The following is a 138,311-nucleotide window of genomic DNA, read 5'->3' as shown; positions in this document are numbered from 1 at the left end:
TTAGGGGTGACAGGACTGCGCTGCATGATGGGGTGGGTGCAATGCTGGATTCTTGTGCCCCAGTGGGGGCCCCAGGGTCCCTGGGTCTGTGGGGCCTCAGGCAGGGTCCTCTGGGGTGACCCACACAGGAAGATGTGCAGCAGCCTTTCCCCCTCCCTAGGTCTGTAAGGGCTGCACCTGCCCCTCACTCCCCCAGCATCACAGGCCAGAAGTCTGGGCCTGACCTGGACGCTGTTCCAGAGGTGCCCAAAGGAAGCCTTGGACCCTTCCCTCCCCGGCACCCTCAGGGTGTGGCGTAGGTGAGGAGCAGACAGGAGCAGACCACCCTCCATGCGGTGGGCCACAGGGTCCAGAAGGAAGACATGGTAGGTGCTCGCTGCATCGGCTGCGGGCTGGGGGCAGCATCTAAGCAGGATCCACCACATCCAGGTGACACAGGAACGCCTCGTGCCCTCTCAGCCCAATCCCCACACCTTGCTCACCCCTCCGGGTCCTCATGACCACAGCCCACGCAGGGCACGTGGAACCAGGCACCGTGGACCAGGCACCGTGGACCGGCCTTGGCCTCCGGCTCTGCCTCCACCTCACGCCGAGTCCTGCCCAGTCTCCCCACCAACTGCTCTGGCTGTGAAGACTGCTGAGCGTATGGACGCACTGGTCAAATATTTGGAGTCTGTGAGCTGTATTTTGCAATTAATGAGGATTTTAGCTTTCATAGACTTCTGAAATGCAGAAACGTGCCAGCTTACGGGGAGGACGTGATCTGTCCGAAACCAACCCCGTGTCAGCAGGGCTGCCGGGAGGTGCCTTTAGGAGCCGAGGGTGCCCAGGCTCCGTGGCCACCTGTCCTGGTGCCTGCGTCTGGAGCCCTGCAGGTTCCCCTGCCTCCTGGGTGACGATGTGTTTCCCGAAGACACATCCAGGGAGGATGCCTGTGCTGCCCACCCAGCCCAGATGGAGCCTCCATGCTCATCACCAGCCCCCAGGGCCCCGGCCCCGTCTCCCTGTCTCCGTGGCACCAGCCGCTACCCAGAGATGCAGACGGTTCAAGTGCTCAGCGCCCCCCAGAGCGATTCCAGAGGGCAGGGTCCCCCCTACCCAGCCCCGTCCAGGAAGGTTCACTCGCTGCTCCTATGGAAGCCTCATTTGGGGAGAGGGGCTTGTGAGGCTCTGAGGGACTCCCCGGAGACCCTGGGCACGTGGCGTAACCGTCTGTCCATGGCTCTGCAAGCCACCAGTGAAGAGTGGTCCCTGTGGGCAGCGTGAGTCCCTGCAGGTATTTAGCCTGATCTGGGCTTCTGCTATTACCAACAGCTCAAAGCAGGAATTGCTGGCTAAAAGATTATTAGAAATTTTTAAATAAAAAGTATTTTTAGGCTCAAAGATATTTTGAAAGGGGAGAGAGCAGTGTCGGAAGACATGAGGACTGAGAAACTCCCCGGTGTGCCGGCACTGCCCGTCCTGAAAGCCAGCAACTCGGGAATATTAATTTTTAAACAAATAATTATTTTAACAAAATTGCCAGGTGGAGCGACTTGCTTCCGACCACATCTAATTTGGTGAAATTGCTTTGGCCGGGTTGCCAGAAGCCTTGGCAGGAACCAGGCTCGAGGCAGCTGGGCCAGCCGTGGAGGGGAGGCTGCCTGCCAGGCAGGGCCAGGCAGGGCCAGGCAGCAGGTTTGGTCAGACGGGGTGGGTCCCACCGAGGGGCCGGGGCTTGAGCTGGACGAAGGCCGGGCCAGTGGGTAGGCGGGACAGCAGGGACAGCTCCCAAGCCCCGCCAGGCTCTGGCCCCCAGGGAGGGGCTGCCCCATGCCTGCTGGGAGTCCTCCAGACCAGACGCCCCAGGGCCCGCACCTGGCCTGACCCTCAAAGATGCTCCAGGGCTGTGGGTGCAGCGGGGAAGGCTTCACGAATGTCAGGACAGTGGGGCCCCGTGGGTGAGCTGGGGCAGGCGAGGGTGTGGTCAGGGGGGACGCTGCACGACCCCTCCTTGTGATGGGGACACAGGATCCTTGGGCCACCTGCTTCCTCCTCGCTGGACCCGCCCTCTTGCCTAAGTGGGACCCTGAGGGGCGCAGTGGGGGCTGGGGCCCCATCCTTCCTGTGACCGTAGCCCAGGGATGGCTGGCTGGCCGGGTTGACAGAACAAGAACAGGTCGAGAAAGGCCCCAGAGTCACCCCCACTCCTGGGAAGCGCCCAGCCTTGGACTTGGCCTCAGAGGGACCACCAGGCCCCCAGAGGCAGCTCCCAACCCTCAGGCTGGAGGCTTTTGTGAAAACCAGGTCGTGTGGCCGATTATTCAGGTCTGGAAACTGGAATCGTCTCTGCAATGTGAAACCATCTGGACACTCGGCTGTTTCTGTCTCAGCCTTTATCTCACGTGGAGATCAGGGTGGACCATCGGAGCCAGCTGGCCGGAAGTGCCGCTCTGATTCAGGGAAGCCAGAGCGCGGGTCGGGCTGTAAAAGCTCCGTGTTTACAAATGTTCCCAGGACCCGCATTAACTTCCGAGCCCGGAAGGCTCATCTGCGCGACGTCGGAGGGCCTGAGGTTCCCGCTCGTCTTCACGGAGATGGTGTCTGGTGGCCGTGCGCTCTGCCGTCCGACCGAGGGGACGTGACGGGGCAGGAGGTCGTTCGCGTTGCTCGTGAGGTGGGCAGCGCGGCTCTGAGATGAGGCCTCATTAAAATTCCACCGCATGTGACCGTTTCTGCGGCAGCGTTCATAGGAGCATCCTCGCCCCACGTCTGCGGCTGGGTGCCCAGGCCGCATGTCAGCCCTCGGAGGGATGGACGGGGACTCACAGCAAACACTCATGGGCCTGCCTGGAGCGGCCGCAGCACTCGGGGTGCTCCGTGGGGCACGTTCTCTCCTGAGCACCGATGGGGCACCCTCCCTGGCCTGCTGAACCCCAACTCCATGTAGAGGGATCGGGCCTTGCCAGGCCGCCCTCGTGAGTCCAGGGCCGTCGGGTGCCGGAGAGCGCCGGGACAGCAGGCTGCGTGCTTGAGGGCGCCCCAAGGTCGTCCACTCACAGAAGCCGAGTTCTCATCAGCTCGTCCCCCCGGCAGGACGCCGGAGCCAGAGCTTCCTTGGCAGCAGGGGTGCTGCAACCAGAGCTGGGCTCCGGGCAGCCCACAGCAGGGGCCGCACTCCATGCCGCTCCCCACGAGGATTCTGTGCCGGGCACAGCCACTGGCTGCGGGGACACTGTGGGCCCCGGCTATGGCAGCGTGGTCACAGCCGCTCCCCTCCCCCACTGAAGTCTCCAGACAGAGGCCGGCAGAGCGCCTGAGCCGCAGGGGATTTATCCATCAGTGCGCAGCTGAGAATGTCAGAAACTTATGTCTGGGGTGGGGTAGGGCCTGTGGGGCCTGGGAAGAGTGGGTCTGGGTGTGCCCCCCCGAGTGTGAGCAGAGCCGTGGCACAGACATTGCCCACACTGCTCAGTGCACACCTGCCCCTTGCACCCCCCCGACACCCGCCTGCTCCCCCCACCTGCAGAATGAACAGAATTCCACACCCACCCCCCTCCCCGCCTGATCCCAGACTACCCCAGGGGCTCTTGTCTGGTCCTGGGTGGGGTCAGTGGGAAAGGAGGCCATGTGGCTCCTCCGCGGCCACCAGCAGGAGCCAACAGGAGCTGTGGGGGCCCCGGGCCACACCAGGCCCCCAGGACCTTGTAGATCGGGGCTTTGCATACGGCCTCCCTCCCCATGGACACCCACTCAGCGCCCACTGCTCCTTCTTCCTATGCCCTCCACGAGGGTCCCAGCTTGCGGAGGGAGGACTTTTATGCCTTTGCCAAGGAGGAGAAGGTATCTGAGGCCCAGCGGGTAGAGGCCTGCGAGACCCCACAGCCTTGGCCTGGGGTGGGCGTAGGATGGTCACACACAGCATAAGGTCCCTGACCCTCCACACCACGCCTTACGCAGCCGGACCCCTGACCCGCAGAGTCCGCCCCACAGCCCAGTGCAGGACGATGGGGCCCCGTGCACCCCCTGCAACCCCGGATGCGCGTGCCAGGGCCTCTGGCCTGGCCGAGGCACCATGGATGCAGGCCCAGTTCAGCGGAGCCTTCCAGGGTGAAACCCACCTGAGGGCCTCATTCTGCAGGGGGCCCACGAGCTCCAGAGGTGCCTGCTCATCCCACGTGTGGTCAGTGGAAGGCCTGTGAGGTTCCCCCGCGGTCTGCGGCCTTGGAGGGAGGCTGCGCTTGCCCCGAGTCCTCTCAGGGGCTCCGCGGAGCGCTTATTAAAGAGGCGGCGGCAGGAGATTTCGGGTTTGTTAATTTTATTATTTGGTTCTCAAAGGAGGCTTCACCTCAGGGTAAGCACGGATCTGTTGGCTTGAATCTTGCCTAGAAATGGTCTGCACAAATTCAAACCGACGCTGGGGGAGACTGCTGGTTTCCGTGGCAACCGGAGAGCCGGTTTTAATTCCACTCGGCGAGCGAGGGCCGCTGCGCGCTGCCAGGGAGGACGGTGGCTCTGGCTCCCGTGAGCTCCGCGGCCAGGCTGCCCACCCCCCGCGGGCCGCCATTTCCCCTCTCCGTGGGCTTCTGAGTTCAGGCTGTCAGAGTCCCCACCAAATGGCTGAAAACAGACAAACGCAAAGATCTCTGAGGTGTTCCGAAAAGAGGCAGGTCGTGCCCGAGACGCCAGTGGCGAGAGGCCGGCAAGCTCCACCCGCAAGTCCCCGGCAGCCATGGCCCCTCCAAACTCGGGGCTGGGGGTTCACCCCGGCAAGGGAAGATGGGGCTGGGCCTCACCCCCAGCAAGGGAAGACACCCATCACCTTCGCGGGCATCGGCCTGGCCTCCAGTTCTGTTAACCTGCACAAGGCCAGCCCGAGCATCGCCTCTAGGACTGTTTCCTGTCCTCCCACAAAGAGCCTGCAGATCCCAAAGCCACAGGATTCCAAGGAACGTGGTCCCCTGGCTGAGGTCTTGCAGGCAGCAAGGCCCACTGTCTGGGCAGGGGCATGCCCAGCCCCACCGTTCCTTCCCTAAGGAGGTGGCAGGAGCAGGCGGTCACCCACAGGCGCCCCACATCTCATGTCCAGCAGGACGTCTCTTCAGAGGGAAGAAGCTTACATCCAGTACTAAGAAGCCTGAAGGCTCCTGCAGGGAGGCAAGGCTTCGGCCGAGGCCCCAGAGTTTCGGAGGAGGTCAGAGTGCTGACAGCCGGCCCGCTCTTAGAATGGAACCCAAAACTGATCTTTGCAGAAGGAAGGCCGAATCACAGAGCAGTGGGAAGGACCAGGGGTCCCATGCACCCGAGACCCCGTGAGCTGGGGCCTTGGGTGCCGAATTAACAACAAAGCCCCCTCAAGAGTCACGCGTTTCAGAAGTGGGTTCTCTCTGCTGCCGGGTCAGCATCTAGCAGGTGTCCCTCTGGAAGGTCAGTGTCGAAGGTGTTGATTTGCATAAGGAAGAATCTCCCTCACCCCACACCCCAGTGCCAGCTCCACTCCACCGAGGCCAACTGAGCTGCGTTCAGACTGCCTGGCCGTCCGCAAACCCCTCCACAAACCCCCTGCAAACCCCTCCACAAACCCCCTGCAAACCCCCCACAAACCCCCTGCAAACCCCCCACGACCCCCTGCAAACCCCTCCACAAACCCCCTGCACACACCCCCACAAACCCCCTGCAAACCCCCCACATCCCCCTGCAAACCCCTCCACAAACCCCCTGCAAACCCCCCACAAACCCCCTGCAAACCCCCCACGACCCCCTGCAAACCCCTCCACAAACCCCCTGCACACACCCCCACAAACCCCCTGCAAACCCCCCACGACCCCCTGCAAACCCCTCCACAAACCCCCTGCAAACCCCCCACAAACCCCCTGCAAACCCCCCACAAACCCCCTGCAAAGCCCCCCACAAACCCTCTGCAAACCCCCCCACAAACCCCCTGCAAACCCCCCCACGACCCCCTGCAAACCCCTCCACAAACCGCCTGCAAACCCCCCACATCTCCCTGCAAACCCCTCCACAAACCCCCTGCAAACCCCCCACAAACTCCCTGCAAAGCCCCCCACAAACCCAGCCATTTCTTTTGAGAACATCTTTCCTCCCACAGCAAGGCAGGAGACGATGGCCCTGGGGCCACATGCCGGCCCCCGCCTGCTTCCATGTGGACCATGAGCTGCGTGTTCTTACAGTTTTAAACCATCGGAAAAAGTCAAAAGAAGAATAACCCTTCATGACCCATTCACGGATGACACTTCGTGGCATGCAGCCACACCCCTCGCTGCCATGCTGCCCGCAGTGCCGAAGCCAGGAGGAGGCCACCCGCCCCTGGCAGAGAACGTGGCTGGAGGGGCTGTGGCTGGTCGGCCCTGGGCGTCTGCCTGGCAAGACTTCTGTCTGCAATTTTCCGTCAAGCACGTGGAGTTGCTGCTGAGAAAGGGGTGGTGTAGACGCGGTGACCGTGACCAGCATTTAGCCGTCTGCACTGTGGGCCCACCTGGCTGCATGGGGTGCTGAGCCTCCCTGAGGAGGAGAGAACGGTGCCTGGGATCCTGCCCAGCTCCCTCATGGCCAAGCAAGCCCGGAGATTCCTCTCCACGAAGCCCTTAACCTCTGTAACTGTATTATTATTATTATTTTTTTTTTTTTTTTTTGAGACGGAGTTTCGCTCTTGTTACCCAGGCTGCAGTGCAATGGCGCGATCTCGGCTCACCGCAACCTCCGCCTCCTGGGTTCAGGCAATTCTCCTGCCTCAGCCTCCTGAGTAGCTGGGATTACAGGCATGCGCCACCGTGCCCAGCTAATTTTTTTGTATTTTTAGTAGAGACGGGGTTTCACCATGTTGACCAGGATGGTCTCGATCTCCTGACCTCGTGATCCACCCGCCTTGGCCTCCCAAAGTGCTGGGATTACAGGCTTGAGCCACCGCGCCCGGCCTGTAACTGTATTATTATAAACACCAACGTATCCTCTGGCTCTGCCCCTCTGGCAGAATCCACGCCACACCCGGCGAGACACCTCAGCAAACACCGAGCTAGACCCTGCCTTGTACACCGGGGGCGAGCGCAGGGCGTTTCTCTAGCTGGGAATCCGTCTTTTTCACCACGAGACTCTTCATGGCCGTATGTTTTGAAATGGCATCAAGTGGGGTTTATTCAGGTTTTAAAATTTCATTCTTGTGCGTCTTATTTCCATTTCCTGGTCTTTTCTATCATTTTTTTCTTTTGTTTTCCTCTCTTGGGGAGGTAAGAGACAGGGAGGCAGGCGACAGTCTCAGCCGTGTCCCTGCAATGTGGATGAGGCGCTTCCTCCAGTCGGGACTGGAAACGTGGGCCCTGTGGTCAGCCGGTGCCACGGCCGACCCTGCAGTCCAGAAAGTAGAGACTTTGCCAATGAACAGCGAGCAGAGAGAAGGCCAAGGGCAGGGGGCCGGGGGCTCTGAGGGAGGCAGGCACTGACGTCCGCGGGCAGACGGCTGCCGGCTCACCCGCTGAACACCGCCCAGAGGCTGGTGACCCTCCAGGCTGCCGGGCTCCTCATCCCACCCAACGACGCCTGCACGCTTCTGGAATGCACAGCTGCAAGTGGAGTCTGACCCACACCTGGAAGAGCACCGACTGCCTCGGTTTCCCCATCCCACAGCCGTGTGGTGCTATTCAGGAGGCTGCGCCCCGTCCCAGCCCCACTCTGGACATGAGATCTGAAGCAGGTGCCCTCCGAGGGCGGCTCCAGGGAAGGGATGGTGGAGCAGCCAGGAGGGGTCGGGGCGCAGCTGTGAGTGAGCAGGAGACACTCGGTGCCCCCGCCCTTCACAAGACTGAGCCCCACAGACTCTGCCCCAGGCAGCTCTGGAACACGTGGCAGTGCCAGCTCCCCCCGGGATCCCTCTCCTTCACTCAGGTTAGCACCGGGTGTGGCATGGGTGTGCCAGCCCCCTGGTCCAGACCACCACATGCGGGGTCAGGGGGACATTCCCAAGCTAATGGAACTGCCGCCTCCAGTGCTGGACCCCAGGGCCCCCACAGCACCCGGTAAACTTCTGTGTGCCCTACCAGATGCCAGGGACATCCAGGGCTTGACAACCTTTCCCTTTGGAGCCTGTGGGGGCCGAGCCCAGGGCTCACACCGGTTGGGGCTCAGACGGACAGTGGGGGCTTCTCTAGGGCCTCCTGGGGCCCGGCTGTCTCCATCACTCTCCCTCTGCCCCCACAGCATTGAGAAGTTCCCCCAAAAAGCCCCCCAAGAGATTCAGGGCACTGATTGAGTCCATGTCCGGAGAAAGACAAGCCCGGGCCTGCTCGGTGCCCCAATCGTGATGTGTTAGGGCCGCCCCGGGAGAGACAGGTTGACCTGTGCTCACCTCGGCACCGCACACCTGGAGCGTCTCTGTGCTGGGAGCTGCAGGTTGTCAGGGCAGAGCCCGTGGGGACGCCCAGCCTGGGAGCATCAGGGGCAGAACCCTCTCCTTGCTGCCAGCCCCTTCCCAGCCTTCCTGTCCAGGGCCATCACCCGGGGGACACCGGGGGCTCCGAGGCTCCAGGGGGCAATGCTACCGGGGGAGTCAGGGCGGCCGGGGCCTGGGGGGCCGGAGCTTCTGCACCTGGGAACTGGCCATCACCTACCTGGGCCCCGTGTCCCTCAGCTGGAGTTCAGGAGCCATCACAGTGTCCCACAGAGGGGCTCCAGGAGCTCCCACTGGATGGGGCAGTGGGGCCCTGGGAACATCCCACTCAAAGGCGCCATAATGAGAGGCCAGGGAAGCAGAACCCTGGCAGCCCTGCGTCTCATTCTGCCTCTGTGAGTCCCCGCGACAACCCCCCAATAGTGCAGGCTTCAGGCCCCTCAAAATCCAGGGCAGTAGGGTGTGGGGACCCCACTGAACAGGTGCCAGGGTCAGAGAATCTGGGGCAGAAGCAGCCATGTAAAGGCAGAGGCCAAAGAAGACACAGGTGGAGGCCGAGGAGGGGACAGGTGGAGGATGAAGAGGGGACAGGTGGGGGCCGAGGAGGGGACAAGTGGAGGCCGAGGAGGGGACAGGTGGAGGCCGGGGAGGGGACAGGTGGAGGATGAGGAGGGGACAGGTGGAGGCCGGGGAGGGGGCAGGTGGAGGATGAGGAGGGGACAGGTGGAGGCCGGGGAGGGGACAGGTGGAGCCGAGGAGGGGACAGGTGGAGGCCGGGGAGGGGGCAGGTGGAGGATGAGGAGGGGACAGGTGGAGGCCGAGGAGGGGAGGAGGAGCGGGTATGGGGTCGCCCAGGGCAGCTCCTGAGTCGCCTTTGCTGAGGCTGCCCGTGCCCCACAGAACTGAGCTCGTGACAAAAACTAGAGTGACCTGGACCCACCTTGTGGGGTGGGAGGCCCCAGGGGGCAGGATGGGGGCCTGTGGGCTGCGGGTGGGAGGCTGGGCCGTGTGGCTCCTGGCGCTCACCTCGGCTCTGTGGCCCAGGCTGCAGGAGGGTTGGGTGGGCGACGGGGACGCTGTCTGCACCGCCACTACCCCTGCCCGTCTACACCGGCCGGTCCGCCCTGCTGACTCACACTGACACGGTTCACCGCAGGCGCACCTCAGCTTTGGCGTATCCGGACTGGAGAACGTTTAATAAAGGGCGGAAAATTCCTTCCACATCCGTCTCCCTGTTTCTCGCGGCTCCCCCCGGGTCGCGCAGTCCTCGGCCGGGCGAGTTTCCGCGCCAGGGCCGGTGCCTCGGGCGGGCGCGAGCGGGGCCCGGGGTCTCTTTAAACGCGCTCTGCAGTGTGACGGCGGCCGCCCGGCTGGAGGAGCCGTCCCCACCCTGCGGCAGGAGCCCGCCCCGGTCCCCATGGTTACGCGCCTGCCTCCGGCCGCCCGGGTCCCCGCTGTCGCCGCGGGAGGCGCGCGCAGAGGCGGCGGTGCTGCTGGCCTGGCCGGGGCCGCCCGTGCGCGGGGTTGTGACTCACCGGCCGGCGCCGCAGCCCCGCGATCTGTTGATAACTCGCCGCGGCCCTGGCGGATGGAGAGCGGGTCCCCGGCGCGGGGGGCGCGGCGCGTCGGCCTCGGGGAGAGCGGCCCGGCCGCCCCTGCAGCTGCTTCGGCCGAGGCCGGTGAGAAGTTGGGGTGTGGGCGGCGGGAGGGGCGCGCGAGGCCGCCCTGGGGTGACGCCGGCCGCGGGGAAAGCGGCTCCGAGTAACTTTCGGCTTCGCTGGGGCGGGAGGCGCCGCGGAGATCCGGGGTCCCCGCCCGGCGCCGCGACCTGAGCTCGACCCCCTCCAGGCAGAGCGGGCGCCGGGGCCGGGCTGGGGCGGGCGGCGAACGGTGCCGGCTCCCGGTGCGAACGCCCGGCGCGCCTGGCTTTGTCAGCCCGAGATGGCTGAGTTTGGCTCCGGAGCCGGGAGGGGCAGCGCAGACCGATTTTCAAATATGGAGAAGGAGACGCATCAGCCGCGGGCGCGTTCCGTCCGAGAGGCGCGGGGCCCCCGGTCCCCACCGGCACCGCCCCCGTCAGCCGCAGGTGCAGCCCCAGGCGGCCCCGCGGAGGGGAGGGAAGGACCGAGCGGGGCCGCGGCTGCTCCCTGGCAGGGTCGGGGGCTGCGCGCTGCCCACCGCGGGGACCCTCCGCCCGCCCCGCTCACCTCCGCTGTCTCCGCAGATGGGAGCAGCTCCGGGACCGCGCCCGCCCCGCCACGGTCACCCTGAGGCCCCGGCCCGGGAGCGCGACCTCCTGGCCGCTGTCTGGGACTTTGACCTTCCGGAGGCCATGGAGGCCGGAGGGGAGAAGGGCGCGACCTAACGGCCTGGACGCCTCCTCCCGCGGCGCTCGCGCTCCGGTAACTCTGCAGCGCTCATGGTGAGTACCGGGTCCTGGGGGTCCTGCGGCCGGGGCCGGGCCAATGCGGGGGTGGCCACGCGCTTGTGGACTGCCTGGCAGGAAAAGTTGTGGAGTGTTTGGCGGGTGAGCGGGCTTGGGGCGCAGTGCCGGGGCGGGGGCCCGGGGCAGGCCTGGAGGCTCTCCGGGGCCGCCTGTCTGGGCGCCCTGTGCTCCCGCGTGCTGGGTGCTGATCATACTAATTAGTTCCAGGCATACGGCAATGTCGAACCATTTGATCAATGGAGGTGACATCCCTCCTGCAGAGCTGGCATCCGTGCCCTGTGAAAACCTTGTCTGGGCCCAGGCTGGGGTCCCTGCCACCCCAGGCCCCTCCACCCCGGTCACAGGGCCTCCCCCACTGCACCCTGCAGCGCCTTCCCATCAGAAAGTCGATGAAAGCCAGCGGGGGCAGACGTGGGTGGGCTTGGGCAGCGGAGGCTGTGGCAGAGAGAAGGCGGCCGTGCACGGGGCAGGCGCAGGAAGGGTGTTTCTCCGGGAAGGGGCTTCTGGCAGGCGGCTCGCTGGAGCGGCAAGCGGGCCCATCGCACGTCCCTCCCCGGGGCTCCTGCAAGCTTTCGCTGCGGTTGCTGACGGTCTGGGTTCCGGAAGGGCTGACGGCCGGGTGAACAATGCATTGTGTGTGCTGGTAAGGGGCAGCTGACAGGCGGTGAGGACCCAGGGCACGTGCAGAGAATGCCGATGGCCCCCAGAATGTGCAGCCGCCAGAGACGCCAGCACGTGCGCTTCAGAGTGACCTGGTGTCCGCTGCATGAGGAGACATCCGTCTGAGTCACTCGCTCATTTTCTTCTTGTTCCATTCAAAATGTCCAAGCAAGAGATGCCTTTTGCCAAAACTCAGCCTCATCCCCCAGTGTGGCTGCGCCTCTGAGGCTGGCCGAGGTCTCCGCGCTTGCCTTTCAGACACCTGACAGCGCCTCAGGAGACAGCAGGCCGGCCCCAGGGCTCCCGCCAGCCTCAAGAACCGCCGCTGTCACCCGCAGGTGCCACATCCAGCACAGCCCCAGGCCTCCCAGTTGGCAGGATCTGTGGCTTTTCAGCCTCAAATTCAGGTCCTCGTCTGCAAAATGGAAAGCTGTCATTGACAGAGGACAGTGAATGGAATGGAGAAGGGCTTCAGAAGGCGGGGGCGGGGGGCTGCAGCTCAGGGTCCTGCTCATCCCCTTCCCCGCCGCCTCCTCTCCAACCCTCAGCCCCTCTACAAAATCCTGTGCAGGACCCTCCCCAGTCCAAGAAGGGCACCCTCCCCTCGCAGGCTGAACCTGTCCAGTCACTCTCCTCTCGGCTCCTGGCTCCTGGTGGAGCTTTCTGCTGCCACCTGCTCTGCCCAGGGCCACTGGGTCCCAGCCGGCCGGGTGCTGCCCAGCCCGGGGTTCCTGCTCACCCAAGACTGTGAAAGCCTGTTCAGTTCTATCTGTCTGGAGAATGTGGCATTTCAGCAGTTCACTGGGGTTTTTATTCATAACAAGTAACATTTACACCCGAGAGAATCTCTGAAAGGGAAGACGATGTGTGGGGCTCACAGTGCAGATACGTGGCAGGCTCACCCCACGGCTGCGGGGTCTTGGGAGGGAAGCCTGGAGGCCATGGCCAGGGCAGGGTGGCTCCACTCTGCCTGCCCCACTGCTGCGCCCTCAGGCTCCCAACCCCTGCGGGGGGCAAGCTGCCTGCTGAGCTCTGAAGGGTAAAGGCTCTGGACCCTGAGCTGCTGTCCCACAGGCCGGTTTGTCAGCCCTGCTGCCCTACAGGATGGAAACTTTGCTCCCCTCTGGGGGGACCTGCAGGCCACTTGTCCGGTGGTTAAAGCTGGGGCACGTCCTCTGGCGAGCTGCGTCTCCATCACCACTGTTAACAAGCGAAAGCAAACGTGAATTTGCCGGTCTCCGCAAGGGGTGCTGTTAGGACTTATGATCCAGCGGGCTCTGGAATAGGTGGCACTTTGCACCCGGTGACCTGCAGGCCTCACACTGGGCTCGGGGAACAGTTGTTCTCGGGGAACTCCAACTGTCAGTCTTTGGAACGCGATAAAACTGCAGATATTTCTGCTTTCCCTGTGTCGAGTCTCTGAGTCTGGGGGCCTCGCTGAGACACCTTACACTCAGCACAGGCCCAGCTCTCCCAGTAACACTGTTTGTGGTCAGAAACTAAACTGAATAATCAGATTGGCGTGACTGATGTGGTGTGGTGTGCGGTGTGGGCTGCTGTACTGTGACACAATATGGATTGCAGTGGTGTGGTGTGGCTGGTGTACTGTGGTTGCTGTGGGGTGGGGTGGTGTGGATGGTGTAGTGTGGTTGCTGTGGGGTGGGGTGGTGTGGCTGGTGTACTGTGGTTGCTGTGGGGTGGGGTGGTGTGGCTGGTGTACTGTGGTTGCTGTGGGGTGGGGTGGTGTGGATGGTGTAGTGTGGTTACTGTGGGGTGGGGTGGTGTGGATGGTGTACTGTGGTTGCTGTGGGGTGGGGTGGTGTGGATGGTGTAGTATGGTTGCTGTGGGATGGGGTGGTGTGGCTGGTGTAGTGTGGTTGCTGTGGGGTGGGGTGGTGTGGCTGGTGTAATGTGGTTGCTGTGGGATGGGGTGGTGTGGCTGGTGTAATGTGGTTGATGTGGGGTGGGGTGGGGTGGCTGGTGTAATGTGGTTGCTGTGGGGTGGGGTAGTGTGGCTGGTGTAGTGTGGTTGCTGTGGGGTGGAGTGGTGTGACTGGTGTACTGTGGTTGCTGTGGGATGGGGTGGTGTGGATGGTGTAGTGTGGTTGCTGTGGGGTGGGGTGGTGTGGCTGGTGTACTGTGGTTGCTGTGGGGTGGGGTGGTGTGGCTGGTGTAGTGTGGTTACTGTGGGGTGGGGTGGTGTGGCTGGTGTACTGTGGTTGCTGTGGGGTGGGGTGGTGTGGCTGGTGTACTGTGGTTGCTGTGGGGTGGGGTGGTGTGGCTGGTGTACTGTGGTTGCTGTGGGGTGGGGTGGTGTGGATGGTGTAGTGTGGTTGCTGTGGGGTGGGGTGGTGTGGCTGGTGTACTGTGGTTGCTGTGGGGTGGTGTGGTGTGGATGGTGTACTGTGGTTGCTGTGGGGTGGGGTGGTGTGGCTGGTGTAGTGTAGTTGCTGTGGGGTGGGGTGGTGTGGCTGGTGTACTGTGGTTGCTGTGGGATGGGGTGGTGTGGATGGTGTAGTGTGGTTGCTGTGGGGTGGGGTGGTGTGGATGGTGTACTGTGGTTGCTGTGGGGTGGGGTGGTGTGGCTGGTGTACTGTGGTTGCTGTGGGGTGGGGTGGTGTGGATGGTGTAGTGTGGTTGCTGTGGGGTGGGGTGGTGTGGCTGGTGTACTGTGGTTGCTGTGGGGTGGGGTGGTGTGGCTGGTGTAGTGTGGTTGCTGTGGGGTGGGGTGGTGTGGCTGGTGTACTGTGGTTGCTGTGGGGTGGGGTGGTGTGGATGGTGTAGTGTGGTTGCTGTGGGGTGGGGTGGTGTGGCTGGTGTACTGTGGTTGCTGTGGGGTGGTGTGGTGTGGATGGTGTACTGTGGTTGCTGTGGGGTGGGGTGGTGTGGCTGGTGTAGTGTAGTTGCTGTGGGGTGGGGTGGTGTGGCTGGTGTACTGTGGTTGCTGTGGGATGGGGTGGTGTGGATGGTGTAGTGTGGTTGCTGTGGGGTGGGGTGGTGTGGATGGTGTACTGTGGTTGCTGTGGGGTGGGGTGGTGTGGCTGGTGTAGTGTAGTTGCTGTGGGGTGGGGTGGTGTGGCTGGTGTACTGTGGTTGCTGTGGGATGGGGTGGTGTGGATGGTGTAGTGTGGTTGCTGTGGGGTGGGGTGGTGTGGATGGTGTAGTGTGGTTGCTGTGGGGTGGGGTGGTGTGGCTGGTGTACTGTGGTTGCTGTGGGATGGGGTGGTGTGGCTGGTGTACTGTGGTTGCTGTGGGGTGGGGTGGTGTGGCTGGTGTAGTGTGGTTGCTGTGGGGTGGGGTGGTGTGGCTGGTGTAGTGTGGTTGCTGTGGGGTGGGGTGGTGTGGATGGTGTAGTGTAGTTGCTGTGGGGTGGGGTGGTGTGGATGGTGTACTGTGGTCGCTGTGGGATGGGGTGGTGTGGCTGGTGTAATGTGGTTGCTGTGGGGTGGGGTGGTGTGGATGGTGTAGTGTGGTTGCTGTGGGGTGGGGTGGTGTGGCTGGTGTACTGTGGTTGCTGTGGGATGGGGTGGTGTGGATGGTGTACTGTGGTTGCTGTGGGGTGGGGTGGTGTGGCTGGTGTACTGTGGTTGCTGTGGGGTGGGGTGGTGTGGCTGGTGTAGTGTGGTTACTGTGGGGTGGGGTGGTGTGGCTGGTGTACTGTGGTTGCTGTGGGGTGGGGTTGTGTGGCTGGTGTACTGTGGTTGCTGTGGGGTGGGGTGGTGTGGCTGGTGTAGTGTGGTTGCTGTGGGATGGGGTGGTGTGGCTGGTGTACTGTGGTTGCTGTGGGGTGGGGTGGTGTGGATGGTGTAGTGTGGTTGCTGTGGGGTGGGGTGGTGTGGATGGTGTACTGTGGTTGCTGTGGGGTGGGGTGGTGTGGCTGGTGTAGTGTAGTTGCTGTGGGGTGGGGTGGTGTGGCTGGTGTAGTGTAGTTGCTGTGGGGTGGGGTGGTGTGGCTGGTGTACTGTGGTTGCTGTGGGATGGGGTGGTGTGGATGGTGTAGTGTGGTTGCTGTGGGGTGGGGTGGTGTGGATGGTGTACTGTGGTTGCTGTGGGGTGGGGTGGTGTGGCTGGTGTACTGTGGTTGCTGTGGGATGGGGTGGTGTGGATGGTGTACTGTGGTTGCTGTGGGATGGGGTGGTGTGGATGGTGTACTGTGGTTGCTGTGGGGTGGGGTGGTGTGGCTGGTGTAGTGTGGTTGCTGTGGGATGGGGTGGTGTGGATGGTGTACTGTGGTTGCTGTGGGGTGGGGTGGTGTGGATGGTGTACTGTGGTTGCTGTGGGGTGGGGTGGTGTGGATGGTGTAGTGTAGTTGCTGTGGGGTGGGGTGGTGTGGATGGTGTACTGTGGTCGCTGTGGGATGGGGTGGTGTGGCTGGTGTAATGTGGTTGCTGTGGGGTGGGGTGGTGTGGCTGGTGTACTGTGGTTGCTGTGGGGTGGGGTGGATGGTGTAGTGTGGTTGCTGTGGGGTGGGGTGGTGTGGCTGGTGTAGTGTGGTTGCTGTGGGGTGGGGTGATATGGGCTGGTGTGCTGCGGTTGCTGTGGAATGAGACGGTGTGCCTGGTGTGTGGTTGCTGTGTGGTGAGGTGCTGTGGCTGGTGGAGTTCTGTTTTTGTGGGATAGGGTTTGGTATGAAGATGTGGTTTTGCCCCTTGTCTCTACTTTTTTTTGTGGAATGGAGTCTCACCTTGTCGCCAGGCTGGAGTGTAGTTGCGTTACCCCAGCTCACTGCAACCTCCCTCTCCTGGGTCGAAGCGATTCCCCCGCCTCAGCCTCCCAAGTAGCTGGAACTACAAGCGTGCGCCACCATGCCCAGCTAATTTTTGCATTTAGTAGCAGCAGGGTTTCACCATGTTGGCCAGGAGGGTCTCGATCTCCTGACCTCGTTGTCCGTCTGCCTCGGCCTCCCAAAGTGCTGGGATTCCAGGTGTGAGCTTGAGCTCATCCTCCCTACGGCACCCTCACCTGGTTAGTGTCTGTGATTCTGTGTGGTCACCTGTGAGCTGCCAGCTCTCCGTGAGGAGGGTGGGGACCCTCACAGAGAACTGAACACAGCCCTTTCCAGCTCTCAATTCCGGGCTGACTCTTCCTCACTGGAAGTGCCCTCAGCCGGGCACCGTGGCTCACGCCTGTAATCCCAGCACTTTGGGAGGCCGAGGCAGTAGGATCACCTGAGGTCAGGAGTTCAAGACAAGTCTGGCCAACGTGGTAAAACCCGTCTCTACTAAAAATACAAAAAGTAGCCAGGTATGGTGGTGGACGCCGGTAAACCCAGGTACTTGGGAGGCTGAGGCAGGAGAATTGCTTGAACCTGGGAGGTGGAGGTTGTAGTGAACTGAGATCACACCACTGCACTCCAGCCTGGGCAACAAGAGCGAAGCTTCACTTCAAATAAAAAAAAAAAGGGTTTGGAGGCGCCGATTGCTGCGTCCTGCAGTTCCCAAATGGCAGGACTGAGTGAGAGGCCAAGCCTGACCCGCCCCCGCTTGGGGTGGGGGATCCCAGAGACCTGGTGTATGCGGAGAGTTCCTCGGGTCTAACACTTCCTTCCCCACACGTCAGCACCCCGCATCCGGAAAGGACAGAGTGCCTTGGAAGCCTCCACGGAGATGAGGCAGGCGGCTGAAGGGTGAAGCCCTCCAGCGCCCGCGCTGTGACTCTGGGAAGCTCCCAGGCCCAAGGTCAAGGCCAGGCTCCCGGTGGTGCCCCAGGAAGGGGAGCCTCGGAAGCCAAGAGTGAGGAGGAGGCTGAAGGTGCACCCGAGGCCCTGCCGTCCAAAGGCAGCCCTGAACAGAACCAGGGTCAGGTCCGGGGCCAGCGGCGGCTGTGGGAGATTCGGAGCTCTGAGTTGCTGGGAAGAAGTGAGCCCGCGTGTGGGGGTTTATCTGCGGGAGTCTCACACGGTGGCCTCCGCCTGGCCTGGGTGTTCAGGAGGGTCAGGGGCCTGGGACGCGGGGTCTCCTCACAGGCTGGGTTTCTGAACATTTCGGAGCTGTACTGAGTTCTTTTCAATTTGTTGCTTTTTAGTGTAATATCTAAATCACAAAAAATGGCTGCAGTCTACTGCCGTCACCCACGGGGGGAGCCGGTCATCCCCCACCCCACTTCACGTTTTCTGTAAAATGAAGAACTTTAAACAAGTAACTACCAGCCTAGAAAGAAAGTATCTGTGACATTTTAACTTTTTTTTCCAAATCTCTTCAAAACTTTACTAGCCCAGATACCTCTCCAAGAGAAGAATCATAGCACACCTTACAGATGTAATGCAGAACACGGACCATCGTGCTCGGGTGAATGTCGCTTCTCCGCACCTCTGCGTGTCCCCGGAACACACGCATGTAGATGCAGTTACCGTTTAAAAGGCAGACGGGGATACATCAGGCTCTCATGAAACCAGTCTTCGTTGGCACAGAACCAGGAAGTAAAACAGGGAGAACCAGGAAAACCAAGGAGGAAGAAGATGAAGAACCAGGAAGAAGCACCTGGAAGAAGAAGGAGAAAGCGGGGAGGGGAGGAGGGAGGAGGGAGGATGACGGGGAAGGAAGGAAGGGAGGGAAAAGAGGGAGGGAGGAGAGAGAACCTGAACCTGGAAGGAGGAGAAGGAGCAGGAATGGAAGCGCCTGGAGGACACCTGCTCCCTCCTCGCCAGCCGGAGCGGCGGGCCTGGCCCCGGACGCCTCACTGCCAGGGAGCTGGTGTTCCCCCGGTTTGAAGAGGTCCCTTTTCCACCTCTCGCTGTCACAGAAGGGTTAAGTGTTGATCAGAAAACTCACACGTAATTTCTTCCCGTCTTCACTCCTCTCTTCTCGTCTCTTTAACACACTGACGCCCTTGATGGGCAGAACACAACAGAGGCCTCCAATTAAAAAGACAGAAAATGGAGAAGGAAGTTGGCCGAGAAAGAGGAGACACAAGTAAGCCGGAACTGGAGCCCACGTTGGGCCCACACGCTGGCTCCGAGGCAGCCGATGGGAGGTGGAAGCCGCCTTCCCAGGGGAAGCGGAGACGGCTCTGGGCGGCTTCTCCAGCAACCTGGGCCATCCTGCAGGCACAGAACCGAGCTGCCATTCTGGCCATTCCATCTGCGCCAGGAAGGTTGGGGGCCACCTTCATCCACCCCACCCCGCCCCCTTGGGTTTCCTGGGCCGTGTTCTTTAGCCCCCGAGCCCGGCTGCGTTCCATGCCGAGGGTCCCAGAGTTCTGCTGCGTTCCTCGCCGAGGGTCCCGGAGCTCTGAGCGTTCCATGCCGAGGGCCCCGGAGCTCTGAGCGCTCCATGCAGAGGGCCCCGGAGCTCTGCTTCTGTGGCCTTGCAGGGACCTGTCGGCCACCACCTCAGCCAGGCTCCGTTCAGCCACAAACCGGACCATCAGACCTGGGGACACGTGCAAAGAGGAGCCCATGGAGGTGCAAACTTTGAAACGCAGCATCCGTCCCCACTACGCAGCACGTCCTTTGAATTTTAAATATCACCTCTAAAAATGTAAACAGGCACTGCTGGTAACTGTAATTTGGGGAAAAGAAAAAAAATAAACGAAAACAAATCGAATGTCTGTTTTTACCAAATCTGCTGACCCACGGATCACCGCACGGGGGGGCGGTCCCCGGCCCGACCGTCGGTCTCACAGCGGCTCCGGGAGTCCAGCCTGCCCCGCTGCCTCGGTCCCGTGAAGCCTCACCGCTTGGCCTTCAGGCGAGAAGCCCCCACGCACGCCGGCGTGGCCCCCACTGTCACCGGAGCCCGGGAGGCGTCCTCCCCCACAGCACAGCCCACATGTTGGACGCACACTCTGAGATGCTTGCCTCTTGCGTGAAAAGCAGCTCTGACGGGGTTAACATGAAGGAGTTTGTGTTAGTGACTAAAAGCCGCAGACAGGAGCCTTCACGTGTCTCCTTCACGGCCCTGGGGATGGAGGCAGCGGGTCAGGATGCAGCTGGCGGGTGCCGGACACTGGGGCTCACACTGTTGGCCGCCCCTGCCCCCACCCCGGCAGTCGAGCAGGAGTCTGAACCCAGCAGGAAGGCGCTGGGGGAATGCACGAGGGCCGGGGGCCAGACCACCCCGGCTCTTCAACACAACCGATGCGAAGTCCTTGTTCCGGGGTGACCCACCGAGGAAATACTCCTGCTAGAATCGGGAGCTGACTGCACACGGCTTCGCGCACACATCCGGGTTTGCAATAGAGTAAACGGTTTCAGTTCAGGTTTATTTTAGACCCTAGGTCAATGTCATGGAGGAACAGCCATCGATTCTCATGGAAGAATCCTGGGGAAGAGAATCCGTTAAACCCTCAGTTCTTCCACCCACAGGGGGCATCCTCCTCCTCCCAGCAGCAGAGAACTCACGAGATAACGTGAGCCAGGAACACGAGCTTCTCCGTGACTTTGGAGCTGCACGTGGCAGGGAGCGGGCGCCAAAGGAACCAGCAAATGGGGGACAACGGGTCCCACGCCCCCTGAGCCCCTGTGTTTCCCACGGTCTGGAGGCTGGAAGCCTGAGATAGAGCCGAGTGCGGGCTGGTGCCCCCAAGGCCTCCTCCCCGGCCTGCACACGCGTGTTTCTGGACTCTGGTGCCCCGAAGCCTCCTCCCCGGCCTGCACACGCGTGTTTCTGGACTCTGGTGACCCCGAGGCCCCTCCCGGGCCCACGCACCCCTCTGCACTTCCCTGGTGAGCTCATCTCACTCACCTGATGAATGAAAGCTGAAACCCCGTCAGCTCCAAGCCTTTCCAGTGGGGACGTTTTTCCCACAGTCCACCCGGCCACAGACAACGCATGTTCTCCTTTGAACTCTGACCCTGAACCCTCTTGGACGGCGAAGCAGGTGGAGTCGGTGGCGTCCAGACTCGGAGTGGGGCCTCCGTTCCGGGTCTGTGGGTGCCTGAGGGCCTCCACTCTTTCTCCGCCTCTCACAGAGGCTTGTACAGAATCCCATGAGATGTTGACAGGCAGGGTTTCGAGGCTGTGGGGCTCGGGGTGAGGCCGGGGCATCCCGGGGAATTCGCTGCCTCTCTGTAAGGTCCATCCAGACCCCACCCGGCCACCCCCAGGCTGCGGGAAGAGAGGAGGCTGGAGGCAGGCGTCCGCCGGCCAAAACCCCGCCCCGGGCGCTGTCTCAGAGCCGCACAAGGATGCCCTCGGCGAGCAGAGCCGTGGACGGCGAGGACGGATGGCGCTGGGTGGCTGCGCGGGGCCCCTCCCATGCACTCCCTAAGCGACCACAGACGCAGCCTGACCCTCCCGCCCCAGGCAGCCCCCTTTCCCTGAGGCCCCACGTGAAAATGCCTGGAGCGGCTGCCAGGGAGGCTGAGCCCGAAGGGGATTCCCAGGTGACGGTGCCGCCCACACAGAGCCCCCGGGTGGGGTCGGTCACGCGCGTCTCCTCTGCTTCCTCCTCAGGATCTGAAGACCGTGCTGTCCCTGCCCCAGTACCCAGGGGAGTTCCTGCACCCCGTGGTGTACGCCTGCACGGCTGTCATGCTGCTCTGCCTGCTGGCCTCCGTGGTCACCTACATCGTGCACCGGAGGTGAGCCTGGCACGGGCACGGGGGCCCACTTTGCCCCAAGAAACCTGCTCGTACCTTCAAAGGCAAGTCCCTGAAGGGCAATGTCACCCTGCCTGGTGTAGTAAAAAGTCCCTGAAGGTACAACTCAGTCACCGGCCAGCTCAGACCTGCCCAGCACCAGGTGCCCATCACACAGCCAGGGGGGACAGAGCCGGGGAAGACGCCCCGTCGGGGTTCTCAACAGCATCCCCCATGTCCTTAACTGGGCGAAACAAGTTCTCCCAGAAATGGGTGCCATGTGGGTCCAGACGCCCTGAGAAGCTCATGTCCCTGGGTGGTCAGCATGGCCTGCGGACAACGTGAGGGGGTCCAGCCGCCATCAGGGTGGGCGTGGCCTCAGCCAATCACCGGCAGAGGCTCAGGTATGTCTGAGGCTGAGGTGACCTTGGTCACGGACACAGCTTGGATGCGTCCAGGGCTGCAGTCTCGTCAGAGACTCGGACGCACTCGAATGAGGCTGTGATGGCCAGAAGAGGCGTGGGCAGGAGAGGCGTGGCCAGGAGAGGCGTGGCCAGGAGAGGCGTGGCCAGGAGAGGCGTGGGCAGAAGAGGCGTGGGCAGGTCCGAAACGTGGCTCAGTCTGTTGGGGCCGCTGTAGCAGAACACGGGGCCTCGAGGGTTTATCAACCACAGAAACTGGCTTCTCAGTTCTGGAGGCTAAGGTCTCAGACCAAGGCACGCACGACACTGTGTGGAGAGAGCCAGCTCCAGGCGCACAGACCGTGCCCGCTCCCCGTGTCCCTGCCGTGGAGGGAGGGGCCCTCTCGGGGATCTTTCTCAGGGCCCCTGATCCCACCACAACAGCTCTGCACAGAGGCCCCGCGTCCGAAGACCGTCGGCTTGGGGGTTAATGCCGTCCTAAGAACTGGGGGGATAAAATGCGTTCAGACCAGAGTGGCAGCGATTATGGGGAGAGGCTGAGGCCAGGCTGTGGCCGGAGTCTTGGTGGCCACGGTGTAGCCATACCTGTGCTGGCCACAGCCTGGGCAGGCCGGGCCTCAGACGTGGTGGTGGTCACGGAGAGGGTCGCGGCCACAGGCCGGCATGGCTGGCTCGGCCCCAGGCTACGGCCTCTTCCTGGCATGCCAGACCCCTGCTCAGAGGGATGACCCGTGCTGGAACCCTCTGTCTCTGAGACTGTGTGGCCATGTCCTGGAGTCTCAGAGCCTCAGCATCTTCATCCGCCCAGTGATCAGGTTGTCCAAGCTTCTGCAAACCCCTCCCAGCCTCAGGGTGCCAGGGCAACCTAGGACAGGACCGCCAGTGGCCACCACTCAGGGCACACTCGGCACGGCCCGTCTGCTCTCCCCTGACTGGGTCCTCGGACAGCCTGGACTCCCCGGGGACAGAGCCTGCACCCCAGGGTCTCCCCTCCATCCCTGCCCCACAGAGCGCTGCTCACATGCACCGGCTTTCCTTCCCCACAGCGCCATCCGCATCAGCCGTAAGGGCCGGCACACGCTCCTGAACTTCTGCTTCCACGCGGCCCTGACCTTCACAGTGTTCGCCGGTGGCATCAATCGCACCAAGTACCCCATCCTGTGCCAGGCGGTGAGTGTGGGGGCGGCTTCGTCAGCACCTACCAGAGGGGAAGTGTGTGAGCGTCGTCTTGTTTACGAAATAATATTCCAGCATGCGCCCAGATATTTCCTGGGAGGGGAGCCAGGCCCCAGACGGTCGGTGTCTCGGCTTCATGCTACAGGAGTCCACGTGCCTGCCCCACATTTGACCACAGGACTGATTCCGCTGCATGGCCCCCTCCAGGCCTGTGCTAACCTGACATTTACCGTCCCCAAAGGGAGCGCTCGCCGGGAGTAGGGACACAGCTGCCCCTCCCAGAGAAAGAGGTGGGGTCAGCTCAGGGAGGGGCATGTGCTCCGGTTCAGGGAGGAACCGGTGAACTCTGCCCCCGAGTCACCAGGAGGGCAAACTCTTCCCCTGCAGCAGATGCCCCCACCCCCAGGAGCCAAGCAGAGAGGCTACTCGGGGAGCCCTCCTCCCCTCGCAAGGAGAGCTGGAGCTTCAAGGCACTGAGCGTTGAGAAGAACCATGCACAGAAGGGTTCTTCAGGCCCAGGGGCCAGCCCGACCTTGGTTTAAAAGCGGGGTGCATGCATCACACGCAGCTTCCGGCAGAGCTCATGGTAGACACTTACATCCAGTCTAAGCTGAGTCCTCATCCACTGTGCACTTCAGCTCATGGCCAAGGAGAGGACCTGCCCGGAGCCTGTGTAGCCACAGCTCTGGGGCAGTTCCTGCCCTCACCCCCAGCCAGCCCAGCCCCAGTGGCCACCCGCCTCCAGCAGTCACACAGCCCAAGTTCAGCCCTAAGCACAGCCACCTCCACGACCCAGGCACAGCCAGGGGGTTTCCACGGATCGTCAGCCCTGCAGTTTCTGGGACCCTCCCATCGTAACTGGCACTGACGTGTGCCTGCAGACAGCAGTGGCCGAGATTCACGCAGGGGCTGTTCCCACAGGGGCATCGGGGGAGAATCGGGGCTGAGTGCACAGAATCCCCCTCCCCTCCAGGCTCCCACACCTGCCTGCAGCAGCCGTGGGGCTTCCTTCCCAGCACCACACTTCCCTTTCTCAAGGTCGGGGCGGGCCAGGCAGGTGCTCACACACGCAGGGCCCTGGCATCCGGCACGCAGAGGAGACGTCATGTATGTGAGACCACAGGTCGTGGCAAACCACCAGGAGGCCATGCCCCCACCTAGGCCTGGGCCCAGCAGAGGAGTCACCGGCAGGCGCCTGAAGGCAGCTGAGGTCGGACACACCTCCCGCCTCCTTCATTGTTCCTCTGATAAGCCGGAAACAACCATAGCCAGTGCCCGGGAAACGCAATTGACATCCGGCCTGTGAGTGCCTGCAAGGGGCCATTTGGAGCTGGAGCCGGGACCGTTACCGCCAGGTCTGCACTTTGCCACCAAGCACGCCGCACGCCGGGATGAAGCCTGCTGGAACTGCGGGCGGGGATGCCACCCAGGGCCTTCGGCAGATCCTCCCTGTGCCTTCAGGACATCCGTCACTTTCTCACTCTCAGCCTGCCTGGGTGGGGCTCCTGGGGCCTGGACCTTCGGTGACAGCCTGGGGTGGCTGCTGGGGTGTTGGGGCCGCAGTCGGACTGGACTGGAAGGTTCCGGAGGGGTGCGATCTTGGAGGAGATCATGTTAAGGCAACAGCCTTCGGGAGGCAATGAGTGGAAAAGATTGTGGCCTATTTCCAGATGCTGCCCTGATCTCCCACAGAGCACCGTTCACTCACCCACTGAAAGTTACACTGACCGTTAGAGTTGGTCCATTTCACTCACTCACTCACTCACTCACTCACTCATTCACTCAGTCACTCAGTCACTCACTCATTCACTCACTCACTCAGTCACTCATTCACTCACTCATTCACTCATTCACTCACTCAGTCACTCACTTGTTCACTCGCTTGTTCACTCAGTCACTCACTCATTCACTCATTCACTCACTCACTCACTCGTTCACTCAGTTACTCAGTCACTCACTCACTCATTCACTCACTCACTCAGTCACTCAGTCACTCACTCACTCACTCATTCACTCAGTCACTCAGTCACTCACTCATTCACTCACTCACTCAGTCACTCAGTCACTCACTCATTCACTCACTCACTCACTCAGTCACTCACTCGTTCACTCGCTTGTTCACTCACTCACTCACTCATTCACTCATTCACTCACTCACTCACTCGTTCACTCAGTTACTCAGTCACTCACTCACTCATTCACTCATTCACTCACTCAGTCACTCACTCGTTCACTCGCTCATTCACTCAGTCACTCACTCAGTTACTCACTCACTCATTCACTCACTCACTCACTCAGTCACTCACTCGTTCACTCGCTTGTTCACTCACTCACTCATTCACTCATTCACTCACTCACTCACTCGTTCACTCAGTTACTCAGTCACTCACTCACTCATTCACTCACTCAGTCACTCACTCATTCACTCGCTCGTTCACTCAGTCACTCACTCAGTTACTCACTCACTCATTCACTCACTCATTCACTCAGTCACTCATTCACTCACTCACTCACTAAGTCACTCAGTCACTCACTCATTCACTCATTCACTCAGTCACTCACTCACTCACTAAGTCACTCAGTCACTCACTCATTCACTCATTCACTCACTCAGTCACTCACTCGTTCACTCGCTCATTCACTCGCTCATTCACTCAGTCACTCACTCACTCACTCACTCAGTTACTCACTCACTCATTCACTCACTCACTCACTCATTCACTCACTGACTCATTCACTCACTGACTCACTCACTCATTCACTCACTCACTCACTCACTGACTCACTCACTCAGCAAATGTTCCTAGTGCTGAGAGGAGCCAGTCCATGCTTGGGCACTGGGACACTACCAGAGACAAACCCATGTGGTCTCACTGTGGAGCAGCATTGAAGGACAGGAAGCAAGTGTGGAAAATGAACCGTAGGGGCAGCAGGAGGTAGGAGGTGTCCACCAGATGAGGGACGCCGGGCTTGGGAAGCGCAGGCAGCGGCCAAGGTGGCTGCAGCTCCAGTGCCAGTCAGGAAGCCATCAGGCGACGTTCTCGAGCTCCTGCTGACCAACCCCCCTGCTCTCCTGTGCTCTGCGACAGGAAGAAACTCTCTCTCACTAACACTGAGGCCAGGCGGGTTTCACATTCACGGCCTCCGGGTAAGGAGGAGAATTCAGCCACTACCAGCCGGAGGAAGGACACCTGAGGGGTCTAGTAACAACTAGACTTGGAGCCTGACCTGCGTGTGCCATTGGCGCCTGAGCGCAGCACTCCCCCAGCCGCTTCCTCCTGCCCACCAGGGCACAGCACTCCTCCAGCGGCCTTCCCACCTGTCTGCCCGGGCACAGCACTCCTCCAGCGGCCTTCCCACCTGCCCACCCTCCTCCCCGCCCCTGTCCCACCCACCTTCCTGCCTGCCTGCCCCACCAAGGGCCACAGCTCAGCACTGAGTGAATCCTGGTCCCAGGCTATGGATGGCTGGAAAGGACGATGGTAGCTATGGCAACAGAGAGCTGGCCATGAGCCCCATTAGCGTGCTGAGTGACATGGACATCAGAGACAGGCGTTGGCCCTGGGTCCGGCAGGAAGGGGCAGCGTGGAGCACTGTGGGAGGCCAGGGGCTTCCCTGCAGCTTCTCCGCTTGTCCAGCCTGGAGTCGGTGTCTGGGAGCCAGAGCTCTGCCGTTCACACCTCCTTGTGATCCGCAAATGCACACAGCCTGGGTGAGGCTCAGCCCAGACAGACAAGGGGCAGGGCCAGCTCTGTCGTCCTCCCTGCCCTCCTCAGCGCCCAGGGCGGTGACAATTAAAGCCCCACGGCTGCTTCCTGAAAAGAAGAAGCCCGAGGCCAGGCTGTGGAAGTTACCTCTGCCCGGCTCCTCCATGCGGTGGCCCGTGGTTCCCAGGCCTCCCTGTCTCTGCCAGGCTGCGTGAGGCCTGGGCGCTGTGACGGGACACGCCCCCACATTCCACGGCCAGGCCACGCCCCACACCACGGCCAGGCCACGCCTCCACACTCTGCGGCCACGCCCCACACCGCAGCCAGGCCACGCCTCCACACTCTGCGGCCACGCCTCCACACTCCGCGGCCACGCCTCCACACTCCGCGGCCACGCCTCACACTCCGCGGCAAGGCCACGCCTCACACTCCGCGGCAAGGCCACGCCTCACACTCCGCGGCAAGGCCACGCCCGGGGAAAGGGTTGGCTGGGCTTCCCCGGGACCTGCTGCCGGGGCTGCAGGAAGCTTATCTGAAACCCAAACGCAGCCCTCTGATCTTTCCAGCCCACCCCACGATATTCTCATCAGTTATTACAGAGCTTCCACATCAGTAAAAATTGAGCTCTGGATTTGATATTATCATAAATGGTGCGACGTTAGTTTTATGCAGCGAATCTCCGTGTTCCTTAAACATTTATGTCCTTCCCAATTATAGCAGTATTTTACCTGTCATTTCAAAATGTCAGGTTATTACGCCAAAGGTAGCAGCATGGCCCTCGTAATCAGCTAATGCAGAGTTTCCATAGCAATGAGAACCAGCGACCCGCAGGGTCCCACAAACGCCGTCCCCGTGGGGGGGTTCATCCTACTCACAAGGCCACAGTGAGAGCACACGGCGTGACCCCACTGAGGACTCTGCCTCCTCTCCCTCGGGGGACACCGTCCAGGTCTGAGTTCACGGGACGCTGGTCTGGAGCTCATGGGGTCCCACGCCTGGGCCACAGGGACCACGGGGGGCGTGCATGCAGGTCCCCGCTTTGGTGTGAGAGCACAGCCTCATGGGCCTCCACAGACTCCCTGCCCCATCTCCATGCAGAAGGGGAGCAAAGCTGAGCCGTTTGAGGGTCTCTGCAGCCCAGCTTCCCCCTGCGAGTTCCAGGCTGCTGTGGGCGGCCACCGTCTGCCCTGGGACATAGAAGCTCCTGGTGCAGTGTCTCCCTGTGGCCACCTGCTGCTGTCATTCTTGTCACTGAGAGCAGCCTCTGGAAGATGCAACGCTGGGCCGGGGCTGCAGGCTCTGGGGCGGGTGCTGCGAGGGCCTGGCTGCCCAGCTGATCACTGCTTCCCCACAGGTGGGCATCGTGCTGCATTACTCCACACTCTCCACCATGCTGTGGATCGGAGTGACTGCCAGGAACATCTACAAGCAGGTGACCAAGAAGGTCCCTCCGTGCCTGGACGCAGACCAGCCGCCATACCCCAGGCAGCCCCTGCTCAGGTACTGGGCACACGTGGGCACCAGGCCCTGCCACCTGGGCCCTGGACGCCGCAGACACCTTCTGGGTCTTGGCAAGCCTCCTCGTAGGCTACTAGGGGCCTGAGGACGATCCAGTCCCTGGGGGAGGTCTGGGCATGAGTTCATGTTCCCAGGGAGGGTGAAAAGCATGCAAAGGATCTGGGGGTGGGGCTGTGCTGGGGGGAGGGGCACCGATCGCTGGGGGCGAGACAGCGTGGTGAGGGGACGGGCATCTGTTGCTGGGGATGGGCCGGAGGGGCCTAAGAGCGGAGGGTCCCAGTGGGGAGCGGTGTCTGAGGCAGGCGGTGCCCTGCCCTCCACATCTGCGGCTAGGGCCCGGCTGGTCTGGGGCTGGCGTGTGTTGGGGGCTGGATAAGTCTCCCGTGCTGCAGACATGATGGCCCAAGACCCTCTGTGCCCCCCAGGACAGCCACACCGGGAAAACGGGCTCGGGTTGGCTTCGGCTTCAGCTTCGGCCTTGTGGTCTCTGTGACATCAGGCAGCAGACAGTTGGTGGGTGGAAAGCTCACACACTCATGCACGATTTCAAGGTGGCCCTGGCCTGGGCCCTTCAGACCAGGAGGCAGGTGTGGTCCCTGGTTCCCAGCACCTCCCCGTTTCTGCTGTGTGAGGCCCGGGTGCTAGGAAGCTCCCCCCGTCCACCCGAGGCGTGCACCATTCTTCCTCCAGCCAGGAATTCACCTCAGCCTTGGAGGGAACCATGGGCCTGCCGGTGGGGCCTCCCTCCCTCCCTCAGTCCAGAGCCAGGGAAACACGGGCGTCCACGTCTGGGCAGTGGCAGAGACTCCTCTGCGCCAGCAGGAAAAAGCCAGGTCAGGGAGCACCGGCAGCTGCTTTAGACGGGGCCTGCCCACAGCCAAGACCGGGCTGCAGAGCTCGCTGGGCAGTTCCAGCATCTTTGACGTTTCCTTTTCTGAATGGAGACTGAATCCCAAACACGCAGCCGGCAAAAGCCAGGCTCAGAGCGTGGCCTCGAGGACTTGGGTGTCACTGGCCCATCCCCTGGGGTCCCCTGAGGCTCCCTAAATGCCTGCCTTGGGCACTTGTGGTATTCCCAGAGCAGCGCCCCGTGTGAGGCAGCACCCCAGAGGGTGCTCTGCGCCTGGGGGCCCCGGGGGGTCCGGTCGCGCGTGAGTTGTGGCCCGGAGCTGGCACACAGACCGTCCAGCAACGCCGCGTCCACACCCGTCTGAAGAGTTCGCTTCAAGGCAGACAGGGCCACGTCTGTGCCGCTTCCGTAAACAGGGCTCCCTTCCATCTGGAGCGTTTTCCGACACCGAGTTTCAGATCCACGCAGGCGTGTAGCTGCTTAGCAACCAGGCCGGGCGGTGCCTCTGCCGCGTGTAGGGGCTGGAGAGGCGGGTTTCATTATCCTGCCAGGGAGGCCCAGTCCCCTGGGTTTATAAATCACTCTCAAAATGCATTTCCTCATCTGTGATTGACGGAAGCCGCCTGGTTTTGAAGGCCAGGCTGGCAGCCGCGGAACACCCGGCCCTCTTCCGTCTGTGTCTGTTGATGGCGCCACAGAGCCACGCGTCTGTCCAGGAGCCGTGGGGCCACGGGCCTGGGGCTCAGCGATGAATGGCGGACCCAGCCACAGCAAGGCCCTGCTTATGGCCACGGCACCGAGGCGACTGCTGTTCCTCCTGGGGCTGCCTGGGGACAAACATCCTCCACCCCCTCCCCGCTGGGCCCCCTTCCTGTGTGCAGAAAAGTCTTGACATCGTGAGGCAGGGGCTGTCCCCCTGGTGCCGTGTTCCAGCATGTTCCCTGGTCTCTCTGTCTCCCCAGCCTTGCCCTGCATGCCTTGCCAGGGCTCGGCCTGTGCCCCCTGCAGCAGGTGCAGACTCGTGGGTGGTGGCAGCATTGGCCTGGGCTTCACCGAGGGCCTGCCCCCTCCACAGCCAGGCCTGGGGCTGCCGGGGACTGTGCTGACAGACTGGGCCTGGGGCTGCCGGGGACCGTGCTGGGGGACCGGGCCTGGGGCTGCCGGGGACCGTGCTGGGGGACCGGGCCTGGGGCTGCCGGGAGGCCATGCTGGGGGACCGGGCCTGGGGCTGCTGGGGACCGTGCTGGGGGACTGGGCTGCACCTCTGCAGGGAGACCAGCAGGCCTGAGCGGGGCCTTTCCCCACACCCTGGAGGGACTCACGGTCTGCTCTCCCGGTCCTGGCCCAGAGCCTCTGCTCACCTCCCGCCTCCTTCCAGAAGCCTCCGCATCAGAGAGGCTCGTCCCAGTGGCCCTGCCCCATTCCCAGAACTCTAAGTGACCCGCACGTTGTCAGCGCCAACAGAAATTTAGTTCTGAGTTCCAAGAACCTCGACGTCTGGGAGGGAAGAGCACGGACACTGCTCAGCTCCGGCTGGGAGCCCTCCTGTCTGCCCTCCCTGGCCTCTCCTGCCCCTTGGGCACTGAAGGCCGGTCCCTCCAGCCTCCTCCCTGCACCTCAGCCCCCTCTTAGGTGAGACCCGTGACCCTCTGCGCAGCACCCACCCCCTACTGCAGAGCAACCACCCCCTGCCCCCTCCTCCCCTCAGTGACAATGACAGACGCGTCCCTCCAGCTTCGTATTCTCGGGGACTGGCATCCAGCCCCTGCTGCTGAAATGTTGAAGCCAGAAAGACGAATGGCAGGGAGGTGGTAAATACACGTGGCCTCTCGTGAAGGACCGCCATGCTCACCTGCGCCGGGTGTGTCGGCGGAAAGCAGTCAGCTCCACACCTTGCTCTGATGTGCGGGTGGGCCGCACGCCGCCCGTCACGGGGTCTCAGGGAGGAGCTGGAAGGGCCCGGGACTCAGTGGCAGCGGCGCTCGTGGTGTGGTTCAAGGATACACCACAGGCCCAGCGAGGGAAAGACTTGGCAGGGTCTGAGACTCCGGGTGCCGTCTCCAGAGTTCTCCTGTCCTGGAAGACGGGGGTGGGGAGGACCCAGCGGGAGGGAGTTGCCGCCATCAGTCACAAGGTTTGCACAAAGGGCCCAGGCCGCTGTACCGCCACATCCTGCGTCCCTGTACACAGAGCAGCCTCATCAGGCAGTGACGTGGGGCACGAGATGAAAGCCACGGTCCCAGGCATCTGCCACGGCCCCTTCTGCGAAGAAACACGGGCCTGCCCAGAGCCACTGTGCACAGGGCTTGTATGTTCAGACAGAAGCTTCTCGGATCTGCCCTTTTTAACAATATGGGTGAGAAGAGAAAAAAGGCTGAGAGAGAGACATTCAGTAAGAAATACAAAGAAATACCGGAAGAAAAAGAATAAGGCTGGATATTACGTACCCTGAGCTGACCCTTTCTACACAGAGCCAACAGCCTGATGCCGGTGCCTGAGCGACCAGCCTGCCTCCTCTGCACCCAGATCTCACAGCCCGGACTCCTATTTTCCGGAATGCCCTTCCCACCTCTCTTCAGCCACTTCCCTTCAGGTCTTTAGTTCCCTGCCAGAGCCTCTGCGCACAGCGATGTCTGCCTGGGACCCAGGACGCAGGTGCTGCTGCATAATCCAGTGATCCCGGGTCCCCAGGCACCTGCTCGGATGTGAGCACAGCCCACTGTGGGGTTGTTTCTGCATCCCTTAAGTGGAAATGTGGCTAAACTGGGGAGGTTTGGGGAAGGCTGGGCCACCTGTCCACCATGAACACCTCCCCTCGTCATCCCACCAGACCACCTGCCCACCACAGACACCTCCCTCCTAATCCCACCAGACCACATGCCCACCATGGACACCTCCCTCCTAATCCCACCAGACCACCTGCCTGCCACGGACACCTCCCTCCTAATCCCACCAGACCACATGCCCACCATGGACACCTCCCTCCTAACCCCACCAGACCACCTGCCTGCCACAGACACCTCCCTCCTAATCCCACCAGACCACCTGCCCACCATGGACACCTCCCTCCTAACCCCACCAGACCACCCCCCTCCTAATCCCACCAGACCACCCACCCACCACAGACACCTCCCTCCTAATCCCACCAGACCACGTGCCTGCCACAGACACCTCCCTCCTAATCCCACCAGACCACCCGCCCGCCACAGACACCTCCCTCCTAACCCCACCAGACCACCCGCCCGCCACAGACACCTCCCTCCTAATCCCACCAGACCACATGCCCACCATGGACACCTCCCTCCTAATCCCACCAGACCACCTGCCTGCCACGGACACCTCCCTCCTAATCCCACCAGACCACATGCCCACCATGGACACCTCCCTCCTAACCCCACCAGACCACCTGCCCACCACAGACACCTCCCTCCTAATCCCACCAGACCACATGCCCACCATGGACACCTCCCTCCTAATCCCACCAGACCACCTGCCTGCCACAGATACCTCCCTCCTAATCCCACCAGACCACCTGCCTGCCACAGACACCTCCCTCCTAACCCCACCAGACCACCCACCCACCACGGACACCTCCCTCCTAACCCCACCAGACCACCCACCCACCATGGACACCTCCCTCCTAATCCCACCAGACCACGTGCCTGCCACGGACACCTCCCTCCTAACCCCACCAGACCACGTGCCCACCACAGACACCTCCCTCCTAACTCCACCAGACCACCCGCCCGCCATGGACACCTCCCTCCTAACCCCACCAGACCACCTGCCCACCACGGACACCTCCCTCCTAACCCCACCAGACCATGTGCCCGCCACGGACACCTCCCTCCTAACTCTACCAGACCACGTGCCCACCACGGACACCTCCCTCCTAACCCCACCAGACCATGTGCCCGCCATGGACACCTCCCTCCTAACTCTACCAGACCATGTGCCCACCACGGACACCTCCCTCCTAACCCCACCAGACCACATGCCCACCACGGACACCTCCCTCCTAACCCCAGCAGATCACCTGCCCAATCTTTCCACATGCTCTGCTTCCTCTGCCAGCCAAAGAGAAGCCACTCCAGAACCAAGAAGACCTTCTGTGATTTCACGGTGCTCAGGGGCTGATTCCCCAGTTAGCGATGTGTAATTACACCCTAATTGTGCAATCTGCTCTGCCCTTTCTGATGAAGTGCACCAAGTTGTTCCAGTTATTCACAGTCTGCTGGTGGTGTCTCAGTTTGGACTCGCAATGGCAGTGGCACCGAGACGCTGGCATTCTGTGTCACAGCTGGCTTGCTGAGGGCGCCCACTCCCACCTTCACCCACCTCGCAGCAGCACCAGTGCTGGCCAGGCGCCGAGGGAGCCTCGTCCCTATCCCATGGACGGTGATTTCCTGGGGCTCCTTCAGCCAGGAACCCCTTCTCAGGCCACAGGGCCAACTCTGGAGACTGCACTGGGCTTGAAACTGTGTGTGAGACACGGCCTCAGGGGCTGTCTGGGTGGGCGGCACAGGGGCGAGCGGCAGGCAGGTCAGGACACAGCCCCGGCACCTTCCGCTCCCTGGGACACAGGACCCATTAGTGAGACCATGACCCCTGGCCCGGTTAGCACTCCTTGTGCTGACGGTGACTTCTCAATTCTGAGAAAATCAGGTTGAGAGCCACTTATGAGTAATTACAGATGAGTGTTACAGCATGTGTGCAATGCAAGTGTATGGGTGTGTAAACGGGTGTGTGATGTGAGTGTAGGTGTATGAGTGTGAGTGCATGTGTGTGTGGCATGTGTGTGTGCATGTGTGATGTGTCTGAGTGTATGTGTATGTGTGAGTATATGTGTGATGTGTATGTGAGTGCATGTGTGATATGTGTGAGAGTGTAGCTGTGAGTGTGTGAGGGCATCTGTGGTGTGTGTATGTGTATGAGTGTGTGAGTACATGTGACGTGTCTGAGTGTAGGTGTATGTGTGTGAGTGCATGTGTGATGTGTGTGTAGGTGTATGTGTGTGCAAGTGCATGTGTGTGATGTGTGAGTGTAGGTGTGAGAGTGTGAGTGCATCTGTGGTGTATGTGTATGAGTGTGTGAGTGCATGTGTGACGTGTGTGTGAGTGTAGGTGTATGTGTGAGTGCATGTGTGATGTGTGTAGGTGTATGTGTGTGCAAGTGCATGTGTGTGATGTGTGAGTGTAGGTGTGAGAGTGTGAGTGCATCTGTGGTGTATGTGTATGAGTGTGAGTGCATGTGTGACGTGTGTGTGAGTGTAGGTGTATGTGTGAGTGCATCTGTGGTGTGTGTGTATAAGTGTGAGTGCATGTGACATGTCTGAATGTACATGTATGTGTGTGAGTACATGTGACGTGTGTGTGTAGGTGTATGCATGTGTGAGTGCGTGTGATGTGTGTGTGAGTGTAGGTGTGAGAGTGAGTGCATCTGTGGTGTATGTGTATGAGTGTGTGAGTGCATGTGTGACATGTGTGAGTGTAGGTGTGTGTGTGAGTGCATCTGTGGTGTAGGTGTATGCGTGTGTGAGTACATGTGACGTGTGTCTGAGTGCATGTGTATGTGTGAGTGCATGTGTGATGTGTGTGTGAGTGTATGTGTGTGTGAGTGCATCTGTGGTGTGTGTGTATATGTGTGTGAGTGCATGTGACATGTCTGAATGTACATGTATGAGTGTGAGTACATGTGACATGTGTGTGAGTGTAGGTGTATGTGTGAGTGCATGTGTGATGTGCATGAATGCATGTGTATGAGTGTGTGTATGCATGTGTGAGTGCGTGTGTGTGATGTGTGTGCACACTGCAGCGATGGTCCAGGTGCAGGTCCAGACTGAACTGCAATACGCTGAGTCGCACAAGCTCTTTGGTTTCCCACGTGCTGTGGGCTGACTCTGGTCCCCACTCAAATCCCATCTCAAATTGTAATCCTCATAATTCCCACGTGTTGAGGGCAGGACCTGGTGGGAGGTGACTGGGTGGGGGCAGCTTCCCCCACGCTTTCTTCATGATAGTGAGTTCTCACAAGACAGGGTGTTATAGGGGCTCTTCCCGCTCCGCTTTTCCCTTCGCTATCCTGCCTCCTTGTGAAGAAGGTGCTGCTTCCCCTTTGCCTTCTGCCTGACTGTAAGTTTCCTGAGGCCTCCCCAGTCATGCGGACTGTGAGTCAATTAAACCTCTTTCCTTTATAAATTACAGTCTGGAGTATTTCTTCATAGCAGCGTGAAAATGGACAAACACAGCACGTTAAAGTTATGTTTACATTGTACTGTGGTTGACTAAGTGTGTGATAGCGTGATGCCTAAAGAATCCACATGCGTGCCTTAACTTAAAAATCCTTTATTCCTAAAACATGCTAGTGACTTCAGCATGTCGTAATCTTCCTGAGGCTGGAGGGTCTCACCTCGATGTGGACAGCCACTGGCTGGCTGGTCAGAGCGGTGGTGGCTGAAGACTGGGGTGGCTGTGGCAATTTCTTAAAACAAGTCAGCAATGACGTTTGCCACATTGATTGACTTTTCTTTTCACAATAGAGTTCTCTGTAGCCTGCAACAATGTTTGATGCATTTCACCCACAGTAGGACTTCTTTCAGAACTGGAGTCATCCTCTCAAACTCTGCCACGGCTTCGTCAACTCAGTGTATGAAATAGTCTCAGTCCTTTGTTGCCATTTCAATAGTGTCCATGGATCTTCACCAGGAGCAGATTCCATCCCAAGAAACCATGTTCTTTGCTCATCCACAGGAAGGAACTCCTCATTGGTTACATTTGACCATGAGACGGTAGCAATTCAGTGCATCCGCAGGCTCCACTTCCAATTCCAGTTCCTCCCACATCTGCAGCTCCTTCCTCCGCTGAAGTCTTGAACCCTTCAAAGTCGTCCATGAAGGCTGGAATCAACCTCTTCCAAACTCCTGTTAATGTGATATTTTGACCTCCCATGAGTCGCGAATGTTCTTGATGGCACCTAGAGTGGGGACTCCTTTCCAGAAGGTTTCATTTTGCTGTCTGGTCTATCAGAAGAGTCACTCTTGGGGGCAGCTATGACTTTATTAAATGTGCTTCTTAAATAGTAAGACTTAAAAAGTGGAAATGATGCCGCGGTCCAGGCCGCAGAATGGATGTGGTGTCAGCAGGCGCGGAGACAGCATCCATCTCCTTGTGCATCCCCGTGAGAGCTCTTGGGTGGCCGGAGCGTTGCCACTGAGCGGTACTATTCTGAAAGGAATCTGTGTTTCTGGGCAGTAGGTCTCAACGGTGGGCTTTAAGTATTCAGCAAATCCTGCTGTCAACACATGTGCAGTCGCCCAGGCTTTGCTGTTCCACTTACAGAGCACAGGCAGAGTCGATTTAGCATCATTCTTAAAGGCCCTAGGATTTTCAGAATGCTGAATGAGGACTGGCTCCAGCTGAGAGTCCCCGGCTGTGTTGGCCCCTAGCAAGAGGGTCAGCCTCTGCTTCGTGCGTGCGGTGTGGGCATGCATGTGGCGTAAGGAGAGGTGCAGCATGGAGGCAGGGGCATTGCCGCCCACCTGAGCCCAGGGATGCAGTGCTGGTCTCAGAGGGGCTGCCCCAGGTGGCACCTGGGTCCAGGCTGCTCCCAGGACTTTTCCACTCAGGCTGTGACGGTGCCACTACCCCGGGGAGAGGTGTGAGGTCAGCTGTGGCGGGAACAGAGCCGTGGAGGAAGCATACCCATGGTCCGTGTCCTCGCCCAGTTTCTCTGTGTCCCAGAGTACACTGATGCTGACTCAACTATCCGCTGCAACAGCAGCAGGCATGTGCCAGAAAGGGTCACAGAGTCGGCACCACCCAGGCTGGGCATGCGGCTGAGGGGCTAATGGGCTAGGGGGCTGGGCAGAGTCAGCTGCAGGCACCCCTCCTCTGAGAGGCTCCGCGCACACCAGGGCTTGGTTCCCATCTCTTTCTTCTTTTCTTTCCTTTCCTTTTAAAAATAATTTCCAAATTTAACTTTTTTTGAGTGTGCAGTGGAGAGTGTGCACGTAGAAAGATGCTGGACCCACTAGCGAGGCTCGGGAAACTGCTGCCAGGACCTGCGGGGGCAGAAGCGGGAGCCTCGGGGCCGCCCCACCCCGGCCGCACCCCCTGGCCTGGCCCCGGGGCCTCCCTGCCTTCCTCCTGGCTCCCCAGCCGAGCACACGCCTCCCTGCGGCACCGGCTCTGGGCTGTGTGTGCCTGGGGCCGTTTCACCTGATCTCATGCCTGATTCTCCCCCTGCCGTGTTTCTTTAAGGTCTGTCCTGTAACCGGCAGTAACTGGGGCTCGCTGTGTCCATGGCCACACAGGACCCCCTTCTGGCAAGACCATGGCCTTAACCCTTTATCCCTTCTGCTGACCATTGCACGTTGGTCTCTGAGGGCTCACGTGGTCACACAGCTCATCCCACCCATGCGGGGCTCAGCGCTGACCCTGCTAAGTCCTCACAAGCCGACCCCTGGCAGGGGCCCTGCGCACCCCTCTGCACCCGTCTGTGGGCATCGCTGGCTGCACTCTCCTCTCCTCTCCTCTCCTCTCCTCTGCGAAGCGTGTGCAGATCTCTTCCACACTCCTCTGGGCTGCCCGCCCTCCCTCACTGACAGGGAGGAGCCCGTGTTTGCTTCTCGCATCAGCCCGGCAGAGACGTTCCCTTTCACCGAGTCAGCTTTGGAACCCAAATTCTGTGATCCTGGAGAGCCTGGTGCTTCTGTGGGTGACGGAAGGCACCGTCCCCATGCGACACCCACGCCGTGGCTCCTCCTCGGCTCCCCGTCAACCCTGTGAGCAGCAGCAACTCTGTCCTGTAACTGTTCATAGCTGAGGTTCACCCCACAGTGGGGGCCACGTCACCTTCCCGTGGCTTCTATGGCCACAGCGCAAGCTCAGTGGTCGGAAGCAACTCAGAGGGATCATCTGATAGTCAGAAGGTCAGAAGCCCAAAATCAGCCCCTCTGGGTCCACGCCGAGGTCGGGGCAGGGCCGCCTCCCGCCGGGTCCACGCTGAGGTGTGGGCACAGCTGTCTCCGTCCTCCCAGCATCTTCTGGGTCTGCCTCAGCCACCATCACTCCTGGGCTCAGGGCCTCCTCCACCCCGAAAGTCAGCAGCCAGCATCCTCTCTCCACCGGGATCTCTGCCCTCCCTCTTCTGAGGACCCCGGTGACGCTGTCAGTCCAGCCACACAGCCCAGGGGAGGGTGGCAGCCTCTGCTCTTCACCATCACTCACTTCACCCGTCTGCAAAGTCTCTCTTCACACGTGAGGCGACAGGTTCACTGATTCCAGGGAAGAGGACGCAGGCGTCCTTGGGTTGTTATTCAACCCACATAGGCCTGAGCTCCTGTTATCAAAGCCAGCGTTCAGCTACCCGCCCCGGCACTGATGGCCGCTCCGCCCTCACTGGCCGGGGTCAGCGGCCGTGGGCTCAGACTGTCACCGAGGGCACGCTGGCGTGGATGGCGAAGGTGGACCCAGCAAGGCTCGCCCGGCCCAGCCATAGTGGTGACACCACCGGTGGCGGCCTCCAACGCCCTCTGCTGGCCGGCCTGTCCTGCGCGCTGGGAAGGAGCCTGGAGCTCACCGTCCTGGCAGGCAGAACCCAGCAGGCAGCGTGGAGACGCCCAGCACAGACAGACCCCGGCGTCTCCTGCACGATGCTGGGGTCCCCTGGAGAAGACCTGCAGCCACAGGGAAGGCAGGGGAGTTCGTGGTGCTGGACCACCCGGGCGAGAAGCAGGCAGGGCCCCCAGGACACGTCAGCGGCCCCATCATCCAGCCTGGGAATGCGCAGGGCCCTCTGCTGCCGGCTTTCTCCAGGGCTCCTTGTGGGTTCACCGGGGCCACGGGCCACAGAGGAGCAATGTGGACTGGCCTTGCTGCACAGAGCGTGAACTGAACCATCGCTGTCCCAGCGCCGAGCCTGCTGAGGACACCAGAGGGGGCTTCAAGGCCGGAACCTGCTCTGTCTCTCAGGGAGGGTGGAGGGCCGGCTCAGGGACAGTGGCCTCCTGTGTGTCCAGAGCGGGGTCTAAGGCCTCCCTGTGCCTGACAGCCATGAGACCCGAGGGCTTTCTGTGCCACCATTGACCATGGGAACAAAGCAGAGGTGCCCATGCCAACCCCTCAGGTCACCCAGGTGTGGACAGCCGAATCCAGCCCAGACTCCCTCAGCCCCACCGGAACAAGCTCTGGGTGAGCCCGTCCACTCTGGGTCCCCGCGGTCACTAGAAACAGTTGGGCCGGCTTTCCTGTTCCGTGCCCTGTGTTGGCACCTGTGGGCTTCATGGCTGTCTCTTTGCAAGCTGTGCCAAAGTCACGTGTGGCCCAGTCCTCCCTGCCTTTGCCTTCAGAGAAACGGTCTTTATTTCTCCCGGCGCCCCCACCCCATTCGGCAGGAACAAACCGCCCGACCCTCTGGGTGACGGCGTCTGCAGGTTGTTCCCATTTCCTCTGCAAATCGCCGCCTCCCTCACCCTCGTTCCAGGGCCCGGCTACCTGGGACACATGTTCACACTCAGCTGCAGGGAGAGCCGGAGAGGCCCCGGTGTGGAGGCCACACGGCAAGTCCAGGGCTTCCCTGCTGTGCCTGCTTCAGGGGAAATAGTGGAAATCCTCCAGAAACAGATGCAGTGGCCAGCCCTCCCGTGGCTCTGCCGTGGCCCTCCCGTGGCTCTGCCGTGGCCCTCTGTGTGCTCAGCGCCTGCTGGGTGCCAGGCTGCTCTACGATGTGCGGGGTTGGTGGCGTGGACTGGCTGTGTCCCCACCCACATCTCATCTTGAATTGTTCCTGCCGGGCGCGGGGGGCGCTGGGAGAAATGAAGACCAACGTTTCTCTGGAGGTAAAGGCAGGGAGGACTGGGCCACATGTGACTTTGGCACAGCTTGCAAAGAGACGGCCATGAAGCCCACAGGTGCCAAAACAGGGAACGGAATGGGAAAGCCGACCCAACTGCTTCTAGTGACCACGGGACCCGGTCAGGACGGGCTCATCCAGAGCTTGTTCCAGAGGTGCCAGGGGAGCCCGGGTTCCCATGAACCCCTCGTACTGTGGGTGGGACCCCATGGGAGGAGATCTGATCGTGGGGGCGGTTCCCGCGTGCTGTCCTCGTGATAGTGATTCTCTCAGGAGCTGCTGCTCATGAGGGGCTTCCCCCCTTTGCTCGGTCCCCTCCTCGCTGCGGCCACTTGAAGAAGGACGTGTTTGCTTCCCTTTCTGCCCTGGAGAACCGTGAGGCAATTAAACCTCTTTCCTTTATAAATTACCCAGTCTCGGGTACGTCTTTATTAGCAGCGTGAGGACTTACAGAGGGGGCGAGGCCTCAGCTCCACGGAGAGGCAGGCAGGTGAGCGGCAGGGTGACGTCAGGCATGCAGGAGTGAAAACAACGCTCCTCCTGGGGCCGGGGGTGTGGAGCCCTGACCCACCAGGCAAGTGCAGCCACCAGGGAGGGCCAGGGCGGGGTTCCTGCAGAGGGGACGCCTGCAGTGAGCCTGGGGTGAGCACCACAGAGGGGCCAGGGTGGGGTTACTGCAGAGGGGACGCCTGCAGTGAGCCTGGGGTGAGGGGACTTGAAGAACCGTTCAAGGAAGTTTATGTGAGTTTAGAGAAGAGAGGACAGTGGAAATGCGGTTTCCTTGGTGGGGATGAGAAACACGGACCAGCTCACCGTCTTCAGCTGCTCACACAGCTCCCAGGAAACTGGGGATCTCGGCCCAGGCCAGCTGATGGGGAAAGATGTTGGTCCTTCCAGAACCCCACTCCTGGTTACAGGACCCCAAAGGGCCAGGTGGACTCCGGTGGGCTCCATACATCCCAAAGTGAGGAGGGACCTTTATGGGCTCCAGGGATGGGGGCTGCTGCCGGGGTCCTTCCCTGACCTGCCCACAGCCGCACTGCATGGGTGCCGCCCTGGGCCACGTCAGGATGAGTGAACTGAGCCCAGCCTGGCGCCATGACTCACCGCATGGCCGCCTGCCCCGTGTGCCTGCCTGTGGCCGCACCGCCTCTACCCTGTGAGGATTGGGCAGACCTGGTCTCTCGGAGGACTCCGGCTCTTGAAGGCCGCAGAATTCCACCTGGGAAGAGCTGGGTGGAGGAGGCAGCTGGTTTCTCTCCCCCTTTTCCCCAACACATTATTATGAAAACTTCAAATGTACAGAAAGTTAAGAGTTTCACAGCGACGCTGCACAGCCCCTAGCGCTTCCACAGCCCTCTGCTGCGCCACGCTCCTCACCCACTGCCCACCCACCCAAGGCCTTTCTTTTGCGCCTTTCGAGTCAGTTGCAGGCCTTGGGGTCCGACCCCTGCATGGCTCAGCCAAAGGTCAGTATTTGTGTCCAGCACTGTTTTCCTCCTGAGTGAAATGTACACACAGTGAAAGGTGCAAAGCTGACATGTGACCCGCTGAGCCACGGCAGGTGCACACGCCAGCCACGCCTGAGCTCCACCCTCTCTCCAGACGCTTCCCAGGCAGCCCCCCGTGGACAACTGCCGTGATTCTTTTCCTCCATAGATTAATTCTGCCTGGTTCAGAACCGCACAGAAATGAAGCCACCGTCGCCCGTGCTCTCCGTGTGCGGCTCCTGCAGCCCAGGCCGACGGGCCGCGGTCCGTGCTCACTGCTGCACACGGCTGCCACGCCCCTCGGTATCTGCAAACGCACCACAGTATCTGTATCCGTTTCCCTGTCGGTGGACTCCTGGGCAGGCTCCAGTTTGGGCTGTTACCTGTGAAATGTCCCCGCCTTCCTTCTCCAGGTCTGTGTGGCCACACGCTGACGTTTCTCCTGGCCCAGTGCCTGTGACCAAAGCCTCTGGGTCGAAGTTTCCAAGTGCAGGCTTTTCCCAGTGAGGGGGGAGTTGCAGGCACGCCACACGCACGGCACTCGGGGCAGTCCGTCTCTGTCACGTTAGCAGCTCCCGTCCCTCCGGGAAAACGACACAGCCTCACAGGTTCGCGACAGTTGACGACGTGCAGGGTCTTTCTGTGTGCGCCGGAGATTGCGATGCCACATTTCCTGAAATGGCCAATCACATCTTCTGCAAATTTTTATTGGATTTCTTTAGACTGTTTTCAGTGGGAGTTTCATATCCATCAGAATGCTGTTCTCCTGTCAGGAGTATGTTTTCTGAGTGTTTTTCCCAGTCCATAGCTTCAGAAAACTAATGGAAACAGTCCTGGATGAGCAGAAGTTGTGGACTGTGGTGCAGTCCCGGTGGTTTAGTCCGTTTTCTCCCTGCTGATAAAGGATGAGCGGAAGTTGTGGACTGTGGTGCAGTCCCGGTGGGTCACTCCATTTTCTCCCTGCTGATAAAGGATGATCGGAAGTTGCGGACTCTGGCGCAGTCCCGGTGGGTCACTCCGTTTTCTCCCTGCTGATAAAGGCATCCCCAGGAGAACGAGAGGCAAGCGAAAAGCGAGCTCTTATGAAAAGCCCGTCAGACCTCATGAGGTGTGTTCACTACCACTAGAACAGTGTGAGGGAAACCACCCCACCAATCAGTCACCACCTGCCGGGTCCCCCCCACAATACGTGCAGATTCTGGGAGCTACAATTCCAGATGAGACGCGTGAGGACAGCCAAACCTTCTCACCTGCTCACCAGCGTTTCCCTGTGTGACCGTGGGTCCGTCCACACCACTCCTGTTTGACTGTGGGTCCATCCTGCACACTCCTGTGTGACTGTGGGTCCGTCCACACCACTCCTGTGTGACCGTGGGTCCGTCCTGTATGCTCCCATGTGACCGTGGGTCCGTCCACACCACTCCTGTGTGACCGTGGGTCCATCCACACCACTCCTGTGTGACCGTGGGTCCATCCTGGACGCTCCCATGTGACCGTGTGTCCGTCCACACCACTCCTATGTGACCGTGGGTCCATCCTGGACGCTCCTGTGTGACCGTGTGTCCGTCCTGCACGCTCCCCTGTGACTGTGGGTCCGTCCTGCACACTCCTTTGTGACCGTGGGTCCGTCCACACCACTCCTGTGTGACCGTGGGTCCATCCTGCACACTCCTGTGTGACCGTGGGTCCGTCCTGCACGCTCCCCTGTGACCGTGGGTCCGTCCTGCACACTCCTTTGTGACCGTGGGTCCGTCCACACCACTCCTGTGTCACCGTGGGTCCGTCCTGGACGCTCCCGTGTGACCATGGATCCGTCCTGCACACTCCCGTGTGACCGTGGGTCCGTCCACACCACTCCTGTGTGACCGTGGGTCCATCCTGTACACTCCTGTGTGACCGTGGGTCCGTCCTGCACACTCCTGTGTGACCGTGGATCCGTCCTGGACGCTCCTTGTGACCGTGGGTCCGTCCTGGACGCTCCTTGTGACTGTGGGTCCGTCCACACCACTCCCGTGTGACCGTGGGTCCGTCCTGGACGCTCCCGTGTGACCGTGGTTCCGTCCTGGACGCTCCCGTGTGACCATGGTTCCGTCCTGCACACTCCTGTGTGACCGTGGGTCCGTCCACACCACTCCTGTGTGACCGTGGGTCCGTCCTGCACACTCCTGTGTGACCGTGGGTCCGTCCACACCACTCCTGTGTGACTGTGGGTCTATCCTGGACACTGCTGTGTTCCGAGGATCTATCTTGGAATTGCTACCTCCCATGAGCCCCTCTATCTCACTGTCTGATGGTATACGCCCCTTGGTATTGGTGTAGCGGCTGTAGCTCTCTTGATCTCATGGTCAGCAACACGTGCCTTTTCCTTCCAGTTACTTCCAACTTACTTGTGCCCGACATCAAAGTGTTCTCTTCTGGAAACCATGTTCCAGGTTCTTACGATCTGTTCTGGCAGTCTCTGCCTTTGATCTGGAGATTCTAGCTTGTAAAATTAATTGCAGTCTTCATTTGTTTGGATTAGAGATGGTTTTGCTGTTTTTAATTCTTCCATTTCTCCTTTGCTTCCTTCTTTTAGATTATTTTAATATTTAAAAAAATTTTTTTTAGTTTATCTACTAGTTTTTACCTAGTTTTTTAGGGTTACTCTAAGGGATTAAAATCCATAATCTTTACACAGCCTGTCTAGAACAACACTGTACGATTGCACAGAACATTTGTAGAAAGCTTGCCACTGTATAGGATCGTTTCCCGCCTCCCTCCTTCCTCCTACAGGCTGCTCAGCGTCTTCCACAGGTGTGGTGCCTGTGGGAGGGTCCACTACCCTCCACCCTGCAGAGTTTCATCTGGCATTTCTGGAAGCGCAGGTCGATAAATGGCCAATTCTCTTCGTTTATGTGTATCAGAAAGTGTCTTTATTTCATCTTTATTCCTGAAGGATATTTTCTTGGGATACAGAGTCTGGGAAGCACAGGTGTCCTGGGGTGGGGGGTCCCCAAGAACTACCAGATGCAGGGCCACCCCCTCCCACCCCTGCACCTTGGAGCCAACTAAACTTGTGGGGGAGTGTTCATGGCCGACCCACGAGTTTGCAGCAGCTGGGGAGACAGCGCCCATGCTGGGATGGTCTCTAAGCTGCCCCCCCCATGTCACCCATGCTGGGATGGTCTCTAAGCTGCCCCCCCCGTCACCCATGCAGGGATGGTCTCTGAGCCCCCCCATGTCACACATGCTGGGATGGTCTCTGAGCTGCCCCCCCCGTCACCCATGCAGGGATGGTCTCTGAGCCCACCCCATGTCACCCATGTGGAGATGGTCTTGGAGCTGGCCCCTAGGTCACCCAGGCTCCATAGGGCTGGCAGCCAGGGAGTGTCTCATGGGTCTGGCCAGGGGTGGAGGCGGGAGCAAGTGCACCCAGTCCAGGACACGCAGCGTCTGCATGAACCCCTGGGTGCCGTTGACAGGCCCTGCAGAGGGCACCGTCAGCCTCAGTCCTGGGCTTGGGCCGCACCTCTCAGGTTGAGATTCTGCCCCTCCAAGTTGGGGCTCCATGGTCTGCAGGGAGCGGAGACTGCGGCTTTCTGAGCTTCTTCCCCTGAGGCTGAGTGAGGCCTTAAAACTGCTTACAACGGTCCCCCCCCACCCTACTCCCGTCAGTGTGACCGGCGCTGCTGGGGGAGCCGTCCGCCTGTAGCCAGGGGCTCCCTGCAGTTGTCGTGAACTCTGCAGCCCACCCAGCTCACCTGGGACCTCTGTGCCAGGGTCCAGGTCCCTCTGCAGGCGCAGAGGCCTGTAGGAAGGAGGCAAGGCAAGGCCAGGACTGGTGCTGTGTCGGAGGTCGGTGGTCAGGGGTCGGGGGTCAAGGTCAGGGGTCAGGGGTCTCGGTCCCCGCACCTACTCCGCCTGCACCCGCTACTCTCCCTTGCCCCGCGGAGGGCGAGAGGGGCAGTGCTGTCCCAGGAGGACGCAGGCCGGGTCTGCAAGGTGATCAGCACCTTCCTCTCCGGCAGGTTTTACCTCGTCAGCGGAGGAGTCCCATTCATCATCTGTGGGGTCACAGCTGCCACGAACATCAGGAATTACGGGACAGAGGATGAGGACACCGCGTAGTGAGTACTGGGCACCTGCCGCCAGGAGCAGGGAGGGGCGGGTGGGCTCTGCCAGAGGCCTCTGGGGCGCCCGCACTGGGGGAGCCCAAGACGGAGCAGCCCAGACCCGCGCCCCTCCCAGCTCGCGCCCCCCAGGAGTGCGCGGCGCCCCCTCCTCTCCCAGGGACTCACCCTAATCTCTGCCCCTGGACAAGGCAGGCCTGGTTTCCCTTCCATGGGAGGGGCCTGGGGACAAACAGCTATTTGGCAGCAGCACGGAGCTCAGCTGAGAAGGGAAACCCCGTCAAGTAGAAATGGACCCAACTGTCCCCGCCATCGGTGCTCAGAGCCGTCCTGGATCCCCTGGTTCAGCGCCCCCAGTTCTTTCCGAGGCCCCAGCATCCCCCGCCCTTTGCCCTCTGCCAGGCCCCGCCCACCCACACCAGCCCCCGCCCACCCAGCTCCGACCAGCCCACCCAGGTGCGCCCTCTGCCTGGCACCACCCACGAGACGCCACTTCACTGGCCCCGCCCACCCACACCGGCCCCGCCCACTCAGCACCGTCCTCTGGCCCAGCCCCACCCGACTCCACCTCCCCGGCTCCGCCCACCCACGCCAGCCCCGCCCACTCAGCGCCGTCCTCTGACCCAGCCCCACCCGACTCCACCTCCCCGGCTCCGCCCACCCACGCCGGCCCCGCCCAGCCCGCTTCGCCCTCTGGCCCCACCCACCAAGCTCGGCGTCCCTCCAGGCCCCCACCCCACCCGGCTGCGCCTCCGCCCGCCCTGGAGACACTTTCCGGGCTCTGGTCCTCCGGAGCTGGGCGGGCCGATAGGGCCCCATTCCCATCCACACTGTCAGCGACTCTAGAAACGCCCGAGGCCATCAAGCCGCAACTGCACAGAGCGGCTCACTAGTCGGGGTGGGCGCGGGACCTTTGCTCCGCAGGAGGAGTCCCGAGTCCCGAGTCCCGAGAGTCCCGAGTCCCGAGTCCCGAGTCAGAGTCCCGAGTCCCGAGTCAGAGTCCCGAGTCCCGAGTCCCGAGTCCCGAGTCCCGAGTCCCGAGTCCCGAGTCCCGAGTCCCGAGTCCCGAGTCCCGAGTCCCGAGTGCCGAGTCCCGAGTCCCGAGTCAGAGTCCCGAGTCTCGAGTTCCGAGTCCCGCGTCCCGCGTCCCGCGTCCTGGCCCGGCCCGCCCCGCTGACGCGCGTCTCTCCCCCGCAGCTGCTGGATGGCCTGGGAGCCCAGCCTGGGCGCCTTCTACGGCCCGGCCGCCCTCATCGCCCTGGTCACCTGCGTGTACTTCCTGGGCACCTACGTGCAGCTGCGGCGCCACCCGGGGCGCAGGTACGAGCTGCGCGCGCGGCCCGAGGAGCAGCGGCGGCTGGCGACGCCCGAGGGCGGCCTGCGCGGGTCCCGGCCCGGCACCCCACCCGCGCGCGGCGGCCCCGGGGCCTCGGTGCTGCAGAATGAGCACTCGTTCCAGGCGCAGCTGCGCGCCGCCGCCTTCACGCTGTTCCTGTTCGCGGCCACGTGGGCCTTCGGGGCGCTGGCCGTGTCGCAGGGCCACTTCCTGGACATGGTGTTCAGCTGCTTGTACGGCGCTTTCTGCGTGACGCTGGGGCTCTTCGTGCTCATCCATCACTGCGCCAAGCGCGAGGACGTGTGGCGGTGCTGGTGGGCCTGCTGCCCGCCCCGCGGGGACCCCCGGCCCGCACTCCACGCCGACGGGGCCGCGCCGGGCCACGCCACCTGCCTGCACTCGCCGGGCCTCGGACAGCCGCGGGGCTTTGCGCACCCGCCGGGCCCCTGCAAGATGACCAACCTGCAGGCCGCGCAGGGCCACGCCAGCTGCCTGTCGCCGGCCACCCCGTGCTGCGCCAAGATGCACTGCGAGCCGCTGATGGCGGACGAGGCGCACGTGCACCTGCAGGAGGAGGGCGCCTTCGGGCACGACCCCCACCTGCACGGGTGCCTGCAGGGCAGAACTAAGCCGCCCTACTTCGGCCGGCACCCAGCGGCCACCGAGCCCGAGTACGCCTACCACATCCCGTCCAGCCTGGACGGCAGCCCCCGCAGCTCGCGCACGGACAGCGCCCCCAGCTCGCTGGAGGGCCCGGCGGGGACGCACACGCTGTCCTGCTGCGCCCAAGGCGACCCCTTCCCCATGGTCAGCCAGCCCGAGGGCAGCGAGGGGAGCCCTAGCCTCTACAGCTGCCCTACGCGGCCCGGCCATCTGGAGATGCTGCGGAGGACACAGTCCCTGCCCTTCGGCGGCCCCAGCCAGAACGGGCTGCCCAAGGGTGACTTGCTAGAAGGCCTGCCGTTTGGCACCGACATCACTGGCAACATCCGAACGGGACCCTGGAGGAACGAAACTACTGTGTAGCCGGGGCAGGGGACACGGTGTCCCTGGAGTAGCTTCAGAGCAGAGCGGGGAGTCCATCTGCCACCTGAGGTCACTGGGGGCACCAAAGCGACCCCGCCTTTCAGAAGCAGTTCACACCCCCCGCTGCCCCCCTCCGTGAGAAAGACCTCAGCAGGGGAAATGCTCTGGGCCGCACCTGCTCCTCTTATCCCAAATCCACGTGTTGGGCCCCGCACATGGTCATCCGGTTTCTGTCCTGTGGCCTCCAGTCCTGGGGTGCCCAGAAGCAGAGCAGGGGATTCGAACCCACCCGGACCCCGGCGTAGCCCTGCCTGAGATACCCTGCGGCCCACGGGGTCCTGGCTTCCTTGGTGTGGCCGGCGGGGCCAAGACCACAGCAGGAGGCTGACCTGAACTTCCCAGCGTTCAGTGTGTGTGTGTCTTGTGTTCTCCAGAGCAGTGGTGGCCGGTCTGTCCCCAGCATTCTCGCTCTGGGCAGAACCCTCAGGACCCTCCACTGTCCTCTGTCTGAGCCGCCCCTACAGCTTCCCGGGGCCCCCACGCGCCTCTGCCCACTCAGTGTCCACGGTCAGCCCCGTCCTCATTGTGGCCCCCGCCCTGTAGGGCTGAGAGCACCACGGATGCTGGGGGCTGCGGCCGCACTCTGGACTCTGGGGGTAGCTGTCGGCCTCAGAGGGCCAATGGGGGGCTCTGAGGGGCCCACGCATTTGGAAAATGCCCAACATCCTTTACTGAAGACGCCTTCCAAAACCAGCGACCCGCATTGGGACTGGATTCCACTCCAGTGTAGGCACCTGGCAACGAGAAGGTTCTATCCCAAAAAGAAGAGGGGCCGGCTGGTGGGACGTTCTCACGGACAAAATCCCTTTCCCTTATTTTCATCTCCATGAAAAACTTGTGGGCACCAAGCCCTGACTCAATGGACAGATGTGGATGATGACAAGCCTTCTGTGAAAGCAAGTGGCCCGTCCCTTGGTGGGAGGGGTCCAGAGGGCCATGGGTGTGACACGTGCGCAGCCCTCCGTCCGTCCCTCCCCTCCCCTCCTTCCTTCCCTGTGACACGTGCACCCACACGTACACACAGGCGCACACACATGCATACCCCACATGCACACGCACCCGTCATGCACATGTGCACACACACTGCACGTGGAAGGCGTGTGTTTTCCAGCGTCCCGGGCACCAGGGTGTCATTGCAGATGGTTTCACCCTGCAAATGTCAACATCAGCAGCCTCGCCAGTGCGCTGACGACAGTCGGGCGGTCTCACCAGGAGCACAGACTTCTAATGCGCAGCTCCCAGAAGAGGGGTGTGGGGGAGTGTTCCCAGCGCCTGCTCGGTGGAAGGGCTCTCTGGAGGCTGGCACTCAGTATCTGAGTATGAGGAGACCCACTTCCCGGGGTGCCGCAGCGTGCTCCGCCCAGCAAACCCCGTGCGTCCTTACAGGTCGACCAGATGGGCCAGCGGATGACGCCAGGCGGCTCTGCCTCCACCTCAGCTTCCCACCTGCTTCCATCGCCGACGTGACCCCGAATCCCGAGGCTCTGCCTCGTACACACTGTAGGTGCAGAACCGTCCACACGAAAATACAGTCTTTACGTTGTCTGTTCTCTGTGAGGCTGGTTAATAGCACCCGTGCATTTCCTCGCCCTCCATGGGGGTAGAGGGGCCCGGGGTGTGTGGCCCCCTTCCTGTCCTGATCCCGGGGCGACGCTGCTCCCCCGGCCCCTCCAGCCCCTGGTGAACTTTCTGCCCTCGGTGCCCCTGGCTGAGCAGAGAGGCATCCTGCCATTGAACCAAAGAAAGTCAACATTAAACATTAAACCTCCACGTGTTTCTATGCTGACTTAGCCTTGTGAGTCCACACAGGGCCGGTGTGGGGCCGTATCCACTTGCACGTAATGTTCTGGAGCGTAAACATGCAAAGCCCGGCCACGCGAGGGGCTCCCAGCTCAGAGTCACCTTGCACCGGACCCTGGAGCCAGAGCCAGACCCGAATGCTGTGTCCCGCATCTGACTTCTGTGCCACTTCCTTGTATGTGTCTGTCACATGTGATGGAGTTTGTGTGCCTGCCGGCCTGAGTGATTGTGTGTGTCTGTGTGTGGGGTGTGATGGAGCGTGTGTGCCTGCCGGCCTGTTTGATTGTGTGTCTGCGTGTGGGATGTGATGGACTGTGTGTGTCTGTGTGGGGTGTGATGGAGCGTGTGTGCCTGCCAGCCTGTGTGTGTGTGTGTCTCTGTGTGTGAGATGTGGAGTGTGTGTCCCCGTCAGCCTGTGTGGGTGTGTGTGCCTGTGTGTGAATGTCATGGAGTGTGTGTGCCTGCCGGCCTGTGTGGGTGTGTGTGTGTATGTGGGATGTGATGGAGTGTGTGACCCTGCCGGCCTATGTGAGTGTGTGTGTGTGTGTGTGTGTGTAATGTGATGGACTGTGCATGTCTGTGTGTGGGGTGTGATGGAGCGTGTGTGCCTGCCAGCCTGTGTGTGTGTGTGTCTGTGTGTGGGATGTGATGGAGTGTGTGTCCCTGCCAGCCTGTGTGGGTGGGTGTATCTGTGTGTGGAATGTGATAGTGTGTGTGCCTGCCGGCCTGTATGGGTGTGTGTGTCCGTGTGTGGGGTGTGATGGAGCGTGTGTGCCTGCCGGCCTGTTTGATTGTGTGTGTCTGTGTGTGGGGTGTGATGGAGTGTGTGTGCCTGTGTTTGGGGTGTGATGGAGCATGGGTGCCTGCCGGCTTGTGTGGGTGTGTGTGCCTATGTGTGGATGCCATGGAGTGTGTGTGCCTGCCGGCCTGTGTGAGTATGCCTGTGTGTCTATGTGTGGGGTGTGATGGAGTGTGCGCCTGCCGGCCTGTGTGTGTATAGACATGTGTTAGTGTGGTGTGCCTGCCAGCCTATGCATGTGTGAGTGGCATGTGGGTTGCATGGGTGTAGATGTGCGTGGGTGTGTGTGCTCGTGTGGTGTGTGCGTGTAGACATGTCTGAGTGTGTGTGCCTGCTGGCCTGTGTGATTATGTGTGCCTGTGTGTGGGATGTGATGTATTGTGTGTGCCTGCCGGCCTGTGTGTGTCTGTGTGTGTGATGTGATGGAGTGTGTGTGCCTGCTGGCCTGTGTGAGTGTGTGTGTGTGTCACATGTGATGGAGTGTGTGTCCCTGCCGGCCTGTGTGAGTGTGTGTGTGTGTTGCATGTGATGGAGTGTGTGTCCCTACCGGCCTGTGTGTGTGTGTGTGTGTGGGATGTGATGGAGTGTGTCCCTGCCGGCCTGTGTGGGTGTGTGTCTGTGTGTGGGGTGTGATGGAGTGTGTGCCTGCCGGCCTGTGTGGGTGTGTGTGTCTATGTGGGATGTGATGGAGTGTGTGTGCCTGCCGGCCTGTGTGTGTGTGTCTGTGTGTGGGGTGTGATGGAGTGTGTGTGCCTGCCGGCCTGTGTGGGTGTGTGTGTCTGTGTGGGATGTGATGGAGTGTGTGTGCCTGCCGGCCTGTGTGTGTGTGTCTGTGTGTGGGGTGTGATGGAGTGTGTGTGCCTACCGGCCTGTGTGGGTGTGTGTGTCTGTGTGGGATGTGATGGAGTGTGTGTGCCTGCCGGCCTGTGTGTGTGTGTCTGTGTGTGGGGTGTGATGGAGTGTGTGTGCCTACCGGCCTGTGTGGGTGTGTGTGTCTGTGTGGGATGTGATGGAGTGTGTGTGCCTGCCGGCCTGTGTGTGTGTGTCTGTGTGTGGGGTGTGATGGAGTGTGTGTCCCTGCCGGCCTGTGTGAGTGTGTGTCTGTGTGTGGGGTGTGATAGAGTGTGTGTGCCTGCCGGCCTGTGTGGGTGTGTGTGTCTGTGTGGGATGTGATGGAGTGTGTGTGCCTGCCGGCCTGTGTGAGTGTGTGTGTCTGTGTGGGATGTGATGGAGTGTGTGTGCCTGCCGGCCTGTGTGTGTGTGTCTGTGTGTGGGGTGTGATGGAGTGTGTGTCCCTGCTGGCCTGTGTGAGTGTGTGTCTGTGTGTGGGGTGTGATGGAGTGTGTGTGCCTGCCGGCCTGTGTGTGTGTGTCTGTGTGTGGGGTGTGATGGAGTGTGTGTCCCTGCCGGCCTGTGTGAGTGTGTGTCTGTGTGTGGGGTGTGATAGAGTGTGTGTGCCTGCCGGCCTGTGTGGGTGTGTGTGTCTGTGTGGGATGTGATGGAGTGTGTGTGCCTGCCGGCCTGTGTGAGTGTGTGTGTCTGTGTGGGATGTGATGGAGTGTGTGTGCCTGCCGGCCTGTGTGTGTGTGTCTGTGTGTGGGGTGTGATGGAGTGTGTGTCCCTGCCGGCCTGTGTGAGTGTGTGTCTGTGTGTGGGGTGTGATGGAGTGTGTGTGCCTGCCGGCCTGTGTGGGTGTGTGTGTCTGTGTGGGATGTGATGGAGTGTGTGTGCCTGCCGGCCTGTGTGTGTGTGTCTGTGTGTGGGGTGTGATGGAGTGTGTGTCCCTGCCGGCCTGTGTGAGTGTGTGTCTGTGTGTGGGGTGTGATGGAGTGTGTGTGCCTGCCGGCCTGTGTGGGTGTGTGTGTCTGTGTGGGATGTGATGGAGTGTGTGTGCCTGCCGGCCTGTGTGTGTGTGTCTGTGTGTGGGGTGTGATGGAGTGTGTGTCCCTGCCGGCCTGTGTGAGTGTGTGTCTGTGTGTGGGGTGTGATGGAGTGTGTGTGCCTGCCGGCCTGTGTGGGTGTGTGTGTCTGTGTGGGATGTGATGGAGTGTGTGTGCCTGCCGGCCTGTGTGGGTGTGTGTGTCTGTGTGGGATGTGATGGAGTGTGTGTGCCTGCCAGCCTGTGTGTGTGTGTCTGTGTGTGGGGTGTGATGGAGTGTGTGTCCCTGCCGGCCTGTGTGAGTGTGTGTCTGTGTGTGGGGTGTGATGGAGTGTGTGTGCCTGCCGGCCTGTGTGGGTGTGTGTGTCTGTGTGGGATGTGATGGAGTGTGTGTGCCTGCCGGCCTGTGTGTGTGTGTCTGTGTGTGGGGTGTGATGGAGTGTGTGTCCCTGCCGGCCTGTGTGAGTGTGTGTCTGTGTGTGTGATGTGATGGATTGTGTGTGCCTGCCGGCCTGTGTGAGTATGTGTGTGTGTCGCATGTGATGGAGCGTGTATCCCTCCCGGCCTGTGTGAGTGTGTGTGGGGGGGGGGATGTGATGGAGTGTGTGTCCCTGCTGGCCTCTGTGTGTCTGTGTGTGGGGTGTGATGGACTGTGTCTGTCTGTGTGTGGGATGTGATGGAGTGTGTGTCCCTGCCGGCCTGTGTGTGTGTCTGTGTGTGGGGTGTGATGGAGTGTGTGTGCCTGCCGGCCTGTGTGTGTGTCTGTGTGTGGGGTGTGATGGAGTGTGTGTGCCTGCCGGCCTGTGTGTGTGTCTGTGTGGGGTGTGATGGAGTGTGTGTGCCTGCTGGCCTGTGCGGGGGTGTGTGCCTGTGTGGGTGCGTCTGTGGGAGTTGTGTGCGCACATGCACGTGTGTCTCTGAAGGGAACTGTGCACACGTGCATCATCTTCAGAGGCACAGCTGAGGCGCCCCCCACCCCGCCTCCTGCTGGTGTGACCCCGCACAGCAGCAGCACGGCAGTGACTTTAGTCAGCCCCAGGGACCGGAAGCAGAAGCCGCCTGTGCCGGACCCTGAGGGTTCTTCTCTGGCGCGGTCCTGGCTGAGGAAGCTCCGGCCTGGGAGGCCACACAGTGGCACCTGCCGTGTCTCCCACGAGGCCCCGGACACCGCTTGGCTCTGGTCGGCCTGCACACCGGGACAGTGGGTGTGTCCTCCGCGGCTCCCACATCAGCTCACCACACTCCCCTCCTCTGTGCTCCGTCAGGACCAGCACTGAGCCGGGACGGGGGTGTGTCCGCTGCTGCGCCCGCCCGTCTCACCTCCTCTGTGCTGCCAGGGTTTGCGCCCGAGCCCAGAGGCTTCCACAGAGCCTTCACTGCCGGAGGTCTCATCGCACAGGCGCCTTCAGGTGGAAATTCTGCCTGTCGCATTCAAGGTCAAGGATGTTCTGTAGCCTTTGAGGTGGGTGGGGGTGGGGGTGCCTCGGGCAGATGGAGGTCAGCCCTGTGTCTGCAGGGAAAGCGTGTGCCCTGTGAGGCAGGGGACAGAGGAGGGAGGGAGGGAACAGGGTGAGCACCCCGTGGGAATGAAGCACTGTGAGGCCAGGCCAGCGGCGGGGTGGGGTCAGGGCCTAGTGGGCATCTGGGGAGGCTCCTGGGGACAGGGACCCAGAAGCTAATTTGGAGGGTCCCTGGAGCCAAGCCTGAGCGGGTGTCTGAGTGCCATAGTCGTTCAGGGCAGGCGGAGCAGGAAGGCCCTACGAGGGGCCGGCACACGTGAGAGGCCTGTCCCTCCGGCCACACTTAGGAGACCAGAGTCAGGCTGCAGGGGGCTCACCGGCAGCACAAGTCCTCCGTGCCCCACTGTGCTGGCTCCTGTGGGCCCGGAGGGAGGGCTGCTGGGTGAGCTGGAGCCCACCAGGGCAGCTCCCACCACCCAGCGGCTGGCTGTCCAGTCCTCCTGGGGGCCGCGGGGCTGGGGGCTGCGGACGGCCTGTGTGAGTGCTCGTGTCTGTGCCCTGGTTCAGAGTGCTCGTGGTCCAGGCCTCCACGGAGTGCCAACTCTGGCATCGAGTGCCTCCCACTGGAGGTAAGGCTCACATTGATTCATAGTGGGGCAGTGTTGCTGGGTAAAATACTCGTGAGGCGATGCTCGTGGACTGTGCTGCTGTAGGATGAGGTCGCATTTTCTGGGCTCCTTTCTGGGTGCCGCCAGTGTGGGCTGAACGTTCGCGCTCCGTGTGCCCAGGTGGCACTGGTGGTGCGTTTGCATGTGCTGTGTGGAAACTGCGCCCGTGTGACCTTCCTAATTCCCGTGGTCTGAGTCATCTGAACCGAGTCCTAGGCTCCATGCCACGTGGGCTGTGGGTCTGCGGTGCATGCCAGGAGGGTGAGTACTCCTGGTAAACAGTTTAAAATGAGTCCCGGGGTCTGTTCCACCAAGGGAGTGCCAGTGCAGGGTGTGGGCATGGGCTGAGCTGCTGGGTGAAGACTCCCATCTCCACTGCAGCACCCGTAGCTTCGGTGTCTTGGTGGGGCGGGGCCGATGGCCTGCACCAGGCGAGAGGTGTTAAAGGAAAAATACTCAATGATGCTTCTTAAAACACAGCAGACTGGCTGGGTGCAGTGGCTCACACCTGTAATCCCAGCACTTTAGGAGGCCGAGGCGGGCAGATCACAAGGTCAGGAGTTCGAGACCAGCCTGACCAAAATGGTGAAACCCCATCTCTACTAAAAATACAAAAATTAACTGGGTATGGTGGCATGTGCCTGTAGTCCCAGCTACTCAGGAGGCTGAGACAGGAGAATCGCTTGAACTCAGGAGGCAGGGGTTGCAGTGAACCAAGATCGCACCATTGCACTCCAGCCTGGGTGACACAGCCAGACTCCATCTCAAAAAAAAAAACCCGGCAGACTTAATTCAGGGCCATTGGGTCCCTGGTTGTGAGATAGCCTGGGTTGGTACCGTGGGGGTGGCTGGTCCCCAGGGCCCCATGGGGGCAGCAGGATGGTCAGTCAGTGGTGGGGTTCCCACCCACAGACTTTCTCTTTGGACCTGAGTGGGCTCATTGGTCAACTAGGGGGAGGGAAGAGGCCACAGAAACCTCAGCAGGCAGTGGGGGCTCCGCTCTGACGGTGCCTTCTGGGGACACAAGGAAGGGCCGCCCAGGCTGGGGCTGCTCCAGGCCTGCTGAGGGCCCACCTGCCTTCTCAAGCTGCCTCAGTTCTGCAGTTCACTCCACAGGGCACTCCGGGGAGTGAGGGGTGTTGCTTCCGAGTGCTGGGGCTGCTGGGACCTTCTCCTTCTTCAAGGGTGACCCTGGGGGCCGGTCCCAGCCACTAGGAAAGGAACTGGCCCAGCTGAGTGCCTGCTGGACCCTGAGGTTGGACTCACAGTCTGGTCGCCGACCTCGAGGGCCCCAGGTGGGTCGCCCATGCCCTGGTGTGGCCTGCACCCGCTTCTCCATCCGGCCTGGTCTCTGGAGTGAGCTGCAGCTCCCTGACAACTCCAACCCCCAGAGGCGGGAGCCTGTGCCCATTCGCACTCCTTCACAGGACTCCCGGACAGCAGACAAACCGGGGCCAGAGAGGGCCAAGCTGGCTGCAGGGACATGGGAGCCAGTGGACGTGGCCCTGCGTGGCACTAGCGACAGCCTCACAGTGCAGCCACGCGCCCCAGACTGTGGGGTGGACATTAATCACTGCAGCTTACCGCGTGTCACTCACACCTCACTAAGGCTTAAAACCGGTTTCACACACGCCCAGCAAGAAGCAGGGTGATGCTGGGGAGGGGCCAGGTGCCTGTGCTTGGCTGAGTGGTGTCAGCCTTCGGAGCGAAGGGCAGGGCCGGAGGGGAGGGCCCGGCTATGGTGTGTCAGCCTCGTGTATGTGCTGGAGCAGCCTTGGGCTCCATGGATTTCACGGGCAGGAGAGCAGAAAAAAAGAACCATGTGACTCTCTTGTGTGTCAGGGCCTCAGGCCTCGCTCATGCCAGGTCCTCGGGACCCATGGTGGGCACCCCGCCTCGCTCATGTCAGGTCCCTGGGCCACCGTCCCCCTCCTTCCACTCGCCTCCCGCCTTCGTGCCGCTCCGGGCAGTGACCCACCCCTGCAAGGCCAGGACCTCCCCAGGTCACAGGACAGACAGCATGGGGAGAAGGGCAGACCGCCCCGCACAGAAACTTCTGGGGCCAGACCCCTGATGCCGCCCTCTGACGTCAGCGGCATGTGCCCACCAGAGCATCTGGGAGCCAGCGGAGGCCAGGCCACAGCTGGGAACACCTCGAGGGAACCCACGTGTCCCAGTGTCAGCCTGCGGCCCTCCTGGAAGGAGGGGTGAAATATCAGTGTCCACAATTGGAGCTCCCGGGAGAGCACCAGGGACCCGAGCCTCCCACCCCATCAGGCCACAGTTCGGGGAAGGACGGCAGCCCCCATGGAGCCTCCACCGTGAGCATGAAAGGCTGGCTGCCGGGGAAGGGCCCGTGGCCGAGAGGACCCGGTGAGGCCCAGGCCTGAGGGAATGAGGCTGGGAGACAGCACCTCTGGTCGGCAGACATCAAGGACACGCAGAGTCCTGCGCCGTCCCCTTCCCAGGCCAGGAGCCAGCAGCGGGGGCTGAGCCTGGGAGCAGCACCCCAGCCAGGCTCTAAGGGAACGAACAGGGGCCGCCGACTGGGGCTGGGGGCTGGGCTGGGCCTCCTGGGCTCTCCCCGTGCTTCAGCCTCATCTCCAGTGTTTACATGAGGACCGGGCTCGAATCCCCACACTGGGCGGGTGGAGCTGGGGCCTGTGAGCATCGGGCCCCACGCGGGCTCCCCCGCAGCTCACGACCGTGTCAGGGCATCAGCGGGGTCCGGGACCCTGGCCCTGCTCTGCGATGGCGTCTGGGCATCAGCCAGGGGGAGGCCATCTGCTCCGAGCTGGTCTTTGGAGACGCTGTTGAGACGCCGAGGAATCCTAGAGGCTGGAATCCGGAGGCCCGACGCGCCCCAGGCCTCAGCCTCGCTGAGCGGCAGCCATCGCCCCAGGGCCCGCAGCACCGGCAGCGCCCAGGGCCCCACGGCCTCGTTCTGCCCCGACCGAGCACCCTGCTCCCGGGAAGTCCTGGCCCCACCGGCGCCCCGCAGGCCGGGACCCGGACCCGAGGAGGCTCCCACAGAGCAGCCCTGGCTTCCGCGGCTGCCCTGGAGACGGGGCCGGAGTGTCAGGCGCCGAGGAGCGCGGCCCCTTCCCCGAGACGGGCGCGCCAGCAAACGGACGCACGAAGGACCTGTAAGGTGTGTCCTCGCCGAGTTTAAAGAGGAGAAACTGAGGCCAGCCCAAGAAGATCCAATGCGAAGGGTTTATTCGGCTCCCGGGCGAGGTTCCGCGGTCCGACGACCGGGGTCAGAGAAGTTGCACGGACCCCTCAGACGTGGGGGTTTTATAGGGAGTGGAGGTGTTTGATTGGTTGTGGGAGAGCAGGACTGCTATTGGGGACGTGACAAGCCTTCATCTCGGACTTGGCTTCTTGTTGGCTGGAAAGACTCGGCTGCTGTTGGCCAATAAGACCTGACTGCTATTGGTTAGCAAGAGGCTGGGGTTACAAGACCTCATTTGCATACTGGGCTCTTTAAGGGAAGGCCAGGCTGTGCGAGCATGGGAGAAGGGAACATGCCCGAGCTCGTCCGGGCTTGTCCGAGCTTTTGAAAAAGAAGCGGGGTGTGCGTCCGAGCTCCTGACGAGGCAGCCGGCCTTACAGTACCTACTGGCCTCTCAGGTCTCATCTTTTTCCGAGAACTGTATCCTATTTAATTCAGTGAAGAGGAGCATTCTGTGATCTTCCAGGAAACGACCATTCATCCAGGAAAGGTGATGGGCTTTTTGAATTTTGCTTACAGGAACCTGCAGGGTAAAATCAGTTTTGCTGTTCATGCATTTGGGAACGGCGTGGCTGATGAACTAGAAACATCTTGTTTAGATTCAGTTTGAGTTCATTCTTTGATCTTTAAAATTTTCAGCTGAGAATTTTATACTTAGCCAAACTAAGCTTCCTAAGTAAAAGAGAAATAAGATCCTTTCCAGCTAAGGAAGTGTTGAGGGGATTCATTACCACCAGGCCTCCTTACAGGACATCTTGAAAGGAGCACTAAATACAGAAAGGAAGGGCCACTACCCGCTAACACAAAAATGCACTGAAACACACAGACTAGTGTCGCTATAACACAACCACACACACGTGGCAGCATTGTAACCACCGACAGCACAGGGACGGGACGGATCCACACCCATCAACACTAGCCTTGAACATAAACGAGCTAAACGCCCCACTTGAAAGGCACCGAATGGCAAGCTGGACAGGAAAGCAAGACCCAGCGCTGCGCAGTCTTTGAGAGGCCCGTCTCCCACACAGTGATAGTCACAGGCCAAAATAAAGGGACAGAGGAAAATCTTCCAAGCACATGGAGAACAGAAAAAAGCAGCGGTTGCAGTCCTAAATTCAGACAAAGCATTTCAAACCGACAAAGATCAAAAAAGACAAAGAAAGCCATTATATAATGATGGAGAGTTCCATTTAACAAGAAGACCTAACTGTCCTAAATATATAGGCACCTAACTCGGGAGCATCCAGATTTATACAGCAAGTTCTTAGAAGCCGACAAAGAGACATAGGCTCCCACACATAGGACTCCTCCCCAGCTCATTCTGTGAGGCAAGCATCATCTTGATACCAAAACCTGGCAAAGATACAATAAAAAGAGAAAACTTTACCCCGGGGTGCAAGGTTGGTTCAACATAGGCAAATCAGTAAGTGTGATTCATCACATTAACAGGACTAAATACAAAAAAAAAAAACCTCACTAGATGCAGAAAAGGCTCTCCATAAAATCCAACACCTCTTCATGTTAAAAACTCTCAGTAAACTAGGTATTGAAGGAACATACCTCACAATAATAAGAGCCATCTGTGACAAATCCACTGCCAACATTATGCTGAATGGGCAAAAGTTTAAAGCTTTCCCCTCGAAAACTGACACAAGACAAGGATGTCCTCTCTCACTAGCTCTATTCAACATAGTAATGGAAGTCCTAGCCAGAGCAATCAGGCAAGAGAAAGAAATAAAGGTATCCAAGTAGGAAGAGAGGAAGGGAAACCATCTCTGTTTGCAGATGACGTGATTTTGTATGTAGAAAACCCTATAGTCTGGCCCTAGCACTCCTCCAGCTGATAAACAACTTTAGCAAAGTTGCAGGATACAAAATAAATGTACAAAAATCACTAGCATTTCTATGTACCAACAACAACCAAATCAAGAGCCAAATCAGAAAGACAATGCTTTCACAATTGCCACACAAAGAATAAAACATCTGGGAATACAGCCAGCCAGGGAGGTGAAAGCCCTCTACAATGAGAATTGTAAAACACTGCTCAAAGAAATCAGAGAAGACACAAAACAAACGGAAAAACATCTCGTGCTTGTGGATAGGAAGACTCAATAGCGTTAAAATGGCCATACTGCCCAAAGCAAGTTACAGACTCAGTGCTATTCCTATCAAACTACCAATGACGTTCTTCACAGCACTAGAAAAACAAAACTATTTAAAATTCATATGAAACCAAAAAAGAGCCCAAATAGCCAAGGCAATCCTAAGCAGAAAGAACAAAGCTGGAGGCATCACGTTGCCCTACTTCAAATTATACTGCAGGTCCACGGTGGCCGAAACAGCACAGTGCTGGTACGAAAACAGGCACGTAGACCAATGGAACAGAACAGAGATCTCAGAAATAAGGCCACACATCTACGACCGTCTGATCTTCGACAAAGCTGACAAAACAAGCAACGGGAAAAGACTCCATGTTCAGCAAGTGCTGCTGGGCTGACTGGCTGGCCATTTGCAGAAGACTGAACCTGGACCCCTTTTTACACCATATACAAAAATTCAACTCAAGGTGGATTAAAGACTTAAATGTAAAACCCAAAACTGCAAAAACCCTGGAAGACGACCGAGGTGATACCATCGTGGACACAGGAACGGGCATCGCAACAAAAGCAAAAATTGACAAGTCTAATTAAACTGAAGAGCTTCTGCACAGCAAAAGGAACTATCAACAGAGGCAACAGACAGCCTACAGAATGGGAGGAAATATTTGCAAACTATGCATCTGACAAAGGTCTAATATGCAGCATCTATAAGCAACTTAGACAAATTTACAAGAGAAAAACAACCCCATTAAAAACTGGGCAAAGGACATGAACAGACACTTCTCAAAAGAAGACATACATGTGGCCAGCAAGCATATGAAAAAAGCCCAGAATCACCAATCATTAGAGAAATGCAAATAAAAACCACAATGAGATACCATCTCACACTAGTCAGAATGGCTGTGATTAAAACAGCAAAAAATAACAGATGTCCGCGAAGCTGCAGAGAAAAGGGAGTGCTTATACACTGTTGGTGGGAGCGTAGATTAGTTCAACCATTGCAGAAAGCAGTATCGAGATTCCTCAAAGAGCTAAAAGCACAGCTACCCGTTGACCCAGCAAGAGAGGAACAGACAGCATCCTACCATGAAGACACATGCACACAAATGTTCACTGCAGCACTGTTCACAACAGTGAATACATGGATCGACCTAAATGCCCACCAGCGGCAGATTGCACAAAGAAAATGTGACACATAGACACCGTGGAATACTATGCAGCCATAAAAAAGGAGCTCATGTCTTTTGTGGGAAAATGGATAGAGCTGGAGGCCATTATACTTAGCAAACTAACTCAGGAACAAAACACCTAAAACCACATGTTCTTACTTATATGTTGGAGCAGAATGATGAGAGCTTATGGACACAAAGAACAGAACACCAGACCCTGGGGTCTCCTTGAGTGGGGAGGGTGGGAGGAGGGAGAGGAGAAGAAAAGATAACAGCTGGGTACTAGGCTTAGTACCTGGGCGATGAATAATCTGTGCCACCAACCCCTGTGACAGGTGTTTACCTAGGTAACAAACCTTCACATGTTACCCCCAAACCTAAAATAAGAGTTAAAAAATTAAAACCTGCCTATAACAGAGGGTGAACGGAGCTCACAGCCATGGCGACGTGGAAGGGTGTCCAGGGTGGCTGCCCCAGCCCGGCTGAAGTGAACTCTCGCATTTGGGTTTGTGTGCCCACTTCCTTCTTCGGGTCCACACAGATGTGCAGCTGATGAAGGGTGACGGGCCTAGGCGCCCTCGGGGCCCGCAGCCTCCTCTCCGGCTGTGCCTCCCTCCTGGCATCTCCCAGGTTCAAACTCCGAAGCTCATCGGATCTTGTTGCTCGGGGTTTTCTGGAGTGTAGTCTCCAGGCCCCTCTCCCAGAGGGCAGTGGGTGGAGCAGAAAGCTCCCATCTGGATCCTGTCCCTGCTGGTCTCCCTGAGGACCGCTGTCCTGGGGCCTCTGCACGGCCCCACCTGCCCACCTCATTAGCATAGCCCTGGGGTTATCACAGGGCTCCTCATAATTAACAAAAGACACCCCCGTCGCTCAGTACCTTCCTGGGCTCATGGAACCCCATTCCAGGCACCTGGACAAAACCAAATGCGTTTCATAAAATGTCACAAATAAAGAAAAGAGGAACAAATTCCCAGGGGCAAGGGGCATTAGCTGAGTGTGGTGGTGCACGCCTGTAGTCCCAGCTCCTGGGGAGGCTGAGGCAGGAGAATTGCTTGAACCCGGGAGGCAGAGGTTGCAGTGAGCCGAGATCTCAAACACAGTAGCCAGCACATGATTTGAAATCATCAGGCACCCAAAGAGAAAAGATCACACCCATAAAAGCCAGCAAGAGACAGCAGACAAAAGGAACGGCCTGCGGGGCTGAAGCTCCTGGAGCTTGAAGACACGCTTGTGAAGATGAAGATGACCATGCTTGGCCACCATGCTCAAGAACACGCAGAAATCAGTCACTCAGAACCAAAGCTGCTGGAAACTCACGCCGTCCGCGCCGGGGCCGCCGGAACCTCACGCTGTTCTTAGCCTTAAAGGAACGGAGCGTGGGGCCTGACTCACAGGACAGGCAGCTGCAACCTTTGTTCCCTGATTGCAGGTCAGTCTTTCCTCGACCGACACCGTTTGTGAAATGTAGAAAACCGAGGCGCCTGGGAAGACCCTGCTCTGTATCAGAGATTAACTCCCCTTTCCTCCCTGACACGAGACCTGGGGACCGCCTCGCAGTCTAAGGCTGGATGCTAAGTATGCTCTTTTAAATGGAAAGCCGAAAACAGTAAGGTTTAACTAACCAAACCGCCGTCACTCGTAAGCCAGTCATGCGTGAGAAGTTCTGTGATCCTCTTCTTTGGAGTCTGTCATCCAGGTGGCGATTTTCAGCTTCACACTTGAAGATACTCTTTTAAACTGGATTCTGATCCTTTTGAGTTTTACAGGTTGACAGACACAGAAACTAAGGTTGAGAATTTTGGCAGAGAATCAGAAACCATCAAAAATTTAAAACAAGTAAAAGGCCTGAAAAAGAAATGATGGGGAAAACCCAATGAATGGGTTTAATGGTAGATTAGGCATGAAGAGAGTTTGTGAACTGGAAGACGGACCATCTGGAAACATCCAGAATAAACTTAAAAGATAGACTGCAGAACAGAGGGCAAAAGACACGCGGTGTAGTGTGAACGGACCTATCACACCTGTGCCCTGGAGTCCGTGACTGTGGGGACGCGCCGGGGCCGAGACAGAGAGCAGGAGGGGACTCAGGGACAGCGTCTCGTGACAGAATGGCGAAAACTTTCCCAAACTGATTAAAAGCGCAAGCCGTGGAGTCCGGCAGTTCTACAAACTTCCAACTAATAAGGAATGGAAATGAAATGATACAGTAATAACCGATACAAAGTAAGTCGGAGAGAAAACGGAGCATAGAGCAAGCGGAAAACAGAAAACACTTAAACGGCAGAGTGAGGCCGGGCACGCTGGCTCACACCTGTAATCCCAGCACTTTGGGGGCGGAGGCGGGTGGATCACCCGAGGTCATGAGTTCAGGACCAGCCTGGGCAGCAGAGTGAGTGAGACTCTGGAAAAAAAAAAAAAAGAAAGAAAGAAAGAAAAGAAAAAGGGTGAAAATCAGTGAGCTATGCATTTATGTCAAGAATTTGGAAAAATAATAACAAATTAACCAAAAATATTGGGATGAAATCATAAAGATAAGAATAGAAATTGGGAGGCTGAGGCGGGCGGATCACAAGGTCAAGAGATCGAGACCATCCTGGCCAACATTGTGAAACCCAGTCTCTACTAAAAATACAAAAAATAGCCGGGCATGGTGGCACGTGCCTGTGGTCCCAGCTACTCGGGAGGCTGAGGCGGGAGAATCACTTGAACCCAGGAGGTGGAGGTTGCAGTGAGCCGAGATTGCGCCACTGCACTCCAGCCTGGCGATAGAGCAAGACTCCATCTCAAAAAGAAAAAAAAAAGAATAGAAATTAACAAAAATATATATATCTCTTCTTTAAAAGGGTTCATAAAATCAATATAGTCCTGGCAAATCCAATCAAGAAAAAAGAAAGAAGGTACACGCAGACGTGTCTGGGGTTAGGGGTGTCACTTCAGGCCCTACAGAGATTAACAGGTAAAGAGCAGATCAATGATGCGTGAAAAGTTGATGCTAATAACTTGGAAAACTTAGATAAAAAGAGAAATTCGTAGGAAATATGAAAGCTTTTTTTTTTTAGAGATGGGGTCTCACTATGTTGGCCAGGCCAGTCTTGAACTCCTAGCCTCAAGTGATCCTCCTGCCTCAACCTCCCAAAATGCTGAGATTGCAGGCGTGAGCCACTGTGCCTGGCCTGAAAGCCTCCTACTAGTTGTATAAGTGTTAAAGAATTGAATTCGTAACTTGAAACCTTCCCATTTAAAAGCAAATGTCTTTAGATCCAGTAATGACCTCAGCAGAGAATTTCACCAAGCATTCAAGGAAAATTAACAGTGGCTTTACTAGAATTAGAACTCTTTCGGAGAATAGAAAAAGAAGAAGCATCTCAATGGCTCCTTGAAGGAAGCAGAACCTTGATACTTACAGCTAACAAGGACGTCATGAGAAAGACACGTTACCGGCCAATGGAAATAAACGAAAAGTTCTCACACAAAACGTTAGTCAGCCAAATCCAGCACTGCTGGGTAAAGATCCCGTATCCCGGTCAGGTGGGCGGGATGCAAAATTAGTTCTGCATCGAACGTTTACCTGTGTGATGTAACGCATTATCAGAATACGAGAGGAGGTCGCGTCATCATCCTGGTAGACACAGAAAACACATTTGATGAAATTCAGCACCTATTTGTGATTTAATAGAACACATGGAAAATTAGCAAGAGAAGGAGCCTTAATTAATCTGCTAAAGGCAGTTACAGATCCTATCGCAAGGTTACGTTTAATGGTGAAATAGAAAGCTGGCCTTCTCTCACGCTGGGAACTCAGCAGCGCGGACGCTCAGTGCCCTGGCTATTCTGTGTTGTCAGGAGGCCCCGGCAGGGACGGTGAGGAGGAGGAAGAGAGAAACGTGGTGAAGATCGGTGATGAAGAAGTCAGCCTGGCGTTGTTCTTGGTGATACGGTTGCTTGCACAGAAAATCAAAGCAATGCAAAGATCAGAATGAAGCAGGATCAGCGACGTTGCCAGATACAAGGTTGTTACACAAAAACCAACTTTATTTTTATAGGCCGGCACGAAACAGAAAATAAATGTTTTGCGAAGATAGAAGCTACAGTAGCACCACAAAACATCAGCTATTCATGCTAAATATAGCAGCACACGCATAAGACCTTTTCACAGAAAACCACAGGCGTCGTGAGAGCACATGCCGATAACCTGACTACTTGAAGAAGGCGTGTGTCCTCGGGTGAGGAGGCACCGGTCATGAAGGCTGGAAGCGGGGCAGGGCCAGTGCGGCCCCAGCCAGACCCCAGCAAGACTCCAGGGCACACGACACGCTGTTCCAGGTGGGTGTGAAAACGTGAGGACCGGAGCAGCCGGGACCTTTTTGAAGAAGGGGGAGGTGGCAGAAGAGGCAAGGGTGGTCTGTGGGGCTGGTGCAGAACTGACAGAAAGACGCATGGGAAAGGGCAGAGTCTAGAAACAGACACACCTGAGCACACCTGAGCCAGCAGCAGCCAGCTGGCAACGTGGAGGGCGAAGGGCACCTTCCCAACACCGGCACCCACGCCCCGGCCATCCCCAGTGCGGGGAACATGGGGAACGTCGGACCTGGCACCCCCACTGTAAAGACAGGCCCGGGAGAAACACAGGCATGAACAAAGAGGCCCCGCAGCTTCGTTCCTGAGGCCTCAAATCTAGAAACTACCCGAGCGCCCATCGACAGCGGAAAGAGAACGTAAACTGCGGAATACGGATGTGATGTAACACAGTGCGGCAACGACGATCAATGAATTACCACCAGCCCTATCGACACGGTTGACTCTCGGAGACAGTGAGGAAAAGTGCACACACACACACACACACACACACACACAAATACCCAAACACACATCTACACACAAATACACATAGAAATACACACAGGCGCACACACCAATACACACACACACACAAATACACACACCAATACACACATACACACACACCAATACACACATACACACAATACACATACACACCAATACACACACATACACACAAATACACACACACACAAATACCCAAACACACATCTACCCATAAATACACATAGAAATACACACAGGCACACACCAATACACACATGCAAATACACAAATACACAAATACATAGAAATACACACATGCACACACCAATACACACACATACACACACACAAATACATACACACAAATACACACAATACACAATACACCAATACCACATACACACAATACACATACACACCAATACACACATACACACAAATACACACTCGTACACAAATGTACACATACACAAATACACACAAATATACAAACACAAATACACACACCAATACATACATACACACACACCAATGCACACATACACACAAATACACATACAAATATACAAATACATACACCAATACACACACCAATACACACACACCAATACACACAGATACACACACACAAATACACAAAATAGGCACACACACAAATACACATTGTCTGATTCTACCATATACAGATTGTCAAAACCAAAACAGGTGAAACTAAGCTGCAGAGTTTAACAACGCGTGCTGAGGTGGTGAAGCTGTGAAGAAAAGCACGGAAATCACTGTGAGCGTGGGCGGTGCCGCCATGTGGGCCGGGGCTGGCGGTTGGAGGCCGGGGCCCTGTGGGTGGCAGTTCCGTGGGTGCTCACTGCGGTGGTGACAGAGGGTGTCCTCCGTTTCTGCCCCTCTCTGTGAAGCGTGTTAGGATATTTGCAACGTGAAGGAAGGGCTCTGCCCTCGGGGCTGTGAGATCAGGTGCTCCTGGCTGGCTGCCCGCATCTGACGTGTTTGTGGGTCCTCTGGAAGGCAGGTGTGGGACCAGTGCTGGGTGTGAATGGCGGGGGCATCCTGTGGGCAGCGAGCTCCGGGTTCTGAGCCTCCGGGCCACCCCACACCTGGATGCTCTGGGAGCCAACCCAGGCAACCGAAGGAGGGAATGGACCTCCAAGCTGAAGTGTTCTGCTTAACCTGGGTGCTTACACCACACTTGTGTCAGAATCACAGAGCGTGTGCAGGCATGTGTGCCTGGGAGGGAGGGGGAGAGGTGGGGGAGGGGGAGAGGTGGGGAGGGTGAGAGGTTGGGGTTAGGATGAGCGGTGTGGGGGGAGGGGGAGAGGTGGGGGAGGGGGAGGGGGGAGGGGAGAGGTGGTGGGGGAGGGGGAGAGGTGGGGAGGGGGAGAGGTGGTGGGGAGGGTGAGACGCAATGGTGGGTCCCCTTCCTCCCTCCACTCTCCAGGACCCAGGGCTCAGGCCCGGGCTTCCCTGCGCAGTTTCCCACAGAGGCGCCCCGTTGCTGGCCAGTCTTTCTCAAGCTCCCCCAGTGTGAGAAGCCGAGTTTGGGCTCTTTGGAGGGCCCCCAGGTCAGCCGAGAGCAGCTGTGCTGGACATGTCCTTTGTGACCTCACCCTGCCACCCTTCAAGCACTGCAAACAAGGGTCACCTCCCCGGCCAGTCCCTTGAGGCAGGGCACGGTGTGTCCTGGGATGGCAGCTTCCCGGCTCCCCCGCCACCGAGAACTGAGCCCAACCTGGTTTGCTCACACCCGGGTGGAGGTCTGCGACACAGAGGCGTGTTTGTGTGATTGTCACGGGGCGTAGGTGGCACGTGGCCTGCTAGCCTCCAGCAGGTCAACAAGGCCTTCCCGAGCAGAGGGAACCCCAGCAGCCTGGACCCTGCCGGAAAGCAGACCCCAAACCTGCCAGCTCAATGGAGAGACAGTGCTGGGAGCCGGAAGGTGCAGGGAGCAGCGAGGCTCCCAGGGGTGGCAGTGGCAGCGGCTGCTGAGGGATGGGGGCTCCGTCCGCTCCCAGAGGCACTGGCTCCCCTGAGGGGTGAGCGTGGCAGGACAGGGCCAGCCCGGCGCAGGGGCGGAGCGAGGAGGCAGTGTTGCCGCCAGAGCCACAGGGCAGCTCCCGCAGAAGCCGGTCGTGGTGCACGTGGTCCGTGGGTCCTGCGTGCCGGCTCCCGTCTCTAACACCAGCACCGCCACCTGTGTCAGCCCTGACTTTGAGACAACGAGCTTATAGTCACTGGAAGCAAAAAAAGTTAAAAAAACATTTTCTTTATTACATACCTGATGTATTAAAATTTCCATGTGTATTTGTTGCAAAGTGTGATGAGGAGCCAGCAGAAATTCAGGCATAAAAACGGTTCATGATCAGATGCATCTGGGCAGCAGCCAGACGGCCGTGATGCGTCGAAGGAAAAACGTCAGCCCGAAGGTCTCGGCCGTTGGAGAAGAACGTGTTTGCGTCTTCTTCACACGACCGACAGTGGGCATCAGACCATGTTGGCATTTAGCTCCCTGGATACATTTACAAGCGTGACTAACAGTTTTATTTCAACATGTGAGTATTTACATTACACCAGAAATGACATTATTTGTAATTATTTACATTTTTGGATTTTTAAAGAAATGTAGATGTTGACTTCAACATGTGAGTGGTTTGGCAGCTTTTCAAAATTGTTTTAGGGAAAACGAGAGCCAAGGCCCTGAAGACCCTGCTCCAGCCGCCTCTGCACGCAGCCCTGACGGGAGACAGCACCAGAGCAAGGCGGATCCTGACAGCGTCCAGGGTAGGTCCGGCCTGGGCAGGGAGGGGGAACCAGGTTTCTCGCTCCAGCCGGGAGCCACAGTTCAGGCAGCTGCATCCAGCAGAGGGAAATGTCTGGCAGGAAAGGGCGGTGGGGGGCGAGGGGGGCAGAGAGTGGGTAGACGGCCAGGGAGGAGTTGGAAGTAAGAGGACGAGAGTGCCCCCATCACGGCCTGGACCACGGGCCTGGACCACCAAGCCACTGCCTGGACCATGGACCTGATCCTGCCACCAAGCCACGGCCTGGACCACGGGCCTGATCCTGCCACCAAGCCACAGCCTGGACCACGGGCCTGATCATGCAGCCTGGAACCCCCTCTGACTTCTGACATCACTGCAAGGTCCTCAGGAGGAAGCTGTGCCCATGTGTGCTGGGCACACGGGGCTGGCCCAGAGAGGCAGAGGGCTCGATGAGGAGGCCATTCCTTGTGGCTCACGGAGGGCTCTGGAGCCATTTCCGCGTGGCACCCAGAAGCTGCTCACCAGCTCTGGAAGACACAGGGCGTGATCTCCAGAACTGTGCCCTCATCCAACATAACCGAGGCGCCAGGACATAGGGCTGACATCGCGCCCTCCACTTGGGGCAAAGCTCATCGCTGCAGGTGAGTGCGCAGGCGCCGGGACAACTCCCACGTCCAGAAGTTCCTGCCAGTCCCCAACAAAGACCAAAGCCCACAGACCTTTAAACCAAAGCAGTAGGTGGGTAAAAGAAAGAACCTGTGGCCCCTGCCCAGGCCCTCCCCATGCGCCCACGTGCCCTGGCCTGGGCAGGAGGAGCAGCTCTGAGTGACCTGGACATGGGAAATGCCTTCTGGGGGTTCTAGGATCCAACAGCCAGAGCTAACGTGGCCACTCCGGGAGACGGTGCGTTCTGCGTTTCGCTAAATCTGATGGCTTCTTTCCAGGAGCGCTGCAGCCTGGCCGCCCTCCAGTTACGGGGTATCTTCACCTCCTGCTGAATGTCTGTCTGTGTTCTCACTCCCACGCCCACCAGGTGATGAGCACTCAGTGACAAAGTCCTGCACTTGTGGGGTCCCCGGTGCCTTCCCGTTGGGGTCACATCAGCCCGGTGTTCCCCCAGAGGCACAGGCCAGGCAGTAGGGGCGAGGCATCAGGACCATATCCAGGCCTGGCAGAGGAGGCGGCAGCCCCAGTCTGCAGCCAAGGGCCCAGGAGCCCAGGGGCCCAGCCCCAACGTCCAGGTCTGAGCACCAGGGTGCAGTGGGATGGGGCTCCCGGAGCAGAGGCTGCCTGCCACACCGGCCTCCTTCAGAGGCGGGGACAGGGTGCTGCAGGCCCTTTGGGGCCCACAGAGAGGGCTCAGGGACAGCTGGCTGAGTCCACACTCTGTGAGACTCCTCCTCTCCAGCTCCGGGCCTCCAGCCCACCTTGAGCTTCCAAACACCCAAGGATGGGGGAGGCTGCACCCAGCAGCTGACTCAGTGGACCAGGGTGGGCCCTAGGGTGGGCATTTTGAACAAGGTGGGGCTGCCTGGCTAGACACAGGGGGTCTGCCCAGCATCTGCCCCACTCCCAGCCTCGGGCTTCAGTGCCCACCTGGCTCCCGGGGAGCTGAGCCCCCGCACCCCCTGCCAGGCCAGAGTGAGGGTCCAGGTGACCGCATCCGGGCACTGAGTGCTGGGAATGCACGTCCCTGAGCACACTGCCCCCTCCGACTCTGCAGTCAAAAGCCTCCTTCAAGCCAGGAGCATTCATTAAGCGCCTACTGTGTGCCCGGCCGGCCAGACGGGGGAGCTGAGAGCCCGGTCCTGAAACCTCCCCTCTCCTGTGGGAGGGCTGGGGGCGGCCTGGGAAGGTGAGATTCGCTTCCACCCTCCCTGCCCCTTTGCCGAGCTCGGGCTGTCCTGACTCTTCTCCCGATCGCGGCTGCACTGGGGGTCCAGGGCTCACCCTGGCGCTGCAGAAAGCCCCGGCGGAGCCTGTGGGGCAGGAAGAGGTCGCCCAAGAGCCCCAGGACCCCCAGGACCCCGCTGGACCAGGGGAGGGCGGGGCCCTGTGGGTCTCTGACGCCTCCAGGTGGGGATGAGGCACAGTCGTTGCGTCCTTCCTGCCCCCCGCGCCTCCGAAAGACCCTCGCTGAGTAGAGGCCCCCCCGGAGGCCCCGCCCCCTGACCGCGCCCCGCCCCCGCGCCCCGCCCGGCCCTGCCCGGACGCCTCTGCAGAGGCCACCCCGGGACTGCGGCAGCCCCGCCCGGAGGCCGCGGGGGCGGGACGGGGGCCGTGGGAGTCGGCGAGGGGGTCGGGCCGCCAGTGCTCTCGGGGCGCCGGCTCCGCCCCCGCTGCCTCCCCCGGGCAGGGGCTACGCGCCCGAGGCGCCGGGTCCGGACAGCGCCGCGCAGCCCCCGCGCCCCCCGCGTCCCCCCGCGTCCCCCCCGCGACCCCGAGTTCCTGCCCGTCCCCCGGCGACACTGCGGCACCGGCGGGCGGGCGGGGGCGGGCGAGGGCCGGGCGCGTCGCCATGGAGCCCGGGCGCGCGTAGCCGAGCTCAGCCCAGCCGGGCCGCGGGGCGCGGAGGAGGCGGCTCGCTGGCCCGGGGGCCGGTGCGCGGCGCGGCCGCAGGATGCAGGCCATGGACCCGGCCGCGGCGGATCTCTACGGGGAGGACGGCAAAGACCTGGACTTCTACGACTTCGAGCCGCTGCCCACCCTCCCCGAGGACGAGGTGAGCCCCGGACCCGGGGGGGGCCTTCTGCCGCCGGGGGGGGGCCGCGGGGAGCCCGGAGGCGGACCCGGGAGGAGCCGCAGCTCCCGCCGCCCCAGGCCCTGCTTTGGGTCTCGGCCGAGGGGGTCCCGCCGCCGTTCCCGATTTCCTCCCGGAGGTACCAGAACCCCCGAGTGCGCGGGACGGCGGCGGGTGGGTAGCCCCTGAGGAAGTTGGCGCGCGGTGGCGGGAGCGTGTGGGGGCAGCCAGGGGCCGGGGGGGGTCTGCTTACCTCCCTGCGGGGCTCAGGAGCTGCGGGAGGAGGCCCCGGAGCTGAGGTTCAGGATGACCGGCCCCCCCACCGCGAGATGAGAGCTGCTTCCTGCGCTCTGGTCCTGCGGGCCTTCACCCAGGACCGCGCTACCCTCCAGGGCGCAGAGGGGCTCTGGCTGCCATCTGCACACCCTGGCGCTGCTTCTGCTCAGGGACGACCCACCCCGCAGCACCGGCTGCCCCGACTGGCCCGAGGCCAGACCCCTCCCGGGCTGGGTCTGACCCTGTAGCTCAGCTCTGGCTCGGTTGGGGTGGAGTGCACAAGCCAGGCGCGGCGGCGGCATGGCAGGTGGCCCCCGGGGGATGCAGCCGCTCCCAGAGGGACCCTCATCCTTTCGGGGGTCCAAGATCTGCCAAGCCTCCAACAGGCAAGAGCCAGATGCTGGGCATCTGTGTGTGTCTCTGGTGATGGCGTCGTCACCTGCAGCCGTTGGTGGGATGCCGCGGCGCCCTCTTTAAACAGCTGGCCAGGCGAGGCTGGAGCAGGGCATGTGGGCAGCAGCAGTCCGAGGCCTGACGCCCTTGCAGCCCCCACCGCTGCCTGGGTAGCGGGTTCTGAAGGGACCGGGAGTTTCTGCTGCAGAGGCACCGTCCTCTGGGAAGGTCCGGTATTGGCCCCAGGAGGCCCGCTGCCCGGCCACCTAGAAACCGCTGGGGCTATGCGGGGGTTGGCAGGGCCCCCGCCCCCGCTGTGGCCTGGATTTGGTGCCATTGGAGGCTGTAGAGAGCAGCAGCCAGGGAGTCAGTGAAGCTTCAGAGATCACCGCAGCTCCGACAGCGCGGGAAGGGCATGCTCTGCCCGCAGCCTTCAGAACCCGCCAGGACACGTCCCAGGGTATCTGTCAGGAGGCCGCCTCCCCATCACTCTGGGAGGCTGCCCCGAGGATGCGGCTCTTCCCACAGCTCCTGCACGCGCCAGGGGCCTGAGTCTTGAGGGCCGCCCCGCACCACACTCGGAGGCAGCAGCCGTGAGGCCAGGTCCTGACTCGGAGCCACAGGCCGTGTCTGTGCACACACCTGCCCCCGACAGCAGCGTCCTCCGGCCGGCCGATAGCTCCCGGGACTCCATCGCGCGATGGCCACCGAGGCCTCCAGGTGAACTGCGACGCCACCAAGTTAGCAGCGTGCATGGGAACGTTCTGGCGGGCCCTCCACGACACTCCTGTAACTCGGCAGGAGTCCCGGCCCGACCCCGTGCCCAGCACTGAGCCCGCCACGCCCCGTGTTGAGAACCTCCCTGCGTTCAGACTCTGCTTTCTGTGCATGTGTGACCTGGAAGTTTCTGAAATCTCCATCGGGGCACATGCCTGCGCCTGACCTGCACCAGAAAGCGGTGCTGGGGGGGGGGGGGGTGCCGCGAGGCTGCATCACACCCCAGGGGCAGCGGCAGGAGCCCCCGAGAGTGCCAGGAAGGCCAAGGGCATGGGGCAGCTGCGGGGAAAGTGTGGTGGCGCCAGGCCCAGGACACACAGAGGCTGCGTGAGATGTGGGAACTCACTCATTCTACGGCTAATTATAACGGCTGGCTCCATAGTGGGGCCAAGAAAGAGACCCCAGTGGACGCCCACCGGAGCCCCTGGAGTGTCCCTCCTTTGATGTGGCCCCAGAGAAAACCCAAATGGCTGCTGAACATGGGAAAAGATGTTTGCTTATTGCAATCAGGGAGATGCAAAATACACCCCCACGAGTGCCTTCCCAAGACTGCCAGGCTGGCAAGAGCTGAAGAGCGGGCAGCGGCGTGTGTTGGCAAGGACATCCAGCAGCTCTCCCTCGCGCTGGTGGGAGGACAAACGGAGCGGCGTCTTTGGAAAACAGCCCGGCACTCGCTGGTGAAGTAGAAGGCACCGGTGCCCTGTGTCCCAGCAACTTCACTGTGGTGTGGGCCCGAAGACACGTGGCCGTGCATGTGTGAGAGCTCTCTCAGCTGGAACCCGCCAGAGCATCAGCAAGTGGGCCGGCAGGTCCTGAGGCTGTGGCCAGATTGGATCTCTGGCCACCTGCGGGCAGCACTGTTGGGTCAATACAGGCAAGAACCATCAGTACACAGTAGATGGAGAGATGTTCTGTGGGAGCAATGCAAGGAGGGCTTCCTGGAGGAGGTGTCCTGCCCAGATTTCAGCCACTGTGGACAGCGGGTGTGGGATCTGAGGCAAAACACTGAAATCCAGCAGAACAGTGGCTGCAGAAGAGACACACGGGTCAGGCAGCCAGGCTTGGGAGATGGGCAGTGCTGGCCGCACCCTGGGAACTCAGACGAGACAAAGAGGGTGCACTGGTTTGGGTGCCAAAACAGGACAGGTCCCAGTCCCTGAGCGGCAGGCAGCACCGTCATCCCTCCCGGAGTGCAGCAGGTGCCTCCAGAACCTCCTGCTGCCGACGTCAGGCGGGGCTCCGAAGCTGAGGCTGGACTGGACGCAAATGCTGCCTGGGGGAACGTGAGGCTGGGGGTCCCCTGCAGAGAAGAGGACAGTCCCACTGCAGGGTCCGTGTGACATCTGGGCCAGGACGAGCTCAGAGCAGAAGGCACCTGGAGGTGGGTTCGTGGTGGGGGCCTGGCCGCGTGCAGAGAGCTGTCAGCAGGCCCGGGAATCGGCAGCCGGCGCTCCCAGCAGGGACTGGAGTTTCATATTGGTCCTATTAGAATCCCATGGCTGAAAAAAATCAACTGGTCACAAGACAATGTATTTGAAATTTGCCAAATGACCCAGACGTCCCTGTGTAACCCTGGCTCAAAGCCTGCCCGAGCAGGGTGGGGGGTGGGGGGCTTTCTGAACGCTCAGAAGCCCCACTTGGGGACATGCCGGGAGATAGGGGTCCTCGGCGGGAAGCGTGCCCTCCCCTCTGAGGCGCAGGGACTGGCTGATGTGCTGCTGCCCTGGAGAGCTACCCAGACCTGGGGGTTCACATCCACCTGCCTTCCCAAATCCCTCCTCCCACCTGGGATAAGGTGGAGTCTGTGGCCACACAATTGCAAAGTGGGGACCACTCTTTCCTGCCCTGCAAGAAGCAGGTCTTAGGGGGTCCCTGCTCTCAGACCTACCGCACGGCCCACCCAGGCACGCCTTTCCAGGGATGGTGAGGGGCAGGGTGGGAGGCTGGTGGGCTGAGCTGGGCCATGAAGAACCCTCTGGCCCTGCCCAAGAAGCTGGGTCTGTGCCAGCAAACGTGTCACTGAAGGCTGGCCAGCCACAACAAGGTCAGACTGTATTGCAGGGGAGGCTGATGTGTGGGAAGTCACAAGGCTCCATTCTGCCGTGGGGCCCTCATGGGTGCTGGGCAGGTGTCTGCTGGGGCATCAGCGGGAGGGGGCGCTGGGCAGACGACAGGCGTCTGCCCGCCGAGGCTCAGTTGCTATTCACAGCACGTCACCTCCCTCCCCAGTGTCTGCCACAGCCCGTTAAACTCCTGCCGAGGCCACTCCGCAGCCCCGCAGCCCGGCTGGGCCTATTCCACTTGAGCATGGAGCCTCCTGGCCCGCTGGCAGTGAGGCTGAGAGCCCCGGGGTCTCCGAGGCCCCCTCTGGAGGCGACGCCAGGATGGCCAGATGGCTCCTGACCTTGGGGGTGACATGGGGGTGTCTACTGGGATGGGGGTAGGGTGCCCACAGACCTGGGGTCCCTCGACTGGTGGGTGCCACCTGTGCCTCTCCGTCTCTCGCCCTGGCCTCTTAGACCCGTCCGACCCCTGACCCTCACTTGTCCAGCCACGGTGGATTTGGGCAGGTGGCAGGGGGGTCATTCCTCTTACCTATGCCAGAGTAGGGTGGAGGCTACAGGTCCAGAGTTCAGGCCTGGGAGCCCTCAGCACATGACAAGACCCCTGGGTGGCCGGGGGAGCCCGCTGGCTCAGGAACCTGCGTGAGTGGAAGCCCACGCTCTGGACAGCCGGCTCCGGAGGGGCTGAAACGCCCCGTCCCTGAGGGGAGGCCTCAGCCACAGGCCCCATGGCATTCGCCCCTAAAGCCATCCAGAGAATCTCTGAAGGCATTTAGACACACCCAGCTTGCATGATGCTGGGGTTCCCGGTGTCCGGGCTCCCTGAGCAGGGAGGGGCCCCTCATCGCCAGTGTCTCCCCTCCGAGCCTAAGCAGGAGGGCCTGCTGTCTGTGAGGGGTGGCTGACCTGGGCTCCCTTCCCTAGTCCACGTCTGGACACCACCGTGTGAGCTGGCAGGCCCCAGACCTGCGGGCACAGCCAGAAGGACCCCCAGGCCCCACGGGGGGACGGGGACCGGCGCAGACGTGTGTCGCACTGGCGCCCTCCCTCTAAGCAGCTCACTCTATGGGGTCCTCAGACGTATTCACCACTCGGTGCACGACTGTGCCCGTTTGCAGGCACGTGTGTGCATGAGCGTGGTGCTGTGTGCACGTGTGTGGCCGTGCACAGGAGTGTGTACATACATGTGTGCCTGTGTGTGTGCACGGGTGTGCGTGTGTGTGCAGTGCATATATGCGTGCAGTGCGTGCCTGTGTGTGCACAGGTGTGCGTGTATGTGTGCAGTGCATGCGTGTGTTGTAATGTGTCCCTGTATGTGTGCACGAGTGTGTGTATGCGTGCAGTGCGTGCCTGTGTGTGTGCACGGTGTGCGTGTGTGTGCAGTGCATGCGTGTGTTGCAGTGTGTCCCTGTGTGTGTGTGTGCACGTGTGTGTGCAGTACATGCGTGTGTTGCACTGTGTCCCTGTGTGTGGGGGTGCACGGGTGTGCGTGTGTTTCTATATACATAGTGCCCAGGCGCCTCTTTAACCAGCCTCACAGGCATTGCTGGGAGTTTCGGGCTCTCTCGAACCCTGAGGAGTCCTTTGCGGTGCAGAGAAGGCGGCAGGCTTGAGCCCAAATCAGAAACACTTTTGATCAATCAGGGAACCCAGGAACAGGGCAGGGAGATTCCTGCCATGGAAGGATCTGGAAGGGCCTGGAAAATGAAGTCATCAAGCCCCTCCATGGACCCCCCCAAGGAGAGACAGATGGGGGACGTGCCAGGACCCCAGGGACAGAGGCAGACCCAGCCCCGTGGCCAGGCCCCACCGGGCACCTGTGCCCTGATTCTGTTTCTTCTTGGCCTCCTGCTCTGGCTGGAGCCCTTCATCCCTCTCCTGTGCCTGGGGGCCTCCTGCAGTGCCAGCCACTGGGGCAGGGTGAGAGGACTGAGGGTGGGAGGTGCCTCTCAGGACATCAGCCCTGTGGCACCCGTAGGGCCAGAGCTGCCCTGTGTGGGGGGGAGCTAGGGCTGGGGGAGAAGGAGCCTCTGCCTCTTCCTCACCTGCCCGGTCCTCTGAGGCCCATGTCCAGAGTCTTTCCTGACCCCCACCCACGTGCATCCAGGGCGCAGTGCCCAGCCACCCCATCCTATCCGCGGGGTGGAGCAGACGCTCCTGCACGCGGGTCCCCCGGCTGGGGAGCAGCCTTCAGTCCATGTCTGGCGTTCATGCAAGTGTGGCTGTTCAGCCTTGTGCGTTCCTGTGAGGGTGTGTGTACCACATGGGAATGGGTGTGTGTGTGTGCAGGCGTATGTATGTGCATGAGCGTGCATGAGTGTGTGTGGTCAGTGTTAGGCATGTGTGTGGTTGATGTAGTGTGTGCAGTCGTACATATGTGTCTGAGCATGAGTGCCTGTGGTCAGCGTTAGGTGTGTGTGGTTGGATGTAGTGTGTGTGGGCATATGTATGTGTCTGAGCGTGCATGAGTGTGGTCAGCATTAGGCATGTGTGCGGTTGGATGTACTGTGTGTGTATGTGAGAGTATGTGTGTGTGTGTGAGGTGTGTGAATGAGGATGTCCTCACTGCATGAGTGTGTGTGTGCTTGTGAAGTGGATGGAACTGTGTGTGTGTCATGCCTGTGCACCAGTGTCTGCCTGTTAATATATAAGTGCGCCTGTGTGGCGTGTGTCCGTGTGGGATGCATAAATGGGGATGCGTGTGTCTGTGTGAGGGTGAGCACACAATGTGTGCTAGGTGAGTGTGTGCGTGCGTGCACATGTTCATAGGGTTGGGTGTTGGTGGCAGCCATCATGATCACAGCTGAGCCCTCATGCAGTCCGGGAGCCCACTCACATTTGGAGGTGAGCCCACATGGGGGCGGCCGGGCCACGTGAAGGGAACCACCATGACTGCGTCCTCCGTGTGAACTGCCTGGAGCAAATGTCAGCAGAGGGTGTGGTTGTATGTCGTGTGAGTGTGTCAGGGGCAGCTGCGTGTGGTTGTATCATGTGAGTGTGTCAGGGGCAGGTGCGTGTGGTTGCATCAGGTGAGTGTGCCAGGGGCAGGTGCGTGTGGTTGCGTCACGTGAGTGTGCCAGGGGCAGGTGTGTGTGGTTGTGTGTCACATGAGTGTGCCAGGGCAGGTGCGTGTGGTTGCATCACGTGTGTCAGGGGCAGCTGCGTGTGGTTGTGTCACATGAGTGTGTCAGGGGCAGGTGCATGTGGTTGTGTGTCACATGAGTGTGCCAGGGGCAGGTGCGTGTGGTTGCATCACGTGTGTCGGGCAGGAGTGTGTGGTTGTGTCACGTGAGTGTGCCAGGGGCAGGTGCGTGTGGATGCATCACGTGAGTGTGCCAGGGGCAGGTGCGTGTGGATGCATCACGTGAGTGTGCCAGGGGCAGGTGCGTGTGGTTGTGTCATGTGAGTGTGCCGGGGCAAGTGTGTGTGGTGTGACGTGTGTCAGGGGCAGGTGCGTGTGGTTGTGTCACGTGAGTCGGGGCAGGTGCCTGTGGTTGTGTGTTGCGTGAGTGTGTCAGGAGCACACCCCGTTAGCCCCACACAAGTGCAGGGTTAGGGGTGTTGACTCCGTCACGTCACTCGTGTGTTGGTGGCCTCCATGGGCCAGTCCAGCCGTGAGCCTGCGGGGGGGTCAGGGTGCCCCAGGGAGCAGGTGACCCAGCAGCTCCAGCTGAGCCTCTGGGTGGAAGGCCCTGTGCCCAGGCTTGCTGATGTGCCACCAAATGTTCTGTGTCTCTGATGGCCAGGGAACAGCAGGACGATTCTTGAAACAAAATGAGACATGGCCTGAAGCCCTCTCCCTGCCCCACGCGTTGAAACGCTGCCACGAGCCGTCCCTCTCCCAGGGCATCGTCTCGGTGGGGGTGCCAGGGCCGGCTGGGGGTCCTGCCCGGCTCACGGTCAGGCCTGTCTTGGCAGGAGAACGTGTCTCTGGCCGACATCCTCTCCCTGCGGGACCGCGGCCTCAGCGAGCAGGAGGCCTGGGCCGTGTGCCGGGAGTGCAGCCTGGCCATGCAGAGCGTGGTGCACGCCGCCATCTTCCAGAGCCTGTGCATCACGCCGGACACCCTGGCCTTCAACACCAGCGGGAACGTGTGCTTCATGGAGCAGCTCAGCGGTGAGGAGGCGGCGGGGCCGTGGGCGGAGGCGCCTTTCTGGGTGCATGTGAGCGCCGGCTCTGCCAGAGCGGACCCTGGGAGTTATCCGGGCCGGGTTTCCTGTGGAGACCTTCTCTTCCTCGGGAGGGACTCAGGCTGGAGAGTACCCCGGGGCCCGTGGGGGTGCCTGCTGTGCCAGGGCTCTCACACCCACCCTGAGACGCCAGAGGGGGGCTCGGCCTGCCCTGACCGCTCCCCTCGGCCTTCTCCTAACGGCAGGCTGCGCCTCTTCTGTCCCCCCGGGCCCGTCTGCTGGCCCTGCCGTGAGTGGACACGGGCCCCTGCCTGGGAGCTGATTTTCCCTGGTGAACATCTTCAGCCTCCTTCTCAGGAAAGCAGCAGACCCCTCCCTTCCCTCTTCTGCAGTGAAACCCACGTCCCACCACAACCGCCAAGGAGCGGCTTTCCCTTTCTCACCGCCTAAAACGCCTGGGGACGCCAGGTCTGCGGGGAGGGGACCTAGGGCCGCTCCCCTCCAGGCCCTTCCTGGCTGGTGGGTTCGGTTCTCAGGTGTGACCAGAAGCCTCTCTCTCTCCTCCCCAAGACGACCCTGAGGGTGCCTTTGTTCCCCCAGAGTTCGACGTCACTGGAAACACGTTTGAGGTAAGTGCAGGCGGGGGTGACACGCCACGCCCCCCTCACCTCTAAGGCGGCCTCTGCTGTTAACTCGGAAATGCACCTGCCTTCAGGCGACCTCTGCAGTGGCCTCGGGCTGGGCACACCGCCCTAGTGTCATTACCTTAAAATTTGACCTTGAAATAAGAGTTTGGGGGCTGGGCATGGTGGCTCACTCTGTAATCCCAGCACTCTGGGAGGTCGAGGCAGGCAGACTGCTTGAGCCCAGGAGTTTGAGACCAGCCTGGTCAACGTGGCAAAACCCTGTCTCTACTAAAAATACAAAAATTTGCTGGAAGCAGTGGCTCACACCTGTGGTCCCAGCTACTCGGGAGTCTGAAGCAGGAGAATCTCTTGAACCCAGGAGGTCGAAGCTGCAGTGACCCAAGATTGCACCACTGCACTCCCGCCCGGCGGGCACAGCAAGACCTTGTCTCAAAAACAAAGAAAAAGGGGTGTTGGGATCGTTCCCCCCTCCCCCTGCCGCCCCATCCCCCCACTGCCCCACTCCCCACACTGATGCCCTCACCACCCTGCTCCCCCCATCACCCCACTTTCCCTGAACTCGCTTCCCCACCACCACCCCACTTCCCCTGCACCCCACTTCCCCCACCACACCACTTCCCCCACCACCCCACTTCCCCTGCACCCCAGTTCCCCCTGCACCCCACTTCCCCCACCACCCCACTTCCCCTGCACCCTGCTTCCCCTGCACCCTGCTTCCCCTGCACCCCACTTCCCCTGTACCCCACATCCCCCTACCACCCTGCTTCCCCTGCACCCCACTTCCCCTGTACCCCACATCCCCCTACCACCCTGCTTCCCCTGCACCCCACTTCCCCTGTACCCCACATCCCCCTACCACCCTGCTTCACCTGCACCCCACTTCCCCCCACCACCCCGCTTCCCCTGCACCCTGCTTCCCCTGCACCCTGCTTCCCCTGCACCCCACTTCCCCCACCACCCTGCTTCCCCTGCACCCCACTTCCCCCACCACCCTGCTTCCCCTGCACCCCACTTCCCCTGCACCCCGCTTCCCCCCACCACCCTGCTTCACCTGCACCCCACTTCCCCCCACCACCCCGCTTCCCCTGCACCCTGCTTCCCCTGCACCCCGCTTCCCCTGCACCCCACTTCCCCCACCACCCCGCTTCCCCTGCACCCCGCTTCCCCTGCACCCCGCTTCCCCCCACCACCCTGCTTCCCCTGCACCCCGCTTCCCCCCACCACCCCGCTTCCCCTGCACCCCACTTCCCCCCACCACCCCGCTTCCCCTGCACCCCGCTTCCCCTGCACCCCGCTTCCCCTGCACCCCGCTTCCCCCCACCACCTGGCTTCCCCTGCACCCCACTTCCCCTGCACCCCGCTTCCCCTGCACCCCACTTCCCCTGCACCCCGCTTCCCCGGAGCTCTGCTTGCTTTTTCACTTTGAAACAAGTGAGGCTGAAGCCCTTTGCCTGAGAGTTGGGCCAGGAGCCCCGGGGGCCTCTGCTGCGGGGTCCTGTGTTTCATTGCACCCCAGTGTCTGGAACCCAAGTCCTTGCCGCCCGTGGCCTGGTGCCTGTTATCCCTGTGAGGGGGGTTTCATTTTGTGCTTGCGTCTCCAGTCACGTCGTATCCAGCTCAGACCCTGGAAGTGACCTCAGGGCGGCCCCGGTCCTGCCTCCCAGCTTTCCTCTGATTTTATCCGAGTTGCGCTTCCTAAAAGTCCCACGGTCTCATCTGTGCTGTTTTTAACTTTCTGAAACGAGCTCGGGCTGTACGCGATCTATTCGTACGTTTCTTGCTGAACTTCGTCTGCGTAGCGCCGTGTGGCCGTAACGGGGCACCTGCTGCATGTTATCCCGTCGGGTGAAGCGTCGCATTTAAATCCCCGCCTGTGGAGGCACCGAGGGGTAGGCAGGTGTCTCCTGGTGTGTAGCCGAGAACAGGTCTGAACGAGGTTTTTCTGGGCCGTGTGCCCAGGAGGAAGTGCGGCTCGCGATTGGGGCAGGTGGACGTGCATCTGTTCCCAGAACTCCCCGTTCTCGGCACGCCCCAGGGCATGGTGCAAGGATGCCTGGTCCCCACAGGACGTGAGGCAGGGGCCTGGGGTCTGGGGTCTGGTCTGCGGTCTGGCCCCCCCCAGATGCAGGTGAGGCAGGAGCCTGGGGTCTGGGGTGTGGTCTGCGGTCAGGGGCCTGGGGTCCGGGGTCTGGTCTGCAGTCAGGAGCCTGGGGTCCGGGGTCTGGTCTGCGGTCAGGGGCCTGGGGTCCGGGGTCTGGTCTGCGGTCAGGGGCCTGGGGTCCGGGGTCTGGTCTGCGGTCAGGGGCCTGGGGTCCGGGGTCTGGTCTGCGGTCAGGGGCCTGGGGTCTGGGGTCTGGTCTGCGGTCAGGAGCCTGGGGTCTGGGGTCTGGGGTCTGGTCTGCGGTCAGGGGCCTGGGGTCTGGGGTCCGGGGTCTGGTCTGCGGTCTGCCCCCCCCAGATGCAGGTGAGGCAGGAGCCTGGGGTCTCTCTCGGGATGGCACGGCGCTCTGTCTCCTCCCTGCCCACAGGGATGTGGTGAGGAGTGCCTCTCCGGTGAAGGGTCTCCATCTTTACAGGAATTCCCGTCCCTTTGCCAGGACTGAGGACGCCACCTCCAGTTGTAATCTGTTTGTTTTAGGATGGCAGTTCTCAGCCTTGCTGGCTTCGGGACATTTATAACCCTAAGAATTACTGAGTGCCCCTAAGAACTCTTGCTTATGTGAGTTCTGTCTCTTCGTATTTATGGTGTTACGAATTAAAACTGAGACATTTGTAAGTTGTCTATTAATTCATTTAAAAATCACAATACCCACTGCATGTTAACATATGTAACATTTTATAGAGAACTTTTTCCCTCCAAAATTAGTGGGAAGGGTGGCATTGTGGTGCATATTGGTAAATCTCTCATGTCTGGGTTGTGGAAAACGCCTAGATGTTCGTGGCAGCGTCTGCATTCAGTTGGCTGTGATGTCACATCACGTGGCCCCGAACCGCAGCCCCAAGCCCAAGCCAGCCCTAACCCCGGCCCTAACCCTAACTCCACCATCCACTCGTGAGGGGATGAGAGTGACCCAGGCCGATGCCATCTCGGAATCGTTACGGAAACAGTTTAACTTCTTGAGCCCCACAGAGAAAAGGTGGCCCACGGTGTCCTCTGCTGAAAAACAGTCTCTCAGTTGTCATATAATCAGACGCGTTCATGCTGCGTCTACCGTTAGGGTTTAACCTTCACAGGAAGCCTTTCCCATTTCAAGGTGGAGCCGATAGTTACCGATATTTTCTACCAAGAGTTTTGCGTTTTGTTCTTCACGTTTGATCCACCTGAAGTCGGTTTAACATTCCAAAGTTTTGCTGCAGGGGTCTTAGATATCGTTTATGAGATTTATCCTCAGGAATGTCCTGTTTTCTGATTCTGTTTTAAAACGGATTGTCCTGTTTGTGCTTTGTTTTGGTTTGAGGCAGGGTCTCGCCCCGTCGTCAGCCCGGGGCAGGGTCTCGCTCTGTCGTCAGCCTGGAGTGCACTGGTGCCGTCACAGCTGGCTGCGGCCCCGACCTCCTGGGGTCAAGTGATCCTCCCACCTCAGCCTCCCAAGCAGGTGGGGCTATAAGCGTGCACCACCGTGTCCAGCTGACTTTTCAAAATTTCTTTAGACATGGGCGTCTCACTCTGTTGCCCAGGCTGGTCTCGAACCCCTGGCTTCAAGTGAGCCTCTCTCCTCGGCCTCCCAAAGTGCTGGGGATAAAGGCATGAGCCACTGTGCCCGGCCAGTTGTTTTCTTTTTAATTACATTTTCCTGTTTGTTGCTAGTCTGCAGAAATGCAATTCGCTTTTTTTTTTCTGAGCCAGGATCTCACTGTGTTGCCCAGGCTGGAGTGTAGTGTCAGCATCAGAGCTCACTGCAGCCTAAAATTTCTGAGCTCAGGCAGTCCTCCCACCTCAGCTTCCCAAGTAGCTGAGACTATAGGCACACGCCACCATGCCCAGCTAATTTATTTATTTTTATTTTTGTAGAGACAGTGTCTTGCTGTGTTGCCCAGGCTGGTCTTGAACTCCTGGGTGCACGTGATTTTCTTATCCTGGCCTCCCAAAGTGCTGGGATTACGGGCGTGAGTGACTGTGCCTGGCCACAATTCACGTTAGTATCTTTATGTTACATCCAGCCATCTTGCTGAACTTTCTTTATATTTCTAATAACTTACAGATTCTTTCAGTTTTCCTGTCTAGCTGGTCAATCACTGATACACAAGTGTTAGGTCCTCCTATCCGATGGTCATGCCACAGGTGTCCCTTCCTTCTCTGACCGTATGCAGCAAGGAACAGCAGTGAGTCTTGGAACAGAAGCCGTGTGACGCCCAGCACTGTCCCAGCTCAGGGCGAAACCGACCACTCCCCATCCCTCCGTCTAAACAGAGCGCTTTTTCCCTTCCCCGTCTGGAACGGCGCTCACCTCCACCACGAGGTCCCCTCGATGCAGAGTTTCATCGTGAATGTGCTTGTCAAATTTTACAAAATGTTTCTTCTGCATCCTTTGACGTGATCCTATAATTTTTTTTCATTAAGGTTTTCATATTCACACCTTTATTTTCTAATATCAAATCATCCTTTCTTCATAGAAAAGCCCAACTTGGCCACGTGTCTTCCCTTTCTTATGCGGTGTTGAGCTGTTCGGTCTGATTTCCGAATGCTTGCTTCAGACTTTGGTGCACGCTTGAGTGGACTGGCGGGTGGACTGGCGATTCTCCGTTCTCTTGATGTTGGACTCAGGCTTTGTGTCAGCCTGTGTAGGCAGCACCCCTCCCTTTCTTTGTCCTGTTTATATAAGAATGGGACGATCTGTTCCTTGAAAGTCTGATAAAAGTCACTAATAAGGCCATCTGTTTTCTTTAGGGAAGATTTTTAATTACTGCTCAATTTTTAATAGTTACAGGACTGGCTGGGCCCAGGGAGATTTGGGGTGGATAGATGGATGGGGGTTGGGTGGATGGGTGGACGGACGGACGGATGGATGGATGGATGGAGGGGGGATGGGCTGACAGATAAGTGGGTGGATGGGGGTTGGGCAGACGGAGGGATGGATAAGTGGGTGGATGGGGGATGGGCAGACGGAGGGATGGATAAGTGGGTGGGTGGGGGATGGGTGGATGGGTTCCAGGTGTCTGTATGGAGCAAAGGGAAATGGACGGAAGGAACGAGTACCCCAGCTTTCCGTGTGGTGTGGAGCTAGGTTCTACTCTCAGGGCTGAGGGAGTCACTGTTGAGCGCGTGGCCCCCGAGGGAGCTGCTGGTCTCCTGCCCTCTGTGTGTGTGGTGCTGGCAGGCATGCGTGCAGGGGGCCCTGGCCATCTGGATGCTCAGCCAGGTTTGCAAACCTCTGGTCCACACCTCTGCCTGCACGTCTTTGCTCCTTTGGCCTGGAATGTCCTCTTGCCTCTCGCAGCTTCACGCACGTCCGCTTCATGGACTCCTCCCTGACCCTTAGCCCACAGCGGCTGGCCCTGCTCCTGTCCCTTGAAGCTGGCTATCGTTTCGCTAATGTGCTCTGGGTCCCCGGGTATCAGATCCCCTGGAGACCTGGGCTGTGCTTGGTGCTGCTCAGCACCCCTGTGTCCGGGCTGAGGGACGTGCCGTCCACGCTTGTTCTGTGCAAGCCGTTGGCCTCAGCCAGGAATGGCGCTGCCACTCTGCAGGTACACTGTCCACCGTCAGGCTGACCACAGCTCAGAAATGTGCAAACGTGCCCGAGCTGGCTGGTGTGGTGTGTGTAGCGTGCATGTGTGTGAGCTATGGTGTGTGCATGTGTGGTGTGATGTGTGTACATGCGTGCACGTGCGCTATGGCGTGTGCGTGTGTGGTATGTGTGTACGTGCGTAGTGTGTCATGTGTCACGGGCACATATGTGTAGCATGGTGCGTGTCTGTAGCACTGGACTGATTCTGTCTCAGTCTTTGCCTGAGGACAAGGCTCTCGGTGGATGGTGCTTTTTATTTTATTTTTTAATGTTCATGATGAAACATTTTAAATGGTAGAAAACAGAAAAAGAACGGCATATGAACCCCACGACTTCCCACCAGCCTCAGAAATGACCCGCTACTGACAGCTCTCAGATTTACCTCTAAAAGGTCAGGCCCCTCTGAACACACCACAACGCCTCGGCCACACCTGGAAACGTTCTCGGCCACTCCCGGCCTGGGTGGGTGTGGACTGAGGGTTCGGGTCTCCCCTCTGCCGCCCGAATCTTGCTCTTCCCGCCACTTCCCCGCAGGATCTTGGTGAGAGCCACATGCCTGGCTGCCTCCTGAGTCTGACCCCACACCTGACGCTCTTTCTTCCTTGTGGGTTTTTGTTGAAGAAACCTGGTGGTTTGTCCCTGAGACCAGGTCCAGGACAGTCAGGGGCACAGTGGGACTCAGGTGGCTACTGGGGCCCGTGGGGGCACGTGGCACCTGCTCTCTGACAGCCGTCAGCGGCCCCCACAAATCCCTGGAGCCGCCAGGGTGGTCTCAGCTTCGGTTCGTGAGCAGGGCTCCTGTTGTCCAGAGAGCCACCCTCATCGGCGTCGGGCAGCTGCAGCAGTCAGTCCCTGTGGACAGCCAGGAGAGAGGCAGCACTCCTCCATCCACCTTTTTCAAAGCAGTGCCTGCATCCCAGCGTCCTCCAATGCTGACCAGTGAGCTTGGCTTTGTGATCTTGTCAATTTATAACTCGCACGTCTTTGATGGGATTTGACCAGTTCTGATTCCGGTTGAAGCTCTGAGGGCGCCCGGGTCTTGGGACCCAAGACCAGGGCTCGGACCTCCTTCCTGGTGTGGCAGGACACTCCGGCCCCTTCTGTGGGGTCCCTGCCCCAGATCCGATGAGCCATGTGTCCGCAGAGCCCTGGCCAGAAGGGCCCGTCTGGGTCCAGGCAGCCTGGGAGCCCCCGGGCGTGTGTTCCGCATCGTCATAGGCCCACCACGGTCAGCGCTGCAGCATTGAACCGGTCACCTCGAGTCCACCGGAAATGCCTCCTGGGGCCATGAAGAGCCTCCCAGGGCTGCCCCGAACCCTGATCCAAGGACCTCAGGGCAGAGCAGAGGAACGGCTTCCTGGCATGGCACTTGGGAGACTGGAACCTACTTCCTGCCCCCCAGAGAGGCGGCCTTTTTAATTTGGAAAAAAACGTAACCAGCGCTGAACTGAAGCCCATTTGGCTTGACTGCATTTGCTCGGGAAGTCAGATCTCGTGGGGAGGCTTCTGCAGGTGGCCAGGCCCTGTCCCCACTTGAGGCCAGAGCTACTGGGATGCCCATCATGAGCCCGTGGGCGCAGTGGCAGCCACAGGCCAGAGACCACACCGAGGCCTGGAAGGGAAGCCTCCACCTCCTTCACCTGGCTCCCTGTCGCCCTGCAGTCCAAGCTGTGACCGCTGCATGCCCAGCTGACCGTGCCCTGACCAGCCTCCCCTCCGGCCTGTTCCCCTGTGGGTAACACCCCCCCTTGGGCACCGAGGAAGAACTGCCCACACCCCAGGCAAAGTTGGTGCCTGAAGAGTATCTTGGTTATAGTGTCATTACCCAGCTGTTTCCTTTATATAATCCCGTGTATATAACCATATATTAGTTTATAGAATTAGTGCCTGAAGTATAACTTGCTGCTTCCATCTATCCAGCTGATATAATCATATTTAATACCTATATCTAGCACACTTAGTTCCATATAATCTTTCTATATAATCATACAGGTATTGTAGTCGGAGCTGCACTGACACATTTAGTGCTGATTTATAGAGTCCTTCCATATAACCATATAGTAGTTTGTAGGAGGAGGAATGCCTAGAGCAGTCACAGAACAGAAGCAGCACATGGGAAAACAGCCAGACCAGGACGAGAACCAAAGACCCAGGCGGTGGTGTCCCTGCCTGAAAGGGCACACGCTGTATGGCGGGCTTGGAGCAGGAGCCTCTCCTCCTGATAAAGGAGTTGTAGCACCTTGCATCCAGTTCCTGTGGAAAGTTGGCCTCAGGCCTGAGATCCTGGAAGGAACAGAGGGAGAAGAACCCTCTGGTGTGACCAGTCACGGCGGCTGTACACCCTGTCAGTCCTTTCTAGCTTCTGTGCCGGCTCAAATCATCCTCCCATAAATATCTTAGAGAAGAGCACACATCCGTCAGCTCCCACTGCACTGGCTTACAGTATCCTTCCATTAGAAATCCTCTGAAGTCTCCAGCCCCCAGGTAAGAAGTGTTGCACACGACACCTGCTGCACACAGCCCACCTCCTTGCCTCGGTGACCTAATGGGGGTGGACCCTTTTTCTGTACATGACCCTCTGCTACTGTGCACGGCCCCCTGCTGCGCACGGCCCACCTCTCTGCCCAGGTGACATAATGGGGTGGTCCCCTCACTTGTAACTCACGTGATTATATATGCCCTATTACTAAGCCTGTAGGTGATAACCTCAGGCACGACCCTGCCCCCTGCTTGTACCTAATAAGTACAGATGCTCTGGGGCATTCGGGGGCCGCTGCGGATCTCCGCTCACAGGTGGCGCGGCCCCCGAGTCCAGATGCTCTTCACCAGTCCTTCAGTGTCCTGTCTCTTCACTTCTCGGATCCTGCACCTCAACACAGCATAAGGGACGCCCCACGACCCTGGGGGGCCAACAGCCCTACATTCCTCACTGACTGCCAAGCCCAGCCAGGCAGGGCCGTCTGGTGCTCCCAGGACAGCGCACAAGGTTTTCTGCAGCCCGCAGGCCTGGAGAGCAGGCGCCTGCCTCCCTTCCTCTGCCAGATGCCGGCCCGTGGTCCAGCCCCACCTCTGTCCGGCCTCATCCTGCTGTCCTGGGGCCTCTGGCGTCCTTGTCTCCTGAGAGGGGACTCTCCTGACACGACCCCCGGGAAACTCACTCAAACGGCTGCTCTTAGCTGGCAGTTCCTCAGATTCCAACAGTGGGATTCCACAGATTCCAGCACCGTGCTCCCACGGACACCCGTGTCCCCACGTGCCGCTGCCTCCCGACCCCCATGGGTGGCACACGATTGCATTTCCCTCCTTCAGGGCTCCCTGTCCTTGAGTTCAGAAGCTTCTGGAAGGCAGAAATGCAGAGCTCCCTGCACCGGTGCAAGGGAGGCTCCATATGGCTCTGTGCTTGAGGGTCAACTGCGTCCTCTGGGCTCTGAGGGGCCCCTCTCCCACGGCCACGCAGAGGGACCTGCAAGTGTGAGGCTCCCTGGCTGCAAGGACAGTGTGTCAGGGGCAGGAGGAGCCTTCCTTACCGTGCCAGCCGAGGGGGCTCTCGAGGTTCACACCCCAGAGAGCGAGGCTTCAAACAGGATGGTTTAAAATTATAAAAATATCAGCAGAAACAGAGCTGTCCCTTTCACCTTGGGGCGGAGGAGCATCATCCTACGAAGCTGCTGAAGAAACACAGGTCAGATTCCACACGTTAGAGCCCTCGGACGTGAGAAGACGCGTGAAAAGCCTTAGAAGCCGGCAGCAGACCCGCCAGCGTGTGGGCAGTGCCCAGGCCGAGGCCGCCTCCGACGCACAGAGGCACCTGGCAGGCCCCGCTCGGCGGAGAAAGCACAGTCCTCACGCGGGGATTTAGAGGAAGTAGATGCGAACAGATGCTCGGTCTCATTCATAATCACAAAAATGCAAATTAGCTCAACGCGAGTGAGTCTCCCTGCGAGACTGGCAGGGCTGCGGAGACTGGCGCTTCGGCTGCCGCTGGCGAGTCAGCCGCTCGGTCGTGTATCGGGAGGGTTTGCCGCAGCTGCCCGAATTGTAAGTGGACGTGACCTGGAACCCGCATCCCCTTCCCGGAATTGCGGCTTCGCACACGTGACGTGCGCACATACGCCGCCCTGGCACACCCACGGAAGCGTCGGTCATGGCAGCAGAGCATGGAACGCACCCGCCGCAGATCAGAATGGAGGGCACAGACCCTGGACACGCACGTCACAGGCACCCCAGGGAGGCGGACCCGGCCCAGGCATGAGAGGGTGGCAGGTCCCCCCGGATGGCGCAGGAGGCCCCGGGAGGTGGCAGCAGAGCAGCCCTCAGGGCCCCAGCCCAGGGTAAAAAGGCGGAGATGGTGGCTGGGGCCGGTGTCTGCTGAGCCATGAGAGGACAGAGAGGAGCTGGGTCCCTACCAGAGGCCACACACAGCCGCGACTCCGTGGGGATGGCCAGCAGCAGGGGGCCTGGCCGGTGTGCCAGGTGGTCTGCCCGGGCACAGGGAAGGGTGCAGAAGGGAGAGGGTAGCGGAGAAGCAGAAAACGGCCTGCGGGGAGGCAGGGCCAGGCCTGGGACAAGGAAAGTCAGTCTGGGCTCCTGACCTGGAAGGGGATTCACAGCATGAAAAGCCAGGGTGCAGGGCAGCGCACCGCTCAGGAGGGAGACGAGGTGAATGTCCGGCCGCCCGTGTGAAAAGCCAGGGTGCAGGGCAGCGCACCGCTCGGGAGAGAGAAGAGACGTGTGTCCGGCCGCCTGCGTGTTCTGCACGTGCCACGTGTCCGGCCACCTGCGTGTACCGTGTGACACTTGTACCATGTGTGCATTTGCATGTGTGCCCATGTCCAGGCCGGAATGCCCCAGGGCTGTGTACACACACTCACCCCAGACTGTGGAAGTGAGCTGTCATGGCCCAGAGGAGGAAGTGTGGGGTGCTGGGTGCCGGGTGCTCCTGGGTTCTTCTCTGTGACACTGTGTCTTCTTCAATTAAAACATCTCAGGAGAAAAAGGAGTTTGAGGAAGAATTGGATGAGCTGGCTGACGGTGGTTACAGCCAGTCCCAGGTGGAGTCAGGGCCCTGGGATCTGGCCAGGTCCTTGCAGCCTGACCCTGAGACAGACCCTGACAGAGACGCGGAGTAGGCCAGGCTGACCAGCTGGCCTGGGGCCCCTGGATGTGGGCTTCCTGTGAAGACTAGATGCCCCACTGGTCACCCTGGACCTCACTACGGACTGAGGAGGAAGGTCTCAGGGTTCCATGACATCATCTCGAGACCACGCTGGGAGAGGCTTGGGGCCAGGGCAGCCCAGAGCATGGGCGCGTGTCCACCCGGCCGCCCGGGACTCGGGAGCGTGTCCACCCGGCCGCCCGGGACTCGGGTGTGTCCACTCGGCCAACCTGGACTAGAGTGGACACTGAGGGACCCTCAGGGAGAACAGACTCACCTCAGGAGGGGAGCACAGGTCGGGGGCAGAACAGGCCCTGGGTTGGGTCCCAGCCCTACACGTGAGCTATGTGACCTGTGGCGTGGCCCCAGGCAGGTTCCTCCTGTGAGGAAGGTGAAACCCCTCGTGCAGCCGTCCTGGGAAGAAGCACTCAGGCCTGCGGTCCAGCCGTGCCCAGGGCAGACCTCGTACAGAGCCCACTCTCTCATGCATGGCAGGAAGACCCGGACTTCCCAACAAAAACAAAACCCTTCCTTCCTTCTACTGAAATCGTTTTTGAAGTTTTGAAGTTTTTGACTTAAACACTCAAAGGCCCCACCCTTGAGAGACGCGGCAGCTGTCAGGGAAGGGGTCTGTGCCCCTCGAGGCTGGGGTGGTCAGGAAGCCCAGAGGTGTGAGGGCCATGGGCAGCACAGACCCAGGACCAACTGCATGGGTGGCGTGGACATGGGCAGCGTGGACTATGGTGGTGTGGCATGGGCTGCATGGGTGGCGTGGGTGCGGGCAGCGTGGACAAGGGAGGCGGGGCATGGGTTGCATGGGTGACATGGGCACGGGCAGCATGGATGAGGGTGGTGTGGCATGGGCTGCATGGGTGGCATGGATGTGGGCAGCGTGGCGTGGGTGGCGTGGGCACAGGCTGCATGGGCGCAGGTGCTGCTTCTCCGGGGAATCTCCACAGGGAGAGGTACCTAGCCACAAAGGGCAGGTCTGGTCCCTGAAACTTACGCTCCTGGCCCCGAGAAGTGGCGGCTGTGGTCAGGGCGGTGCACATGCACAGGCCTTGGAGCCGATGGCCCCTCGTGCCCACAGGCTCACATCTACTCTCTGGGGGCCACGCTGAAGGCCGCCCTCGAGTACGTGGCGGAGCCCACGCTGGAGCCCAGGCTGAGCCAGGACCTGGAGGCGCTGCTGAGCCGGATGCAGGCGGAGGACCCCGGAGACCGGCCAGACCTCCAGGTAGGCGAGGCTGCCGTGGGCCACCCCAGGCCGTGACCCCGTCCCCACAGGCCCGACACCACGTGCTCACCACGCACAGGCCCGGCAGCCTCGCCTGGGTTCTGCCACTACGTCTCAGGGCATTGCATTTTGCTTGCAGGGGGACTTGGCTTTTTATTGTCTGGTTTTTTATGAAAGGTCTTGCTTGTAATGAGCCTCCTGGTTCTCTGCAACCCAGATGCGCTGCCTTTTAAATACCAGAAAATGGGCAAGGCGGGCACGGCCAGGTTCTGGGGACTGTCCCCGTGGTCACCTTCAAAGGGCCCAGCTGTGTAGGGTGGGCGGCCACAGGAGACGGCCCCTCCTCCAAGCCCTCCTGTCTGTGGTGCTCTCACGTCCCCAGAGCATTGTTGCGCTGTGTGAAGAGAAGCTGCAGCCCACGTCCTCCTGCCGCGTGTGCCGGAGCCTCTCCGCCGTGGGGAGGAGGGTTCTCTCCATTGAGTCCTTCGGAGCGCTGCAGGGTGAGCTGCTGAACCCACACGCGTGCACCCTCGTGCGTGTGCATATACCTACCTGTGTCCTGTGTATGCACATGCACACACACTGCACATACACCCATGCACAGAGGCACAGCTTGTGCACACACCCACTCACATAATGGGCACACATTCACACAGATCACGCGCACAATCGTGTACTCACACTGACACCCACACAGTCACACTTGAGCGTTCAAATAGATCACATGTGCCCATACACATTCACACTTGGTCACAGGCAAATTCAGACAGGCCTGTTACACTGCACACTCCCACACCAGAATGCACACATTTACACTCCCACGCTCATGCCTGCCACACACACTGTCCTCACACGTGGTCACACGCGCACGTGGCCCTGTCCACACACACATTTCCACACATGCCTGCCACGCACACTGTCCTCACACGTGGTCACATGCGCACGTGGCCCTGTCCACACATTTCCACGCTCATGCATATTGTGTTGCCTGTGCAAGCCTTGCAGGCGCCCACACAGGCAGAGGTGACTCAGGGTCAGCTCCGGAAGTTGTGGCATTGATGCTGAGTGTCTGGGTGTTCGTCTCACGGACATTTCGATAAATGGAGGCGTTGATGTTTCACAACGGATTTTCAGCTGCCCCCACCACGGGTGCCGGGTGGGTGCGTTACAGAGCTGCAGCTGCAGCATCTGGGGTGTTCGTGGCTCACTCAGATTCTGGCGTCTCCCAGGCACCTTTGAACAGTGGCCACATCTGTGTCGGCATCTCTGCCTGCAGCATGGAGCCCTGCGGGGCCTCGGGATGGTGGCGGGGTTCACGGCCACGAGGAGCCTCACCGTGGCCAGCAGGGCCCTCCCTGCCCAGTGAATGCATTTGCAGCTCAGGGTTTGTGCGGCTGCAGGAGGGGCACAGCGTGGAGTAGGCAGAAGAGAGCCACACGCAGCAGAGAAAGGACCACGCTGTGTGTGGGAGGTGGCCGCTAACAGCCGTGGCCATATCACCCAGGTTCTTCACGTGGGGACTCACTTGTGCAATCCTCACGGAAGCGATATGCTTTTGGATGAGACAATTACACAGGCCCAGGTGCCCATAGGAAGCCCCAGTGGGGAGCCCTGCCTGGCCTGGGGGAGAGGCAGCCCCAGCCTCTGATTAGCCAGGATGCTGTGACAAGTGGGGCAATTGAGGAAGGCGGGAGCATCTCCTAGGAGAGTCTGCGCTGGGGTCCTTGGTGGGGGCGGGGCGGGGAGGAGCAGGGAGGGAGGAGGGGGGAGGGGCACCCTGCGGTGACCACATCTTGCTTGTGTCCAGATGTCAGTGAGAGCAGCTGGCGGGAGAGACATGCCCCAGGAAATGCTGGGCCCAGGAGGCCGCCTGGGGACCCTGGCACTGATCCGGTGATTCTGCCTGCCCCGGGGGGCCGGCACCCGCCCCCCGCCCCCGAAGGACCAGAGTCCAAAGCTAGCCAGGGCCCCAGAGTTTCCCCAACCAAGGCTCTGCTGTCCTCCCCCATGAGAAACGGCGAGAGCCATGGCCAGGAGGAGCTGGCCGGCCTCGTTCTGGACGCCGAGTGCCCTGTCGGGGAGCTGGACAGAGACGCCCTCAGGAGGAGCCGCCTGCGGAAGGTGCAGACATTCCCCAGGCTGCTGCCCGACAGCCCCGAGGCCGCCCTCTGCCTGCCGCTGACCCGCGGGAAAAGCCAGCTGCCCGCATCCGAATTCTTCCCTCCGGACCCCAGGAAGGCCTTTCTGGATGGGAAAAATGGCCTGACTGGCTTCCAGGCTCAGCCCACACGCAGGCTGTGGCCAGAGCAGGAGCCGGAGCTCCAGCTGGGCAGGGCGCCCTGTGCAGGCCGCAGAGTGGACAGGGTGCCCGGCAGCCCAGGCCAGCCTGAGACTTCACACCCCAGCCAGGGGCCGGCGGAGGCCAGACCCCCGCCCTGCCCCGCAGACCCTCGAGATGCGAGCGGTGAAGCCCAGACTCCCGGGGATGACGAGAGAATTCCGGAAAGGGCCAGGCAGCCAGGAAGTGCAGCCTCGGAGCAGGTGGGTGCCCGGGCCTTGCGTGTGGGTGGAGGGGTCCGTGAGTGGGGGCTGCGCTTCCCCACAGCTTTTAACGCGGGGAATCAACCTTCACTCTCGCTCAATAATTAGACATTTTTGTTGAGCTGCCCCGTGGCTGTGGCTGTGGCTGGATGCTGTCGCCCAGCGTGGCCTCTCAGGTGGACGTTTGCCTCTGGACGACCCAGGTGGCAGCCGCCTCAGCCCCGCCTGGGCCACCTTGCATAGCCCTGCATGGCCGTCCCGAGGGTTAATTTTCTTCCGGAAACAAGGCCAGCAGGCCCGGCTCCAAGAGGCCTTTTCAGGGGCTCTGTCTCCCCGTCCGGACGCGCACAGCCTCCCTCATGTTCTTCTTCTGATGGTTTTAAAGTTAGATACCAACGCGGGGGGTCAGGCTGGCTCATGCGCTGGGCTTGGTGGTGAAGGGCACCAGGAGGTGTCGGTGCCTGGGCCACCTCCGCTGCCTCCGTGGGGATGCTGGGATACGGTACGGCTGCCCCTCGTGAGGGATGGAGGACGTTGCTGGAGCCAGTGTTCTGGGGGGCCTGGCCCATCAGCCCCACTGTCCCTCTGAAGATGCTTGGGCCAAGCCCGGCCAAGTGCATTGCCCTCCTTGAGCCACCCACAGCTGTGTCCCTGTGAGCTCTTCAGGGCAGGGACACCTGAAGCCAGTGGTCACATGCAAGTCCACCTGCCGGGCAATGCCTGGCCCAGGGACCGGGGTGCCTTCCAGCCACCTGTCCCAGCAGGCCTTGGTGACCTGAAGGACAAGAACGCAGGTCATTCTGTGACTTGGGCTTTTCTGCACATCCTGAGCACGTGTGCCCATCACCCTCTACCACCCTCCACCGCTCTCCCTGGTGGCACGCCTTCCCACGCACAGCAGCCTCCCTTCCAGATGGCACACGGAGACACAGGGTGGCTGGGCCTGGTGGAGGGCGGACTTTGGTCCCAGCTGTCCGTAGGCCTTGGGGTGGAGAGCGCCTTCCAGGCTGAACACATGCCTGCCGTCAGAGTGTGCGTGCATGAGAAAATGCACCCAGCAAAAGCGCACACCCCAGCCCAGCCCTTCTCCCCATTCCGCCCTCCGCCTCCATGAGCTCCGTCCAGGGGCCTCGTGGGAGTGGGGTGGGTGGTGCCTTGTGTCTGGCCTACTTCACGGAGCCTGCTGTCCTCACGGCTCAACCCTGGGGCGGCCTGTGTGAGAGCACCCCCTCCCGAGGCTGAGCTGCGTCCACGCTGCCCCTGCACCCGTCCGTGAGAGCACCCCCTCCCGAGGCTGAGCTGCGTCCACGCTGCGCTGCGTCCGTCCGTGGACACCTGGGTGCTCCCCCTCTGGCTGCTGCCATGAACTTGAGTGTGCTCGTAGGCACGAGCCCTGCCCCCGGTTCCTCGGGAAGTGCGCCCGGCGAGGAACTGCCTTCCCCTGGGAGGTGCATGTTGAGCTTTTTGAGGAACCGCAGCCCTGCCATCTCCAGTGGCTGCAACGTGGCACGTTCCCACCCGCAGGGCCAAGGGCCCCAGTCTCCCCACGGCCCCCACATGCTGGACTTGACTTGGGGACCCCTCTGGCCCCTCTGTCAGCTGTGGGGGCGTCTGCTCGGGGGCTGAGTGGGCCTCACCCTGGCCTGTCCCCCAGCAGGCCCCGTGCGGGGTGTCCACGCTGACCTCGCCATTCTCCTGCCCGCAGTGCGTGTCCCTGCAGGACCTCCTGTCGCAGCTGGGCCGGCCCTTCCGGGAGTACGAGCTGTGGGCCCTGTGCCTGGCCTGCCTCCGCGCCCTGCAGTCGCACCCCCAGCACCCAGGTGACACGTCCCCCCCGCCCCGTGCATAACTGGCTCCCGCCTGAGCCAGGGTACCCAGGGCGGCCAGGGACAGGGTGTCCGGTGAACGAGCAGGCAGCTCCCATCTGGAGCATCTTGGGGGTGCCTGCTGAGTTGCAGCATGGAGGGAGGCATGGGGACAGATGCCGGCAAGGTGGGCCCCGCCCACACACCCTCAGCACAGGGAGGGACGTTGTCCCAGGGAGGAGCCGCCAGCCTTGGAGCGGGGCAGGAATTGTCACCGTTGCACTAGTCCGTGCCCTGTCAAAGCCCGGCCCTGCCAAACATCAGGGCAGACAGATGGTGCACCTGAGACCTAAAAATGTCCTGGGGTGCTGAGGGCCGTGTCTAAAAGGCTGGGGGAGGGGCCGTGGAGACACAGCCCGGCTCCAGCGTCCGCTGCCGTGGGCCATGGCTGCCCCGAGGGCCCTGACTCAGGACGGGGCCTGTGACGGGGCTTCAGCGGAGGAGCCGTAACCCGCGCTCTCCTTGCCACTCAGCTCCTGTTCAGCGGCAGTCGTGCCAGCCGGGCGGTGCTGCCCACGGGGTGGGCTGGGAGGAGGCAGCTCCGAGGACCCCGGGAGGGCATGGGGGGCGGGCAGTGTGCGTGCACTGGCAGGTGTGTGCCCGTACGATGGGGAGGCTGGGGAGCTACCCAGCCTGACCAAGGCTCCCCAGCTCCTTCCCCCCAGCCCACCCCAAGTGCAGGGCAGGGCGTGCCCACGCTGACCCGAGCTCTGCCACAGCCTACCTGTGTCTGGACTCTGTGCTGGTCGCCGAGGACGGGGCTGTGCTCTTCCAGCCGCCCCCTGCCAACGGTGAGCATGTGGGGTCCCCTCAGGCCTAGTCTAGCACCGGCTCGCCAGGGGTGAGGAAAACTGAGCCGGGCTTTATCTCTTAGGCACCTATGACTCGTTCTTCCTGGCTCCTGAGCTGGCAGAGGAGAGGCTGGTCACAGAAAAGGTACCTGGGCCCTCCCCACCCTTCCTCAGCCCTGCCCCCAGCCCTTGGGGGTGCCATGTCCCCCATCTGTCCAGCAGCCCCCTGTCGGGACTTGGGGTCAGGGCAGTTCTTCCTGGACAGGCGGTCGTGGGCAGTATCTGCCAGCAGGGCCGTGGCTCTGGCCAGGGAGCTAGGACAGGGCTCCGTGCTCAAGCCTGTAATCCCAGTACTTTGGGAGGCCCAGGTGGGTGGATCACCTGAGGTGAGGAGTTCAAGACCAGCCTGTCCAACATGGTGAAACTCTTTCTCTACTAAAATACAAAAATTGCCTGGTGTGCTGGTGCTCACCTGTAATCCCAGCTACCTGGGAGGCTGAGGCAGGAAAATTGCTTGAACCCAGGAGGCAGAGGTTGCAGTGAGCCAAGATGGCAGCACTGCACTCCAGCCTGGGCAACAGAGTGAGACCCTGTCTCAAAATAAATAAATAAATAAGTAAAATGCCTCCAACAAAAGCCTGGGTCTGTAGCCAAATGACCAGGCAGGAGCAGGATGTGTTTGCACCCCCTGCCCTGAGCCAGCCATACCCCACGGGAGCTCTGTGGCCCCGCCCAGCAAGGGCCAGAGCCTGGAGCCTGGACTCACCCTCATGAGACTACAGAGAAGTGCCCAGTGCCTGCCTGGCCCCAGGTGGCCTCAGAGAAGGTGAGCAGGAGCCAGGACCTTCCTTCCCTACAGCCTGCCGTGCAAGGACATTTGGAAAACACTGCTGAAGGGAATCAGAGATGGCACGAGCAACTGGAGATGCATCCCACACTCACAGATGGGCAGGATCAGTGTTGGTAAAATGGCCACACTGCCCAGAGCAATCCGCAGAATCACTGCTATTTCTATCAAACTACCAATGTCATTTTTCATAGAATTAGAAGAAACTATTCTAAAATTAATATGGAACCAAAAAGCTGAAATAGCCAAAGCAATTTTAAGTGAAAAGAACAAAGCCAGAGACATGACATTACCCAACTTCAAACTATACTACAAAGCCACAGTCACCCAAACAGCATGGCACTGTTACACAAAAACACACACACAGACAAGTAGAGCAGAATAGAGAGCCCAGAAATAAGGCTGCACGCGTACAATCATCTAATCCTCAACAGAGCTGACAAAATCAGGCAATGGGGAAAGGACTCCCCATTCAATAAATGGTGCTGGGAGAGCTGGCGAGCCACGTGCAGAAGAATGAGGCTGGACCCCTATCTTCCCCCATCTATAAAAATCAACTCAAGATGGATTAAAGGCTTAAATGTAAGGCCTCAAACCATAAGAATCCTAGTAGAAAACCTAGGAGACAGCATTCTGGACATCGGCCTTGGCAAGGAATTTATGACTTAAGTCCTCAAAAGCAATTGCAACAAAAGCAAAAATTAACAGGTGGGACCTCATTAAACTAAAGGGATTTACACAGCAAAAGAAACTAGCAACTGAGTAAACAGAAAACCTACGGAATGGGAGAAAATACTTGCAAACCATGTATCTGACCAGCGTCTAGTATCCAGAATCTAGAAGGAACAAAACAAGCAAAAACCGAACAATCCCATTCAAATGCAGGCAAAGGACGTGAACAGACACCTCTCAAAAGAAAGGAGCAGCCCACGAACGTGAAAAACGCCCCAGCTCGCTGATCACCAGACAGAGGCCAATGAGCCACCATGCGGCCACCCACACCAGCCCGAATGGCTGTTACTAAAAAGCCAGGAAACAACAGAGGCGGGCCAGGCCGTGGAGAAAAGGGAACGCTTACACTCTGTTAGTGGGAATGCAAATTAGTTCAGCCACTGGGGAAAGGACTTTGCAGATTCTCCAAGAACTGAATGTAAGAGCAACCGTTCAACCGGGAAATCCCGTGACTGGGTATTTACACGAAGGAGAAACGTTGTTCTGCCAAACACACCTGCACTCCCACGTTCAGCACCACGCTGTCCACAGGAGCACAGATGGAGTCAATGCAGGTGACCATCCGTGGAGGGCTGGATAAAGGAAACGTGGCACGTATTGTGGAATACTATGCAGCCACGAAAAGAATGAGATCGGGTCCTTTGCAGCAGCGTGGATGCGGCTGGAGGCCGTTATCTAAGCGAAGTAATGCAGACACATTACTGTGAGTTCTCACTCCTAAGTGGAATCCAGGCCTTGGCTGCACATGGGCATGCTCATGGGGAAGCGGACACTGAGGAGCACAGGGGGCGTGGCAGGGGGCGTGGGCAAGAGTCGAAAACCTACCTGCTGGGTGCTGTGCTCGCTACCCGGGTGACGGCGTCAGCGGGACTCCAGACCCCAGCGTCACGCAGGACACCCTTGTAACAACCTGCATAGGCACTTCCCGAATCTAAAATTAAAGTTGAAATAAAATAAATCCTTTTTTAAAAAGAGGGGGTTTATACAAGATCTAGAGTCATATCTTTTCTGTCGAGTATCACTCACGACGCCAAGAACCAGGAAGATGTCAAACTGAATGAAAAAAGGCAGCCAGTAGATGGTAACCTCCAGATGAGTCTCGTTCTGTCGCCCAGGCTGGAGTGCAGTGGCGTGATCTCAGCTCACTGCAACTTCCACCTCCCGGGTTCAAGCGTTTCTCCTGCCTCGGCCTCCCAAGTAGCTGGGATCACAGGCATGCACCACCACGCCAGGCTAATTTTATATTTTTAGTAGAGATGAGGTTTCTCCATGTTGGTCAGGCTGGTCTCGAACTCCTGACCTCAGGGGATTCACCCACCTTGTTCTCTCAAAGTGCTGGGATTACCGGTGTGAGCCACCGCGCCCAGCCGACTTTAAAATTTTTAAAGCAACCATCATAAAAATGCTTCAGCGGGAAATTGCAAACATGCTTGAAACAAATAAAAAAGCTAATGGAAATTTTAGAGCTGATTTTTAAAAAACTCAAAGAGGGCAGGCGCGGTGGCTCACGCCTGTAATCCCAGCACTTTGGGAGGCTGAGGTGGGTGGATCCCCTGAGGTCAGGAGTTCAAAGACCAGCCTGGCCAACATGGTGAAACCCCATCTTTAAAAAAAAAAACTCAGTGAATGGACTTAATAGCAGAATAGAAAGGGCAGAGGAAAGAATTGGTGAAATGGAGACAGAAAACAGAAATTACACAGTTTGGGCAACAAAGAGAAAACAGACCAAAAAAACTGAGCCTGAGCAGCTCATGAGACGGTAACAGAAGATCTAATGTCATGTTGTCAAAATCCGGGAAAAAGAAGAGAAGGAGGGTGCGGCTCCTTCTCCAAAGAAGTAACGCTGAAAGCTTCCCAACCACGGGACACACACAGGCCTACAGATTCAAGACGGTGAGAAAGCCCCAGACAGGATCAGTGCACACAGTCAAACCTCTGAATACTCACCCCGGGGAAGGCGGCTCCAGCGGGCAGGTTTCTCATCCGTAACTGCAGAGGAAGCGCACAGCATTTCTTTAAGTGTTGAAAGTGTTTCTGTCAACCCAGAAACCTATTTCCAGCAAAAATATCCTTTAGAAATTAAGGAAACAGGCTGGGCACGGCGGTTTACGTCTCTAATCCCAACACTTTGGAGGCCAAGGCGGACAGATGACCTGAGGTCAGGCGTTCGAGACCAGCCTGGCCAACACGGCAACACCCCATCTCTACTAAAAGTACAAAAATGAGCCGGGGGTGATGGTGGGCACCTGTAATCCCAGCTACTCAGGAGGCCGAGGCGGGAGAATCACTTGAACCTGGGAGGTGGAAGTTGCCGTGAGCCCAGATCGAGCCCTTGTATTCCAGCCTGGGCGACAGAGCGAGACCCTGTCCTTTAAAAAAACAAAGGAGGAAGAAGTAAGCAAAGAAGAAAAAACAAGAAGAAGGAAGGAGGAGGAGGAGGAGGAGGTGAAAGGAAGAAGATTGACAGAGAACTTTTTAGAGACTTGACCAAACCATGTACTGTCCACCAGAAACTCACTTCAAATAAAACAATTGAAAGTTAAAAGAGCTGAAAAGGATGCATCAGGAAAACACTGAAAAGGAAGCAGAAGTGACTGCGTTAGCGTCAGGTACAGAGGACTTCCGAGCAAAGATTACCAGAGACACAGGGGGCCGCCGCGCCAGGAAGACAGAGCAACCCGAGACGTACGTGCACCAAGTAACGGCTGCGGGATACGGGAAGCAAAGCCGACAGAGTCAGGGAAGAGACAGAAGAATCCGCAGTCACAGTCGGAGGGGTCAGTCTCCCTGTCTCAGCACCTGACGCAACAGTCAGGCTGTAAACCAGTAACAACAGGACCTCGGCAGCAGCGCCGGCCAACAGCGTTGGGTCGAAAGCACAGAACGCACGTTCTTCACGGCTGTGCGCTGAACACACACCGAGCCAGAGCAGAGCCCGGGCCGCAGAGCAAGCCTCAGAAACTCCAAAGAATTCAGGTGGCACAGATGCGTTCTCTGACCACAGTAAGAAAAATAAAAGGGAGACTTTCCAAACACTTGGAAACGAAGCCCATTTCTAAATGCTCTATGCGTCACGGAGGACGTTTCAGGAAATTTTAGGAACAGGTAGCACTAATGAAAACGCAGCACGTGGTCTGTCAGGATTCTTGTTGCCGACGGCAGTTGCTGGCCGGGACGTCGTGTCGCACGTGAGCTCCTCTTAAAACTGTGGCGATCTACGATTGTCTCAAAATAAAAAGGTAAAAATGTTTTTAAGTATAAGAAGTGCTTAAAATGGGTAATCTCTCGCTTATTGACTGTGGTCGGCCGTCGTCTGTGCTCCTGGGGCGTCCGTTGCTCCAGACGGTGGCAACTCCGTAAAGGGGCTGCCTCTCCCCAGCCCCACACTCAGGGGCACCGCAGTGGTGGCCGGAAGTCAGTCCCGCGGGACCATTTACAGCAGGGAAGGCAGCAGGCGCTACGAATGCCTTGCTTGGTCGACTGTCTGCACTTACCGAAGGGACGGAGAGCACGGCGACGTGATTCAACTTAACCACGTCTGTAGCTGCTACACTGTGAATGGCTCAAAAGATGTAGAACACGGTCTTCTGATGTCAGCCGCAACCATCTGATTCTGCAAACACGATGCTCAGAGGACGTCACGCATCCCAGCATGAGTCTTCCATCTCCTTTATTGAAATGAGTGAAACGCTCGCCTCGGAAGTGCTCCTGTGGCATGCCTCCTGCCGTGGGCTGTGGATGAAAGTGGGTAAAAGTCAGCAAAAGCCTCCAGGGAGTCGACTGGTTCCACAGAACTGACACAAAGTGCGTTGAACCGTGAGCTGTGCGTCGCTCACGTCGGCAACACGTGCGTGTACACAGAGGCGAGGCGTGTGCGCATTTGCTGCACCCGCCGGGGCCCCCCGGGAGCGGGTCCGTGAGGCGGTAATGTGCCGGCCAGTTCTCAGACCCTCGAGCTGCTGCTGCCTTCATGAGGAGAGCAGATGGCGGGAAAGCCCACTCGAAGCTTCCACCCCTCGGGTGTTTAAAACTCGGACAGAACCGTGGCGGGGAGTTGGACCTGCAGTTTCCTGGGCCACGATCTGGATGCCTACACACAGGTCCGGGGTGAGGCCGGGCAGACGCTGGGGAGGGTTCCTGGGGAGAGGCCCTCTGCGGGGGCAGTGCCTGGATGCCCCTCAGGGTGCCAAGGTGGGCAGGTCGGCCAGCCACGGCGATCCACGGCCCTGGGTCACCGCCACGATTCTCTCCCCACCCGCCCAGGCCTCTGTGTACTGCGTGGCTGCCGTCCTGTGGACCGCAGCCAAGTTCAGCGTCCCCCGAAACCAGAAGCTGGCCCTGCCACGCAGGCTCAAGGCCCTCCTCCTGGACATGGCCAAGCGCAGCGCCCCAGAGCGGCCGTCCACGGCCGAGGCCATCAAGGTAACTACACCGTGGCTGTGGCCCGGCCCAGGGTCCGAGGACTGTGGGCAGTGACCAGCCTCGCAGAGCTGGGGGTGAGCATGCAGGTCCTCTTTTCTGAAGTCAGCCCGGCCATTGCATCTGACCACAAAGCCATGGTCAGAGTGGGGATTCGCATCGTGGCCACGTCCGTGTGGGCGGACAGCACGGGGTCTCTGCTGCTCCCCTCCACAGGCATTCCGCCTGATATGCCTGCTCTCTCCAGCTTGTCCAAGAGGCCACGGAGGGGCAGGGGGTGTCCTGCGGCCACATGTGGACCCATGCCCTTAGGCCCTGCTGGAGGAGGGCAGAGAGTGGCCTCCACACCTGAATCCCCACCCTGACCCCCACCTGCTCTGAGGATTCCACTGGCCTTGCCCCTCCCTTCCTGGTCTCCCCTGCTGGACTCAGGCTTCAGGGCTGGGATCCAACATCCATCCTGCTGGGACCTGCACCTGCACCCAGCAGGTGGACCAGCGTGGGGGCAGGAGCCAAACCCTGATGTGTCAGTGATCAGGAGGACCTCCTGAGGAGGAGCCATGCGTGTGATCAGGAGGATCTCCCGGGGAGGAGTTATGCGTGTGATCAGGAGGACCTCCCGGGGAGGAGCCCTGCGTGTGATCAGGAGGACCTCCCGGGGGGGAGCCCTGCGTGTGGTCAGGAGGACCTCCCGGGGGGGAGTCATGCGTGTGGTCAGGAGGACCTCCCGGGGGGGGGAGCCCTGCGTGTGATCAGGAGGACCTCCCGGGGGGGAGTCATGCGTGTGGTCAGGAGGACCTCCCGGGGGGGAGCCATGCGTGTGGTCAGGAGGACCTCCCGGGGAGTAGCCATGCGTGTGGTCAGGAGGACCTCCCGGGGAGGAGCCATGCGTGTGGTCAGGAGGACCTCCCGGGGAGTAGCCATGCGTGTGGTCAGGAGGACCTCCCGGGGGGGAGTCATGCGTGTGGTCAGGAGGACCTCCCGGGGGGGAGTCATGCGTGTGGTCAGGAGGACCTCCCGGGGGGGAGCCATGCGTGTGATCAGGAGGACCTCCCGGGGAGGAGTCATGCGTGTGATCAGGAGGACCTCCCGGGGGGGAGCCCTGCGTGTGATCAGGAGGACCTCCCGGGGGGGAGCTCTGCGTGTGATCAGGAGGACCTCCCGGGGAGGAGCCCTGCGTGTGATCAGGAGGACCTCCCGGGGGGGGGGAGCCCTGCGTGTGATCAGGAGGACCTCCCGGGGGGGAGTCATGCGTGTGGTCAGAAGGACCTCCCAGGGGGGAGCCATGCGTGTGGTCAGGAGGACCTCCCGGGGAGTAGCCATGCGTGTGGTCAGGAGGACCTCCCGGGGAGGAGCCATGCGTGTGGTCAGGAGGACCTCCCGGGGAGTAGCCATGCGTGTGGTCAGGAGGACCTCCCGGGGAGTAGCCATGCGTGTGGTCAGGAGGACCTCCCGGGGAGGAGCCCTGCATGTGGTCAGGAGGACCTCCCGGGGAGGAGCCCTGCGTGTGGTCAGGAGGACCTCCCGGGGAGGAGTCATGCGTGTGATCAGGAGGACCTCCCGGGGAGGAGCCCTGCGTGTGATCAGGAGGACCTCCCGGGGAGGAGTCATGCGTGTGGTCAGGAGGACCTCCCGGGGGGGAGCCCTGCGTGTGGTCAGGAGGACCTCCCGGGGAGGAGTCATGCGTGTGGTCAGGAGGACCTCCCGGGGAGGAGCCCTGCGTGTGGTCAGGAGGACCTCCCGGGGAGGAGTCATGCGTGTGATCAGGAGGACCTCCCGGGGAGGAGCCCTGCGTGTGATCAGGAGGACCTCCCGGGGAGGAGTCATGCGTGTGGTCAGGAGGACCTCCCGGGGGGGAGCCCTGCGTGTGGTCAGGAGGACCTCCCGGGGAGGAGCCATGCGTGTGGTCAGGAGGACCTCCCGGGGAGGAGTCATGCGTGTGGTCAGGAGGACCTCCCGGGGGGGAGCCCTGCGTGTGGTCAGGAGGACCTCCCGGGGGGGAGCCCTGCGTGTGATCAGGAGGACCTCCCGGGGAGGAGTCATGCGTGTGATCAGGAGGACCTCCCGGGGAGGAGCCCTGCGTGTGATCAGGAGGACCTCCCGGGGAGGAGTCATGCGTGTGGTCAGGAGGACCTCCCGGGGGGGAGCCCTGCGTGTGGTCAGGAGGACCTCCCGGGGGGGAGCCATGCGTGTGGTCAGGAGGACCTCCCGGGGGGGAGCCATGCGTGTGGTCAGGAGGACCTCCCGGGGAGGAGCCCTGCGTGTGGTCAGGAGGACCTCCCGGGGAGGAGCCATGTCTGCAGCAGCAGAGATGGCTGTGGGTTTCGGGACCTGGGCCCACCCGTCTCTGCCTTGACTGCTTGGTGACCTTGGGCGGGTTGCTCAGACCCTCGGGTTCTCAGGCCCCTTCTGCCATGGGAGCATGAGCTCTAGACGCAGCTGAACGTCTGTGAAGCAGTGAAAGCGGGTTTTACTCAGTAACTGCTGAGAGTGGAGAAGCTGGGCTCCGTCCCACGTGCACAGGACCTGGGCTCGTAAAGGGAGGACAGGAGGGGCTGGGGAGCATGGGCTCAGGTGAACATGCCCCAGGGCTGGGGGTGTCCTGGCAACAAGGCCACCAGGTCTGTGGCCAACGCTGGGTGTGGGACTCTTCCCTCCCAGGGAGCCTGGGGGACAGTGGCCGACTGACCCTTTTCAGGAAATGCTCTCAGAAAGGCTTGTCCGAGGCCTGTGTCAGGTGTCAGTGAGAGCAAAGAGGAAACCCTCGTGGCAGGCCTGAGCTTTTTCAGACGAGGACCCAGTGTCGTGGGGCGGGTGCGCCCTGAGGCCCGTCAGGACGCCTGGACGGTCTCCCCCTCCAGGTGTGCGGCAGCTACCTCCTGCAGCGAGGCATGGACAGCCGGAGCATCCTCGCCCACCTCAGAGCTTCCACCTGCCAGGTGGGCGGGGCCAGAACCGCCTTAGCTTCCTCCCACCCAGACACATTCTCCCTCGCCTTGCCGCTCCCCGCAGCCCCACACACGGGTCTCTGTTGACCACCAAACTGTGGGTGGGTGCGTCTCGGGGGGCAGGGGACACTCAGGTCCCATCTCCCAAGGACCCCCGGTGGCCCCCAGGGAACCGGATCAGGATCCTTGGGGCAGGGTCCCCAGGATGGCAGCCGGCACCCACCCCTGGCGCAGAGAGCAGTGGGCTCTGAGTTTCAGGTGGTGCCGGCATCTCCCACTCACAAAACCCACGGAAACCTGGTTGGATTGGGAGGCAAAGGCTTCCTCTCCAGGCAGAGCCACTGCCGACCTCGGGCCACGTGGCCGCCACGTGGGCTCCCCGAAGCAGGAAGCTCCTCAGGCAGCGGCGGTGGGGCAGGGGGAGACCCCATGGGTGTAGCCAGCACTGGCGGAGCGCCATGGTCACCTGGCCCAGAGCTGTCGCCTGCTCCCAGGTGTACCAGGAGGAAGAGACCATCAGCCTCCAAAACGCCTTCTCGGTGGTTGAACTGAAGCCCAGGGCAGCACCAGCCTCGGAGCCCGGCCCAGGTGGGGCCCCCACCAGCCCCTGCACCCCTCCCCACAGCTGCCCCTGCCTCTGCCTGGACAGACACAGCCGGGCGCCTCCCGGAACCCCGGGCAGCAAGTCCAGAGCGCGGCCAGTGTAGCCCGGCCTGCCTGCCCCTGCCAGCCCCCATCTCTCCCAAAACTCCCAGTTCCTCAGGTCCAGGTTCTCACTCCCATCTCCAGCAGCTGGCCCTCCCAAGCCCATATCTGGAGACCCCCCCGAGTCCACACAGAGCCCACCCGCCCCCCATGCTTAGCCCTCCCCAGCAGGCCCCTCCAAGCCTCCTGGTGGGCCCTGTCTTTCTGGTCTGTCCCCACCTGCTGGCCCTTCCCTAAGCACCCACCTTCCCGCTGGGGGCCAGCCCCGGCACAGAGGAAGCCCCCAGGGATGTGCGGGAGGGGTGGGGTGAGCCCTGGGGATGCGGCACCTGCCCGGCCAGGCCCCACCTGCACCCTCAGCCCCCTGGGTCCCCAGGCTTCCTGCCAGTGAACAGCGACACCGGGCTTGTGGCTATGCCAGGGCCCGTGCCCAGCCAACATCCCTGCTGTGAAGAAGCCGCCCAGCTGCCCGAGGCATTCACCTCCGAGGCCACGCACTTCAAGCCCATCGTCCTCATGCAGGACCCCGGTGTGGCCAGGTGAGCCTCCGTCCCCACGCCCCGGAGCTGCTGGGGCCCGGGCGCAGGCAGCCCCTGCTGAGCTCGGCTCCTCCCCTAGGGACCAGCTTGCCTTGGCCCCGGAGTCCCAGGAGAGGAACAGCCAGAGGGAGAGGGAAGGTGAGGGGACGCTCTGCCCGGAGGCCCACGCCGGGTCACCCAGTCTGAAGGCACCTGACGGGCCACCGGGAGCAGCCCCAGAGCCTCTTGGGGAGTCAGTGCGGTGTGGCTCAGCCCAGGGCTGCCCCTGCCCTCCACCCCGGGCCCCAGCAAACCTGCCAGACGGGGCCTTGGCCGACGTTCCCAGTCCTCCAGTCCTTGCCCCGCCCACAAAGGCATCTGCGCTGCCCCAAGACCGAGGGCCGGCTGGGCAGGTCCTTCCTGGAGTCACTTCCGGGGGCCCCAGGCCCGGCGCCCCCGGACCCACCACGGCCCACCACGGCCCTCGACACCCACCCAAGCCTCCCCGAAGCAAGGCCACCGAGCGCCCGGGCCAGGAGCCAGAGGGCCCCAGGGCCACCCCTGCCGGGGAGCATGACAACCAGAGCCCGGACAGTGTCCCAGAGAGGCCACGGCCACGGCCTCTGCCCTGTGTGGACGGCTCGCCACTACCAGGGAGGACGGCCTGCCCGTCGCTGCAGGAGGCCACACGCCTCATCCAGGAGGAGTTTGCCTTCGATGGCTACCTGGACAACGGGCTGGAGGCTCTGATCATGGGTACGTGGGGGTCGCAGACTCCCCAGAGGAGACCTGAGCTAGGGAGAGCCCCACGACGCCCAGCCCCCCAGCCGAGACCAGCCGTGTCCGTTTCGTCAGCCACAAGGGAGCCAGAAAAGCGGCCTGGCTTCCGTCTCACTTGCCTCCATCGTTTCTGAAAACCAGGGGAGTACGTCTTCGCCTTGAAAGACCTCACCTTTGCCACTTTCTGTGGCGCCATTTCCGAGAAGTTCTGTGACCTGTACTGGGATGAGAAGCTCCTGCAGAGCCTCTTCAAGGTGGTGAACGGGCCGGCGTCGCCCTCCGAAAGGTGGGTGCCCAGGACGGCCCTGCCTCCCCGCCCTTCCCTGACACCCACCGTGCTCTGGCTCTGCCACCCTGACACGGGCACAGCCTTCCCCTCCCAACCCTCAGTGTCCGTCCTGCCACTGCCTCAGAGAGGCCACCCGCAGGGGAGATGGGTGGGCGTCCCCGCAGCCCCTCTCCGTGGTCCTGACGCCGACCACAGCTTTCTGTCGGGCCTGAGTTCCCTCCAGAGGAAGAAAAGGCTTGTGGGGAGCACAGGGCAAGAGCTCTCTGGGAGGCTGTGGGGGCCTGGGCCGTGGTGGCCACAGGGTTTCCTGCTCAGAGGGACCAGAGTGAGGTCCCGAAGGAGGAGAGGAGACCCCAAACAGGCGGCCCCAGACCCCGCAGGGCCCAGCCCTGAGCCATGATGGGGGCCCCGTGTTGCTTTGCTCATGGCTCGACACGGTGCCGGTGGCCCGGGCAGCTCCTGCACCTGTGCGGGGGGTAAACTAGTGTGCCCCCCTCAGCCCTGGCTCCCCGCCCCGCAGCACGGAGAGGCTGCTCCAGAGCGCCCCCCGCCAGGGACCCCAAGCAGCTAATGACCCGGGGATCCCTCCGGCTGTTATGCCCCTCAGTGACCCGGGAGAAGCCGGCTCCTGATGCCTCTGGTGAGGGCTCTGTGTGGCCATGTGGGCCAGTAGGCCTGGCTCCGTGGAGACTGAGGCCTCCTCCCAGTGGGCAGGGGCAGGGACGGTGCCTGACCTGCATTCTTGTTGTCAGTGCGGCCGAGGAGGCTGGGTCACAGCCGGAGGGCAGCCCCAGGCCCTGCTCCCCATCCAGCAAGAGGCCCTCGCTGCACCGCCTGGGTAAGTGCTGGCCGGCCCACAACAGGGCGGCTCCTCCGTCCTCTCCACAAGTCATGGGGTGCCCCAGGGTCCCGGCAGCCTTGGACGGCTCTGTCTTTGCCCTGGGATACCCCAGCCAAAGGCCGTCCTCTCCTGGGGACGAGCAGGAGCCCAGGGCCTTGGGGGAGGGGGGTTCCCTGTCACCAGCCACTGGGATAGGGAACCGCTGGGAGCAGGGGGTGATCCCATCTCCAGGCAGAGGCGGGGCTGGGAGCCCTGGGCTTTGGTAACAAGGCAGAAGTGGGCTTGCTGCTGAAAGGTCCCAGGGCTGGGCTCCTGGCTTATTAGCCCCGGGCTCCGGGGGCACGTGAATTCCAGGCTGGGGAAGTTCCAGCGCACCGCCAGCAGGCTGGGGGATTAGGAACAAGCTGGTGGTCGTGGTCACCCTCACGCTGTCCGTGGACGTGGCCACCCTCAGGCTGTCCGTGGTCATGGCCAAGCTTGGTGATGGCCCAGTTTCCATTCGAACGAGTCAGAGACCAGGTGGCCAGGTCACAGTGTGAGGCCTGTGCAGTCCTGGATGGTGGGGAAGCCCTGCACAGGAGAAGCTTCCGGCAGGAACAGAGCTGGGGCCACATTTTAACTTCCAGAAGCAAAGAGGAGAGGGTTAGGGGCAGAGGGACACAGTCTTGACGGCGGGAACGGCGGGAACAGGGAGCGGCCCCACCCCAGGACCAGTACAAATGTGGAAGGAGTGAGGGCTCAGAGAGGGGCTCCCTCTGGGGAGAGGCCCAACCCGCCCCGTGCAGCAGTTCAGGGTCCAGCATGTCCCCTGCGCCAGGAGCGGCAGCCGTGTCGGGGGTGCAGGAGGTGGTTCCGGGAGAGAGCGGCTTCCGCGTCCAGGCACCGCCCGTCCCAAAATCAGCCAGCGCGTGCGCTGCACACGCCAGTCGCCATCCACGTAACCTGCGTCTCTCTCTTTCAAGGAAAAGAGAAGCCGACCGTGGCCAGGGCCAGCTGGGCCCCCTGCTCACCCACCTCGGTGTCCAGCATGGACTCAGACGAGCTCTCGCGGGGAAACTTCGAAGTGGGATTCCGGCCTCAGGGGTCCGTAAAAGCGGAGAGCGCGCAGCAGCCTGAGGCCGACGGGGACAGGCGGGCGGCGGGCGGAGCGCCGGGCGCGGAGGCCGTGGCTAGACCGGCCAGGTCCGAGGCGGGAGGCCCGGCCGTGTCCCCCGGCCCCGCTGGACTCCAGAGCTGCAGCCCGGGCTGGTGCAGCGCCTTCTACGAGGCCGACTGCTTCGGGGCCGACGTCCACAGCTACGTGAAGGGCCTGAGGCGGCAGCAAGCAGACGGGGCCCTGCCCGACGCCCACAGCCCGGTGAGTCCCAAGCCGCGGCCCTGCGGGGCGCCCCCACCCCGTGGCTGGGTTGAGCCGTCTGCACTGGTGCCCCACGTCTGGGGACAGGGAATGGCTTTTCTCCGGTGGTTACCGGGGCGGTGGGTTCCCAGGAGTCCCCTCGGTGCTCGTGATCAGGCGGCGTCTGGCCGTGTCTCCCGTGGGGCAGGTGTAGCCTCACTCTGCGGTGAAAGAAAACACCAGAAACGCCTGCCCCGCAAGCCCACGCCGGGCCTGGTCGCTGCAGCCTGGCCTGCGCTTTGTGGCCAGCGGTGCCGTCCTGGGTCAGAGCAGCTGCAACTCCTCCCTGGTCAGCAGGGAGAAGAGGTCTTAGAACGCGCATCCCAGGAGGCGGGAGGGGCCCGCAGAGCTCTCGTCCCAAGTGGGAGCCAGTGACCCACAGCCCCGAACAGGCCCGCAGTCTCACGAGGCCAGAGCGCCCAGGTTCAATGACAGGAGGGGGGCCCAGCGGTAGCTCTGGGAACTCTCCCACCGCCTCCTGCCTGGAGCCCCAGCCGCAGCGGGAAGCCTCCCCAGCCTCTGGGCTTCAACCCCGTCCTGGGGATCCTCCTTGCTCCCCTCCTGCCTCCTCCTGGCCCCCATTTATAACTCAGTCCAGAAGGTGACCCGGCGTCTCCTCGGGGTAGGGGAGGGGACGGGGGTTAAGCTCTGTGAAGTGTTCACTTCATTTCCACTTCTGGGCCACGTTGAAGGGCCTGCACGGTGCTACAGCCTCTGCATCTGGAACACCCCACACAGGGCCTGAGGGCACTTCGAGGACGCAGGCCTCCCCTGCGGCTGGGGAGGGAAAGGGCGGCCTGTACAGCAGACAGCAAACAACCCGGCCCCAAACGCGCAGCGTCCCGAGGGAGGACTCGGCCCCCAAATTCAGGGTGTCCTGAGGAGCACTCGGCCCCAAATGCCCGGCATCCAGCAGGGAGCAGTCGGCCCCCCAATGCACAGGTCTGAGGAGCACTCGGCCCCCCAATGCACAGAGTCCAGCCCGTGGCCACAGCCTTACGTGTCTCTTGGAGGAACTACTATGTCTGTTTCAAAACAGGAGGCTCAGAAACACAGGAAGGGCAAAGAAACACCTGAAGACAGATTTTCTCATCTGCAGCCCGAAGAGTGCACGGTGCAGGCGGGCCAGGGCATCCTCTGGGGCAGCCGGGGCCGCCAGTGGGTGGGCGTTTTCTCCATTCGGTGCTGACCCCGCCTGCGGTGGCCTCGTGTGCGGGGCTCAGCACTGCGGGCTCCCGGGGGCTGTGGAGCCGGCGTCTGCATCTCCTGCTATTAAAACCAGCATGGGAAAAAAAGAGAAAGGGAAGGGAGGAAGGGAGGAAAGAGAGAGAGAGAAGAAAGAAAGAAGAAAGAGGAAAAAAAGCATGGCTCCAAGAAAGAAAGAAGGAAAGAAAAAAAGAAAAAGAAAGAGAGAAAGAAAGAAAAAAAAGCAAGCATGGCTCCCACAGTCAGGTGAGGGCACTGGCGTGGCTGGTGTGGCTGGCGTGGCTCGTGTGGTTCCTCCCCCGACTCTACACCAGTGAAGCCCGGCTCGTGTTTTCTTCCCACCACCCCGTGGGTGGATTCTGGCTCCTGTAGATTCATTAAAATCTGTCCAGACCGTCCTTCTTAAGGAATCTGCCTGTGGTTCCCAGTGAGTCAGCGCCACTGACGTGGACGTGGACTCCAGCTGTGAAAGGAGGCTGTGGAGGTGCTGGCCGAGACGACTCTGCCCAAGTCACGCTCCAGCCAGGCGGGCATCAGGCCGAGGATGCCCCCTCCCGACTTTCCGACGCCTTGAAGCACACAGACCTTCCCCAGGAGATTTTGCCGACGTCGGCATCTCTACAAATGGATGGAGTGAGGGGGCTGGACCCAGCGCAGGTGACCTCTGGGGCCGGACAAGGGCCCTGTGGTGCAGCCACGGGGACGCGGTCACCACCGTCCTCAGAAGCAGAACACAGCTCCTTGGGGGCACCTGCGTTTACCGAACTTGACCTGCCCAGCCCAGTCAGCCCTTCCTTGATGATGGAATATTCTAGATCCACGCTGTCCACAGGGCAGCCGACAGCCACATGTGGCTGCTGAGTTCTGGAAACTTGGCCCACATGACTGAGGACCTGACATTTTCATGTCACTGCACGTTAGGCAGCCTCCGGCGGCTGTGTGGGAGGCGGGTTCTACCCGGCTGGGCAGGAGCGGGACCCGAGCGCTTGGGCAATCTGGCTTAGCCGCCGAGGTTCCGTAGAGGGGCTGGTCTTCACACAGCCAGCCGGGACCGCAGCCCACGCCGCCCTCGCCGGGAGCCTGGCCCTCCGTGGGGCCACCACTGCCGTCCGTGAACCTGCGCGTGGGAGAAGACAGCAGGGGGCCCCGCCTCCATGGAACCACCAGATAGAGGGGATTCAAATATTACATAGAAATATGGCCTGCATTTCTTATTTTGCAAAACAAAATTCAAAAATAAGCACTATCAACAGAGCAGAGTCACTGGCTGCTGGACGGGATCCCTCGCGGATGACCCCTCGGGGCGGTCGCTGCTGGCTGCGGGCACGAGAACCCCTCCCAGGAGGCCTGGGCCGGAGCTGCTGTGCCTCTCACCTCTGCCCTCCACCAGGTGCCCCCACCTTGTGGCACCTCACGGTCCCAGCTGAAGACCTGCTGCCCCAGCGCAGCTGCCGTGGACCCCCAAGGCTTCCCAGCACCCCCGCCCCGCGAATGACTCCCCTCCTCGGTGCTGGGCCAAGCCCCACAGGTGCAGGAGGAGGCTGTATCTGCCGCTGTGCCCCTGGAGGGAAGGGCCATCTCTGGGGTCACTGCCCCGGCAGGCTCATCCTCAGGGCACCCCTGCTCCAGCCTCCACGACGGGTGCCCGTCCCGCAGGACAGAGGAAGTGCTGGATGAGCATCTGCCCAGCCAGGCGTGGGAGGCGTCCTGGGACAATGGGGCCCCTTCTCCCTGAATACAATCCCATCCCAGGACATGCTCAGTCCCAGGTGGTGTCTGTGCATGAAGCAGAGCCCAGCGGCCCTCCCTCCCGGCTCCTGCAGTCAGGACCTGCCATTCTGGCCTCAGTCCCTTCCCTCACAGAGACAGCCTTGGGGATGAGGTCCCCGGCTCCATCTTCCAGGCAGGAACTCAGACCCTGGGCAGGTTCAGGAGAGCACACCCGGGCGTGCACTCACACTCACACTCACGCTCACACACTACGGGGCAGCCATGGGCTGGGACAAGCCCTGCGGCCACTGCCCAGCAAACCACGATGGTCAGCTGGCAAGTTCCCAGGAGGACAGTTTCCAGGGTCTTGTCAGCACAGGACAGCTGGACTCCATACGGTTTGGGCTTCTTTAAGCCTAAGTTTAAAAGAAAGGCCAGGCCCAGTGCAGTGGCTCACACCTGCAATCCCAGCACTTTGGGAGGCTAAGATGGGAGAATTGCTTGAGCCAAGGCAGGTGAAGGCTGCAGTGAGTTGCGACTGCACCTCTGCATTCCAGCCTGTGTGACAGGGCGGGACGTCATCTCTAAAAAACAAATAAAAAAGTCAATAAAAATAGAAAACGAAAACAGGCAGACGCCACACCCGTCCTGCCCGCACCCTCCCTGTCACCCGTCCTGCCCACACCCCTCACCCCACATATTCCCCCCCGCATCCTATCCCCACACCCGTCCTGCCCGCACCCTCCCCCTCACCCTCCCCCTCACCCGTCCTGCCCGCACCCTCCCCCTCACCCTCTCCCCTCACCCGTCCTGCCCGCACCCTCCCCCACACCCTCTCCCCTCACCCCTCACCCCGCATATTCCCCCCCGCATCCTCCCCCCGCACCCCTGTCCTCCCGCACCCTTGCACCCCCACCACAACCTGTGCTTGGGGTCCCAGAGGTGACACAGCCCCACCTGCTTGGGCGGGAGAGCCTGGGGCTGACTTGGGAGGCGTCTGGTTCTACTGAGGGCCCCAGGTGGTGGCCACACAGCAGCGCCCACCGTCCCCTGAGCATACCCCACAGGGCCTGACTGGTGAGGGGCGCTGGGCACTGCCCTGTGAGCCGGGGGACAGCAGAGGACCCCACACCACACTGCCCGGGCAGGGGCCGGCCTCGCTGGCTGTGTGGGCCGGTCTCTGTGGGACGCTGCCCTGCAGCTGATCTCCAAGGCCTGGGAGGCCCCAGCGGGGCAGGGCCCGGCCCTGGATGTGGCCGACGTGTCAGGGCTGCCTGGGGCTTAGGCGCTGTTTCATCACCAGGAGCTGGAGCAGCAGCTCATGATCGAGAAAAGAAACTATCGCAAGACACTGAAGTTCTACCAGAAGCTCCTGCAGAAGGAAAAGAGGAACAAAGGTGAGGCCTCGGGGGCGCAGGTGCAACGCCCCGGCCGCGGGAGCCCGGCCCCAGCCCACTGTGCCCTGCCCGCAGGCTCCGACGTCAAGACCATGCTGTCCAAACTGAAAGGGCAGCTGGAAGAAATGAAGTCCAGGGTGCAGTTCCTCAGCCTGGTGAAGACGTACCTGCAGGCAAGTGGCTCCCACCTCGGGACGCCGTCAGTCTGTCCGTGCCGGGTCCTAAGAGGGGAAGCCCGGGGAGAGGGGCAGGGTGACCCAGCGCCCGCGTCCCGCCGGCAGGTCCTGTACGCGGAGCGCTGGGGCCTGGAGCCCTGCGCCCTGCCGGTCATCGTGAACATCGCGGCCGCGCCCTGCGACACGCTGGATTTCAGCCCCCTGGACGAGTCCTCCTCACTCATCTTCTACAACGTCAACAAGCCCCCGGGCGGCCGGCAGAAAGCCCGCACCCTGCAGGCCGGCACGCCGCTGGGGCTCATGGCCTACCTCTACTCCAGGTGCGCCACGAGGGAGCGCGCCGGGAGAGGGAGAAGCCGCCCTGGGCGCCGAAAAAGGGGGGGCGCGTGCCGGGCCCCTCCGCCGGGCTGGGTGTGCACTTGCCAGCTGGGAAAGACGTTCACTCGGGGTCCAGGCCACCGCGTGCTGGGGTCTGCCGGGGGCCACCGTGCTCTGCAGAGACCCCGGCCAGAGTGGCCTCCACTGCCTGCAGGACACCGGGTCTCGGGGTGCGCCCGGCAGTCCCTGGAGGTGCTACATAATTAACATGCGGAACGGCTTCCAAAAATCCACACACACGGCCGCTCGGCGATGTGGCCTGGACTCCGCCCGGCTCACCGCGTCAGAACAGCCGGCAAGGAGCCTCATGGCCCAGGGACGCGGTTGGGCTGGGGGTTTCTGCCATCGCCCCGCTCGGTGTGCGCACTGGCTCCCGAGACCCCGATCCGTAAACACTGGTGTGCGTGCACCCACAGCGGGGAGGACCCACCGGGTCCCCTCACCTCTGCCGAGGCCACAGGGCCAGACCCCCGGCCGCCCCACCCGCCCCCTCGCCCTTCACCCGCTCTGCCCTGCAGGGACCTTGGCTGCACCCTGTTCTTGGGCACCGGGAGCTCTGCACCCACTGGTCTGACCCACTCCCAGGCGGCCCCCCTCCCGGACAGTGACCGGCCCACCCCATTTTGGCTATGGGACCCTCATGACACCACTTTGGAGCCCCAAGGGTCCTCTCCGAGCAGAGGAGCACTTGCCCTTTGGGGCCCAGCAGGCAGTGAGGACAGGGAGGCCCTAGAGAGGAACGGTGGTGTCATCCCCGGCCCCGTTACCCTAAGGGGAGCTGGCCCTGGTCTCCTGGGGCCTCCTACGAGCCAGGGCTCCAGGCCGACCCTCAGACCCAGGTCTCAGCCTCCTCATCTGCAAGACAGGCAGGCCGCACCCACCATAGGGTCTCTGTGCTGCTGTGGGAGACACCTGTGTGCGTGGCTGTGCACGTGTGCAGCGTGGCGTGTTCCTGGTATACTTGTGTACGCGCGTGTGGTGTGTCGGGGTGTTGTGTGATGTGCTGTATCGTGCATGTGGAGTATACAAATGTGATGTGTATTTAGGCTTGTATGGAGGGTGTGGTTGTGGGTTGTGTGGTGTGGTAGGCACGTGTGGTGTGCATGTGTGGGGCAGTGTGTGTGGCTTGTGTGCCCATATACGGTGCGTGATGTGGAGTATTGTGTGTGGCGTATGGTTGTGGGGTATGGCATGGCATATGTGCACGTGTGTGGTGTGGGGTATAGTGTGGTGTGGGGTGTGTGGCTTGGGGTGTAGTGTGGTGTGTGTGCAGGTGTGTGTGTGCATGTCTGTGGTTGTGTTCTGTGTGGCTTGCAGACGTGAGTGTGAGCGCTGTGCTTCCACGGAAGGAGAATCTCCTGGCTGTGCATGTGGTATGTGGCATGGGGTCTAGTGTGGTGTGTGGTGTGAGGTATAGTGTGGTGTGTGTGTACATGTGGTGTGTGTGGCCCATGTGTGTTGTGTGGTGTGGGGTACAGTGTGGTGTATACACGTGTGGTGTGTGTGGCACATGTGTGGTGTGTGGTGTGGGGTACAGTATGGTGTATACACGTGTGGTGTGTGTGGCACGTGTGTGGTGTGGGGTACAGTGTGGTGTGTACACGTGTGGTGTGTGGTGTGTGGGGCACGTTTGTGGTGTGTGGTGTGGGGTATAGTGTATGTGTGTACATGTGGTGTGTGTGGCCCATGTGTGTTGTGTGGTGTGGGGTACAGTGTGGTGTATACACGTGTGGTGTGTGTGGCACGTGTGGTGTGTGGCGTGGGGTATAGTGTGCTCTGTGTGTACGTGTGGTGTGGGGTATAGTGTGTGTACGTGTGTAGTGTGATGTGGGGTATGGTGTGTGGCACGTGTGTTGTCCGTGGTGTGGGGTACACGTGTGGTGTGTGGTGTGTGTGGCACGTGTGTGGTGTGTGGTGTGTGTGGCACGTGTGTGGTGTGTGGCATGGGGTCTCCTGGCCATGCATGTGGTCACAAGGGGCTTCCCCGCTTTGTAGAGCTGGTGGCGATGGGGTATTGCCTGGCACGTGAGCACCTGTGTGGTGTGTGGTCGTGGGATGTCGTGTAGTGTGTGGGCCTGTGTAGTGCTTGGCCTGAGCTGTGGCCACCTGTGTCCTCGGCCCCAGGTTAGCGGGTGACCAGGCCCTGGTTCCAGAGCCGCCCTGTCTCCTGCCCGAGGCTCCTCCAGCGTGGGAGGACGCCTTGCCAGGCCTCGCCTTCCTAACCACGGCGGTCGGGCTCCCAGGACACTGGGACAGGCCCTGACCCGCGTGCAGGGCCCCGGTCAGTGACTTCTGAGGGTGGCCGGTTGCTCCCGGTGAAGACGCAGGAGCCTTGAGTGCGCAGCGTCGCGCCCGGCCGGAGGCACCGGCTCCCTCGGCTTCCCAGGCTGACGGCCCGGCGAGTGGAGGCGCCATGAGGCCCCGCACAGGCCACGTTCAGAAAGGCCTGGTGCTGGGAACGGTTGGGAGTTCAGATGTTACCCAACACACACAAGGGTATTCATTTTTAGAGAATGAATCCCCAGAAAAATTCAAGGGTATTTAATTTCTCTGGGGATTCTCCTGACAGTGACATGCACAGAGACGGCGCACTCACACTCACACACACTCGCACCCCCAGAGCACCAGCAGAGCCTGGGGCGGGGCCGCAGCACCCCCTCACTGCCGCTGCCCGCCCCACCCCACAGCGACGCCTTCCTGGAGGGCTACGTGCAGCAATTCCTGTACACCTTCCGCTACTTCTGCACGCCCCACGACTTCCTGCACTTCCTCCTCGACCGCATCGACAGCACGCTGTCCAGGTACTGCGCGCACAGCTCCACGCCCGCCAGAGCTTCCCCGGGGCGGGGCGGGCTCCCCTGGGCCTGGTGTAGCCGCCGTGACGGCCAAGGCAGTCCCTGGGGGGTGAGGGGCCAGGGAAGCCTGGCCGGAGGTCGGGGACAGGCATGGACGCAGAGGAAGCAACCGGGGCAGGAGGGCAGCGGCCTGGGAGCCTGGGGAGTGGAGGCTCTTCCTGCTGACTAGGAGGAAAGTGGAGGGCAGGGAGAGTCAGCAGGTCAGCTCGGGAACACCAAGCCGAGGGTCCTGCTGGCCCCCAGCCTCCCTCTGCACCCGTGGCCAGCAGCTGGGGTCAAGGGAGGGCAAGGTACTCTGCCTCTCTCTAGGTTGACCTGCTGACCCCTAGGACACCCATGCACCCCCTTGCCCAGGCCCACACACGCCCAGGCTGGGCACCCCATGGCACCTCAGGCCATCAGCCAGTCAGCTCCCGCCTTGGGGGAGGGACCCACAGAAGACCCCCAGCCCCCTAAGCCTCCTGCACATGCGGAGCCTGGTCCCGCCCTGCCCCTTCGGGAGAGCCGCACGCAGCCCCCGGGCCTCTGTCCCTCACTCACACATCCTGGCAGCTCAGGCAGCTCCCCCATGCCTCCAGGGCCCACCAGGACCCCACCTCGACCTTCACCAAGATTTACAGGCGGAGCCTGTGCGTGCTGCAGGCCTGGGTGGAGGACTGCTACGCCGTGGACTTCACCCGGAACGGCGGGCTGCTGGGGCAGCTGGAGGACTTCATCTCCTCCAAGGTGACCGCGCCCCGGACCCCCACGGCGGGAGGTGCCGCCCTCCTCCGGAAGGTGGCACTGACAGCCACGCGCCATACTTCTGCCTAGATCCTACCCCTGGACGGCTCCGCAGAGCACCTGCTGGGCCTCCTGGAGGTGGGCACAGACCGGCGGGCGGAGGGCAGCCCTCGAGGCACAGACCTGGAGAACCCCAAGGAGGCGGAGGAAGACGCCAGACCCTTCAACGTCCTCTGTAAGAGGCTCTCGGAGGACGGCCTCTCCCGGAAGGTGGGGCTATTTCCCAGGGGAGGGCCTCCCCGGACAGGCAGCTGTGGCCCCGAGCCCAGCCTCAAGAACACATGTGCACACATACGTGCACAGCTGCACATCCATATACATGCATACACAGGCACATGCACCTGTGTGCACAGCTGCGCACACCCACATGCACACACGTGCACCCTCGCACATGTGCACCCTCACACACACACGTGTGCACCGTCACACACATACATGTGCACCCTCACACATGTGCACCCTCGCACACGTGCACCCTCACGTGTGCACCCTCGCACATGCACCCTCACATACACATGTTCACACATGTGCACCCTCACACACGTGCACCGTCACACACATACATGTGCACCCTCACACGTGTGCACCCTCGCACACGTGCACCCTCACACATACACACATACGTGCACCCTCACACACGTGTGCACCCTCACACACATCCACACGTGCACCCACACACACCCACGTGCACACCCTCCATGTTCCCGGTCCCAGGCAGCCCTGCTGGGCCGGCACCTCCTGCGCTCTCCCAGGCTCTCAGGTGAGGAGAGTCCTGCTATGACTCACTGTCCCCAACTTCCTGACCCTTGGCCAGATACTGAGTGGAAGAAACCAGTGTGGGGAGGTGAATGGCCTTTCCATCAAACCTCAGCATCCTCGTGTCAGCGCGGCAGTGGGTGGGCAGGCTGCTCTCTGGCTCTGGCTGGGCCAGTCTGAGGAGTGCTGGGCTTGGGCCTGGCCTGGTCCTCCCCCCGCCCAGCCTCCCTGGACCCCTGACCCGGAGGGGCCCCTCAGTGCCCGGCCCGCCCTGCAGAGCTTCCCCTGGAGGCTGCCGCGGGGCAACGGGCTGGTGCTGCCACTGCACAAGGAGCGCCCCTACACCATCGCCGCGGCGCTGCCCAAGCCCTGCTTCCTCGAGGACTTCTACGGCCCCTGTGCCAAGACCAGTGAGAAGGGGCCCTACTTCCTCACCGAGTACAGCACCCACCAGCTCTTCAGCCAGCTCACGCTGCTGCAGCAGGTGAGGAGGGTGAGAATCCACACCGGGTCACCCGCCCCGGGGACACTCGGCACCCACAGGGCCCTCAGCGGCCGCTTCTCGGAGGAACAGACAGGCAGGGAGGGGCCGGCTGCCAGGCGCACCGGTCGGGGCAGCTGCCGCCTCAACGGGAGGCCCCAGCAGGGGCTTGGTCCCAGCAAAGCCAGGTCCTTCTCTTCAGACAGCGCTGCCTGCAGGGTCTGGGCCTGCCTCTGCCCAGCACTCTGGCCTCATAGGCGCTAGAGGACGGCCTGAGGGCCATATGGGGTGCCAAGTCTCTGCCCCCAGCCCCTCCGCGGGAGTTGGGCCAACCCGGTTCCTTGTGCCCCCACCCAGCTGCCAGGGTTCTGCCCAACTTCCTCCACCTCCACTACAGCCAGCCCTCAGGCAGCCCCTTCCCAGGCCCTGCCATCCTGGATCACACAGCAGGTGACAGCAGTGATGCCAACCTCGTGATCCCACCTGCTGTCACAGGGGCTGCCTGGACGCCAGGAGCCCTGCGGCCCGAGCACACGGGGAGCCCTGCGGCCGACTCTGTGGACTGTTGGGTGGGCATTGAACCCGGGATTGCAGAGATGGCCCCCACAAAACCCCCACCCTCCCTGGGACCTGGCCTTGGCCACGAGGCTCTGGAGGCTGGTAACCTGAACCTCTTCACTCCATGTCCCGGCAGGAGTTGTTCCAAAAGTGCCACCCGGTCCACTTCCTGAACTCACGGGCTCTCGGCGTCATGGACAAGAGCAGCGCCATCCCCAAGTGAGTGTCCCGGGCCCTCGGCTGGGAGCGGTGACGGAGGGTCTCGGGGGTGCTCCTGACCAGCAGGAGATGCCTGTGTCTCCGGAGACCCGAGACAGCGCTGTCTGCCAGTCAGAGCAGCCGCACGGCCAGACCCCAGCCCACGCTGCACCAGCAGCTCCGGGGCCGGGACACCTGCACATGGTCTGGGGTGACGGGTGCCGTGTTTCTCTTCCAGAGCCAGCTCTCCTGAGTCTCTTTCGGCCAAAACCTGCAGCTTATTTCTGCCCAATTACGTTCAAGACAAGTATCTGTTACAGCTTTTAAGAAACGCAGATGACGTCAGCACCTGGGTAGCCGCCGAGATTGTGACCAGCCACACCTCCAAGGTGGGCACCCCATAGTTCTGATGCCAGCACGGGGCGTGGGGTCCGCCTGCCCCGGATTGGTGGCACCTCCTGCAAGGCTGTGGCCTGAACCTTCTTCCCCCAACGCAGTGAACCCAACTCCATGTCCCTCGGAGCCACACGTGACCCAAGGCTTGAGGGGACGGGCATCTCCCCTAGCACTGCCTGCCATGTCCACAGCCACATCCCAGCCACATCCACAGCCACATCCCAGCCACATCTCACACGACCAGCCACATCCATAGCCACGTCTCCACGTGTCCAGTCACATCCACAGCCACGTCTGCAGCCACGTCCACAGCTACCCCCACAGCCACAGCCACATCCACAGCCACGTCCACAGCTACATCCACATCTGCAGCTGGACACCACTCCTCTCAGTGGTGGGTGCTCCTTAGCTCCGGGCTGCCTGGAGACTCAGGACAAGCTGCACCCACCACTGCCACCACCCCGACCTGTGCTCACAACACACACAGAGCACCCACACACACACTGGGCTCTGCCCCAGCACCCCACCCCAGGGCCCCGTCCCCTCTGTGCCTGAGCCTGGCCCCTGGGCGTCCCACCCTAGGCTCCCCCGCCCCGGCTGAAGGCTCATTGTGGCTTCTCACTCAGTTTGTGGAATGACGGCTCTGTGGTCTGACCAAGGTCAAGGTCAAGCTCCAGCACCGGGGCCCAGTCTCAGCCTCTTCCAGGTCCTGTGGGCCTTGGGCTGGACAGGGGGCTCCTGAACCGCCCCGCCCTGCTGTCAGGCAAGGCACCGTGCTCCCCTGCCCGGGAGGCATCGGGGTCCACAGCTGCTCAGGAGGCCAGAGTCCCCCAGCCCTGGGGGTCTGCTCCTTCCCCCAGCAGGCACCTTCGCCCAGCGGATGGGCGGATGCCGTATGACAGAGGCCTCTGATCTCACCTGAGCTCAGCTTGGCCTCATCTCATTGGCTGGGGTGGCCAGGTCCTGCTCCACATGAGACTCAGGACCGCAGGGCTCCTTCTGTGCAGTGTGGCCCCTTCCCCTGCAGCAGGGAGGTGGCAGCCTTGGCCCTGGGTGGACACCCACCCCCTCCTAGGCCGAAGTTCCCTGAAAGCAATACTTGGGCCCAAGGAACAAAGGAACAGGCTCCAGGCCACAAACCCATCACTGCCGTCCCCGCTGCTGTCCCGGAGTGGGCCGAAGGCGCCGGGGGCAGAGGCTGGGGCAGGGCCAGGGCCGGGGCCCCGCACCAGGGGCCTCCACGGGGCTGTTCCCTTACCACTGTTCCTTCACGTGAGCCCCTCCCGCCCGCAGCCAGCCCTGGGGCCTGTGAGCCAGTGCAGAGGTGCTGCCTTCTCTCTCCTTGAGAATTTTCCAACTTTGGAGCTTGAGCAGCACGGCCCACCTGCGGAGACACGGAACAGGGAGCCTGGTGGCCCCGTATGCTCTAATCCACGGTTTCCACGATTTCGTGAGGGACATCAAGATGCGATTTCCCTACATCAGAGCCTCCACACGTGGGCCGTGGACGGGTTCGTGAGGACGAGAGTGAGGACAGATGGCAGTCACCTGGCTAACCGCAGCGTCCTGGGCAAACCTTCACCCCAAGCTGCCCCAGCAGGTGGGGACGGCCCCTCCCAGCCTGACAGAGGCCCACCTCCAGCTGCGGACGCCCTGCCTGCCTGAGGAGCTCCAGGATGGCCACTTGTCCCGGTCACACGCCCACCTCCAGCTGCGGACGCCCTGCCTGCCTGAGGGTCTCCAGGATGGCCTCTCGTCCCGGTCACATGCCCACCTCCAGCTGCGGACGCCCTGCCTGCCTGAGGAGCTCCAGGATGGCCACTTGTCCCGGTCACATGCCCACCTCCAGCTGTGGACGCCCTGCCTGCCTGAGGGTCTCCAGGATGGCCTCTCATCCCGGTCACACGCCCACCTCCAGCTGTGGATGCCCTGCCTGCCTGAGGGTCTCCAGGATGGCCACTTGTCCCGGTCACATGCCCACCTCCAGCTGTGGACGCCCTGCCTGCCTGAGGGTCTCCAGGACGGCCTCTCGTCCCGGTCACATGCCCACCTCCAGCTGTGGACGCCCTGCCTGCCTGAGGGTCTCCAGGACGGCCTCTCATCCCAGTCACGCTCCCGTGTCCGGGTCTGCAGGGTCGGCAGGAGCCGTGCAGGCTCACACCCCAGGCTGCCGTCACCATGACAGAGCTCAGCACTGCGGCCACATCACTGTTGGCAAAAATGGGAGCAGCAGGTCCCTAAGCACAGGCCCCGCACGACCAGGCAGGACAGGAGGGAGCTCACCGAGACCCACTTGTGAAATCACCGCACCCCCCGTCTAACAAGAGTGTTAGACACGCGCGTCCTGACGTGTTGTGTCAGCGGCTGTGATGTCACAATGATCCAGGAGACTGAGCTTCACGTTTGTAAATTTAGGATCCCAGAAAATTGTTTAAATACAGAATGTGAGCACAGAGGGCAGGAGTGGTCAGTGAACATGCCCAGGGATCGGTGTGTTCCGTTCCGACGTCCGAACGTTAACAGTTTTCGGGAGAAAACCACGTAAAACTTCTCACCTTAAGAAAACAGGCGGGCGCAGGGGCCGAGGCCTGTAACCCCAGCACTTTGGGAGGCCAAGGAAGGCAGATCACTTGAGCCAGGAGTTGAGACCAGCCTGGACAGCACAGTGAAACCCCGTCTCTACTGAAAATATAAAGAAGTATCCAGGCCGGTGGTGCACACCTGTAGTCCCAGCTCGTCGGGAGTCTAAGGTGGGAGGATCGCTGGAGCCGAGGAGGCAGAGGCTGCCGTGAGCCGAGATCGCACCACAGCCGTCTAGGGGACGGAGCGACCCTGTCTCAAAAAAAGTAATAAAATAAAATGGTGAGTTTGAAAGCAGAATAGGGTTTTGATTTCATTCAATTTGTTTAATAAAAGTATGGAACACCACAGCCGCGAGGTAGAGGCACCGAAACGTCCACCGAGGGGCAGACAGATCGTGTGGCCTCTGCGTACCTTGAGATCACTCGGCCTTAGAAGGAGGGGAACTCTGACGCCTGCCACGGCACCACGACCCTGGAGGGAATCACGCTCGGGAGTGAGCTGGTCACGAGGCACGGACTCCGGGCGCTCCACTTACCTGAGGTGCCTGGAGGTGCCGGATTCAGGGAGACAGAAAGTGGCAGGGTGAGGGCTGGCGCTGGGAGTCGGGGGCGGGAGCCGGTGCTGAATGGGTGCACGGTTCGGTTTGGGAAGACGGAAAGCCGCAGAGATCTGCTCCCGGCGTGTCCCGGCGTGGACGCTTCAGCACAGCTGATCCTCTGTTACATGCTTTTTACAATTAAAAATTAAAGTTACGACAGGAAAAGTGGGACTGAAAGTTACATACTTAAACCGACGAAGAAACAGACCGAGGCGGCAGTGCCAGGTGCGCAGAAAGTTTATCCGACAGACGCGTCTCAAGCTCCTCTCGAGGCGCTGGGGCAGGAGAGCTGGGGCCACGGTCAGGGCCGACCCGGGATCATCCGAGGGGCCTTCAGCTGCACAGGGTCCCTGCAGACAACAGTCGAGCCGGGGGCCGGGCGCGGTGGCTCACACCTGTAATCCCAGCACTTTGGGAGGCCGAGGCGGGCGGATCGCCTGATGTCAGGAGTTTGAGACCGTCTTGGCCAACATGGTGAAACCCCGTCTCTACTAAAACTACAAAAATTAGCCGGGCGTGGTGGCGCCTGCCTGCAGTCTCAGCTACTTGGGAGCCTGAGGCAGGAGAATCGTTTGAACCCGGGAAGCGGAGGCTGACACCAGCTTTTATTGAACAAGTCGAATGAAGGGCTGTACTCCAGCCTGGGCCACACAGCAAAGACTCCAGGCGGGCGTCCCTGGACTCTGCAGCCCTGGTTTCCGTGGAAAGATGGCCCAGGCCCGGGTGATCCCTCAGGGACAGGGTGCTCCAACAGGAGGGGTCAGCTGAGTTCTCCAGAATCTTCCTGAAGCCCTGGAATTGGATCTGAGACGCAGCCGCTCGGGACGGCTCAGAATCAGAATCCTGCTGGGGGGGTGTTCGCCACCCACAGGGTGTCCCCACCAAAGCCAGCAGGGTCATCACCGCCCGCCACAGAGCCACGGAGGAGGTGGCGGCACCCAAGTGCCCACCCCTGGACTGCACCCAAACGCTCCTGCCATGGGCTCGGTGGGGGGCAAGGAGCTGCCCGCGGCTCCCCATCTGCACCTGGACGTGACACTGCCTCTCCCTGGGTGGGGACACCTTTCCCCGTCCTGAAGATGCCTGGGGAGGGCGTCCTGGCACAATTTTGCTTTTGAGAAGTGAGGCTGGACTTATTTTCAAATCTTTCCACGTACCAGACATTGCTTTTATTATGTTTTGTTTGGAGTAACGCTCACCCCATCCCGCCAGCCCAGCCCCCTCCACAGCCTCGGCCCCACTCACCTGCGTCCACACGGCCGCTTCCCTTCCACGCACGAGCGGCACGTGCTCCCGTCTTGAAGCTGGGTGGTTTTATCCGGTTCCCAGACGCTCCCTTCGTTCGTCTTAGCCCGGCAGGCGCTGAGCGTGGCCTTCTCTCGTTGCAGCTGCAGGTGAACCTGCTGTCCAAGTTTTTGCTGATTGCGAAATCTTGCTACGAGCAGAGGAACTTCGCGACGGCCATGCAGATCCTGGGCGGGCTGGAGCACCCGGCCGTCAGGCAGTCCCCCGTGCGTGCCCTCGGGGCCCCGAGGCGCGGGGTGGGCCCTGGCTCGGCCTCGGAGTCTCACCTGCGCTAACATTTCAGGCCTGGAGAATTCTGCCTGCAAAGATCGCAGCGGTCATGGAGGAGCTGAAAGCCGTGGAGGTACCAGCAGCTTCCTTGGCCGGGCGGCGTTCGCCCAGCCGGGCCCTCTCCTAAATGACCCACTCGGTAGCGCCTGCCGCACTCACCCAGACGCAGGCGCCCCACGGTGTGCACAGGTGGCCCGGCCGGGGTGGCCTCACTGTGAGGCCCAGGAGTCGTCTCCTGCGGGGCCTCTGCCGCCACCTGTGCAAAGCTGTCCCGCCTGCTCGGTCACGGGCCTTGCCGGTCTAAGGTCCCCGCACAGAGTACAGGTGCCCAGAGCACAGCACTGAGGTCTGCAGCTGGGGCCTGAGCTTGACCGACCTGGACCTCCTCCAGGATGGCAGGGGTGGCCTCATGAGATAATGAACAAGGAAGCGCTGCTGGAAACGACTGGGCGTTCCCCAAAATGAGAGAGACAAACCCCAGAGCAGCCGCAGCCCGCACCGGCCCTGGGTGTCCGAGCCCGGCCTCAGCCCCAGCTGCAGCTCTCCAGAGGCGGGAGGGCTCCTGCACGTCCCTGCCGGACTGCAGACGAGGGGCCCTGGCCAACCAGCCCGGGTCTCATTTGGGGACGTCAGGTCACCTGGCTCTTTCCTGGAGTCCGGCAGAGAGTAAGGAAAGGGACTCCCCTTCTCAGTAGCAGCTGTCAGGGCCTCGTGTAAGAGCCTGCAGGTGTGAGCCAAGTCCACCCGTCACCCTCCTGACTGGAAGCTAATTCAGAGTGCCGGGTACCCCCACACGTGGAACACAGGACCAACTGGGAATGGGTGGGCTAGGCCGGCCCCGGCTGGCTCCTGTACTGACCGCGCCCTGTCTCTCCCCGGCCCATGCCCTGGCTGGACCACCAGGTCTTCCTGAAGAGTGACAGCCTGTGTCTGATGGAAGGACGGCGCTTCCGGGCACAGCCCACCCTGCCCTCAGCCCACCTCCTGGCCATGCACATCCAGCAGCTGGAGACCGGTGGCTTCACCATGACCAACGGGGCCCACAGGTGGAGCAAGCTCAGGTGAGGAGGGGCTTAGGTGGCCGCACCCCCAGGTGGGGAGGGGCTCGGGTGGTCACACCCCCAGGTGGGGAGGGGCCCGGGTGGCACCTCTCCTCCTGTCCCTGCTTTTCAGAGACCTGAGTACCTTGCCCCTCACTTGGTCCTTGCGGCCTCAGAGCTCCCTCTCCCCAGGGTGACCTCCAGGCACCACCTCCTCTGCAAATTCAGAACGTTTCCTGCTCTCCTGGTGTCCACGGTCCCCACACACTCTCCGTGGTCTCTGGGACCCTTGTTGCCACGCAGCCACACTCTCCACCCCACCCTAGGATCTCTGCAGCACTATGGCTGCCTGGCACCAATCTGCCCTGACCTCTGGGTGCCACCGCGTCCCTGCTCCCCTCAGAGCCCTTTCCCTAGAGACACCCACGTGGGACCCATGATGAGTCCTCAGCCTCTTCCTGTGTCCTGCTGTCCCGCCCAGCACCCGGGGCCAGTGACCTAGCATGCCGCCTGGGAGGCGCAGATGGGCTCGCTCTAGAACCTACCACCACGACCCACGGCTCACACACCCTTGGCCACACAGGCTCTTCCACCTGGGAAGCCACAGCCCAGCCTCTCCTCAGAGGCTCAGGCCTGTGACCAGCGGACTCAGGCACCCTCAGTCCCGGCTCGGCCTCACTCCCTCCCTCGAGACACAATCCCCCACCCTCCCATCTCTTCTTGTCCCTCCATTGTGCACACACGGTCAGGAGGCTGCCCGGGCCACGGCAGCTCCACCCTTCTCCAGGGAAGACGGCCCCACTTGGGGAGCAGTGCCCAGTGGACCAGGTGTCCACGGATCCCCAACCTGATACATGCAAAGTCTCCTTCTTAGCTAGGCACCAAGTTAAAAGCAGTATTTACAATACGCCATAAATGCACGCTCATTGTAAGAAATCGGAAAACCCACGTCAGCAAAAGAGAACTAAAAACTTACTGTGGGAGGCTGAGGCGGGTGGGTCACGCCTGTAACCCCAGCACTTTGGGAGCCTGAGGCGGGTGGATCACGCCTGTAACCCCAGCACTTTGGGAGCCTGAGGCGGGTGGATCACGTGAGGCCAGTTCAAGACCAGCCTAGCCAACATGGCGAAACCCTGTCTTTCCTAAAAATACAAAAAAAATCGCCGGACATGGTAGCTGGTACCTGTAATCCCAGCTACTCAAGAGGCTGAAGCAGAAGAATCGTTTGAACCCGGAAGGCAGAGGTTGCAGGGAGCCGAGGTTGTGCCACTGCACTCCAGCCTGGGCAACAGTGAGACTCTGTCTCCAAAGAAAGAAAATGGCACTACAGGTTTACAGCTGGTCACTGTCCACAACCAGCTCTCCCGGGAAAGCGGCCGTGGGCACGGCCGTGGCGACTCCCAGGTGTGAACGCTCCACATGGCAGCAGCGTCTCCTGCCTGCCTCGTCCCCTCAGCTGCAGCCCCTGCGGCCGACTGGCCTTTCCTCCTCTTGGGAGGCTCAGCGTGGACAAGCCTGACCCTGTGGGGTTTCCATAAACGTTTGTGAACGAGAGGTGGACAGACGGGAAGGTCTGAGGAGTGGCGTGAGGTTTGGCCCAGTCAATAAACACAGGAAACTCACCCTTCAGTATTTATGCGGTGAAAAGGTTTAGCGCAAATGATTCCTAAGAACTCGAGGGGAATCCCTGCCCGGGGAAGCCGCGCCCCTGCCCCATGCAAACTAACGTCTCTTCTTCCCCCGACCGAAGAAACATCGCCAAGGTGGTGAGCCAGGTGCACGCGTTCCAGGAGAACCCCTACACGTTCAGCCCCGACCCCAAGCTCCAGTCATACCTCCGGCAGAGGATCACCCGCTTCAGCGGCGCCAACATCTCCACGCTGGCCGCAGACAGCAGGGCCAACTTCCACCACGTCCCCAGCGAGAAGCACTCACGGAAGATTCAGGACAAGCTACGGAGGATGAAGGCCACATTCCAGTAGCCAAGCTCAAGCGTGGGCCCGGTGTGGAATTCCAGACCTGAACCCGACTCCGAGGGGGGCAGGGGGCCGGGAGGCAGGAGCCGAGTCTCAGGCGCCACAGTTAGTGAGGCCCCTCCGCCCCCGGGGCCCTGGGGAGCTGGACCGGGAGATGGAGGCTCGGGGGACCCCATGGGAACGGGCACAGCTGGTCTCCTCCCAGCAGACAGAGCCGGGACGGCACAAGAGTCTTGGAGGTTTGCGTGTTTCTGCTAGAATTAAAAAGTTAAATTTAAAAATGAAAAGGAGAGACTGAACTTCCCAGGAGTTTTGTGCCTGTCTGCGCCTCTCACACACAGATGAGTGGCTCTTACCCAGTTCCCGGCAATTCCCCCACCTTGACTCTGCCAACTTCAGAGTAGCTGCTCCCTGAGCGGGTTTCTGGGCCAGCCTAGGTCGGCTGAGCAACCAAGGACCAAAGCTGACCTCTGAGCTCCATGCCGACCGCAGCTCCCGGGGTGGGGGGACTCTGAGACCTCCATGCCGACCGCAGCTCCCCGGGTGGGGGGACTCTGAGACCTCCATGCCACCCACAGCTCGGGGGGGGTGGACTCTGAGACCTCCTGTCTGAGAGCCTACGTTCATCTCCCACCCACACCCAGAACCCCCTCCACCCCTCCCCAGCCCAGACCCCCGGGTGCCTGAGGCCTCCTGCTGGAGCAAGCACCTTGGGCTGGGCCCCTCACCCATGGCTCAGGGCCCCCCAGCTTAGAACAGCGCCCCACCCTGGGCAAAGCGCTGCCTCCTGGAAAGGACCCTCACAGCAGCTCCAAGGTGGAGGCTCTGCAGCGGTGACCCAGAGAGTGTCCCCACACATCTTGTACCCCAGAAGCCACTGCTACCCTCGGCCTCCAGCAGCCACGCACGTGCAAGGCCTGCAGTCTGCACAGCCTGTCCGCCGCCCCGCCAGCCCCAGAGCCCGCCCGTGGCCTCCGCAGCTCGCCGCACACTCGCACTTCACCAGAGGAGACAGGTTTTTGGACCCTGGGCAGCTGGTGTGGAGCCCCCAGCCGGGGCATGGGAGACCCAGACAGTCAGATCCACGCTGGCCTCTGTGGCCGGGTGGCCGGAGCCCCGAGCACCGCCCCAGCTCCGTGGCTATCACGGTGCCAGTCACCGCAAGACCCAGGGTTGTGCTCTTGAGTTTTAGAAAGTCATTCCTTAGAGCAACCAGCTAGTGGCATTTCTAGGAAACCCGTTACTTTCAACAAAACGCTGCATTTTTCACGTCAGGATGTGCTTCCCACATAAATTCCCTGGCGACGTCCGGCCCTGCTTCAACGTAACACGAGAGGAAGCTGTCCTGGCCATGCAAACGCAAACGCAGTTCACATCCACTTTTTCTTAGGGTTTTCTATGAGGATCATGTTCTGCTGAGCCACGCCCGCATTATCAGATTCGGTCTTTAACAGAGTGTCGGGTGCAGATCAACGCTCCCTCAGTCAGGACTTACTTCATGGGGGCGGCAGGGGGGCCCAGGTCAGGACTTACTTCCGGGGGCAGCCGGCTCAGGCCCCAGCTCCACTGTCTGCATGGCTCCTGGTGCTGTAGCACCGATTTCTAAATAAAGTCCTTTCTACCGAGCCCGTGTGGTGTGGTCACTCTGTGGGTCCCCAAAGTGACCTCTGCAGGTTGAGCTGGTTTCCTTCACGGCCACGCGAAGACCCCTTACCAGCGCCCCAGGACTCCAGGCGTGCGACGCACTCAACCCAGGACTGAAGACCGACCTGCTGGTCCGCAGCGACGCCCTCTGATGCCTTGAGAAAGGCCTGGCTCCGCCCCGTGTGTCGAAACTCAGGCCCTGCCAGGAGAAAAGATGCCCCACGATGCCCAGCCACGGGAACAAGCAAGCGTGTGCCGCTGATGCAGGAAACACTTGCTTCGGTGAAGACTGCAAATAGCCTGGAAGAACGGACACCCTGAAACGCTCGTGCACGTGAGCACATCCACGTGCCTGCCCTTCCATTGACAAAAAAGATGCTGGATGAGCAGTGTCTTCATCCAAAATCAGGACAGGCGTCCGCCAGTTCTTTCAGGCTATTTGCACAGACCCACGGCTGTTCTTGGGTCAACTTGTCCTAAACTGCCCACCCCAGCTGGTTGCCGGCTGGCAGCTCAGACATCACCAACAGCCTGTGGGCAAGACAGAGCTGGGTCCCCGTCCGTCATCACAGGGCAAGCTCCCCATCAGGGCTGGGCCCCCGTCACCACAGGGCAAGCTCCCTGTCAGGGCTGGGACCCCGTCATCACAGGGCAAGCTCCCTGTCAGGGCTGGGCTCCCATTATCACAGGGCAAGCTCCCCGTCAGAGCTGGGTCCCCGTCACCACAGGGCTGGGCCCCCGTCACCACAGGGCAAGCTCCCCGTCAGAGCTGGGCTCCCATTATCACAGGGTGAGCTCCCCGTCAGGGCTGGGTCCCCGTCACCACAGGGCTGGGCCCCCGTCACCACAGGGCAAGCTCCCCGTCAGGGCTGGGCCCCCGTCACCACAGGGCAAGCTCGCTGTAGCTCTAACCACAGCCGAGAGAGAGGTCAGGAGGGAAAGCTCCTGCAGGTGCGGCGTCTACCCTGGAATGGACACAGTCACCGCTGTCACAGTTTAAGACTGGTGGACACCACGCAGGGAGGGGCTCAAGGCCAGGGCTTCAGGTGGCTTTGGGTGTAAGCTGTGGATGCGTCTGTGAAAGAGCTGATGGGTTCCTGTGATGAACCGAGAGGTTATCTGCCTGGAGGAAGGCCCAGGAAAAGCCTGAAGATGAGGAGACGGTGCAGTCCTGCCGTGACGGGCGGGAGCTGCCCCAGGCAGGTGGCCCTGGGTCCAGATCATGTGCTGGCCAGACCTCCCATGGCAGTGGCTCTGATAAACTTAGCTCCACTGAGCACAGGACTTTTCTCTTGGAGAACTGACAGCCAGCGACCCCATGAGCCTCACTGCTCTGGCTCCTGCCCCGTGTGGTCCTCCCCTGCGCTGTCAAGTGCCATGGCGCCCGCTCACCCACCGACCACAGAGGCCCTGTCGCTCCAGCGCCGTCCTCATTCACAGGGTGCCGTGAGGCCGGCGGGAATTCCCACCGTGTGTCTGCACTTGTGCTTCCCGTCCCGTCCCAGCTTCTCCTCAGCACGCCCGTCGGGAGCCTGTGTGGGGCGTCACGGCAGGCCTGTCGGGAGAGTGTGGGGTCACACGGCAGGCCCATTCCCCACAGGGCCTGCACCACGTGCGCTCCTGCCAGCACTGACGAGGGTTCCTGGCCCCAGGTCCTCGGCCTCTCGTGACCAAGTATGGTCCCCCCACATCTCCATCTGCCCTTCACACATCGCACCTCACAGAGGCCACGTCTCTTCTCTGTTTTTATGGGTTGTTCTGTGTGGACTTTTCTGTGTTTTTATGAGTTGTTCTCTGTGGTTTTTCTCTGTTTTTATGAGTTGTTCTGTGTGGTTCAGGGCGGCAGGTGCATAAATCTCTGCCTCTGTCAAAAGCTCTTGTAGCCTGGACGCCCTTCCTTGGGTTCGGTTTGGCAAATCTTAGCAAAGGACTCGGATGGGTCCAGCTTGGGCCAGATGTCTACCCCTGGACCAGCCGGTCAGCAATGACCAGGGACAGGGTGACCCAGGTCAGCCTTCAACTGGGCTGCACCCCCAAATTCTGGAATTATTTTCAAAAAAGGGATCTTTAACCCCGAGTTTCAGCACAGTACATTCAATAAATTTGTAACAACCCGAAAAAAAAAAACCAACAAAAACCTAGAACTGTCTGGTAAGCTGGGTGTGGGGAACCCCAGGGAGGACGCTAGGCCCCAACAGCAGCTGGATGACACCACCTCACTAACGGGACTGGGCTGAGCTCAGTAACGGGGAAACCAAGGCCCGAGGCCCACACGCAGACACCGGGCTCTCAGAGGCACGCACATCAGGGCTGAACAAAGAATACGGGCCTGAGCCCCCGTATGAGGGCCTGCCTGGCCAGGAGCCACAGATTTCTGGAGAAATGTCTGAAAAGCTGATTCTAAGGCCAGGGTTGGCAAATCGCCAGATGAGGCAGAAGCATGCTGTTGTGCCAGGGAGCTGGGAGCAGGGTTTCAACAGGACACAGGAGGAGAGGAAGCAGTGAGAAGAGTCTCAACGGCCAAAGCCGGAACGATCTGAGCAAGTTCCAGTTCGCCTGTGATCTCAGCACGTTGGGAGGCCCAGGCAGGAGGATCATTTGGGCCCAGGAGTTCAAGGTGAACCTGGACAACAAAGCAAGACCCTGTCTTTACAAAAAGTAAAAAACTAGCTGGGTGTCGTGGTGCACACCTGTAGCCCAGCTACTGAGTAAGCTGAGGCTGGTGGATCACTTGAGCCCAAGAGTTCAAGGCTACAGTGAGCTGTGATCGTGCCACTGAACTCCAGAAATAATGAAAATAAACAGAACTTTTAAAATAATTAAGTAACAACAGCATCAGGTTATGACCTAAAGGATAAGATTAACATACACGAGCGCACACTGCAGAAATAAACGACTGAGCAGATAAACCCACAGGCCGGGAGAGTCCAGCCTCCTTACGGAGGAATCCCAGAAAATACAGACAGGCCTCCAGGAGGCGGGGCCGGACACTCTTACCCACGAGAGGGGATTGACTTGGGGACCGGATTCCAGTGACCACAGCAGGGACGGAGGCGGCAGCTGCACAGTGAGGCCAGCAGACGCCCCCACCTAAGCACGGAGTGGACCTCGCCGGGGCCGAACCACAGGACCGGAGGGGCGAGACCGGCCCCCGACCTCTGCGCCTCCCTCCCAAAAACCCAGCGCCCCAGCCTGGCCGCAGGAAGACACCGGGCAAACCCAAGTCGAGGAACAGTCAACAAAACACCTGGCCAGTCCTCCCCAGTGTCCAGGACGCGAGAAACTGCCACGGACCAGGAGACGGAGGGGCGCGGCGCCGCGTGGCGAACGGGAACGGCGTTTCCTGTCCCGGGGATGTGGGCCGCAGACGCGCTGCAGACTGAAGAAGTTCAGATTCGAAAAGTGCCTTCTGTAGAGCGCGTGAATTCCCACACCCGTTCCCGCACCTGGCGGCGGCTTCTCCTCCGACCCGGCCCCTGGACCCGCAGGCACCGCTCCGGTCAGGCTGGGGACCCGGGACCCCTGGGGGCAGGCGCTGAATCCGGGCGGGGGCGGCACAGGGGGCGGGACGCAGGGGCGCCGGCGCCTTCTGCAGCGGGAGGGGCCCCGCACCCCTGGACGTGGGCAGCGGGAAAGGCTGGCACGTGCGTAAAAACGCACGGAGCCGCCTGCGCTCAGGCGCGCTGCGGCCAAGCGGCACCTCCGTAAACGGCCTTAAAAACAGAACCGCTGCGGATTCCCCCTTTCCGACGAGTCTTCTCGGCCCAGGCCCCCAGCGGAGGCGCCGCGATGGACCCCTTAGGACCCGGCGGGCGGGGTGGAGGGGCGGGGCGGGCGGAGCGGGGCGGGGCGGCCGGCGGTGGGAGGGTCGCGTAGACCCGCCTCGGACGGCGGGACGACGGCGCCGGAGGCTCAGAGCGCGTTTGGGCGGCCCGGGCGGCGCCCGCCTCCTTTCTCCTGCCGCGGCCCGGAATCCTAGCGCGCCGCGCGCCGCGCCCCGGCCCCGGGATGCTGCTCCGGCCCCGGAGGCCGCCGCCCCTCGCGCCCCCCGCGCCACTGTCGCCGACCAGCCCCGACCGCGAGCCGCGGCCTCCCGGAGACGCCCCGGCGACCCCGCCCCGGAGGCCCGCCTCGCCGAGCGCGCTGGGGGAGGTCATGTCGCCGGTCTCCCCGGGCTCCGCGCAGCGCACGCCCTGGAGCGCGCGGGAGACGGAGCTGCTGCTGGACACGCTGCTGGAGCCGGGCGTGTGGCGCGCGCTGCTCCTGGACCGCCGCCAGGCGCTGCCCACCTACCGCCGCGTGTCGGCCGCGCTGGCCCGGCAGCAGGTGCGCCGCACCCCCGCGCAGTGCCGCCGCCGCTACAAGTTCCTCAAGGACAAGTTCCGCGAGGCGCACGGCCAGCCGTCCGGGCCCTTCGACGACCAGATCAGGCAGCTCATGGGGCTGCTGGGCGACAACGGGCGCAAACGGCCCCGCCGCCGCTCCCCGGCACCCGGGCGCCCCCAGCGCGGCCGCCGCCCGGCCCCCAGCGCGCCCGCGCTCGCTCCGAGCGTACCAGGTAGACGGGGGCGGCGGGGGCGGCGGGGGCGGCGGGGGAGGGGCGGGCGCGCCCCCGGACCCCCACCCGACCGCCCCCTCCGCGTTCCCAGGCGCCGCACAGCTGCCGGCCGCGCGCGACCCCGACGCGGACACCACCTGGAGGCTCCGCTTCAGCCCGTCCCCGCCATCCCCCGCCCCGACGGCCCTCGCCACCTGCCTCCCGGAGGACCGCGCGCCCGTCCGCGTCCCCAGTACCCCGCCGCCGCCAGCCCCCGACCCGACCCGCGAGGACCCCGACTCGCCGCCCGGCCACCCCGAGGACCGCGCGCCCCCTCCGGCCGCTCCCCCGTCGCTGAACGCCGCCCTGCTGCAGACCTTGGGGCACCTGGGCGACATCGTGAGCATCCTGGGCCCGCTGCGCGACCAGCTGCTGACCCTGAACCAGCACGTGGAGCAGCTGCGCGGCGCCTTCGACCACACCGTGTCCCTGGCCGTGGGCTTCATCCTGGGCAGTGCGGCCGCCGAGCGAGGGGTCTTCAGGGACCCGTGCCAGTGACGCCCGCTGCGGGCAGCCTCCCCTCTCCAGGCCGGGGCCCCTCCGCCCTGATCCCTCCTGCTTCCTTCCCACCCCCACTCCTAGGTACGTTCAATAAAAGCGTTGTTTTCCTAGACTCTGGGCTGTTCAGGGGTGCGGGTCTCCATGCTGGGAGGGAGCGCAGGGACTGCAAAGGGCGGGGCTCGGCTCCAGCGCCCTCATCGCAGGGAGGGACTCCCACCAGCTCCTGAGGCGTGGACGGAGCTCCGTGGGGGCTCACGCAAATGGAGCCTCAGGAGGCCACCTGGGGGGTGGTGGGCACGGTGCCTGCTGCTGGGTCCTGGTTGCACACGCGATTCTCAAGGCCACAACAGACTCTCCCTGCCCCTCCTGGGGAGTCCCACTAAGTAAGACAGAGGGGGAGGGTGGGCTCCGCTGGGGTTCTGGAGAGAAACTGAGGCTGACCCCACCTTTTGACTACAGGGGTGTGGGGGGGGGAGCGGCCTCCAAGTTGCCCAGGAGAGAACTCCCACTGACCCCAGAGTAGCATGGGGCGCTCCAAGGTCCTTCCATAGCCTCAGGCAGTCTGGAGCCAACTTGCTGCCCTCTCCCAGGTCCTTGGAAACAAAGGGGCAGGAGCCACAGCTCCGGGGAGGTGGTTCTGGCCTGGGTGGGCCCTGGGCAGCGCTGAGCGGCTGGGGTGCGATCCTCGGGCAGAGGCTGAGGGCAGGGTCCTTGCAATTTTGAGAAAACTGAAGCACACCTGCCCAGGAGGCATCTTTCCAAGTAGCAACAGAGGGCCCCTGAGTCGGAAGGCGGGTTGGGTGGAGCCGGAGATACAAATGCAGCCCGGAGGAATTTCACTAGCATAACAATGCCGGCGGATTAGCAGGCCCGCCCGGGAGGACGAGTGCTCGCCCCGGGCCTGCAGCTGAATGGGGCTGGGGCCCCCGTGGCTGGCAGGACCCGGAAGAATAGGTCCTGCAGGGGCTGATGGCAGCTCCTGGGAATGAACACCTTGTCCAGGTCTGAGGGGAGGCCTGTGAGACCACGCCTGCAAGAACTGACTCCAAGCGTCGGACACGCTGGCTCGTCGCCGGAATTCCAGCACTTTAGGAGGCCTAGGCGGTGGGGGGGATCGCTCGGTCAGGAGTTCGAGACCAGACTGACCAACATGGTGAAACCCCGTTTGTACTAAAAATAGAAAAACTAGTCGGGCGTGGTGGCGCGAAATCCCAGCTGCTCGGGAGGCTGGAGCAGGAGAATCACTTGAACCCGGGAGGCGGAGGTTGCAGTGAGCCGAGATCACACCAATGCACTCCAGCCCGGCGACAGGCAAGACTATCTCAACAAAAAAAAAAAAAAGCACTCTGGACCAGGCTCAGTGGCTCACGCCTGTAATCCCAACATTTTGGGAGGCCGAGGCAGAAGGATCACTTGAGCTTAGGCGTTCAAAACCAGCAGGGGCAACATGGCAAGACCACATCTCTATTAAAAATCACAAAATTAGCTCATGCACCTGTAATCTCAACTGTTTGGGGAAACAGGTGGGAGCATGGCTTGAGCAAAGGAGGTCGAGGCTGCAGTGAGCCGTGATTGTGCTTCTGCTGCCCAGTCTGGGAACAAAGTGAGACCTTGACTAAGAAAGAGAAGTCTGTCCTCAGCCCCACCCTGCTGTGTTTCTGAGGCTCTCCAAGCTGGTAAGAAGCTGTTGGATGAGCCAAGCTTGCAAGCATCCCCCTCACGTACACAGCCCCCAAAGGTCAGAGCCACAGGCTGGGGGCCCCATGGGGTCTGAGACAGCTGAAGTACACCCTATGTTACATGACTGCACTCCAGAAGGTCATGCCCGACAGCACGCCCAGGTCCCAGCAGATGCACCAACACCCTAAGTGTGGGGCTGCCCTCTCACTGGGCTACTGGACACTCCGCCCTCTCCAAGCAGGAGCGACTTAGGGGCACCAAGCGGAATTCATCTGCCCTCCTGCTCAGGTAGTCGGGTGAGGGCCACGTGCTATGATCCTCCTGAGCCCGTTACCAGAATAATGAATCTGAACACGCAGGCCCTGGACCTCTAATGCTTTGTCATCTGCTGCAGGGAGTATATTTTGGCTGTTTGTTTAAAATCAATTTAGGGGCCGGGTGTGGTGGCTCATGCCTGTGATCCCAGCACTTTGGGAGGCTGAGGCAAGAGAATCGCTTGAGCTCAGGAGTTCGAGACCAGCCTTGGCAACATGACAGAACTCCATCTCTACAAGAAATACAAAAATTAACTGGGCATGGTGGCACGCACCTGTAGTCCCAGCTTCGCCGGAGGCTGAGGCAGGAGGATCACTTTGGCCCCGGAGGCCGAGACTGCGGTGAGCTGTGATCGCAAGAGGCACTCCAGCCCCGGCAAAAGCCTGTCTCCAAAATAAAAACTGGCTCTGTGGACACAGCAGGATCAGTCTCCTGTGTGCTGTTTAACACGGCCAGGGTTTGAGTGCAGCTGGCTTAGCTCGCCCAGGCCCTTAGCTGGTTTCTTTAGCGTCTTTACACTTGCCTGACCCGGCAGCACGGACCCAGCTGTTGGTGCCATCTGTCCTGGGCTGGGGGTCCTCTGTGTACGGCCGGGGGTACACAGACCCCTGGACCAGGTGCTGGGCTGGGCTCATCTTGCCCATGACTGATCACTAGGGTAGGACTGGGTCCCCCAAGACCTCTCTTCAAATCAGTGCCCCTGTGGTCTCAATAGGGGCCCCTGGACAGCAGATTTGCCTCTCCTTAAAAACTGTAGCAAAATGCATCTGACGTAACTGCCATCACAGCCACTTCTGAGTGCACAGGCCACTGGTGTCACGGACGTTCAC

At 60.8% G+C, this 138,311-nt stretch overlaps 3 protein-coding genes across 8 annotated transcripts; all 3 read left to right on the top strand.

The window, feature by feature from the left end:
• Positions 1-10,678: 10,678 nt before the first annotated feature.
• Positions 10,679-49,319, top strand: ADGRA1 (adhesion G protein-coupled receptor A1). Of its 2 annotated transcripts, XM_064371830.1 has the most exons (6): positions 10,679-10,802; positions 20,882-21,009; positions 22,475-22,598; positions 27,666-27,811; positions 45,028-45,126; positions 46,327-49,319. In XM_064371830.1, the coding sequence occupies exons 1-6, from the start codon at positions 10,800-10,802 to the stop codon at positions 47,489-47,491; spliced, it is 1,665 nt and encodes a 554-aa protein (XP_064227900.1). In that variant the 5' UTR covers positions 10,679-10,799; the 3' UTR covers positions 47,492-49,319. The 2 variants fall into 2 exon arrangements, with proteins under 2 accessions (XP_064227900.1, XP_064227901.1); XM_064371831.1 differs by lacking the exons at positions 10,679-10,802; positions 22,475-22,598 and having other exon boundaries at positions 20,887-21,009.
• Positions 49,320-70,878: 21,559 nt separating this feature from the next.
• On the top strand, positions 70,879-130,370 carry KNDC1 (kinase non-catalytic C-lobe domain containing 1). 5 transcript variants are annotated; one of them, XM_064371857.1, is made up of 30 exons: positions 70,879-70,980; positions 78,426-78,624; positions 79,209-79,267; positions 91,260-91,406; positions 91,789-91,906; positions 93,214-93,947; positions 95,653-95,767; positions 96,532-96,603; positions 96,687-96,748; positions 102,446-102,604; positions 105,463-105,540; positions 106,044-106,137; positions 106,631-106,793; positions 106,873-107,528; positions 107,694-107,838; positions 108,594-108,679; positions 109,645-110,039; positions 114,301-114,391; positions 114,467-114,564; positions 114,673-114,887; positions 117,633-117,746; positions 118,379-118,526; positions 118,614-118,793; positions 119,617-119,823; positions 120,515-120,597; positions 120,815-120,965; positions 125,542-125,664; positions 125,742-125,801; positions 126,632-126,789; positions 128,519-130,370. In XM_064371857.1, exons 1-30 carry the CDS (start codon positions 70,879-70,881, stop codon positions 128,748-128,750), a joined length of 5,244 nt encoding a protein of 1,747 aa, XP_064227927.1. In that variant the 3' UTR covers positions 128,751-130,370. The 5 variants fall into 5 exon arrangements, with proteins under 5 accessions (XP_064227927.1, XP_064227926.1, XP_064227930.1 ...); XM_064371856.1 differs by having other exon boundaries at positions 114,298-114,391; XM_064371858.1 differs by lacking the exon at positions 70,879-70,980 and adding an exon at positions 73,792-73,825 and having other exon boundaries at positions 114,298-114,391.
• Positions 130,371-134,387: 4,017 nt separating this feature from the next.
• Positions 134,388-135,483, top strand: UTF1 (undifferentiated embryonic cell transcription factor 1). The gene is made up of 2 exons (XM_064371828.1): positions 134,388-134,946; positions 135,038-135,483. Exons 1-2 carry the CDS (start codon positions 134,397-134,399, stop codon positions 135,481-135,483), a joined length of 996 nt encoding a protein of 331 aa, XP_064227898.1. The 5' UTR covers positions 134,388-134,396.
• The last annotated feature ends 2,828 nt before the right edge of the window (positions 135,484-138,311 follow it).

Source organism: Aotus nancymaae, unplaced genomic scaffold (assembly GCF_030222135.1).
Source record: "Aotus nancymaae isolate 86718 unplaced genomic scaffold, 86718_ANA_hifiasm-v0.15.2.pri h1tg000193l, whole genome shotgun sequence".
NCBI classification, from domain to species: Eukaryota; Metazoa; Chordata; class Mammalia; order Primates; family Aotidae; genus Aotus; species Aotus nancymaae.
This window is presented reverse-complemented; position numbering and strand designations above follow the sequence as displayed.

What these genes read in the sequence shown, in the direction of transcription:
- KNDC1 (XM_064371856.1), top strand. Translation starts at nt 70,879, where the DNA reads ATGCAGGCCATGGACCCGGCCGCGGCGGATCTCTACGGGGAGGACGGC. An exon ending in CTTCATGGAGCAGCTCAGCG is followed by an intron (nt 78,625 to 79,208) that starts GTGAGGAGGCGG and finishes CTCCTCCCCAAG; the next exon opens with ACGACCCTGAGGGTGCCTTT. An exon ending in TCAGAGCTTCCACCTGCCAG is followed by an intron (nt 105,541 to 106,043) that starts GTGGGCGGGGCC and finishes GCCTGCTCCCAG; the next exon opens with GTGTACCAGGAGGAAGAGAC.
- ADGRA1 (XM_064371830.1), top strand. An exon ending in ACCTACATCGTGCACCGGAG is followed by an intron (nt 21,010 to 22,474) that starts GTGAGCCTGGCA and finishes CCTTCCCCACAG; the next exon opens with CGCCATCCGCATCAGCCGTA. An exon ending in ACCCCATCCTGTGCCAGGCG is followed by an intron (nt 22,599 to 27,665) that starts GTGAGTGTGGGG and finishes GCTTCCCCACAG; the next exon opens with GTGGGCATCGTGCTGCATTA.
- UTF1 (XM_064371828.1), top strand. Translation starts at nt 134,397, where the DNA reads ATGCTGCTCCGGCCCCGGAGGCCGCCGCCCCTCGCGCCCCCCGCGCCA. An exon ending in GCTCGCTCCGAGCGTACCAG is followed by an intron (nt 134,947 to 135,037) that starts GTAGACGGGGGC and finishes CCGCGTTCCCAG; the next exon opens with GCGCCGCACAGCTGCCGGCC.